General features: G+C 46.7%; 7 protein-coding genes across 9 annotated transcripts; all 7 read right to left on the bottom strand.

The window, feature by feature from the left end:
• Positions 1-5,823: 5,823 nt before the first annotated feature.
• On the bottom strand, positions 5,824-10,221 carry LOC135898100 (leukocyte elastase inhibitor-like). 2 transcript variants are annotated; one of them, XM_065426840.2, is made up of 2 exons: positions 9,615-10,221; positions 5,824-8,091 (listed from the first exon to the last, which is right to left on the bottom strand). In XM_065426840.2, exons 1-2 carry the CDS (start codon positions 9,649-9,651, stop codon positions 6,884-6,886), a joined length of 1,245 nt encoding a protein of 414 aa, XP_065282912.2. In that variant the 5' UTR covers positions 9,652-10,221; the 3' UTR covers positions 5,824-6,883. The 2 variants fall into 2 exon arrangements, with proteins under 2 accessions (XP_065282912.2, XP_065282913.2); XM_065426841.2 differs by having other exon boundaries at positions 9,682-10,219.
• Positions 10,222-23,878: 13,657 nt separating this feature from the next.
• Positions 23,879-26,519, bottom strand: LOC139057369 (iripin-2-like). The gene is made up of 2 exons (XM_070535424.1): positions 26,365-26,519; positions 23,879-25,729 (listed from the first exon to the last, which is right to left on the bottom strand). The coding sequence occupies exon 2, from the start codon at positions 25,714-25,716 to the stop codon at positions 24,505-24,507; it is 1,212 nt and encodes a 403-aa protein (XP_070391525.1). The 5' UTR covers positions 25,717-25,729; positions 26,365-26,519; the 3' UTR covers positions 23,879-24,504.
• Positions 26,520-50,958: 24,439 nt separating this feature from the next.
• LOC135898213 (iripin-3-like) lies at positions 50,959-56,089 on the bottom strand. Of its 2 annotated transcripts, none has more exons than XM_070536599.1 (3): positions 56,006-56,089; positions 54,241-55,138; positions 50,959-51,977 (listed from the first exon to the last, which is right to left on the bottom strand). In XM_070536599.1, exons 2-3 carry the CDS (start codon positions 55,125-55,127, stop codon positions 51,668-51,670), a joined length of 1,197 nt encoding a protein of 398 aa, XP_070392700.1. In that variant the 5' UTR covers positions 55,128-55,138; positions 56,006-56,089; the 3' UTR covers positions 50,959-51,667. The 2 variants fall into 2 exon arrangements, with proteins under 2 accessions (XP_070392700.1, XP_065283134.2); XM_065427062.2 differs by having other exon boundaries at positions 55,919-56,075.
• A 7,776-nt stretch (positions 56,090-63,865) lies between these two features.
• Positions 63,866-68,525, bottom strand: LOC135898101 (iripin-2-like). Its single transcript, XM_065426842.2, has 3 exons — positions 68,366-68,525; positions 66,687-67,584; positions 63,866-64,332 (listed from the first exon to the last, which is right to left on the bottom strand). Exons 2-3 carry the CDS (start codon positions 67,571-67,573, stop codon positions 64,023-64,025), a joined length of 1,197 nt encoding a protein of 398 aa, XP_065282914.2. The 5' UTR covers positions 67,574-67,584; positions 68,366-68,525; the 3' UTR covers positions 63,866-64,022.
• A 5,093-nt stretch (positions 68,526-73,618) lies between these two features.
• On the bottom strand, positions 73,619-79,972 carry LOC135898103 (iripin-2-like). The gene is made up of 3 exons (XM_065426843.2): positions 79,824-79,972; positions 78,247-79,112; positions 73,619-74,944 (listed from the first exon to the last, which is right to left on the bottom strand). Exons 1-3 carry the CDS (start codon positions 79,836-79,838, stop codon positions 74,629-74,631), a joined length of 1,197 nt encoding a protein of 398 aa, XP_065282915.2. The 5' UTR covers positions 79,839-79,972; the 3' UTR covers positions 73,619-74,628.
• A 3,412-nt stretch (positions 79,973-83,384) lies between these two features.
• LOC135898104 (iripin-2-like) lies at positions 83,385-88,361 on the bottom strand. Its single transcript, XM_065426844.2, has 3 exons — positions 88,151-88,361; positions 86,949-87,817; positions 83,385-84,266 (listed from the first exon to the last, which is right to left on the bottom strand). Exons 2-3 carry the CDS (start codon positions 87,806-87,808, stop codon positions 83,951-83,953), a joined length of 1,176 nt encoding a protein of 391 aa, XP_065282916.2. The 5' UTR covers positions 87,809-87,817; positions 88,151-88,361; the 3' UTR covers positions 83,385-83,950.
• A 3,332-nt stretch (positions 88,362-91,693) lies between these two features.
• Positions 91,694-110,859, bottom strand: LOC135898214 (uncharacterized). The gene is made up of 6 exons (XM_070536437.1): positions 110,458-110,859; positions 107,992-108,869; positions 103,783-104,092; positions 103,591-103,615; positions 96,124-97,000; positions 91,694-93,799 (listed from the first exon to the last, which is right to left on the bottom strand). Exons 2-6 carry the CDS (start codon positions 108,858-108,860, stop codon positions 93,481-93,483), a joined length of 2,400 nt encoding a protein of 799 aa, XP_070392538.1. The 5' UTR covers positions 108,861-108,869; positions 110,458-110,859; the 3' UTR covers positions 91,694-93,480.
• Positions 110,860-111,253: the final 394 nt, after the last annotated feature.

Here is a 111,253-nt window from a genome sequence, read left to right as displayed (position 1 = left end):
TGTGGTGGACAGGTCTGGCATTTTGTGCACTTCCAGGAAGTGGAACAAGTATTGACTAAAGTACTCGTGTAACAGGTTGTGTGGCAACATCTGCATGTCTGACAGCCGTTAGAGATCGCTGGTGCTGTGCTATCCCACCAACGTTACAGTTGGTGGGATAGTTACAGTGTCTAATATAGCATTTTCTACTTTTCTGTTGAGAGGTACCGAATACTGTGAGCTTTAGGAGGTAAGTTCTTTTTTAAAGATCTGCGGCCCCCGTAAGATGTCCCAGAAAAATTCGTTATTCCAACATTATCGAAATACATGTGCGATGGTCTCTGGTTTTCGGTACAAGACACAACGCGTCTTCTTCGGAATCAACAGACTTCTTCGACGATGTTTTTACTAGCAGTGTTCCAATGCGCAAATAAAAAAAAAGGTATTCACACTTACTGGTAAAACTTATTTTACACCCTTCAAAACTAGGGGTGGGCAAATATTCGAAGCTTAGATTACGAATCGAATGTACACGCCAATTACTCGTATTCGTATTCGAAACGGAACTGTTCGGTATTTTCAAATATTCAAGGCTAACCAAATATACTTCGCTACAGCCGGCTATGTCTTGTCACTGTTCTCCGTGTGCTAGACAGTGTGTCGTAAGCTGTCAGATCTGAGACAAGGACAAATGATATTGAAGGAACGCAGAAAGAAAATTGGTAATGCAAGCTATCTTCCAGGTCTTGCGGCTTTAGCCTATACATGTCAACCTGTGATTTTTGTTTGTAGACTGTCATTTAGTGTTTCTGGGAGTCTAGTCATGCAGCACTTTTATTTTTTGCGCTATGACCGGGGTGCTTTTCTTGCAACGGGCCCTTTTACATGTGTTTACGGCGCACAAGTCCTTTTACTTTATCCACAAGTATGATTGTTTTTCGGCAACAGTTTATTTAGCGTCCTTGTAAAACTCCATTCCATGCAGCAGTAATTCACTCTTGTGAAGCTTGTTTAGAACCAGACTCTAAGAAAGTTGAGAGGCTTTTCGTGCACTCTCTTTAATGAGTGTGAGTTGCCGTGTGCTTAAAGCTTATAGTTAACTCTCCTTTTCTTTAATTAACAGTACAGGCATGGCACCTAATTATACAGAAATCAAGATTCCGAGTGTACATACGTATATGCCTCTGCGTTTGACTATTCGGTATTCAGTTGGATATTATACACTTGCTGTTCACATTTTATTCGCATTCGAAAAATATGATATTCAACGATCACCATTTAAGACATTTGTGCCAGCAAGGTATGAGTGCGGTTTTTTTACGTGACAGTGTTTGAATGTTCCAATGACAATCGCGGCAGTAAAAGGCAACACGATGCAACAACCTCCTTGAGGTAACCATGAGCGGCTCCATGTATGTATAGTATAGAACGTACAGCAAACTCTGGCAAAAGTCTGCTTTAACTCACTTGAAGAACCACTCTCAGAAAAAGGTGCCGTTTCTTGCCAGTGTCCATCACTATCCGTATAGCATGCCAGCAGTGTCCCTGTGTATTTCACTGGAGTTGTTTGCCATTGCATATTCACGAACACGCTGAGTGTCAGTTCATGCTCCCCACTCACACGCACACATACATGCACATATGCAAAAGCGAGAAGAAAGGGGGTTAACCGAGGGGCCCAATTATGCAAGGGGCCCGATATGCAAAGGCACACACACGCACACACACGCACGCAGGCACAGGCACACGCACACACACATACACACAGGCACGCACATAGACACGCACGCACATACACACACACCAGCACACATACAGACAGGCACACACGAATATACACTTACTCACCTTAAACAAACACGTTGGTGCACCTGGTAACACTTTGCAGGACCACGAATAATGCCACCTACCTGCAAAATGCTTTGCAGAACATTGCTTCCCACAGTGCGTGCGACTACACTCTTAAAACGGTTGCACCCTTTGGGGTGTATATTTGTCCCACAACGATAATCGTCATCTGCCTTGCTTGCGTTTCCTTTCCTGAAAACTTGGCGCTCGCTACTTTCCTGTCGAGAATGCTGCGTCACACTGATAACGCGCATGCCGTTCGTGACTGGGAAGTACCGGGCTCGCAGCGTTAAAGAAAGGAAACGCGGGCAACACGGATGACGATTATCGTTGTGGGACAAGATACGCCCCAAAGGGTGTAAATTTTTCTAAGAGTGTAGCATAATTTTTTCCCATTCATTGCGAACCACCATTCCTCCTGCTGGATCTCGTCAGAGCAAATACCACACTCTTAAAAAGTTTACACCCTTTGGGGTGTATATCTGCCACAGAACAATAATCGTCATCTGCCTTGCTGGTGTTTCCTTTCTTGCACTCTTAGAAAAATTGACACCCTTTGGGGCGTATGTTGTCCCACAACGATAATCGTCATCCGTGCTGCCCGCATTTCCTTTCTTTAACGCTGCGAGCCCGGTACTTTCCAGTCACGAACGGCATGCGCCTTATCAGTGTGACGCAGCATTCTCGACAGGAAAGTAGCGAGCGCCGAGTTTTCAGGAAAGAAAACGCAAGCAAGGCAGATGACGATTATTGTTGTGGGACAAATATACACCCCAAAGGGTGCAACCGTTTTAAGAGTGTGAAAACTCGGCGCTCGCTACTCTCCTGTTGAGGATGCTGTGTCAAGTTGATAACGCGCAAGCCGTTCGCGACTATACACTCTTAAGCAAAATTACACCCTTTTGTCACACAACGATAATCGTTATCTGTCTTGTTTGCTTTTCCTTCTTTAATGCGGCGAGACCGGTACTTCCCAGTAACGAACGGCATGCGCGTTATCAGCATGACATAGCATTCCCGACAGGAAAGTAGCGGGCGCGGCGTTTTCAAGAAAGGAAATGTACGCAAGGCAGATGACGATTATCGTTGTGTGGCAGATATACACCCCAAAGTGTGTACCTTTGCCTAAGAGTGTGGGGAGTACCGGGCTCGCAGCGTTAAAGAAAGGAAATGCGGGAAAGACAGAAGACGATTGTCATTGCGGGTCAAAATAAAACTCAAAGGGTGTACACAATTTTAAGAGTGCGCACTGTAAGATTTAACTGACTGCCCATTACGGCAGCAGAGTGATCGTTTGTCGTAGCGCGCAATTCGGTGCACTTGCAGCACGACGCTGACTGCAAGTGTCATCATCGTATGTGTCCTTCTGAGCAGTGCGAGACTCGTGCAGACGTTCAATACCTGGCCCCCTCAGATTTACGTGACAGTCATAACAAAAAAAGCGACTGGGTATTGCGGCAAGCCACTTACCTCATATGCATACATATATACATCAGCTGTCAGAGAATCTACATAAGCTCCTGAGCGAGGAAATAAAAGAAAAGAAGTGTGTTGCAGCGTGAGAGCTCCCGTCTTTCTTCAACAATGATCGGAGTAGTAGCAGACAGCTTTCCATAGAAGAAACAGTCGCTATAGTCACTGTGGAGTAGTGGTAAATATACTTTATCGTGGTAATGGTTCTTCACGAATATAAATCCAACGACTTAGCGTCAGCTTCACTTGTTGATCTTCTTGAGCAGAGATGCCACTGCGCATTTTGAAAGGAAATCCGCTGTTCAAAGTAATTCTAGAACAGCTTTGTTGGCCTGATATGAATCGAAGCCCGAATTTTGGGGAAATAAACAAGGAATCAATGAGGGAAGTTCGCCAAGAAGCAAGCAGTTGGAGCACGCTCAGCAACACAGAGCGATGGCTGCTCTAAGCTAAGCGTTTCATTGTTCAAGCTAGGACCAAAGGTTCGGCCCAAGTACAAGTTGAGGCAGGCGACGTAATACGTAAACACACCTGAACTGCAACTCAAACAGAAGAGGTCCTGCGCTGCCAACAGAGATTGGTCAAGGGATAGGATCCCTTGACGACACGTTCGTCAAGCTGCAAGCAAATCTATGTGGCGGCCTATAAGTAGCAGAGATCGAGAGGAAAACTAAAGCGCGAAATCGATGCTGAACGCAAAAGCGATATTATCAAGGAAAATGACGAGCGTCTGCAGGAAATTTCATGCCAATGAAGCCAAAGCACCGATTTCAAGTGCCACCTGCGAGTCGGAACAGCAGCGCAAGCATTTTTTACACTCATTTTAAAGTCCATCTAATTTGACTGGAGCAACTTTCTGGACGATTCCTTTTACTGGCAGGCAGAACAGTAACTACTGCTTGCGTGAAAGGAGATGTAAATCGTTGATATGGGCCCTAAATATGTGTCTTAACGGAGAGATTCAAAGCGTATAACGCTGCTTAATGATCACTGAATGCACCACTCGCTATTCCTTGACCCAAATTCACCCGCTCGCAAGGTGTTTGTTCATCAGTTGCCTGCTCCATCATTGTTGTTTTATGAGTCGATAGGACTAAACATGGACATGCCGGACGTTTTACACAGAGAGCTTGCCACCTGCTCATCCTCTCACAGCCTTAAAAAAAAGCGGGCAATAAAAGCACAAGAAATACGCATACCCAAATTGACCCATGGCAGCCTAGTAAAGAGAAACGGCATATAACGCAATAGTGGCTAGTTATATTTAAACACGAATTCAAAACTTCTGGTTGCTAAGGGTCACTGTAGATTTCTTACATATGGTACTTACTGTGACATGATTTATTCTTTTGCGTCGTGCATCTGTCATTTGAAAAGCGGACATTTATTTGGAAACGGGCACTTACCTAATGTTGGTATCCGAGGCTAAGTCATCCATGGCCAAATGTCCAAAAATACACGAAGTGAGCGAATATTTCTCGTGGAAACGTCACTCGTAAGATTAGTGATGTATTGACAGAGCTGCAACAACCACACGATTGAAATTATTGCATCTTACACATTATAATGTTATAATTGTCGGATACGTCGTGAAATCACGGGTAGGATTCCCGAACTGTCATTGGCCAGCCACATTCGTGGAAAATCTGTTCCCTATCGCGATTGGCCAGCGTCTGTTCTTACGTTCTCTAAAAATCAAATTTCCCTGTGAATATAGGCCTAGCATCGCTTAATTTTTGTGGTACACTCTCAAAAGAAACTGATAAGCTCTTTTAGGCAACCCTCAAGAAAAATTCCCTTGTGCTCAAATTTCGGAACGTTCTTGAACGAAAGTCAGGGCATTGCGCTGCAGGCAATTCTTGATTCTGTCACGTTACTACAATTATTGCTACTACTTAGTATATTTCAGTTACCTTCTTTCTTCTGTGAAAACTGTTCTAGACTTGCGAGTTTTGTTCAAGGTAGGTATTATTGCAGCCATAGATGCATGACGTAACAGTCGCAATGCCAGTGAACCGACGTAGCGAGGATTAACTGCGTCTTCAATTTATCATTTCTCTGTCTGTTTCATCAAAAAGAAAGTTCGTACATTAGACTATGATATACTGCGGTAAGATTAGAACGCCCGCAAGGTGCTAGAATGAGGGGTCATCTAGCGATCTCTAATATCAGCCGCCTGCAGTGCCGAGATCCGCTCACAACTCTCACTTGGGTAAAGGCATAGTAAACCTTGCAGCAAATAAAATCTTAAGGGAGCCTAATATGAAGCTAGCGCTGTACGTTATGGCGCGCTTGGACTCGTTCGTGGTAGGTGCATTTTGGCGCCAAAAGGCTGCTCACACTGCTGATACTGCGCTACTACGGTACCTAGCGCCCTCTCTTAGGGGCTCATGTAGGCGAGGCGGAAAGGTATCGATTATTTGTTTTCGCCGAGGCTGCGCGAGGTGTCACTAGCTCCTCACTTACACCGGCACATGTAATGATACGAGTGGAGGTAAAAGAACAAAGGAGAATCGTAAACAATTATCAAGATGTATGCAAGTCTTTATTTACGTCTAAAAACGAGCAACACAATTTGTTCGATTAGTTGATGAGTATGTAAGAAATGGTGACATGCATGGATGAAAACAGAAGTGTGCGCGCCAAATGCTCAGTGCATCAAACCGTAGCAGCAGAAGCACTATATTTACGGAAAGATTGTCCAACGTAATCAGCGCTGTGCATCTTCACTACCCTAAATATTTTTGTTCTGCATAAAGTCCTACGTGTTAATCTCATTTAACCATTTAAATAATACGCTTAACAATACGCATCAAGCAAAATAACACCGTAAATAACACTGGTATGTACAGCTGTATTCTCGCACCGTGATCCGCCTCCCCCCTTAAGTCTGTATGGAAACTGAAGTTCGTGGAGGCTCCAAGTCAATGAGTATGCGCGAGAATTTTTAAATCATTAAAGGCTGTCTTGAGAGAAGAAACCGAAATCAGCTGGGCTGCACGAAGTAGCATTCAAATTTCATGTTTTCATACCGATTCCCCTATCCTCCCCCATTCCTCATATTTTCGGTATGGCGGTACTTGGCTGTGCTGCCTCTTTGAGTTACTCATTAAGCTGCATGTATACGCGACATCGTTTGTTGTCGCGATTTATGGCAAGCGCGTGTCATAACCTGCTATTAAACAAGGATCATAGTCAGCCTAGACATTGTCGCGGGTTCCGCGGTTTCGTTTTAAAATCAGTACGACAGCCACGAGCGATCTTTGCCAACTTGCTGCTCAGTCACCGTGCACAGACATGGCATATCTTACATTAGGCATTATTTTCCTCATTTAATTATAGTGTAATGTAGTGTAGCGAGGTATAGTGCAGCGAGTAATGTTCAGCGCGGTAATTTACTCTCGTACACAAGGACTGAGTATATGGCAGAACTGGAACCGCGAGCATTCCTCCTCTCGCGAGCTTTCACCTTTAGCGAGTACTTGTGTTTCTCCCTCGGCCAGCTGCATGCTGGGACGTCATGATTTCGGTAATGAAATGTGCGAATGTATGCTGTCGCTATGAATGTCACTCACAAGGAGCATCACGTTATCGGTAGCTTGTTCACTTGTCCCATGAAAAGGATGTCGTCCTGTCGCCCAGCCGTAACAGCGAATATGAATGGGTGGTCGACGACTACTGACTCGCCTTCTTCGGCAGCCTTTCCCGAGACCCTCAGCAACGTTGCGCTGTCAGCCTCGCTGCCTTCTTCGTCCACCCTCAGTTTCGAAACCTGTTCGATCGCAGAGACGAAAAGGTCCCCTGTCCCTATCATGCCAGATAGATCAGCTTTGTCGGAGAATATCTTTTTGATACCGAGATACTCCAACGGCTTCATGAGGTTGTACTTCTTGGAGACGTCAAATTTTGGCATCGACAGAGCTACGCTCGTATTCCTCAACGTTCCCAGGATGCGCTTCCATTCAGGTGCAGTCAGGAGGCTGGCCAGCGTCTTTGCTCCGGCACGTTTGAGTGGAACCAAGAGGATGAACCTTGCCTTGACGTCCCTGTAGGGAAGTGAGATGACGTGGGTCTTCAGGGTGGCATCCAAAGCGTACTCGAAATGTCTCCTTTTGAACATAAACATTATCGGCGTATCGCTGCCGTCGTAGTTCTTAAAGGTACCGTTGTAACCGAGCCGTTTTTCGAATTTCTCCTTCCAGTCGCCCTTGAAGTGTATGGCGTTCACTAAGAACATTTTCGCATCGTCTTGTGTACCATCGCCATCTAGTATTTTGGTTATTTCTCCTCTAGTCTGAGTACTAACCCATTTGTTCGATCGGCTGGCCAGGTTGTCGTCCAGCTCATCGACTAATGTTAGGAAAGGTCCACCACCACCGAGGAACTTTAGGAACTGGGGCAGCAGTTTCGACTTTAAGCCCTTCTTGACTACGAGCAGATTCCCGAGCGACATTGAGGGTTTTCGTCCGGAAGTCGAATCACCTGCGCATATTTCTTTGAACGCACTTTCGATGTCCCGTTTCACTGTGGCGGCATCGGAGCCGAACGCACTTTCGATCTCCTTGCCCGTGTCTCCTTTGGTAGCAGCTGAAAGGATTGCCAACAACGTAGAAATACCGAAGGGAGAAAAGAGAGCATTCTCAGAGGTATCAGCCGAAAGCTGCTGGAAGAGGCCTAGCGCCAAGTTTGTCGAGGCCGTCACATCGCCTCCACTGCACATGCGCGTCACACACGTCCAGCAAAGAAGCACAAAGATTCCAAGCTTCATCGCTCGACCAAGGCGTCTGGATCCTGTAAAGAAAGAAGGTCGTTTATATCGTGAGCGCAGCTTAGAGGCAATTTCGCCTAGCTGGAAGTCTGAAACTTAAAGGATATATATGGGGTCGCTTTAGACTGCGAACCTCGCGTGAGCTTTGCTAATTCGGCTTGTGTTTCTTTTCTAAGTTTCATTCTTCTGCCCCCCTCCTCTTTCTATTGTTCCTTTGTTGTTCGTCTATTTCTTCTCCACGTGAGTTCATTATGCATGATGTTGGCATTGCATTCCGTTCGCTGGCCTCTTTTATGTGATTTGATCACTTAGAACAATCCAGTAACGCGCAGGTGATACCAAAGCGGCGTAACAGGTAGGAGTTCCAGCCAACATGTTATATTCGTTTTCTTTGACCAGTTCTGGTTCTGCTGTCCTCGACGTATGCAGGCTGCTACCAAGCAGACATTTGTATTTATCTGTCATTGATCTACATGCCTGATTTACACAGAACTTATTTTATTTAAAGAAATTATCGGATGACACTCCGTCTGGAAAACCATTGATCAACCGAAAATGCTTGTCTTTTCGTTTCACATTACTGTTTTTCCCATGTTCAGAAGTGCCCGTTATTATATTTTGTGTCTGATCTGCCACGGTCCTTAACACTGGATCAGAGACAGCCAAAAGTAGCTTGCAGCTACGATCACAAACAGCCGTCTTGTTTATTTATACGAATTTCTGTCTGCGCGCTGAAGTAAGAGACTCCTTTTTCTTTAACCGCGCCTAAGGTATTTGGCAAGGATAAAATATTTTGCGTGTTGCCACTGGCAGCTGTGCACCTGCTGAAATATTGTATAAACAAACCTGCACATTGCACGGAAGTGTGAAGATTACGAATCCTGGACGTCTCAAGAATTTCCTACGAAGGTCATGACATGGCGTCAGGGACGCTGGCATAAGAACATACTTTAGAAAGCTGCTGCTTTAAAAAACGTTCGTGGGTGTCCCACTTGTGAAGATTTATCAGTGTGTGTACAACTCTCTTTTTCCTTCTGAGAGCTGCGCTTTGGCCATTTCGGAGCTTGCAAGGGTTCCACTCCAGCCGCTCCGTTTCAGTAATGCAACCGCATTAGTGAAAGTACTGCGTGAAACCACCCAGTGTATTCTTGGGTATAGTATCTTCACCGTCGCAAAAATAAGCACCTATGAATTCTGGTAGTCCAATAACTGAGAACCGCACATTGACGAATCTTAGGGAATTAAACCTCTTCTGAGTGCCCTTCAGATTAATATTTTCAACCTACAAAATATTAATGGGAAACCATGACGACTATTGCAAAGTAAGCATATAAGAAATAATATAATATGTTTCACACATTTTAATGTATAGAACAGCTTTCTACAGTATTCCCCAAACTACTGTCATGCTGCAAATAAGTGCATGAGGTGGCCAGGACCCTTCACGCTGCCTCAACAACATTCAACCTGATCGTTGCAAAACATTTTTGCATTGAAATTTACCAGCCATTTCATATACTTCACAATTATCCGGTGCAGGACATACTCGCATCAATGAAGGACACACAACTCCAATCGTCCATCACGAGGAAATCGTGGCACCAGACACTCACTCTCACACTTGCCACTGATACATATCCATGATTTTTTCGGACGTGTCTCTGCGGTGAGCCGAAGTGGAAAGCTTCACCTCCGAACACACTGTAGCACCGTACAAGACTTGACTTTTGAGCCACCTTTTTTCGCCGCTGCCAAGGGTGGCACGTCTACGGACCACGGCGGTGTAGCCGGAGCGAGGGGAAACCACACCAGCGCAGTGGCCTCTTCACTTTCGAATCGAGGGGCCGCACTTTGAAGGGCCGCAGGGCGCACACCTTTCCTTCGACGGCCGAAATTTCGTGGGCGTTTTACGACGATTCTCGCCGCAACACGCTTGTCTACCTGCTGGAGTGGCCAGCAGCAGGAGCAGACCACGAGACGAGAACTATCTTCCTTTCTTAGAATGGAGCTGGGTTGTTGCGACGCGTCCAGCTGCTGGCGGCAAGCGAGCGTGCGTGCGGGCGGGGGCGAAAGGCAAAAAATCTCTGCCGTTTGCCGCCCGGCGATAGTTCTCGGAGGAGGGGCCGCCAGTAAGCAACAGCTGCCTGCTGCGCGTCATCGTCGACCGTGCGCTGCCGCCGTGGAAATAGGCTCTCGAGGCAGCCGTCGCTCAAGTCAACGCGTCGGCCGCACGCTGCTGCGTCGGGACGCACTTGTTAGATTTTGGTCGTCAAAGGAGACTTGAAACCCGAGCTGAGTAGATTGGAAGAACTTTCCACACTGCGACGTGCCATATGTATCTTCTTTTTTTTTTTTAACTTCTTACACCTTTGTCTTATTTCGGCCGGGATTTTCGCCCCTTCCACGCGGATGCCTTGTTCACTTGTTCAGCACGGTTTGCGCGTGGAACCAGAAACGTACAACATTCATTTGAACGCACCGCTGTGGACGGCGTTCTGTTTCCGCTTTCCTCATTATGATGTCGTTCAGTTATCGATTTTTTCATCTTGCCTGTCGGCGAGCACCCGAACTGTCCCGCAGTCAAAAAAAGGGGGGGGGGGGGGTGAGGAGATGGGAAGCCATCACCAAAGGTCCAAAAACCCAACCCAACTTACCAGATATAAAAGTTATGAAAAGATAGTAACAGAACAACAGAGGCAAGCAAAAGTATAAACGAAAACAAATCAGTGAGACAGAATTACAAAATAGGCACTGGCGCAGTCAACCGCCCAGCGTCTCGATGCGCGCTGTCAGGTCTCTTCCAGATATGTCGCCAGCGCAGCGTGGAACATCGCGAGTCCACGTCGTGCCCCCGGGAAAGAGCACCGCTGTCTCGGAGTCGGCGGTAAGGCCCAGGCTGCTGGAAGCGTAGAGTTTCTCACTGTAACACCTAGAGGGTAATCTGGCGCCACCGTCTATGGGAGTTTCTTAAGGGGGCACCGTGCCATCATGGGAATGACGGTATATGTGTCTGCGAGGCTCGTGTTGGCTGGTGTTGTAAGAGGCTTCGTCTAAAACTTGGATATGGCTACGCAAATAACGCGTTCTCAAAGTAAAATCTTCATAAAATGTTTCCATTCACGCATATTACATCTTTACTCACCCACGATGCATGACCAAGCGAAGAAAGGCAAGAACAGACGACCAACTGTTTCAAAGCGAGCGCGAACCTTGTCGTCTGTCTTCCAAATTGAGAGGCCCGCTGGTACTTTTTACGTAAAATGTAGTCGTACACAAAATAACAAGTTCTCATAGTTAAACAAAACATGTTTTCACGTAATAATAAAGCTAAAACAACTCTTCACGTGCTGTTCCAGTAGAAAATGAATCATTGTGACAGATGGAACGGTACTTGCCGAGCGCGTCTTCAAGGCGTCCTGTGTCTACGAGAATGATGCCAATCCGAATCCACAATATACCGGCATTCCCATGCATACCACAGCGCAGCAGCGCCAGATTTCCCTCAAGATAATGTAGTGAAAAACTCTCTATCTGGAAGTATACACAAAATATGGCGGCGCGCAGGGGTGTGAGGCATTCAGCGAAGAAACAGGAGCTCGAGAGTGTCCTAGCTGCGAAGTTTGGTCGGTACAGACACTGTACGTCGCAAGACCGAGCCGATGCAAGTGGGCGCCGGTCCACGCGCACAACCCGTGCGCAACTCGACCAGCATGGCCCGCTAATGGCAAGTGAGACGACATCGACTGGTGGCTTAAGGTGATTTCTCAAGCGTCATGGATGTCTGGGTGGCAGGCGACGAGGCACGCACGAATCGCCTCGTCATCGTCGTTCGTAGCTTCACCGCAGAAACGAGGCGATCGCGCTTCCTCTTTTAATGCGAAGGATATTTTCGATAAGTAGGTAGGTTCCCGTCTCGCTTCGCTTTAACGAAAAGAAAATAATATGTGCCCGACGGTGAAACCGAACCTCTGCCGTCGAGTGCAGCAGTCATGTGCTCTATAACCATTAGGCCACAAACGCTTTTTCCTTTCTTCATTGCTTGCTATGGCTCAAATACAGTCATATGTGTGTTGACAATAGTAAGAGAGATTTAAAGGTGTCAGCCAATCATTCGCCGATTCAGAAGTTTTAGAATTACTTTAAGCCTTCAAGTGGCTCCAACTGGTTGAACCATTCTGGTACAGGGTTTTACTGTGCACATAAGAAATCTTGCGATAAATTGAACGCACACTTCTCTAGTTCCAAAGCCAGCCAACTGTTTCAAAGGCTCGGCGCGTGCGTCCTATATATATTCTACGTGCTCGTCTTCTTTTCTTGTCCCAGCTCGCGCTGTGCGGCGCCGTGTTTGCACATTGCAATCTCCGGGACCGGCCCACTTTCCTCAGTAATTTTCTCGTAGCACGCTACGTGAAAATTGTGCAACGTTGTACCGACATAATGATCGGCCACGTTAATCATGGTTCAAGATTTCTTCTCCAGAATAGAAATGTCATCGTCGTTAACACTGGCATAATGAGAATGATTAGACAATATAAAGTGGCTAACGGGATTCTGAACGCTTTCAATGAGTTGTACTTCTGAAGTTTGAGAAGTGGTCCCAGGTGTTGCCTAAGTATACTCCAGTTTAGAGCGAACAAGTGTCTTGTATAGATTACTTTGAGTTCACTCGATGCAGGCTCACGGGGAAGGTATATTAGTGCACGATTGGCATTGTTAATCATGTAGCCCATGTGTACGTTCCACGTTAGCTTATTGGCGCTATAAAGCTCAAGATACTTGGGTCAACATAGTCTGGTACCATTGTTGGTTTCCACTTATGTAGAGACCAACAACTGCCATGTCGTAAGCTCGCGCAGAACGACAAACGAAGAAATGCCGTCGCTGCCATACTATCGTCCTCAACGCGCTCGTCGTCGTAGTAGCGGACTGCTTGTGCAGATTAAACGCGGGGTGGGAAACGATGTTATCTGTTATCCACTCTGTTATCCTCTGTTATCCACTTCAGCTTCCATCTTTCTGCGAACTTCTGTCTTCTATGAGAAAAAAAAATCCCCATAGACACTTAAAGGGAAGCTGAAAGGTTTTCCAGAAAAAATGACTGAACATCTGTACATAATGGTTTTCAACCCCCCGAATTCGAATATCGTATCGAAATTGAGCGAAAGAAAGCGCAAATATATTTTATTTCGACGAAAAGTGCAGCAGCGGACACGCCCAGCTCGCGCGTCTCGTTTCCGCCTGTGATTGGTCCGTGCGCCTCGTGACGTCAACTCCAGCAACCGACCGCTGCCGCTACACATGAAGCGCGGTGCCAGGTAGTTTGGTGCTGTTTTTCTGAGACGGTAATGGAAAATTTAGAGAGACTGCGTTTTTTCTGAGGAGTTCGGCGTTAGTCCCTACATGTACGAGCCGATTGCGAAGAGCCGGCCTCTCGAAGAAGCAAACGATCCTGGTGCGAGCAGTGCTTTCGACACGAACGAAAGCAAAGTCTTGGGATCTCCTCGTGTTGGAAATGCTCTTTGGTGAATATGTTTTTTGCAAAGCGATCTAGTGATCTAGCGATCTAGCTCGTTTCCGGTCAAACAACTGTAGTGTTGTGTTCCTGCATGCCTCCTCGTGGAACGTAAGCGGGGATGCGATCGTCGGCAATTTTGCGCTGTCCAAAGCTGTCGGCAGTCTACAAAGACGGTTTAAACGCGTGAAAAGCTTCCCGGTTCATGCAGTACGTGTAGTGACTTTCATCTGTTGACTACCACTCACGTTGACTACCACTACCACTCACGTTGGTTACCACTCACGTTGATTACCACTCACGTTGATTACCACTCACGTTGACTACCACGCACGTTGACTACCACTCTACATACACGCAGACGCACCAACAAAGGAATGCAGGGTCGATCGAAGCAGATTACGATGGCACGCACGCAGAAACAAGCGTGGTCAGGCACGGTCGCGGACAGAGTTGACGTCACAAAAGCAGAGTTGACGTCACAACACCACGGTTTCCGGTCTCCGCTCCGCTCGCTCACTCAACGGGGGGCGGAGCTACAGCGCAATTTCAACCGGCGATTACGTCGCTCCTAATTGAAAAAAACCCGCCAAATTTTACCTACATGGTTTATAAGGTTCCCGCATCCGTATATGAGCGTCTTATTGAATTCGATAGACTCTTCAGTTTCCCTTTAAGACTGCTTACGTGTGGGAATTCGAAAGCATTACAGCCCCTTTGGTGAAATGTTTTCGATTGACGTTTTCGACACGCATTCAAGTTCTTGCGGCTGATTCACTTTGTGTGTTTTAGTATACGTTGGCCACAGACCGCAAGAAGTCAGACCATTTTGCTGCGGAGCGATGAATCTCATTTAAAGCTATACAATCAATCCTCTCTGTCTAATGGTAGGTCTGTCGCGATTATGTCACCTTCTTCATCATCATCTTCACGTTTCGCAGCTGCGCTGAGGCAGACTCCATCGCAGTAGATACAGCACCGATGAAATCCGAAGAGCAAGTGTCGCGCTGGAGGCAAGTACGCTCGCTTTATACACTCATGATGTGGCGCCACCTCCTACGAATTGACTGCGCCGTCATGTGCCCAATGACGTACGCAGTAGGCCACACCTTCAGTCGGCCAGATGGCTGTGACGTCACGTGTGCAATGACGCGTGCACTAGGCACACCTTTACTAAATCAGAACCGCGCAGCCACCGTGGGCTCGGTGAACCGTGCTCGTCTCGAATCCCGAAGGCCCGGGTGCGATATTCCCTCCCCCCCCCCCCCCCCCCACCGAGCGAAATGTCCGAAATTATTTCTTCAAAACCATTAATTTACTTCGTTTACAGAACAACCCTGAGAAATTTGACGTCAATTCGTGCAACTTTTTTAGGCGTTTTTATTCTTTGCGCCGTCGGCTATTTTCGGCACCATCACTACTATTTTCGCGTAATGGCCCACATAATGCTTTCACATTGAAAACCTTGAAAGCAGCACGCCCATAGCTGAACTCCGGCTATTCCCGCTGTCTTGCACATGTCGATCTCGTTAGGCCCTTCCAGGCGAACGCAAACGAATGACGCCGTCGGCTATCGTCTCATGCAAACGCCTCTCGACGGAAATTCCTCATTTCTCTGCTTCGGTTAGCGCTGATAGCGCTGCGCCCTGAACCCGCCGGTCGCTCACAACAAGCATCGCGCCAACGTCACTGGAGCGGGAGTGACAAAAAGAAAGCGCGCACAGTCGTCGTCCTTATCGCGCTGCGGCGGTTACGCGGGGCCGGACGAGCCGGCTCCTCGCTCGGCACACGTGCACATCCTTCCAACGAACTTGCGCTTGCTCCACTTTATCGGTGCATGTCGTAGTTCGCGCGGTGCTTACACCTCGTCCAATTAGGGCAGGATGCCGGCGGGCTCGCATGTGCCAGGATATTTGGCAACGTCGCCGCCTTCCCGAGAAACTTCGAACAGGCACGGGGCGGTGTTTTTTTTTTCATTATTAATAATATTGTTATGTTTATCTTTGTCTTTCTTCAAGGTAACGCTGCAACAGTCTGTGCGGGTCAATACTGACCCCCACAGACGGATGCGGTGATTGAAGGTCATGACGTCTACAGTTGCAAAGTCTTTGTTTTGTTTTTAAAGCACAGGATGCTCCGACATTTTGCGCTATACTCACCTAATCTGTTTTGGCGATTTTCAAGACTTTATCACACATTAGTACACTTGAAGAATGAGAGACAAGCTCATTCAGGAGTTTCTTGAGAAGGAACATATTGGAATCGAAGAAGGTGGGTTAAAGTATATCCTAAATATAGGCAGCTCGCACCATCTGACAGACAAGCCCTGCCTGGAGAACCATTGACTGGTGCCGACCTTCCAAAGTGTAATTGGGAAGGATAGTGAATAAAAGCTTCAATTTCACTACTATAATTGTCCGAATGGAAATAAATATATGATAATGACTGAATTATTAGATGTTCGTGTTAGGCACCATTAGATTTCTTTTGCCATTATGCAGGGAGAACATTGAAGTTATGTCGAGCTTAATATAGACACATTGAAACGTGCTATTCCCGGGATATTTAAATCATGTCGTGTCCAACTTTCTAGACAAGATGTAATTCATTCGGAAGTGCCAATGTGTTAAAGTGTCAAGGACCTTCCATCACTTTCGTACCAGCATTTGTTTCGGCACACATGGGAACAACGTCTCCTCAGAAACTCTCTCAGTTCCTGCATATAAAAATCTTGTTTACCGAAATTGTCGTAATACATTTGAAAGAAAAACAGTCAGTCACAAAAGACAAAGGACAAGAAGAGATGTTCACACCACAATGATTAATCCAGTCGTTGTGGTGTGAACATTTCTTATTCTCCTTTGTCGTTTGTGACTGTTCTTTTTTTTTTCTTCAACTATGTGCCAACTGGCCCGGATGTCAACTCTTCTGCAATTCATAATATAACCCAAATCAGCATCTCTGCAGTGCATGCTCATTTTGCACATTTTTCGACGAAAATTATTCATAATCGTGTACCTCAACTAAACGAGCCTACATCATCTAGCGGATGGTGTTATGCAGAGTGCTTTAAACAATGGCCGTGGCGCTGTTACAACACTTTCGATTCGTACGCAAAAGTACCGGGATCGAATCTTGAAGCAAGCTCGTAATTTTTGCTAGCGTCTGGCTCACTTCAAGTGCAATCATCGCCTACTACAACAGCAACGCCATTCCAATGTAGCGAAGAGAGCCCATAACGCTTATCGCAGGCAGGCACCTCTGCATGCAGGTCACAGCCTAGAAGAACAAAAAGAACTCTTCGCAACCTCCCTCCGCGTTGGCACAGGACTCATTCAAGGTGAACCATATCACGTAAGAAATTTCTCATGCCTAGACGTGACAATACAAAGAGATCGGGGTTTTATTGCCCTCAGATGCATAAGCAACGGGCGCCGCCTCCTCGCCTACCTGCTATGCGAGCGCTGTACCAGGATCCACGAAACGCGGAGTCAGTTCAGCCTGTACGCCACAGTTGCATGCGTGTTGGCAATGGACGGGGAAAACAAGTTGACATTCAGTCATGTGCCTCGCAAAACATAGCCCTCACGTCGGAAATTCCGCGGTCGCAACACGACGGGCAGAGTTACTGGTTGGCCAATGCTATAACCCTTTTATTTTTTGTCAGGTTCGCCTTCTCTATGGTCACGCACACACTTCATACATGCCCAGCAACTGCGCAACAAGGCGCATCCTACTCAGACACACATTTACGAAGAATGTTTACTGCCTTTCCGTAGGGCGGCAGTTTATTTTGTGACTGTCCAAAGGCTCTGTATAGCAAGGCCGCTACGAGCGACACCGGAGACAGGCTGTGTAACGTGACGACCATGCAGCAAACGTTCAGCGTCTCGGTATATTCTGCTGGCAAAAAGTCGTAGAGACGCTTCATATTGCTTGATTGTTCTAGCTCAACTCCGATATCTGCATGTTATTGGAGAAAATGAAGGTAGGGCAAGATACTCGTATGGTTACTTGCATAAAGTACAAGGGGTGGTTATGTCTGGTCCGTGGAAGCGTTACCACATATGGACGCAATGACGCACAAGCGGTTGAGCATAACTTGTGACTGGAGATAACAAAAAAAGAGACATGTGTACGACCATGAAACAAGCAGCAAGCACACCTATATTCAGCAAGTCAGCAACACGCTGATTTTCGCCTCTTTCCCGTTGTATAGCTTGAACTTCCGAACTCCTGCAGCGTTTCGTACTTAAAGTGTTACGTACGCAAATTACCTGACCAAACTGTGGCGTCGTAATTGTGCAGCCGCTGCTGGAGACACAGGTGGTAGAGAGAAAAATTGCCGTCATGGCGCATTGTAACCGAGAGTCTATTAAAGAGACGTGCACGAATCAGCACACCTTGATAGTGAATCTGTTTTTGTCATCGGTGCTAATGACAATAACACCTTTTCTCTTCATGCTCATCGTTCCCCCTCATCCCAAGTGAAAGATACCAGTCAGGCCAGGAGAACATGATTAACCTCTCTGCCTTTCCTTCCCTCACTCTGCTTCTCAGACGTCGCTTGAAGCGGCGACTCATCCACAAAGAATAGCATCCCTGTACGTGAGATGTGTGGTTCAGCTTACAGGATCAAAACAATGTTGCAACGCAAATCCCTTCGGGTGATCGGATAAACGTTTTAGTCGAAAGTGCGTGCGTATATCATCCTGTCTCCTGACATTCTTGTTTCTTATGAATATTAATGATGTTGTTGAGGGCATGGATGGTTTTTCTGATAAAATGAGATTAGACGCCGGTGACTGCGTGCTTTACTCCAGTGTTTGTAACCCAACTCACCAACAGAAACTAAACGAGGCGTTCTCACTCTACTGCGATGGGAGCAGGAAGTGGCAGATTGCTATTAATTTTAAGAGAACTGTATCGATGACTTTTACAAGCAAGAAAAAAATCTCTGAGGTTCACATACGGTTATAACTGTAAGGTTCTGGTCAGTGCTATGTGAATACAAATACTTAGGAGTAACATTCACGTCTAACTTGGCACATAGACCTAATTTGCGCGAAAGCACTGCGAAAGTTAGGCTACATAAAGCGAACCCTTAAGAGCGCACTTAAATAATGCACACTGACCACCTACACAAATTTGGTAGCACCAATACAGGAATACGTGTCCGCTCTCTGCTCTCCTCATCATGTTTGCGATGTACATAAAATTGAATCAGCGCAAAAGAAAGCAGTTTTATTTATTTTTCGCCGCTATGACCGCCTCTTCACGCCTATATTTTATGCAGCCAAGCTATCACTGCCCCTACTAGCAATCAGACGTAAACGTGAGCGCATTATTCTCCTGCGAGAAATTGTTAATGAACACTCCCACATTAAATCCACCGCTGTTTTCACAGGTTGCACCTCATACTATTGCTTTATATATGCTAATATTATTTTCAAGACTTATGTACTCACTCCTGCTATGTCTTGCATATGCAAGATGACACTATCTATAAATAAATAAATAAATAAATAAATAAATAAATAAATAAATAAATAAATAAATAAATAAATAAATAAATAAATAAACTCGAATCGGTTCGCGCCAGAATAATATGTAGAATGAAACCAGAACCATTATGCCTATGGTGGTATCTGTTCATCCTGGCAAGCGGATTCCTTGTGGTTGCCTGCGCGATTAGTACCTCTTGTAGCGTGTGCCGAGGTATGCGTGGCTGACAGGAGATTTGGACCCCACGTCACACAAGAGTCGGAGATGATGAGAAATTGCTCGGTGAAGAATTTTTTTACACAATAGTTTACGTGGTTTGGTGGTTACACGGAGGGCAAAGACAACAGCTGCAAGCTGCTAAAATAACATTTTTACATCCCCAGATTCCTTGGACTGTCCTTAAGGACGAAGCAAAGGTGAAAGAGAGAGAGTCTGTGTGTGTACGGGCAGCATTCCTCGCCCCAACGCCACTTTCGGTGGTCGACCCTTCCAGGAACCGCGCAGTGGCGTCGTGCTGATCCGGCGACCGGTCAGAGTAGTGCGCCGGGCGTTGTTTACGGCCCGGCACAGACCAAAGGAAACTGTCACAGGCCGGGTTGAAACTGAGCCTTGGTTTGCCGCAGCGGGAGTCCTCCGTGGGTGCGGTCGCCACCAAGCGCAGGCGGGGGTGCATCGCTGTGCCGGCACGGGGAGGAGTCGAGCGGCCGTCCTCCGCGGGCATGCGGCCGCTTCCGTCGCGGACGCCGTGCTGCGCCGAAGAAAGCGGAGACCCTGCACGCAGTCGCTCGGCTCGAAGCGGGACCGTGCGGAGACGAATGCGGCCTCCACGGTCGCCACACCCTAACCCTGGCCTCCCGATAAGCAAACCCCTCAGCACAAACTTAACGTGGTTGGCGAAAAACGATGCTTTCTCGTGATACTGCGGTTTTTTTTTCAGCATGCATTCCCGTAGATGCGTTAAATGGCTACTGATGTTTCACTTTCGGCGACTTTCACAATTTGGAGATCACTAAAATTGCTTAAATTTTACGTACATATATGGTTTCTTTCTCTACCAAATTCATGCGTGCTATTTTGCGATCTTCTACACGTAGAAAGGGATGGGGTGTGTGAAAGTGCTTGATCTGCTTGCTCTGATCGCAAATGTTCCTATATTGCACAGTATAATGCCGTCATTCCTGTGAATCAGTGTTCATGGCTAGCATCCACATAGTCGTGAACCACAGTTTCTGAACAGTAGAGTATTCTGCACATTATTCATGGCACGCGACTTACTCATCACGGTGAGTGAGTGAGTGAGTGAAACAACTTTATTTTGTCCACTATAGGCGTAAGTAAACTGTACGCCACCTGGCTAGGCCCACTCGGGGACCATCAGGTGGAACCTGACGGCCCTGTCGCGAGCCCTCTGGACTGCCAGGATTTGAGAGGTCGGATCCTGGGCCCTAATTAGCTTCATCATTTCCTCGTGAGTGAAAGGGGGACCGGCAGAGGCGCAGCCCCACAGGACATGTTCGAAGTCCGCATAATCACCACACAGAGGGCAGTCCGGGCTTGGGAACCGTTCGGGGTACATTGTGTGCAGCGCCGCGGGGCTCGGGTAAGTGCTTGTTTGCAGAAGTCTGAGAGTGACTGCCTGGGCCCTGCACAGCGAGGAGTGCGGCGAAGGTAGGACTCTTCTTGGCAGATAATTGTATGTGCAGATTTCGTTGTACGAGCAGAGAGGCTCGGGTCGCCCAGGAGAGGACGCGTTGCCCGGCGCACGGTCAGTCAAACCTCGTGCAGCCGAGTGCGCCTCCTCGTTGGGGTTGATCGAGGCACCCTCAATGGTTCCAAGGTGCGCAGGGAACCAGGCCAAAGAGTGATGTTTCATGTCTTTGGCACTTCGGATGATACGTAGGGCCTGGGGAGCCACACGGTTTTTTTTTTCTTGTCTTGATGGCACAAAAGATACTCCGCAAGATATTGCTGTCCACGCCACTTTGTAAATGCTGAGCCTCTTGTTTACAGCCCACTGCCCTCAGAAGTTTTGAAATAGCAAGTTCTGTAGCAACGTACACGTATACTAACCTATAAAAGACTGTGTGAACTTTTTAACTAGAGCTAAATGTGCAAGTGAAACTTTGCACGCGTACGAGATCCCTTTCTAAAGCAAGCTACGCGTGTGAAGCAATTCATCAGAATACTGGAATATGTGGTAGCTTCTGACGCTGAGCAGCATACTATGGGAACAACTCCCCCTTTCGGTGCCTGAAGTTCTCATTTCACTTATCAGCTAGAAATGTTCTTGAACACACTAGTAATATTATCCGAGGAGACAAAGTAGCTTGTGAACGATATTTACCTACTTTCTTCTCCTTGATTTCTCTCTCTCTTTCTTTCCTGAAAAGGAGGTCAGAGTTTGCGAATAATTCGTGGTTTTGTTGACAAGACGTGCGGGGATAAAGTCGAAGAAAGTGATGTTGGAGAAAACACTAATAAACTTGAAGTGAAATACGCAAAAACCATGCTTAGTTTCCCAGAAGTACTTCAATTGTGCAGGAATCTGGTTGAAAAGTTTGGTGTAACTGATTTTAGGTCGCCGGACAGTTAGCTTCCAAGTTACAAAGGTAAAAAAGTTATTTGCGAATATCATGCCTTTGTTACTGGACGTTAATGAGTTTGCGGCAGTTTAGTGTGACTTGTGCGAACCGGGCAGTAAACTTACACAGCTTTGACTCATTCGTGCTGCTATCGCACAGGAATGGTTGAATCTCTTGCTTGAGCTCATTAAATATGTGAAGAGACTATGTGAATATGCGAAGAGACAAACAACGACCGACTCCCTGGTGTGCCTTGATCACACTGGACGATCGGTCTTTTATAATGACTCTTAGTTCCTAGGAGCCTGCCTTGTCCCAGCTCATTAGTATAGAAAGCCGCACGAGCGGTTGTACAGTACCTGAAGGCAACCGCTTTAATATCCGGCTTACTATAGACACGCTGTGCCTTGTCTAGCGCACGTGATTTGTCCGCACCTCTTGTGTTTTCTCTCACTCTCTTTCTTTCACTCCTGGGTCCTCCTGCCCATGTATTAGGTTAGCAAACTGGACAGCCTACCTAACTTTCCTGTTTTCCCTTCCTTTTTTTCTCTCTCTCTCAAACACACGCATACGCACACACATACACTCACACAGAGCCACGCACGCACACACACACTCGCATACTCAGCTGCACGAAAGCACGCACAGATAGAGAGAGGGATCGAACACGTGTACTTTTTTCCCGGTCACGTTTAAAAAAACAAACTACTTGAGGTAGCCGCAGGATGCAGAACGTATTCCATATTATAGATGTGAGCCCTCCAGGGCTCACATTTATTGTATAAAATACGTGGCTACTGCATACAGTAGCCACCTGGTTAGGACGGGACCTACATTGGACTACGTCAAGGCAAATAAAGCGTCCCTCATATGTCGGCTTCACTGCTGTCACGAGATGTGTTGGCGCCGCATAACGGATGAAAATAACGCATAGTTGACGCTGCGTATGTGGGACTGGTGTCCTACGGGGCAACCATAAATATGGGCCTGAACTGTGTCGTATTTATGCCCGCATTGTAAGGCATACTGCGAGTGTAGTTAAATTCAACATGCTCAAATGCTAATTGTAAGTTGATAAGGGAAGTTTCAGCCAATACAAGAACCAGCATAAAGATATTTTCCTAATCCAAGAAGTCCGTGGGCACTTAACGCAGATTATGATTACGTGAGGCATCTGACATTATGATCGGCATGTTTCATACCATTAAAGCTTTAGCATATCTCAACTCATGCTGCACTAATTGTAAGTCGTCAAAAGGAGCAAAAACAGAGGCCCTGTATTTTTGACAAAATTAACTGCTGGGCATGCATTACGACGATCAGACGGCGTAACTTCATGCATGTTGGTTCAATGCTTTTTGTAGTATTCAAGTTACGCTAACTCTTAATTGCCCATGGTTTGCAGTGCACTTCGCTACGCCAAATGCATAACGACACACGTGCTTTGATGCCGCTTGCATTCCTCACGTTTTTCTTCGTTAATGTCTCCAAAGTTGTTCTGTCTGACAGTCACCAGTGGTGACTGTCAGACAGCGAGAAATATTTCCAGAATTTACGTGTAAACACTCTCCTGGTTACAGGACTAAGCGTAAATATCAAGGAAGTGTCAAGGAAACAGTCACCAAAATAGTAGTATGCGTCCGACCTGCGCAGACTCGTAAGAATCACTATGCTGCCAACGTCTACACAATGTCTGTAACATCTCTTCAAAGCATGCAACCGCAAGCTTCATACCGCATCTTGCGGTCTGTATCATCGTGGTGCCCTTCTCCTATGTAAGTAGATCACATCTGTGTAGGATCAGCTAACGACCCACAGATGAAAGTTATGCATGATTGTTTTGGCATTGCAATTGATTGTTCTATTTGCAAGAGCCCTACGCGCGTGCTAACACAAGTAAATGATGCAAATGAAAGTTCGGTTAAGCAGATATATAGCATTCACAAGGTTATGTGTACGCTCAAGAAACGGTAGTGGGCCGTAGCAAATATCATGATGTAAAGCGTTGCGTTAAGCTACAGAACATCGCTTTCCCATACTTCTCATCCCAAATAGATGGTGCTACTTTGCCCAAGTCACAAACCTATACCTGCTCCAGAACGCAGTTCTAAAGAACACTACAGTTCAGATGGAACTATTCACTTCGCCTATATTTCCAGTTCATGATTGTAACACCCCGTGTTATAAGGAATGCAGAAACAGCACACTCTGTAAAACGAAACATAGATACGCATTTTATTTCACAGCATTGTCGCAGCATTGTGACCATGATCTGTATATTGACCCGTAATTGTCCAGATGCATCGCTGTACACATATGCTATAAACACGCACGAACATGAACATTTTCACAACATCGAATTCTTGGTACTCTTATGATTATGAAGGGCTTGCAGAGACGACGCACTGAGGGCGGATGGTGAACCCTTGTATGACATGCATTCAAGACGTGTGCCGGAAGACTAGACTAAACCTTTTTGGCCCTGCATCGATGCTGAAGCTTTGGTGCGCATTATAAAGCACGAGGAAGGGTAAGATAAGTATATTAATAAGTCCCAGCGTAAGTAATATCAGATACAAAAGGAAATTCAAAGGGGCCATCAAAGTATTGCCGCATCTAATGGAAGCGTGCCCCTTGAGAAACAGGCCGTGGACGCTAATGCTATTGAGGAAAGCAGTCACAGTTCTTATCTATAATATTTTGCACTAAGCACAAGGAAAACATACCAAGGTCGTGGTTAGGTCCAGCGGCAACACTTTACGTCGTCACCAGCGAAGTCCACAAAGTGAAAGAGAAATGGCACGATATGATGGCTTAAGCGAGTGGGACGCGGTGACTTAGAGGGCGTTGATCTCTCCCAGGAACATGATAGTGTTGGTGTTGACGTTTCGGATGAGGAATATGAACGGGTGGTCGACGTACACCTTAGGCAACGGCGGTGGCGTTACGAACGCCGCCGTGCGCAGCTGGATCACAAACCCGGTCACGGCCGCGGCCTCGCTGCCTTCTTCGTTCACCTCCAGCACAGCCTTGTGCAGCACGTCCGAGACGTACAGGTTCTTGGCGCCGCTGATCCCGGACAAGTCTGCGTCTGCGGAGAAGATCTTTTTGATACCCAGTGACTCTAGGGTTGGCTTGAGTGTGTATTTGGTGTCCAGCTTGAACTTTGGCAGCTTGAGCTTCATGTCTTTCGGGTACATCCTCGCGACGGCCTTGTTCAGGTTCTGAGTGGTGAGCGCCGACTTGAGGTGTTCGATGCCGTTGCGCTCACTGGGAAGCAGGATGGTCATGGCAATGTCGCTACCAACGTATGGCAGGTCCACGACGTCTGCGTTCAGCGCCGCGTCGAAAGTGTGGTTCAGCGTTGACTTCATTTTCATCATGGGTACTAGGACTTTGGTGACGCCGCCGTTGTAGAAGGAGCGCGGTTTGGTCCGCAGTTTGTTGAACTCGTAGAGCCATGTACCCTTGTAGTAAACGGCGTTGAGCAGGATAAGCCGGGTGGAGAAATCCGGCGGCTCGTCGAAGAGGCTGCGAACTTTGCCGTGCGTCTTTTCGCTGACCCACTTGTTGATCTTGTCGATGGCCTCTTGCCCCTTCTTGCTGAAGTCGGCCTCGAGGTACTCGGCTCCAAACGAGCTCATCAGAGCCTCCGTGTAATTGGGTAGGACACCGTAACCTTCTTGAGCTACCGCTGCATTGGCGATGTCTAGCGTGTATTCGTGAGGCAAGTCGCGCGCCGCTTCCAGCTGCTCCTTGAACAGTGCCAGGACCTTCTGGTCGTTGAGTTCGTCGGGGGCGTAACCGAAGTTGAGCGTAAGCTGTTCCAATGTGTCACCTCGAGCGCCAGCGTAGGCCATGCCCATGGCCGTCGCCACGCTGAAGGGTGAGAAGAATATGTTCGTATTGGCGTTGCTTGGCAGGGCCTTGAGTAGGTTCAGGCCGAGGAAATTGTTGGCGCGGGCTAGTTTCCATCGATCCTCGGGCTCGGGGTCGGCGGCCGTCGCCATCACGGTGGCAGTAGCAACCAGGCACAGCAGGCGGTACATGGTGGTTTCGTTTCTGAAGAGAGAGAAAAAAGGAACAGGAGAGTGTAACGAAATATGAGTATGCGGCAAATGAGACTTGGAGCCCCGCCAACGTTCCGCAAAGTAGGCACGTCCTGGCACTTCTACTCCTTTCTTTTCTTTTTTTTTTTTGCTCCTAAGAGCGTCATTGGCTTCGTCTGCGAATAACGTTTCGACGCATGTCACCGCTTGAGAACTTCGATAAGATGTCACCCGTTCGTTCGGTCGTCATCAGCCGTCAAGAGACGTTCTGTCAAGAGTCGATGGCATGCCTCCCAAGAGTGGCAAGATGACCATTTAGAGCCCTAACTCGCCATTAAATAGGTGGCTCCAATTGACTGTCCACGTGGCGGTTTTTTTTTTTTATTCATTGAGCTCGGGCTGGTCTCGTAGGAAGCCCGCGCACGCGTGCACAGGCGCCAAATGAAACTCACGCGCGCTCCGAAGGAAGCGGGCGGCCTGGCGATCGAAAGACAGGCTCCAGCTGCGCGTCTATCAAACGGGCACCTCGGTGGCTGGCTACGCACGCGGGATCTCACAATGCCTGGCCGGAGCCTCACTCTGTTCGCGAGAAACGCACGAGACACGCCGGCTGGTGCGGTTCGTAAATCAACGCCGCTGCGCTCTTACCTGTCGGGTTGGACCGGTGGATCTCTGCTGCCGCTGCGCTCTTCACACTCCCATGCGGGGGGCCTTCTTTTCTAGACGTGCCGGGAAATCCAGCTGCGGATGTCGTAAGCGTGCCCGCCGCGCTCGCGCCGGAGGTGACGTCCCGCGCCGACGGAAAGCGGACGCCCTCCCTCCCTCCCTCGCCTCCTCAGCGCCCCCCTTGCGTTGTTACTTCCCGGACAGCGCGTGGCGCCGGAACTTTCCTCAGCGCGCGCTCGACGGCGGCCGCCCGAGCTAACCAGAGCCGCTTGCCGCTTTCTCTTTCCCTGCTTGACGTAGTTTCTTCGCGGCGACTAGCGAGGAGGCAGTTTTTTTTTCGTTCTTTTTTTTACGCTCGCTCGTGGCAAGCGGGGTGCCGCCACACGCACGCACGCGAGCGATTCTCTCCTCCGGGCGGCGCAATCTCCGGACTTCCCGATGCTGGCTGCAGCAGCATCGCCGACGACGCCGCGCTGACTCCCGCGTCAACCGTAGCAGCTCTCTTTCTCTCTTTCTCGCCCTGTTCGGCGACTCCACGTGAGAACGGCCGTCCCGGTGCGGGCTTTTTTCGCGGCCAACGTCAGTTGTTGTCATGTCATGCACCGCAGCAAGCACGCCGAACGTGGGAGGAGCGTCGCCCGCGCGTACGCACGTACGATGGAGGCACCGCAAGCGGCACCGCTATGCGCTCGCACCCCCCCCCCCCCCTCGCCCTATTTCAGCAGTTCCGGAGAGCACACCGGAAACCGCGTAAATGGAGTACCGTGCTTTTCACATGTAAGAGCAGATTGCAGTCCGTCATTCCGATATTAAGCGGACACTTATTTTGATGGCGCAAAAGTAAAAAACAGACATGACATGTGGCTGTTCTGCCTCCGGGGCAATTTAAGGGCTTGTAAGTGAGAAACTACAGCTTTCGGCTATCCGACTCCTCACGACAATGACAGCAATAAAACAAGCGAATTGCATGTTACCAGATGCACGTAGACCGTTGTGCATCTTGAAGTACAGAAGTAGTATGCTGCTGCAGCACAACACATCGTTTTAAAGAGATGCAAACATGCTGAGACTGGCTAGAGAATAAATCACCTTGCCCAAGTAAAGACAACAAATTCTTTAACAGACTGCCTAACGGCAAGACATTCTTATTAAATGACTGAAAGATAGTCATCTCCACGTTATCTTCATCTTGCCTTCGCTCGAGAACTCGTGCCTCTGCTCTCTATCGTGATGCAATATGATGATTCGGAACGCCCGTGACTTGCATCGATCTCTGTCATACGGAACCCTCACCCCCCCCCCCCCCCTCCCCTAAAATTTTTTTATTCTTTGCATTCTGACAGAAACGAATATCCGACAAAATTCGATTAGTACGCTACTCGTATCGAATGCAAGTCCAACAGCAAATAATATTTGATTCGTATTCGAAATTTCAAATATTTTCACGTAGCAACTGATGATATTTTGAAAGTGAGACTAGTGCTCTCTTTCAGCTCCGCTTAGCCACGGAGCGATTCTTATGAACGCTCCTTAAAAATTATGGGGTTTTACCTGCCAAAGCAGCTCTCTGATTATGAGGCACGCCGTAGTGGAGGACTCCGGAAATTTCGTCCACCTGGAATTCTTTAACGTGCACTTAAATCTGAGTACACGGGTATTTTCGCATTTCGACCCCATCGAAATGCGGCCGCCGTGGCTGGGATTCGATCCTGTGACCTCGTGCTCAGAAGCCCTACACTATAGCCACTGAGCAACCACGGCGGGTTACGACGGGTTATTTAATGCTATTATGCCACTTGCGCAACTTTTCGAGTTGGTTTCTTCCACTCGACCCGCGCGGTGGACTATGACGCTCTTCTATTGAGCGCGAGGTGGTGGGTTCGATTACCGCGGCCGCGAAGAAGGCATTTCTACGCGCAAGAAATGTAAAACGCTCACGCACTTAGATACAGGGGCACGTTAAAGAACCACAGGCGATCAAAATTGATCCGCAACCATCCACTATACAGACGTCGTCTCTCATGGCCCCAGTCTTGCTATGGGACGTCCGTCGCCACGAATCAATCAATGCAACAATCAGTCGACCTGCCTATTAAAAATACCGTATTTTCCGGTGTATAAGACGCACCCTTGTATAAGACGCACTCGCCATATATGAAGGCTCTCATTGAAAAAGTTGGTATATAAGACGCACCCGTGTATAAGACGCACCCCAATTTACCCACTTAGGCTAGTCAGGGTTAATTAAACACGCTTGATCGACCATCGCGAAATGAACCATGGGTGGACTCATCTGATAGCATAAAAGCTCCGTAGAGCTAAATAAAGTCTTGTCTTGACAATGCCTTGACAATGTCGAGAAGCGCGACTGTCGCCATTTTTGGGAATTTCACATTACTTTTGCTTGCGCCTCCGAAACGACCGCGTGTTTGCGATTCTGGAAGTCGTCATCCCCGCCGTTTCATGATAAAGTTCACCTAAAAAAAGTTGCGCACGGCGGTCCCCGTATTGAAGTATTAACCGTGCTACTACCGCATCATTGGTAGTGATATTTTTTCGGTGAAAAAAGCTTGAGCATGAACCTGAGTAATTTCTGAACCCGCAAAAAAAAAACGAAAAATTCGCATATAAGACGCACCCTTGTATAGGACGCACCAGCAAGATTTTTGGAAAAAAAACCGCGTCTTATACACCGGAAAATACGGTAAAGCTTATCCTGTGATTGCAGGCTATTTGCATTAGAAAGAACAGCCTTAATGTCCACATTGAACATTCATCAAGGACTGTCAACTCATGAGCTGCGCCACGCCAACGGACTAACGCTGCCTACGCATCTCACGCAGCGAAGACACTTTTAACCTTACGTCTCAATGAGATAGTTTAATCCCTTAACTGCTGATGACGAAGCAAGTCGTCGTGAATTTCAGCAATTTTTCGCTATGTGTAGCTGCTAGTAATTTTTTACAAATAAGTTACACACAACGACTTTTGCTATCTATTTTCGTCAGCGAGACGAGTAAAAATGCAATAAACATTCCTGGTATCATACGCTTTTAGAAAAAAAAATTGACGCCCAGAACATGAAGCCCTGAAATAAGTTTCTGCTCTATAAAATTTTTTTCGAAGTTTTGTCACGACCGTTAAGGGGTTACTTAATTTGTATGTTGCGCGCTGTGGCATGTGTTGTGCATCTGTGACGAACACTGTACATATCATTTCATATTTCTGCGCGCCCGTCCCTAGTAGCATGCTAGACACGACGCCAGGCAAATTCATTAAAGACCCCCCCCCCCTTCTCCCACTTCCCCTGTCTCTCTCTAAATCAATATGCCACTCCCGTTCACTTTATACATTACGCGACAAGCATTGCCACGCGCATTAAAGCCGCATAAATGCGGTATTCACGACCGTGGGCGGGCGCGCCCGTGTCCATTCTTAGGGTCCGGACACGGCTGCTACGTAGTGAGTGCAACTAACGAAGCTACGCTTGCAGTTTCTTCTGCGGCAGAAACGGTCTCGTCTTCGCGAGCCTCCTGCGCGTACGTAGCGGAGCCGCGTGTCGACTGGGCGCGGCCTCTTTTCCGACGTCGGATGTTTTGAGAAAGGATGCGCGGTTACAGCGAGAGAGAAGTTGTGGTTTCCATTCATGTCGGCGCGCTTGCGTCGCGCTTTGGTCGGCCTTGGAGCGCGAGGCCTGGCGGACCTTCGCCGTCGTGAAGGAAAGCCGCGGCGAGAGCCATTTAGCATGCGAATGAGCACGTGCTCCCTCGAAACGGAGGTTGCTCGGTTAAAAGTTGAAAGAAGAGAAGAACGCGGCGTTGCGAGTACGCCCTTGGGGCTCCGATGTGCGGGTCGTTGGCACCCGCAACGCAGTGAAAGAGGAATTTAGGCGGGAGAGCTTTTGGAGAACGGCGACGACGTTGTAGCGAACATTGCGTTGCGCACGGACGTCAAGTCGTTGCGTTAGACGTCATGGCGGGCAGAAAGCAAGCAAAAAAAAAGAAAAGAAAAAGATGAAAATGAAAGGGGGGGGGGGTGAGGGAGGCTTTTATTAGTGCTTGTATCATTTCTTTAGTAGTGTTGCGATGGGTAAATGGCTTTAAACTCGTCTCACGAGCAGGCGCAGCAGAATAATAAATATGCAGAACGTAAACCAATGAATGTACACTGCTGGGAACGCTAGGCTTGATGCTTTGGGTTACCCTGTAAGATTTGTTGTGACTGGGATTGTGAATAAGTGTTTGTAACTGACATTCCTACATAATCGCTAAAGTGCAGAGCACTGACCAGCGACAACTAAGACGACTTGTCGGTGTCATCGGCACGAGCGTTCAGCAAAGAGTGTTTTTCTTGAGAGGTTTATGCTAGAAGATTTATTTATTTATTTATTTATTTATTTATTTATTTATTTATTTATTTATTTATTTATTTATTTATTTATATTGAGGTTTACCCGCGACTGCAATCATCACCGCCAAATGGCAGCTTCAGTAACGAACGCTGGCGAAGTTAGTCTTCACGGGTTAGTTTATATCACCGCACTCTGAAAAAAAGCGAAAAAGACATTCTTGAGGAAAACCGTGTTATAACTACATTTTCAGAGGTAAAAGTATTTGAAATTTCAAATACACAAAATTTAGCTTCACATAAGATAATCCGATTCGGGAATCCGTGAAAAAGCGACGATATATCTATACGGTCCGCCGGCCGCTCAAAGCGTTCTTTATGAGCAAACCAGAAACAACGGAGAAACTTCACTATTTACTTGTTTACAAGCTGGTCAGCCAAATAGACTTCTATAGCATTGCGTTCGTCAGTGGCGTAACCAGAAAATATTTCGAGTGGGCGCGCACTTGACTGGGGAAGGGAAGGGGTAGGGAGGGGTAGCTGGGCAGGCTGTGTACTAATACGGAAATTTGGGGGAAAATCACTCGCAACCGCGATAGCGCGCTTTGACCAAAGACCTCTCACAGAGGAACCTATTTTAAAATATCGCCATCATAAGCCATCGCAGCAGAGGGCGACGAGGGCACTGTTGCGGTTTTTGAGGGCGACAGAATTGGACAGGCGGCTGTAGCCTGAACAGATGTTGATATTGCGGCAAGTGTCTCTGTGCTGTGCGATGACAGTTTTCGGTGACAGTGACCGATTGTGATTGTGTGTCTACGCTCCTTCCTTTCCTTATCTCTACTTTGTTACCACTTTACCTCCCCCTCCCCTCTCTCCCTAGCGTAGGGTAGCCAACCGGACCTTTTTCTCTGGTTAATCTCCTTGCCTTTCCCCTTTCCTCTCTCTCTCTCTCTCTCTCTCTAGGGGGCAAAACTTACACTACTGCCATGCGTTGAAGGGAGCAACACATGGCATTGCGGTGCAACTTTGCATTTGCCTTTTATATTCATGTGTTCATGAGTATAGGACTGTGCGTTGTATATTTCTGACCCTATGACGCGGTTTCTTTTCATTTTCTTACATGCATTTTTTATCTTGTTGTTTCCGCTATATATATGCGAAAAGGAGTAGCCGTTACCATTATAAGGTGACTGCGTCTCTTTCTTTTATTTTCATCAAAAAAAGCATGCCTACAGATTTTTTAAACATACTTTGCAGTTTCAACTATCTATACTGATTGCATAAAAACGAAATGTTACTGAACTACCTACTTCATACAGTAGAATCTACAGACTTATCGCGTTATGTGGCCGTATATTTCCCAGATTCTCCAAGAAGTGAAGACAATGCATGTAAGATGATAAGTTTGTGAGATAAATATTAAAGTTGCACCACAATGAGTTTTTAAACAAACTCCCAAACACACACAAACGACCGTGATGTAAACTGAGATGGGCATATAAACAGATGAGGAATTGCACAGAGTTAAAGTAATGCACGCACAGCTAGACTACAAAAGAAACTATAAGACGCAATATGCAAGCGCTAATATTTACTTTTAGTAGAAGTACTTGTTAAGGATGTGTGTCTCTTCGTAAAAAATGTTCAAGTGCATTAATTGCTTTTCGCTGTGCTATTTTCGATGGTCATGGGCCCAGCAATTTTGCAAGTAAGAAAGGTCGGTGAAGATCAATGGAGTGTAGCTCTTGTTCTAACTGCCGTCCTTGCGTCGTGTATATGGGGAATTCGAGGAGTAGATGGTGAACATCTTCATCATCGTGGCCACCGGAGCAAGTCGGGGAAGACACCCGTTTTATTTGGTCTATGGTGTCCCAAAGCGCAGTCGATGAATTAGTGTCTCGGTACTTTTCGAAAGTTTTACATCCAGCTAGTATTTGAGTTGAGGGTCCACTTCGTAAAGAATTGATTTCTTGGCATTTTCATTAAATCAGGTTGACATACACAACTCCACACATACACAAGTTTGGTACTCTCGATATGCGTGTCGTGTTCATTGGTGATAAAGGGATGAGTTGAATGTCTGCATCTTTATGGGCCGATCTTGCCAACGAGTCTGCTAATTCGTTGCCTGCTATACCAACGCATTCTGGGACCCACTGTAATATCACTTCATATTTTCTTTCATTAGCCTGAGTTAAACTGTTAAGTACTGCGTATGAGTCCGTTTAAATTACTCACTTTGTTGCTGTCTCATATGTCTTGATAAAATAAGTGGCTTGGAGAATTGCCACTAATTCCGTTATTGTTGGTGACGACGTGCGTGCTAGTCGACAAGCCTACTCTACCTGTAAGGATGGTACAACATAAACAGCTGTCGCACTTTCTTTGATTACAGAACCGTTCGTGTAGTCGTGAATAGATTCCTGATACTTGTGAAATAGCTCGTGTAACGCTAATTGTTTCGCTGTTAATGTGGGAACGTCGCTGATATTTTTAAGCCCTTTCATTGACGTTTCTGTTTTAGGCGCCTTCAGGATCCATGGTAAGTAGCAGAGGTCTGAGTGCCAAAAAACTGATCGTGGAATTCGTGAGTTATGCACTTGAAACACGGCGTGTATCTGTGCACCCGCACTGTTCTTTATCAGAGAGAAAAGTCGGTGCGCACAATACTGGGTAGAAATTCTGAAGAGATGTCGGCATGTTTCCAGGCCGCGAATTACGGCGAAATGTGGTTCCCGCGCTTCTGCAATACTGAGGTGACTGGATGTAGCTTGCGGGACTCCTAGGCATCCTAGGCACACTCGTAAACTCCGAGCCTGCAACAGCTGTAGCCGGTGCATGGACGTCGCAGATAATTTGTGCGATACAGAGGCGCAGTAAGCAATTCTCTGACAGACAAGTGCTGAGTGGACGTGACGCAGGGATGCAGTTGTTCCACCCATCTTCGTGCGGGCAATACTGCGGAAAACATTTATCAGACAACTAATTTGGTCCTTCAGGGTAGTCGAACTATGAGTCCATCGAGGCTGGATGTCTAAAATCATGCGTAGAAAACGATGTTTCCGAACCAGCTCCATCTCACCGCCGTCTGCTGAAAGACCAGAATTTCTAACTTTTTTTCTTGTGAAGGGCAAGAGAGAGAGAGAGAGAAAGCAAGGACAGGAAAGGTAGGGAGGTCAACCAGAAGAGTATCCGGTTTTCTACCCTACACTGGGGGTGGGGGAAAGGGGAATAGAAAGAAGGAGAAAGGGAGAGAGTAAGCACAGAGTACGTGTGGGAGGGACACTATGCACAGGGACACTATAAACGGTCTCTTAAACCGGTGTACCTCAAGTATTGCAGTAAAGCACTATTCGCTTTTCGTGCCAGTGACGGGTGTGGCCACGGTCCGAGTATCTTCGACTCGGTGAAAGGTCGTAGGTCTAGTCGGTGAAGGGCAAAACCGCTGATTTGGCATATATGCATGCTTCGTTCTCTTAAATAATCACCTATTGCATTCAAAGCTTCCTGCAGCCGATGCTTGACAAACTCTAGAAACTTGTTCGATGTCCATATGCAAATCTCATCAGCATACATAGATATGTTTATGTCTGCTGGAAGGCATCCATATTATTCTATGGATATTTCAGCTGAAGAGAGTCCAAGATGAAGTTCAGCTTTTCGGCCTTATATACAAGGACTCGACGGTGCCTTGTCCCCTGTCTTTAGATTAAACAACCCGTGCTCCTATACGTTACCGTCTAAGGAGATCGCGAAAATAAGTCGTAAGGTGGCTGTTAACAATTGTATAGATGCAAATTTTTATTGGTCGGCCGATCCTTATATTTGCGCCTATGTTATTCCAAGTATGTTTTTTAATGTGGCCCCTTTGTTTACGCCGTCGTCCACAGGAAACATAACGAAAGGCGATGTACTCGCGCTTTATCAGGATCACCGTTCCGAGAAGCGCCTAGCACGTATTCACGCATTTAATGGCCGCATATTCTCACGACTCCGCAAAGGTGGCCGTGCTTGAGACGGCCGCACAGCCCGTGTACCAGCAACGGGGCACACACTTGGGTGTTGCATCGTTGCGCTCTTAAAGGCGCAAGCTGGCTGGCACGATCCCAGGGAGGGACAAGCCCTCGCCGTTCCACTCGTAACTCCACTAAATGCTCTCGCAGGCGTGCAGACGCCCCTTTTGGCCGAATAACAGCCCTCTAATCGTCCTCTCTTGCGCATTTCGTTGAAACGCGCGCGTTGAAACCTTACGCTGAACGTAGTTAACGAGGCTGCCTTCTGCGATGCGACCGCGATACGGTGAAAGCGCGCGTATAGAGCCTCCATATTCAAGCATATGCTAAGCGTGTTAATTGTGTCCCGGAAATTCTGCCACGAGGCAGGTGCTTTAGGGCGGCTATTCAAGGAGGCAGGTCACAGTTGCGCAATCTGCCAAATGTTGAAGCAACGAGGCCTAAGCATGCACACGTCCACGCCTCGAGTCGTTGACTGCCTAGGTCTGCGCCAAAAGTCACCTGTCTTTGTGGCCAGCGAATGATGACCAGAGTAGGAGAGGTGAAGAGGAAAGGCAGGGATGATAACCAGATATTAGTCTCCGGTTTGCCACCCTACCCTGGAGTTTGAAAAAAGAGGTTAGAAAGAGAACAGAGAGGAAAGGGTTAAAAAAAATGATGGCCAGATTTCGCTAGGTGCAGTGTGGTGTCCTGTAGGGCCAACACGAGCCGTTAGGGAATAACCGACGTGAAGCAAACGGAAGACGATGCACCGAATGTATCACTTCCAATCTCCGTCAGTGCTGTAATATTTTAACGCAGCGAGAAATAGAACATGCGATCTCCTCTCGATGCGCTTTCTAAAATGAGGTTCCAGTTTTACTAGGGAGGAAGTCTCAGTCTTGTTGTGTGTAAGAGCTAGCCTGCAGGACTGGCATGCCACTTCAGTAAACGTAATTAAATACGTGTGCTTCACTCCATCTGTCAAATGCATCATATATTCCGTATGGAGACACCACAAACTGGGAATGAAATTTCTGCAACTGGCAAATCAACCAGACAATCATCTAACGAAAATTTCCTTAACATTAAGGCTGTCTGGTGTGGTCTGGTCCGGTCCGGTCCGATTTCGTCTACTCAAGTCTGCTGCGGCCTGGTCCGTTTTGGTCTGGTCTGTCTTCTGCCGCGGTTGGTTGTTTATGTTGTTCGGCGGCCGTTTTCCGCCGGCTAACCACCGTTACAGTGTTATCGCTCGACACAAGACGCCGCTTCATTCGGCAGAGCTTTCTCGAATGTTGTTGCCGATTCTGTAGCGAATATCTGTAATCTTCTTGTCTGTAATCAGATTGCATGCACGGCGCGGATAGTGGTGTACGTTCTAGAACGCACGCAAGCATCAGCGATTACGCTGGAATGTCGATGAGTTTTGTATAAACAGCCGACGCGCCTGACCGGCACATGAGATTGCGATGATCGACGCCTGTGCTCACTGCTTTCGTTGTTCTTGAGTGTTACTTCTTTTTGTAGACACTAGTTCACCCAATGGAAAGTTAGTTTGCGTCACTCTCGGTTGTGCCATTTTGCGGTTTTTCCTTGTCTATACAACGCGACATTAATTCTTCAACATTACACTGCACCGGAATTCACCGGTTTGGCAATCGAAATTAACGGTCCTGTTATTCCTCTGCATCTGAGCCCAACCGTGTTTGTTTCGTTGCAACGTCATTGTTCGAAAAGTACTCGTCTAAGCTGAGCTCTTTGAAAGCGACACTTGAGCGCTTGTGTGAAATAAAAAGCAGAATACCTTCGCCGTACACTAGAATATGCATTAAATCTGGGGCAAGAGTTGTCGCAGTTGTCGAGTTATCGGAGTTATATCACTAGCCATCCACCTTATGAAAATATCGGTCGCTATGAATATTTTTCGATCGTCACACATGTTTTGGATGGTTCGCAAGTGATAAGGCCACTCCGGAGCAAGCAAATCCATTCGCTACCTATGAACACCTCAAATAACTCATTCAAGCAGCCGAGAAAAACACTGCAGGTAATGTTCCAGTATTCTAAGTCCCTGCGTAATGAAAGGAAATGACATGATGAGTGCGTTGGCTAAGTTGTATCGTGACTTTAGTGTATACAAACGGCGCACTACCGTGGCTGTAACTGGACGTGGCAAACACGAATCGAGCTTCGAGAATCCTTCGCCGTACAGAACATCCGGACTGCCGGGCACGGACAGAACGTCTGCTCCCTCGCACGCATGCGGCTCTCGCCAGCGTCTTTTGCAAACGATAATAAACTCAGTCTGTACTCTGCCACCGACCGATACGCTTCCTTTCCAGGACAGGACCCGACCCTGCAGCATGTAACCGTGGTGCCGGGACAGGAGTCGCGAAGCGGTCATGTTTCCGAAGTTAAGCTAATGGCTACAGGAAAGACGCATGGCTCCATCAAGCCCTCCTTGGGCAAATCGTGGGTGTCGTGGATGCAGCATCTCGGCATTTACTCGTGGCAAACGACGTTAGCGACGAAGCGAAGAAACGAATGCTTCTCCTCGCCCTTTGTGGTGCCGACAGTTTCGAGACTGTGTATGCGCTGGTCGCGCCGAAGACCCCGGGAGAAGTCAGCTTCAATTATTCGTGACACTTTTCAGGCGGCACTTCGACCGCTGACCATCCGAACAATGCCGCCGGTACGCTTTTCAAGCACGCGACCAACGGCCGGATGAGTCGAACAGCAGCTAGTTATGTCGAGACACTGAGAAGTCTGACAGCAGACTGCAACATTGGAGTGCCACTAACACCTAAAACATCGGCGACGTCACCAGACAGCCAAGCGATTGCTTCATCAGCGAATCCAACTATGCTGCCACGATATGTCATGCGGCATCCGAGACGAACATCTTCAGCAGAGATTGTTCGCGGAAAGAGACCTGGCATTCCAACCCGCTCTGTTCAATTAACCCTGTCAGCAGAAAGCGTCTCAAGACAGCAGCGAGGAATCAAGTGAGTGACGAACTCGGGGACATTAACAAGGCGACGAACATGGTGGGCAGAAGTAGTAACTCGACTCCACGACATTGATATTGATGCGACAGTTTGCATGAGCCCGCAGCGTGAAAGCTCAGTGCAGCAGATTGCCATTTCTGCTCCAAGGAAGGCCAAAGTGAACGCGCCAGCATAGCGCAGGAAAAGAACAAACAAGAATGCTCCAATACCCAGCTGCAGGCGCACAGTCTAATCTCACTACCTGCCAACGATTTCACTATGCAGCCAGCGAGTCCTGCTACGAGCTTCACGCAATGCTTGGACGATGACACTACCGCAAATTCCTCGGGGACTTCGAAGTGGAGACGAAACCGCTCCAGCTTGAGGTAGAAACAGGTGCTGCCTGCTGCCTGATATGCCAGGAGGAACATGGAAGAGGGACGCGGTCCGGCTTTCAAGCGGGCCCCTTGGCTTGCACACATTGTCGGGTAAATAACTACTCATCCTGGGCTCCACACAAGTTCGTGTCACGTTCAAATCAAGTGTCATGTTCAAATCAAGCTTCGGTTGCTGGTACAGAAAGGCACCGGATACTTCCTCCCCGAGTCGGAACGCGTAACAACGCCTTAGGAGACAGTTCACGCAGGCTTCACTAGCCCTGTAGAAGGCAAAATACTGCTAATTGTTGTGGATGAATACATCAAATGGTTGGAAGTGCACTCCCTCCACAATACAGAGTTTTCGCAACTTACGGGCTCCCCAAAAAGCTTGTGACTGACAATAAACCGTCCTACGTTTCAGTAGAAGCTGAGAGCTTCCTAAAAAAGAATGGGGCGACCCACGTAACAAGAGTATACCGTGTCACTCTGCAACGAATTGACAAGCAGAAAGGCTTTTGAGACGAAAGAAGTATTACCGAAAAACAAAGACGGAACGAGGACGCTCCCTCAGTCGTTGCAGAATTAAGCGCCACTTCCTTCTATAAATCGCTATCATCATCACAATCATCATCATCATCATCATCATCATCATCAGCAGCAGCAGCAGCAGCAGCAGCAGCAGCAGCTGCGCTCACGCGCATATTCAGCCCCAAGTAAAAGAGACATATTTATTTTCACAAAGGCGGAGCGGTTGGCTTGCTCTGCAAAAGCGAACAAAACGCATACCGCCTGCAGAGCAGTGTCAAGAACATCTCGGTCTAGGGCAAGCAGTTTTCTCTCGAAACTTCGCAGGGAAGCCGATCTAACTGAGGGAAATGTTGGGCAAAGGTAAGGGTCCTAGCTCCCTGGCTCCTGGCTCACTAAAGGACCCAACGGGTTATTACGCCGCTATTGCCATCAAATCAAGCTCGCCGTTTTCAGACACAACATGGAAGACTTGGTGGCACAGGATAGCAGCTGTACGCCTACCACGAGAAGCGTTCCGGCCCCGTTTATTCTTGGGCTGCAAGCAGATAACCTCACGTTGTCGGAGGCCACTCCTTCAGAAACGCCAGAGCCTTCGCAAGCACCGGCGATCGAAGCAGAGATCTGCACTACCCTTGATCACGCAAGTGTGGAGACAGAGCCGAACACGACTGCGGCGTCACGACCTCAGCAGGAACAACGCCCTCCAGATCGCTACGGCGAGTCCATCTGAGAAGGGAGGAACGTGTTGTGTACAAGCGACGGACTGCCGTTCCTTGCTGGAGGAAGCACCGTCGCGTCAGTAACGGGAGGCGAAACACCTTAATCGTGTTCCGAGAATCCTCCGTGGCCCCGAACATCCGGCTACTGCGCACCGGTGGTATGCTTCCTCGCGCGCATGCCGCGCTCACCAACGCTTCTTTTTCTTTTTTTGTCGAAAGTAAACTTGGTCTGTGCTCTGTCCCCGACGGATGCTCATTCTTTTCAAAGACGGGACTCTACCCGCAACGTAACAGTGACATTCCAGAATCCAGTATTAGGTGGCAAGCGCATGAACATCAAAACCGTTGAATTTTTTGGACGACGTGTTGTAACAATGGATGCTTCAGTTGTCGGTACTTAACAAATACTGTTGAAAACTTGTCAGGTTGTGTTCAAAGCCTATTGTATGCGTGCTTGTTGGCGTGACTATTCACACAATGGATCGCCAGCTGTGCTGTGCGATATTATTCCTAATAGCACCTATCATCACCAGCAGTTGCAGCCTATTTTTATGTCCACTGCAGGACTAAGGTCTCTACCAGCGATCTCCAATTACCCCTATCTTGCACTAGCTTATTCCAACTTGCGCCTTCAAATTGCCTAATTTCATCACCTCAGCAAATCTTGTGCCGTTGTCTACTGCGCTTCCCTTCCCTTGACACCAATTCTGATCAGAATAGAATAGCACCTGTACTGTTTTACAAACAACACAAATGCCACAATATTATGAACTTGTTCGATTGTTTCGCAGTTTCCTAATACTGGCTTCTGTGGTTGAAGTGCGAAATGTGCAGAGACGAAAGCTACTAGTTCAGATACACTGTTCTCTTTTACCAGGGATGCGACGTATCCAAGCTATACATGCATGAAACACCTTTCATTACGTATATGTGTCGCGAAGTGAACGAATTAGAAGATACTTCGGCTACTCCGTTTTTCTCTGTTCAAAAAGTAAATGGTCTCACACAATTCAAGTAGCTACAAAAACTGACAGCTGTTTTCGTTACCACGTACACGACATCCACAAAAAAAAAAAGTTTCTAGCCTCTTGTGGGGGCGTCCTCCGTGCACTAACGTGCATTCTCATTTTTGCGCTGCGAAGAGGCTGCCGCGCTTGAGAAAAAACGCCGCTCTTGAAACACGACATATCTACGCAGCAAAAGCCTAAACCGTTCTTGTGGCCCCCGCGGCCAGCCTCAGCCTTCCATCAAGGCGTGCCAGAAACATCCCAGTTAGCATAAGTATACCGGACAGAGGCACGCGCGGGCCCACTGCTTCCTCCTATAGATGTCTTGCCGTGAATGCTTAAACGAAACGACGAGAGTCGAAGGTCGAAAGAGTGAAAGTAGCCCGCCTGTTGTGCGGCAGGCATTCTAGAACAGTGGGCACTTCTTCATCGTTGCTCTCCGTGAAGACACCACTGAGGGCATCCCAAGGTTTAGAATAGCTAAACATCCCGGAAACCGAACATAGCGGAATCGCTAGGTGGGTGCAGCGTTTCGGAAGCTCAGTGGCCTCAGGTGGTCTTCCGATCAGAAACGTGTAACGCATATTGCCACAACCAAGGCCTCTTTACCACCGCTGAACCTAAATGGCTTTTGGTTTCTACTGCCGAGTACGAGGTTGAAGGTTCGATGTCCATCTGGGGGAGGCGGCCGCGTTTGGACGGGAGCGGAATGCAGAACCATTGGGTCATCGTGCTTTCAGTGAGGAACGTCACAAAATTAACCCGGAACCACAATTCCGGTGTCTCTCACAGCTTCCTGTGTTGCTTGGGGACGTCAAAACCCGTCATTCCTTTTCGTCTCTCCATGGAAACTCCGTTGTTGTATGTATCTGCCTAAGCGCCTAGGGTACACATGACATCAGCGTTCCCACCGCGACTGAATTTGTTTTTGCGGTCAAGATTATCCTTAAGACGTACTGGTGGGCTAGTTCAAAAACAAGAAAGGGGCTGGCAGATGGAATGGCACACTGTGGTATAAACTTTTTTAAACAGGGTTGAAGTACCTCAGACAGGCTGGCCAACGTTTCGATAGGTGGACCTATCTTCGTCAAAGGCGGCCGCCTTTGACGAAGATAGGTCCACCTATCGAAACGTTGGCCAGCCTGTCTGAGGTACTTCAACCCTGTTTAAAAAAGTTTATACCACGGTGGGCTAGTTGGTTAGTCATGATGGAGTATGGCAGCGCACTTTGAAATAAGGATGTAAAACAGAGTGAGAAAACAGGAGTGCTGAGCAGATTATCCTCTGCTATTCATGTGTACTTACAATAATGATTGGCCGAAATCTGCAATATTCTATTTGGCAAATATGTTAGTCGCTCGCGTCGCCCTTCTCAAGTTCCTGCTTTTATTTGCAGTCATATATTCCTTCCATGAAGGAATGAATGAATGAGTGATGGCTTAAAGAGATTTATGTCCGAAAGCTACCAGAGCTGTTGTATATACGGTGTGATGGGCTACAGCTGTCGTTAATAGCAGAAATTACGGGAAAGACATTACGATAAGATTTGCCAGCCAAAATGCTTAGTAGTGGCGGTGAAAGAGAGGTAAAGGATAAATGAAAGGCAAGGAGGTGAACCCAGACTGAGCCCGGTTGGCTGCCTTGTACTTGGAGAAGGGAAAAGGGGTAGGGGAGATTAAGAGAAGAAGAGAAGGTCCGCCGTGGATATCGCCGACGTAGTAACAGTTCTCTGCTCTATATCACACAGGGTCACTCAATCCGGTAACCTTCAGAAATAGCAGGCCTTATGTAGCTGCGATATGCGAGGCTCAAGATCTCAAGATCTCAAGATCTTGCTCAAGGTGAATGGCTTTCTTTCCAACTGATTTAGAGCTGTTCAGAGTCCATGCCTGATAATAATAATAATAATAATAATAATAATAATAGTAGTAGTAGTAGTAGTAGTAGCAGTAGTAGTAGCAATAGTAGTAGTAGTAGTAGTAGTAGTAGTAGTAGTAGTAGTAGTAGTAGTAGTAGTAGTAGTAGTAGCAATAGTAGTAGTAGTAGTAGTAGTAGCAGTAGTAGTAGCAATAGTAGTAGTAGTAGTAGTAGTAGTAGTAGTAGTAGTAGTAGGAGGAGGAGCAGGAGCAGGAGTAGGAGGAGGAGCATCATAGCGACATGCAGGTTGTGTTGGCACAGCTTAGACAGAGCAGGATGTCTGTAAGCTGCGACATAGCGTGCAGCAATTCATGCTTTCTCAGCAGGTAAAGCACGTGAGTTTTATATGGCGTGGTGTGGAGTGGTGGCGACAAGGCCGGCGGCTGCGCACCCTGGAAAGTGCGTGTGGGTCAGCCTCGGAAGCGGTGAATCTCATCCCGACCTTCCTGCGGTGAAGGCGCCCAGAATCCAACCACGAAGGTCGTTTCGCTCGGCTTGCGTTTCCACTTTCGCCCTCGAGCCCTTCGCTGCACCGTCCTGTTTGCGTGCGACGTAGGTGACTCCCGGCAGCTGTGTAAGAAACAGCGCACCAAAGGGGCGGCGCACGTATGCGGTTGTTCGCGAAAATCTCCCAGTCAACGGCTGTTTACGCCATTGAAGCTGCCCTCCAAAGGTGTCCCTCCGCTGTCGCCTAATATAGCGGGCTCCAAGGTTGGCAGTTAGGTGCAGGACCATACCCCTATAGGTGTGGGGCCACCATTGTTGGAGCATTGATGGAGAACCACCTCTGTGTATATTCATGTAGACTTTGTGCGTCAAAGAAAAAATGGTCACGTGAAAATCAATATAGCGGGTGCTTCAGAATTATGCGCTTCACGTGTCCTTTACTCAACACGCGTCATTTTCAGAGCGTTCACATGATTACCGCTGACCTTTGATAAAGACAATTAAGAGGCCTGCCAATGTGAGCAATCAGCATGCGTCTATTAGGACCTCTTTAGCCGCTCCGTTTTATTTGATTTCATGCGTAAGTTTATTGCGCTAGGCAGCAAAGTTTTTTTTTTTTTTGAGTGTTTACGGAACCTAAAGAAAGAAAAAAATAAGTAACGATACTGTTTGCTCTCGCCAGATGTAAGTGCCCGCCGTTCTTATATTTTATCGTAACGTATTGTATTTCTGTTAAACAACTGTATTTCTGTAGATATTTAGTCATCTTTATTGGCCACGTATTGGGGGAAGGGCCAATGTAAATTTTTTTCCGGATCGAGTAGGAACACGAATCAAGCAGTTTCGAAGCACCTGCGTTCAGGACAGCTATGTAAATACTACGTAAGACATGTAATATTATGTTATTACTAAGATATGCTGTCGCAAGATGAACAAACGAGCTAGTTGACCGACTGCTACCTATGTAATAGGGGTTTATGGTCAAGCTACTTATGCAGCTTTTTTACTCAACTGTCCCCATATTCACTGGCCAGATAAATAGACTTCTAACTTCAAACTCGGTTCACCAAAAGGTTTTGCTGGTGTCTCGTTAAGGCCTAACTACCAGAAGGTGACGTTAGATAAGCGTTGAAATAACGCATAGCATCAATCGAATAAAGAACTAAAGGTAACTCGGCCACACCACTTAAGCGTCTCAGGGAGTACGCCTTTGTAAATAAATAAATAATAAATAAATAAATAAATAAATAATACATTTTGACCAGCACCAGGCAAGTTGAGCAGAAGGAAATGGAGGCATAAGGTCAGGCAAATCTACACTTTTGCTTCGGCGCCTTCTGTGGTGATTTCCTCCTGCACCATTGAGATTCATAAGCATGCGGACCACTAACGCCATCCATCGACAGCGAAAACAACTTCATTTCCGGAAGGAAAGGAGGATGGAGATGGAGGCATGCGTGACGATCAGCTGCCACGAGCAGCGCGAGTCATTCAAATCTCAAAAAGTAGCCGTGCTTCGAGATCTCGTTCCTGTGTGCCGCTGATGAGAGCAGCTGGTCCGCAGTAGCTCAATTTAATATACGTATGGTCTCGAGGGGTAAGGGTGTAGGATAGACACATGCATCACAGCGGAGCAGGGCTTGTAACACGAAACACGAGCATTCCTTCCATTAATAAGCATTGCTTGTTCCAAACGTTCGATATGACAAAACGAAGAGGCTTTAGTTTGGCTGCTTTCGTAGAGTGTTCCAGTGCGGATGTGTTCCGTATACAACAAGGGTGCAAGCTAGATTACTAACATGCTATACGGCAATACCGCATTACGGTCTCTCCTCAATGAAAAGGAAGTACGATAAATTTTCAGGTGATTGAGAGTTCAACAAAATATTGACTGGTCGGGTGTCACGATGAGGAAAAAAAGTTGCAATACCTGATGAAATTGAAATTTTTATGGGTAGAAAAGAAAACGCATTGCGGAGTCATATAAGTCGCTCGATCACAGACAACTAGACCTATCAGAATGCCCCTTGACTAATTACGGAATGTTCCTTGCAAGCATCGACAGCTGCGGGGTTTGCTGCTCTTCGTAGCGCACTGCGCATAATTCGTGAGGAACCACCTCCAAAATGGAGTGTTTTCAGTGAATTTAAGGCAGGTCTATGTACATTGCTTATATAGTATAGTTGCTATATACTATAGTTCTAGAAATTTGAGAGCTCCTTCATCGCCTCGTCGAGCATAGACGCGATGTCACATTTCAGTGGCTCCGTAGCCACTGTGGCGTAAGGGGCAACGAAGATACCGATGAAGCTGCTTGATATGCTCGTGAAGAGTGCGTGCAGCAACCAATCCCACTGTCAATTAAGAACAGGGGCAACAGCGAAACTTGGAGTGCTTGCGAATGATGCCACACGGTCGTTGTGGAACACACCTAGTTTCCAGCACACACGTCTGCATCTACTGGGCTTCTGTCTTCGACTTCGTCCTCCACCGTGGTGATTATCCTGACCCGAGATAACAGTATACTTTGCCGACTGTGACTTAGCATCGCTTAATTTTTTTTTGCGTTCTGTATCAAAAGAGAAGATAGTGCTGCGTGTGACTACTGCGGCAGCGAAGAAACTGTTGAACACGTTCTTTGCCGTTGTCCCCAGTACAGCGCACACAGGCAGTCACTCGCAATCGCACTAGACCGTCTTGACGACCGGACGCTTTCAAAGCAGGCGGTCCTGGAACAGGGTTTGGGCACGGGATAGTCGGTAATCTATTGCAAACATGACTTACAGCGCGTGCATACACAGAGGCGTACTCATGCCGGTTTTGTGCTTTGGTGGGGGAGGGTGGGGGGGAGGGGCTTCTGTCTTGGGTGTCTTTGTATATATGCGTGTTACTCCAAATAACAATCAATTGGAAGTCAGCGCTTGTCTTCGTCATTCTTGTCGTCCCTCTGTGTGTGCACGCGCTTCAAGTCAGGTCCTGGAACACCGGCCTATACAATAATTACACCCCAAGTCGGTCAAGGCACTCTTGAAGTTTTTGCGTTCGAGTGGCCTATTAGAGGGATTATGGTACTGACGGACGTTCCTTAACCTCTCCATTTTTTTTTCGTGCATTTGCTTTATGTATCCTCCCCCCCCCCCCCCGAACCTATTTATTCCGTCTTTCATTTCCCCTTCTTCCAGTGCAAACTAGCAAAGCAGAATCTCTTCCGGTTAATCTCCCTGCCTTTTCCACCCCATTTCTCCCTCTCTTTATTTTCCAGAATGTATTGTGCACGTGAAAAAAGAAATAACAAATAAAAATGTAATTCTAACCAACTTTCAAAGTGTTTGCATGATCTGTAGCGTATATGTAGCGATCTGTACTGTACCACAACAGTATGGTGCCCGTCGCTATATTGCCGCTTTTGAGCGTCAGTGTATTTCGTTGCCGTTGCTTAGGAGTGCTCGTGGTAACCGAAACGGAGTGAAAGGAACCCTATATGTACAAGCAATAAATCAATTCAGACTAATAATGCATTCTTTCAAAACTTCTTTTTTGTTAATCTCGTCGCAGAAATTCGATTACTCGAGCAGATAATGAATGTCGAAATTTCATTTTTCAGACTAATTGCCGAAACTCCTGCGCCGGTACATCAGCGTAATGTCACGAATTTCAAAATACCTTTTTTTTTTTCAGATTCCACAGGCTGTGGCTCAGCTGAAGTTCTTGAAACTTGCAAAGTTCAATCTTTGGCCGTGCATTATTAGAATACGATGTGTGATTTACCTTTCCCCGATAAAAGAGTACCTAGGCCCGAGCAGTCGCGTTCAAAATCTATGACGTCACGGTGAGCTAGTGCAGAAATTTCAAGGTGGCGTCGCCACCTGTCTTTCGTTTTCGCGTCTTTTATGGCTTAGCAAGCCTCTTCTGATGGTATACGAGTCGCTTTTTTTCTAGCCCTTTACTGTAAGCGTAACATATTGACGTAACTCAAATAATTTTTTCTTCAGTGTCCTTGCAAGAGATGAGATGGGGACAGATTACAGGGCTGGAAGACAATGATAGTATGTGGTATTCCCACTTCGGCATTGCACTCCCCAAGGTCAGCTGACTAGTGACCTCGACAAGAATATCGCGCTACGTATGCAGTCGGTGTAACGTAGCTGTCGACAAGTTGGTAAGCAAAGAGGGGGCTCAGTTAACTATTTTTCATAGCTTTAAAACAAAAAGTTTAGAAATAGTACTTATTAGGAAAATTTATAATATTATAGTACGCGAGCTCTTGTCACTCGGTCACTCTGCCCTGAACTGTCTAGAGCTGTGCAGAGGTTCAGTGTCATTCTCATTTCACAGTCACGGGTAACAGTTACCGATGAAGAATTTCGCAACAGTGCATACTTCTCACGGAGGCAAATTATTCGAAGAATACGTACGCGGTTCAGAAAGCAGTACAGATTGCAGGAATACGCGCAGAGTTGGGGAGTGGAAGCAGTAGGGAATTCCACCTCGCTAGAGGGCTACCTCTTGCTATACAGAGTGAACCCGCGTGCGTAGGCCGTAACGATGACCATGCGATGAGACGGCATCCGGTCGATCGCCTAACGAGGTGACGAAATTCTTCTGACGGCTCTCAAGGACAGCGCAAGAGCTTTGTTAGTGCCGCTTTAATGACCCCTACGGCAGCTTGATGCTACAAGAACGCGTATATGCAGGCGCCGCGGAGCTGGAGATTCGATGCGTGCAATAGATACGAGGCACGCAAGCACTCGAGGATAGTTTTGCGTCAGTATGGGGGAGCGGGCTTGTAAATACCTGACGTAGTTCGTGATTAGCCGGTGCAATAACGGCGTCATCGCAGTTTCGGGGTGATCACGAAAAGGCGCACGCGAACGGCGCATCGTAAAGCTATATCGCCTTCGTGTGTAGCCCAAATAGTGAAAAACCCTATGAGTAGGCGCGCACCACGTGCAAGGACAGCGCCCTCGCTAAGCCGTCAAAAGCGGCGTTGAGGTCTAATAATTCTCGTCGTAGGTTCGCCTCCGCGGAGCAAACACGCACACGTGTTTGATAGCTCGAGGAGGGAAAGAGGACGTCTTGCAAAAGAAAGAGACGACAGGAAACGCAGAAGAATTATTGCAGCGTTTCCGGCAAGGTGGATAGAGCACGCAGGAGGGGTGAGCACATCTCACAACCCTCGAAAGTAGGGAAGGGGGGCGGGAACAGATTGACAACCGCCGGCACAGCGGGACGTCAGGTGGACTATGATGAATTCACACGGAAATCGCGGGGATCTCCTATAGCACTTGTGAGGTTTCCTCGGCAGCCGGTCCTGGATGGCCACTCCTAGTTACTCACGGCAAGTCGGAATCCAAGAAGGGCTGTTCTGCAAAAGCTACGACAGTCTGCTGCTAAGAGCGCAGTTTCAAGGTGATGATGCAGATCCGTGAAGTCTGACGTCGCCTCGGCGACGTGGTGGGTGACTCCGAGATGCCGGACGCCAAACCGTACACCTGTCTGTGTGCTCTGGCGCAGAATGTGAGGCTGGGCAGCGTACATACCTAAATACGTAGCTGCAGGGATATAGCTCACGCTTCGTCATTGCCGTAGTTTCATCGTCGTAATCGTGTCGTCACTGTCATACGTTTAACTGCTTTGTGCTGTATTGAGTTGCGGAAGCTAACTCGGTGTATTCCTAAGCGAATAGCTTTCTTTGGCTCTTTAGCCCGTTTTCGTGTTGGTCGGTGGTCGGAAGTTGGCGGTGGTTGGACTTTGACCGCCTATGGAAAGGCGCCGATACAAAGGGCAGGTGCTTTGGCGAAAACGAATTGCAGAGTACGTTCATCGCCGAACCTCTTTGAGGCCTTGTTTAGATGTTCTGTTCGCGCGCTGTGTCTATATGCTATACCGCTGCAGATCTCCCGGTTAATGACTTTGTTCTCTACGCAATTAAGGAAGGGAACAACAAAGGCTAGCTACCTAAATATCGATTCTCACTGCAACAGACATACGACTTGATGCAGATCGTTGCTTTAATAAAGCGAATACTTTTCTGGAAGCGTTCGGTTATTCGCTTACGTTGACAATCGTCGTCGTGGGTTTCCGCATATAATACTTTTTACATAATGAGATTGGTAAGATTAATAATGAGAATAACACGTTGATAAAAGCCTTAACAGCCTTTTTTGGTGACACGAAAAATGGTTCAAGTGCAGCAGCGTTCCCCGATTATCACATCTGAGCCGATGTACTCCATTGTTTTTTCTTTGAACTAATTTTACTGAAATAGCCATGGCCATGCCGCCATGGCGTAGAAAGAAAAGACCCGCTGCTATGCCTTGGTGACTATGGCGCTGTTCCGTTGAACACGAAGTTGCTGATTCGATTCGCAGCAGCGTTGGCCGCATTTCCATGCGGGCGGAATGCGGTAAGCTTCGTGTAACTTCGGTTACTTTTAGTGCACAATAAAGCGCCCCATATATGTTGTCAAAATTTGTGCGTAGCCCTACCTTCCTATCCCCCCAACTACGGTGCGTTGGGACGTAAAACTCCCAGCAATAATAATAATAATAATAATAATAATAATAATAATAATAATAATAATAATAATAATAATAATAATAATAATAATAATAATAATAATAATAATCGGGGCACGCAATGAGTAGCAGCATAGCAGACAATCGAACTAGCTGCAGTGATTGCCAAAAGGTCCACTCCCACAAGGTCCAATGTGAGCACCTTCTGCGTCGTGACCTAAAGATACATACACATGCTGGGAAACGAAACCGAAATCGGTCCGTAGAAAAAGTATTACAGTAATTTATTTAAGACTCCCTAAGGCTTGCCAGTATTTTCACGGGACAATGAGCAAAACGAGAACAAGGTGAAAGCAGGAGCCAGCGTTACGACAAGTGGATTTGTCTTCTTCAAGGCGACATATGCTTTCCTTGCCATGGTATATATGTATAGGTGGGGTTCTTCAAAAGGGTTCTTCTACATCTTACAGTCAAATTTCCGTTCTTAGCGAGAAAGAAAATACAGGGAATCACACCTTATCCATAAGTTGAAGACATTGCAACCAATAGCCATAAATGTTTCAAATGGAGCTTTTAGAATCTATTCGCTATGCTAAATTTCAAGCTGTAGGCAACAACACTCAGTTTGATTTCTTAGCGTTCTTTTTTTCTTTTTCTTGTTTATTTTTCTCTTTTTTCCTTCTTTCCGTTTTCATTCCCTTTATTTATTTATACCATTTCAGTATCTTCCTTTTTTTTTTTACGAGCACCGTCTTCTGCCGCTCCTTCTATTATCTCTTTCATAGACACGATAGCCCACGACCACCAACGAAACAGGTAATAGAGGGCTGCTGTGCACGCCGTTGATACGCCGTCTGACACACGGACGTTGACGCGTGATTGACAGACGGCCGGGTCCCTGACCTTGTGCACAGCACTCCTTTATTCTCAATTCGACACTCTAACACACCTTCGCTCATTGCCGCACCCACTGGCATTACGCCTTCTCCCATTTAGAGGAACCCCACCTATATATACTGTGGTGAGGAAAGCATTGTAAGCTTTACTTAAAGCAAGCTTTACGTTGTTTGCTTTAAATCAGGGGTACATTCAGGACTCGATGGGAACCAAAGGTCAGTGGGACGCCTCGCATTGGGCGCTCACGGGAAGACGCACAAATGAAGCTAAGCAGGGTGATACTGGCTGGACTAGCTTTGAAGCGAGGGAAGCTTGCAGTAAAATTAATTATGAAGGACGACTGAGAAAAATGGAAGAGAGTAAATGGGCTGGAAGAGTGTTGAGCTATCTGTACAGGAAAAACACTGATTCACAGTGGAGGAAAAGAACTAGGAAGCTTACCAGCAAGTATGCGGCCTGTAGGGTGGGCAACACAGCAACAGAGAATGTCAAGTGGAAAGTCAGAGAGGCTGAAATAATCTCATGAGTGGCGGCATTGGAAAAGAAACCTACCATCAGTAACTACTTAAGAGGAAAAAACGAAATCAGGAAAGAAACAATTTATGATAACTCAAAGAGAAGCTCACTACTTTTTGAAGCGAGATCGGGTTGCCTTGGAACACGCACATATAAAGCGAGATATAAGAAAGGAGAAGAAGCATGTGTTTGCGGCGGCAAAACTATGGAAACTGTGGAGCATGTTTTATTAGAATGTGAAGCCCAGCGGTCGATTTAGACGCCACTGGTCTCCTTGAAGCCCTTGGGTTCAACGAGAGCAGTGGGAAAGTAAACATGTCCGCAATAGGGTTTAGTAACAGGCGATTGGAGGATTGGTGGAAGTAGGGAAACGACAAAAAACGGAGACGTACAAAAGCAAAGTTCGCAATAGGGGATCACAAAATTTGGTTGCGGGAGTTCATAGTGGTTCTTTATTTCTTGTTTAACCTAGGTAGGACATCATTCAGTATAATAGCAAGAGCTTGGTGGCGCAACCTATCGCCCCGTTCCGAAGGGGACGCTCATAACATCCATCCATCCGTCCGTCCATCCATGGTGGCGCCCATGAATAAACGGTTTATAGGTGCGGTGCCGCATTATAGACGGAGCTCATACTGTATTCCTAAATTGTATCCGATTGCACTTTGTTTCTCTTACTCGCAAGCAATCGTATCATTTGCAGGTTGTTTGCAAGCGCAGCGCCTTCTTTTACTAAAACGGTGATCTGTCTTTCTAGCAGCTCAGGATCCATATTGAGTAGGATGGGTGATTCGGGACCACCTGTCTTGTGTGGTTGTGGAGCAGACTTCCTCCCACTCGCTTCCTTTACCTTACCAAGTCACCGCACTCATCGGAGTTGTTTCTTTACTACTTGGGACGAACATAACCTTATTTGACACTAATGCCACGATTGCCCAACTTGCCCCAAGTCGCAAGAAAAGCATGCGTATTCGTTCGAAATTTCCACAGGTTTTGGATTATAATGTATGGAAGTCATGTCGTCTCCTCAGAGCTTGTTCACTTGTCCGGCGAAGAAGATCTCGTTGGTCTTGCGGTCGCGGATGAAGAAGATGAACGGATGGTCAGCCGTGAAGGGGTATGGCCCAAAGCCGGCGCGGTTGACGGCGTCGGCGATGGTTATTGCCGCAGCCTCGGCGCCCTCCTCGTTGACCTCCACCACAGCACGCTGAAGCACGTCGGACACGACTAGCTGACGGTTGCCCGTGATGCCCGACAAGTCCGCATCGCCGAATATCCTCCTCAAGCCCAAGTGGGTCAGGTTGCTTTTCAGTGGGTTTAATTTGTCCAGTTTGAACCTGCGGCGAAAATCGAAAGAGGCTGGGAATGTCGCGCGCTTTCCTTGAATTACGAAAAAAATGAAAACCGCAGCAGCCATGTTCACGGGGAAGAAATATTTGGACATTTATCAATAGGCTGTACAACTCCTGCATTAAGTGTTGCGTTTTAAAGAATACAATGAGGGTTGGTTAATTCTCGTGGCGCACACGTGTATATCTTAAGGCTTGGCACAAGTTAGCTGATACGCCCGGTATGTACGTGGTTTATATATTGCGCGCAAATGTTGAAGTAGAAGCTTGTTATGAGATATTCCGGTGCAAGGAGATCTTACAGTAAGGCCTCGCACAGCGCTCTCACTTCTTTTCTTCATTTTGTTTTTCTCTGGTTTCTCGCAATGTCATGACAAATTCTTGTGCAGAAACGATCAGCAGTAGTCGAGTCGGAAGGTTGGCTACAGCAACTTGCGTTGCTCTCCCACATTCATGGCTGTACGAGAGATTCTACTCATGAACTACTCTTTTTCGTGATTGCCACTATCGAAAGCAGCATTTCGAACGATAGCTCGGTTGCGTGACAAACCAATTCGTTATTAGTACAACGTAGCACGAATCGGGCTACACAGAAAGCTGCGTAAACACCTCGCTCTGGCCTTTAGGTTACTTTCTAGCTGCACAGATAGCTGATTTTAATAAGCATGCAGTACTTCTTAAAAAGAACATTAATATAAAAATTCGAGGTGTCCTTTCTTTTCTAATAGAAGCTTATCAGCATGCTCAAGTCAGCTTTGCTGCCCTACATGCACCTTCAACAGCCGAATGTATAGTATGCATCGAAAGAAGGGAAGAACGTGAGTTCTATTAGTATTAAGTGGTGCTGTAGTCGTGGCTGACGCCCGCTGAGCCCCAGGGAAGTATTCTGTGAGAGTCCACTTCGTGGACAAGTCTATTTCATCTGCAGTTGAAGTTATGATTGGCTGTGTCGCCTGGCCGCTGTGGACGTGCAGCCCAGTCCAGCCAATCAGAACTTAAGCAGCAGCCGAAATCAACATGTCCACTAAGTGGATTCTCACAGAATACCTTCTCTGATGCTATAGGAAGCTACGGAGGACGAGAACGACGGTTCACTTCCCTTTGAAGAGTTTGAAGGTAGCGCGAATTTAAGGGGATCGAGGCTCACACGAAGTCCTGGAGCGAGCTATACGTTGTCATGCACTGTGGCTTTACCTCAACGAGTATAATACGGCCCAATACACAGCACATAGAGCTAGACGAAGCAACGCCCACCAAGATGCCATGGTGGCTTGGCGTCGCGCGGATAAGCCCTAGGGCGCGGGATCCCGTCCTGGCAGCGGCAGCCGCATTTAGATGGGGGCGAAATGCAAAGACTCCCGTTTACCGTGCACTGGGGGCACGTTAAATAACCCCAATTGATCAAAATTAATCCAGAGACCCCCCTGCAACAAGCCTCATAATAATTTTGTGGTTTTAGCACGACCTAATTGCAAGGTGGCGGGTTCTACCTTGCAACTAAGTAAATATTGTGAAGCTGTCATTCTGTGAAGCTATCACGCATGTGTAGTCCGAGCCTTCTTCTACACATTTTATTCCCTCGTTCATTAATTTCACCTTAACTAACGGATAATACCTTGCTATATACGCACGTGTGGCTCATGTTTCACAGTGTTTGTTTTGTTGAAAGCTATCGCTCGAGTTGTTTCAGCTTAGTCTCTGTACTGCGTATGGGAAACCAGCGTTGAGCCGAAGGCGCTGCGGCAGTTTGACTGAGCAACTAAAGCATGCCGACCTCGTCCAGTAAGGAGTCCGGGAAAATATAAAGTCACTTTGAACGATACCAGACGCTCGCCTGTGTCAGTATTTGCTTTATATCCCGATGGTCCAGCAAAGCTCTGTCCACGCGCGTGGTCAGGTGCGCACGCGCTACCGAGTTCAAGCCCACCGGTGCCGCGTCAGGTGACAAGTTGGACACATGTGCCCGAATGTGGGCGGTGAAATTGCTGAGTGCGTTTTTGCCTTCTTTTGCTTTGTCGACAAATAATGTGAGTATACGTGGTCGTTTCAGTTGTGCCGCCTGTGCATCGCACGGAGCAAAGGCAAAATTAATTTGACGTGACATTCGAGATTTTACTGGCCTGCAAATTGCATCAAAATTGCAAGTATACTAAATTGCAGCTACTTTAAGTTCCACCAAGAACAGATTCCACCTGTTCTGAGTCTCTGAAGCTTACAAGTAAATAAATATGTACTTCAAGGCGGCACTCACTTAGGTAGGGAAATGGCCACCGGGAGGCTCCTCAGCGACGCAATGGCTGCGTTGAGCTTCTCCATAGTGAGAACCTGCTTCACAGCTTCCACGCCGTCCCGTGCCTGAGGAAGTACGATGATCATGCTGTAATCAGTGTCACGGTACAGAAGCTCCAGTACTTTCGACAGCAGCGGCTCCGAGAAGCCGCGGTTGGTCGTGTGCCGCACGAACATGGTGTCCACCTGAGTGCCGTGGATGCCGCCGTTGTAGAAGACGTGCTTAGTCGTCTGGCTTGGCTGGAACTCACGTTCCCAAAATCCCTTGAAGAGTATCGCGTTCATGAGCACCAGCCGCGTGTTGGTGTCCAGCGGTTCGCTGAATAGCTTGTCGATCTTGTTGTCCGTCGCCTGCTTGACCCATTCGTTGATGGTGTCCACTGCCTGCTGACCGTTGTGCTGGAAGTCAACGTTAAAGACGTGCGCGTTGAAGGTGCCATTCAGAATATCGTAGTAACTGTCGAGGATGTTGAAGCCTTCCTGGACCACTGCACTATTGGCCACTTCGAGGCCGGCTTGCCGGGCGTGCGCCTGCAGCCTGGAGTTTTGGTAGTAGAAACACTCCTGAACGTCGCCCTCGCTGAGCGAGGCGGCGCTGTATCCGAGCGCTTGGGCGAGCTCCTGCAGCGTGGCACCCCTGGCTCCCATGAAGGCCATGCCGAGGGCTGTCGAGAGGCTGTACGGCGAGAAGAAGACGTTGTCGTCCGGGGGGCTAGGTAGCACCTTGAGCAGCTGAATGGCGAATTCATTGTTCGCTGCAATGAGCTTCTGTTCCTTCTCCGTCTGGCCGAGAGAGAGCTGGAAGCAGCTCACAGCCAGGATAGTGGCCAGTGTTGCCAGTGGCTTCATGATGCTTCAAACTGCATGCGCAGCAACAGCACTAATGAAATGATGCGCCGCTATAGGGGGCCCCGCCGCATTTAGTGAGGCACGAGGCAAGAAGCACTTCGATAATTAACTGATAATCGAAAATGTCTAAGGATTACCGTTACAGACTGTATTTCGAATTTATTCTGCACCATAGTCCAGTGACCTAAGCTGAGATGTAACTACCAATACCTTGAGATGTGAGGTGAGGCGAATGTAAGTTACATAAGAGGAACACGATGCCATTCGATAGCACTGGCATTTAATCTGATTTACCTCAAATATCCTTCGAGCGCAAAGAAAATACATGCATGCTTTCTCTAAAGAATGTCGATGAGTTTATCTGTAATTGATAAATGTGCTATTTATCACTGTGACGGAAACAAAGATTATAGCAAGGATAAATGTGCATGTTGTTCACAAATAAAAGCACAGCGTCCCAAAACTGTGGTGGCTGTCAGTGGGCTAGCGCAAGCGTTCCGCCATCGTCAACACCATCACTTCTCCGGGCCCCTCCTCTTGCCTCTTATTAGCATATTCTTAACCTACACTGTGCTGGGGTTTTGTGGCACCATTTCCAAGAAGACGAACCTAACGACGCCTTCCTCTGACAACAATATCTACAAGCCATCGCGACTGCTTTCGTACCCATTGTTTATAACTTTTTTTCCCCTGTGCCTCCACCACATAAATAACGCGGTACTTCTACGCTAATTACGACCGCACATTTCTTAAGCCCCCATCATAAAATAGCAGTAGGTCTTAGTCCGTACCTGAGCAGCCACTCCGTTCTCGGCGGTGGTCTGCTTACGAACTGCCGAAAGCACGCAAAGATCTGAAAATTGGTCGCCCTTCCTCACCGCCTGCCTCGTCCGCCACGGGTGCTCAGAGCCGGTTCCAGGCGTTGCTTATATGGGGACGCTCGATTCCTCGCATCTAGACGGCTTCCAGTCTGCTCAGGGGACGACTTGGTAACACTTCGCGACACCCTCTCTTTCCCAATGTCTTCAATATAGCGCCTAATCTGGCGACCCCAGGCGACAGCGTGTCGTCTCGTTTTGTTTCGTATTACACTTGCTCGGGCTACGATTAGGAAGAATTTTGTTTCAGTGCAGTGGCGCGAAGAAATTAAAAAAAAAAAGAAAGTCAAGGTCCTTCGATGCCTCGGGCCGTTTCCTTGCCCTTATGCTAGGCGTCAGTTCTTCGCGGCAGTATTTTCTTTTTTTCCTCGGATGTGCCTCATCGGAGTGTTTTGCTGAGTTCAGAACGACCTATAGCGTTTCCTTTCACGCTTCCTTATCATGATTCTCACCCCGACGTATCCGCTTTATTGGGGTAGTTGGACGCATTAAGATATTTTTAATTTTTTCATCATTATTTATTGCTTTCTTTAAACCTAATATGGCGCAGGAACTCGAAGCCGGCTTGATTTACTCGCGCTCCTAGACTGGTGACTCAGACATGTACTTTTGAGTTCCTCGTATCGCACGCAACATTGCAAGCTGCAAAGGCACGCGATGAAAGAATACGTCTCGCATTGTGGAAAATTTCACAACGTTTTGCTTGTAAAGATTGGGGTCGGGCATGAAATAGATGGTAGCTGGCCCGTGCCGTCGCCCAACTCATCCACGCTGAGGACGTTGTTGAAGGGAGAGACTTGTTCTCATCGAGAACGAGGAATACAACATTTATTTGCAGCATCCACATGAGAACGTTACGGTTAATTAGTCTGGCATGACTGAAAGAGAATGCACACTCAGCAGCCGCGCCACGGATGCTTATAAACACTCTGTCCTCCCTAGATCCCTAGGTGAGGAAAAACGGCCGTTCAACGTTCGACCAATTCGGAGCGTCCAAACTCATCGTAGCCGAGCCACATTTGAGGGGGAGGGTTTACACGCTCACTTCCGCACAGGTTTCACTGAACACACCAAGGGGAGAGGCTTTTCGCAGACAGGGCTCTTGCCCTGAGCAGGCACCTCTTCGTCCCTGAGTTGACCCCGCAGACAGTGGCCGCCGCGTCTGTCCATTGACTGACGACTTCTAAGACCCATGACACGGCGCCACAAAACACCTCCTTCCAGTAGTTTCCCGCTCCAAACAGACTGTGACGGCGACGGTGAATCCACTAACAATACTTGGTCCGCCGACTGCGTCTAGACATCCCGGCGCCGCACGGGTGGGGACGCGACGTGTTGGCGCCCGTACAAAGCGAGTCGCCGCAGCAGACATACTGGCTCCAACGGGTTGTTGACGAGGCGCATTGTTGTTTTCACAAAGCGAGTCATCGCAGCTAGCAAGGCAGAGGTCGATGGTCGCTTCCCTGAAGTTCGCCAGCCCCCGCAGGCCGAACGTAACAAGGTTTGAATGTGACGCGTGCATAAAAAAAAAATCCTTTTTCGTCGTGAGTATCGTAGATGCTTTATATCACACCTATACGACGTGCCTGTGCATAACAAAAAGAAATAAAAAAATATATAAAAGAAAGCGTTTCCTGCTTCCTCACAACGCCGGATTTGTGACATACGAAGGTGTTGCAAAAGGTGCAACTGCATCCATACCGTCAGAACCGCTGACATTTCTGCAACTGCTGTGATGCCAAAGGTTTTAGTAATAGAAATCTGGTGCACTGGTACAGATGATGCGAGTATATAAGCCATATTGTGGGTCCTGCTGAGTCCACCCGTAGCTTACTACCAGCCTCCTCGTCCTCCTCTCCAAGTGAAAGCTACATAACAGAAATAGCATACATTTCTGCAGCAATGCTATACGAGGACTCGGCGTCTTGCAAAAATCGTGAATATTGGTTGCACAGATAACAAGACCTGTCCTTGTAAACCGTGTTTCGAGTACCGATCTGTACGGCTTATAAGTGAGTCATAATTGCAAACATTATTGCTCCGATTTTTCCTTTAGCGTTTCCTCATAAAAAAATATTATTCGCTATTTGACTTAACATTCGAAGAGTTATTTAGTCTATATCTACGTCAATAACTTCAGTATTTGCACTGACTTAAGGGAAATGTCCGGTGATATTGTAAACATTATGAACTGCGGCGCGTATCATGTGCTTGCGCGTATCATGTGCTTGCGCGTGTCAAAAATCACAATGGTGTTTTTTTAAAGCAATAATCTCAACCTTTTAAACTTTTTTTATGTCAATTCGCATAAACCGATGACCGGCGGCCATGGTGCCACGACGTCACACGAGACTATCGAAACTATCTTCTGTGCGCTTTGTTGCGTATTTCGCTCTCCTTTGGTGCACAAATGTGTCGCAATCATTATTATTGTTGTTATTATTATTTGCTCGCACCCACGCTGTAATAATTAAACATATCTGAGTAGACGCCCACTCGTGGCAACGGCTCCCTAGTGCGAGTAGTTTTTGAGGCGTTCATCGCCTTTGTAGACGTGCCTGGCTTCCGGTGCAGTGTTCATGTCCGTTTTGCCGCTATTTCCCAGCGGTGGGCGCAACGTGGGAGATAGGTGGTACACATTTGTGCGGGCTCTAAGCGCCATGTCTTCCGATCAAACGGAGAATTGTGCGAGCTCTTCTGAGCCGTCCATTAGGGGCAGCTCTGATTTAGGCTGTTTTCATTACTCTAGAAACGTTTGTTTCAACGATGATGCAAAATTTTAATTCGGCATGTTCTGTTTTCGGCATTACGGCTTTCGAATTTCTGCACGTCGACGCAGAGTGACGCCGAGTGGGAACGCGCCAGCCGACACCGACATTAACGCCGGCGCCAAGATCTTGGGCGCTATTCTCGACACGCATGGCGGCTGCACGGCCGCCATTATCCGCCATGTTGACTTTCTGATTGGCTGCGGAGAGCTCACGTGCCTTGAAATGTGTGCCGGGAAACAGAAGTATTGCAAAATACAATTTTGCGTTTTCATCGAGATGTCGAAACGTGACATGGAGCTGCAAATTTTATCGACTAATGCATTTTTTTGGTGCTTGGCAGCTATAGCGCGACGTTAGCGTACAGAAGCCAGTTCAATGCATCTGCGATTTCGCGAATATGCGGTGGCGATCCAAGATATGCGCCATGCCAGCTTGCTGATTGGCTGAAGGAATATCCCGTGAGGAGCGTCACAGGAAGGGCTGTTTCGTAAACGTCATTTTCACGATGCGTGACGCTGTGCTGGGCCGCCATTGCAGAGATCTTCCGGCATAATTTGTGGTGCGACGAGCCATGCGAATTATTATAATGAGCAGCCATATGCAATAGCAGCCGAGAGGAATGCGTATCGTCACATTTTCCCCGTCGTTTGGCGCCATGGAAATCTTTTTTTCATAACGGGTGCTCATAGCATTTGCATCGCTCTCGCGTGGTGTTGGCATTTGTGTTTGGGGCCATCATTTTTTTAAATGAACTCGTTTATACAAAATAATGTTGGTTGAACATAGCAAACTTTCGGCAATGTTGTCCACTTTTCACAGCTGCATTTGTATTGTAATCAAGATTAATGCGTTTTCGCACAATCAAATTTATATCAACGGCGTCTTTCTAATTTATAAAAAGAAATGTACGCAAGGCAGCGCCTTGAAGTTTCCTCCTGCGGGCCGAGTAACCAGCGAAGTGAACAAGAGATGGCAGCGCCGGCGCTTGCGTCATGCATGCGGATATCTCTGGCGCGCGCAATGCTATCGGTGATATTCAGCCTTTCTCAGCCAGTAGAGTCGGGCAGAGCCCTACTTTCAAATCCCCCCAACTACGGTGCCTTGGGACGTAAAACTAACAACAACAACAACAACAACAACAACAACAACAACAACAACAACAACAACAACAACAACAACAACAACCGGGGCACGCAACGAGTAGCAGCATAGCAGACTATCGAACTAGCTGCATTGATTGCCAAAAGGTCTCGCTGTTCCGCGCCCACGTGGCCCAATATGACCACCTTCTGCATCGTGACCTAAAGAAACATATACATGCTGGGAAACGAAACCGAAATTGGCCCATAGAAAAAGCTTTGCAGTAATTTATTTAGGGCTCCCTAATGCTTGCTAGTATTTGCTCGGGGATATCGAAGTTTGAAATTTATTTAAAGCAAAAAAGAAAAGTCGTAAATGTGAATGAAGTCCTACTGTAATATGAGCGGATTTGGATTTATATTCCTTCTCCACTTCTTCCCACCCCCCACACTTCTTACACATCTACAGAGCATAGGAAGTCATGCTAGCTGACGCGATTGCGTTCTTCTTTCTTTTATATTGCACTTAATGCTAATAATTTTATTTTTCTGCGCTCAGCACCCTTATCAAAATATAGTCGACCAACTATACGCCGGCAAATGGTTACCTGAAATTACTTGTTCCGCGTTGTTTTGGGAAGAGACAAAATGCAGGAAGGAAAGGGGGTGAGGTTAAAGAAACGATTTCTTTTTTATTTATTTTTTTGAGATTCTGTGTAGGCCTAGTGCACCGCCTATATAGACGCCACTTATAGCCACCTAGCGGGCGCTTCTAACAGTACTCTCGGGATCAGTAGCAGACCACAACCCTTTGCAGCAAGGATGGCTGACGTTCGCGGCTGTGATTTCTCCTTTGTGCGGGTGCCAGACTGCTTCTTCGGCGGTGACAGCTTAAGGCAATACGCTGGCCTCTGTAGGAGCGGGTAGGAACATGAGGTTACCGGTGTTTGGGACAACCTGGTCCACAAACATATACGTGCAAGGTGTGTCCCGCAGACAAATGCCATCAACCCAATTTACATGAAGTGGAGCTCATGTTAGCTAGCCGCTAAATTTTGTTAAGTAATGCGATCTCTTGATTCTTTTTTTTTAATTGCCCCCTTGCAGTAATGCTGCTTCTGTACCTCAATAATAAGCACCCGTCATTAGTGCAGTCTTATATCTCAAACAAATCCGCACGGTGCGATGTCTGCACATGTCATTGTGATCCCTCTGCCAGTGAGTACAGGTGACATCGCGGAATAAATACAGTAAAAGCCGTGTCAAGAAAAGTAATTGCGAATTGATTGATGGAAACGCGTACGCTAGTCAACGAAGTAACCAAGCACACGGGTTAATAAGAGCTCGTGTTATAGCGCTGTACCACCGATGCAATTCTGCTGCATAGGCCGATGAACTACCGTTCCCGCTGCAGTTTATTGAAATTTTAGGTTCCCCAAGAGAGCTGCTGGGAAACGTACAAAGCTAAAGTCTGATCAACGTTTCAGTACCTTTTTTTTAAATGTTACTAGAGAGAGATGCGACATGATATATTTAAAGGTAGAGCAGTGCCAGTCAAAGTAGATGAGCGCTGGCGGCAAGGCCAGGTTTAGTCCTCTGCGGCGTGGGAATAATAATAAAGAATTCAGTTGAGTAGAAGATTCACATGCAGAAAGGGACCTACGTTGTGAAACAAACAAATCACTCGGCGTGGTAAGCCTGCTCAGACAGCATCGAGATGTGATGATTTCCCAAACGTGACGCGAACTTTTCAGCGAAAATGGAACAAAAATACCATATGCCGCAACTATTAGCAATTCTTACCCTCAGTTACCTACTCTCTAAACACATTTCCCAAAAAACCACTATATCTAAGATGCTCTCGGGTGAAAAATAAAGCTGTTAAAAAGCACTTGCTTTGTATCATTCCGATAAGACACAGTGTGATTTAGACTGTTATAAACGAGGCAGGGTGAAAACCTCGCACCTCAAAAAAGATCAACAGTTACGCATGAAGCAACTAGCAACAGTTTAACATGCGCGAAGCCGCGCATAAAATGGATGCGAAAGCATGAAGTGCGCGACAGCAGGAGTGGGGCTTTACCGGGCTGCATAAAACAATTTCAGTTCTTGCAAGTTTTAGTAGCTTTAACATACTACACAATGCGCTCGTGCGGTCGCGCTGCCGAGCTAGCGCAATGCAGTAAGGAAGCGGCAAACAGTATAAGCGCCAAACGGCATTCACAACTTTAGCGAACTGTCTTTGAACCGCATGCTGCACTGCAGACGAACTTGGTCGTTTACTCGTCTAAATAGGATTGAGCGGGCAAAACGCCGACACGACAAAGGAAAAGATGAGAACAAGAAATTTCCCGCCGAACGGCGGCGATCCATTGCTACCTTGCTACATTGTTGATGATGCTTTGCCTGTATCGCCTGCGCGTTTTTGCCGGTATTAGAGGCCCCCACAGTGCAACAATTACTCTTCGACATTCCTTGAAGCTTTGGCCACCCCACACATGCGAAGGGCGTTGCTTACTTTGCTCTGAAAACGTGGATGAGACAGAGAAGCACGATCAGCGACGCAGCAAACTGGGGCGCGCGGCTGGCTCCTTTCCCGAGTGTTCTGCGCAAGGCTGCCACCAGTGGCGCTTCCATCAGCGCGCACTACGCCATTTGTAGTTTGCGGCTTCTTTATAGGGCCCCGGCCTGCTAAAGTTTTTTTTTCCAATAAATCGATATATTTATGTATTGCTAATGTGAGCTTTCCTCTTTATACGCCTTCTTTAGCTTGTAGGGGAAGGGGTGCTCACTAGAATTGACGTCTCCTGTTGTTAGAAGTACGATCAAACGCCAAAAACGTGTCCGTTTGGCATTAGACGGCGCGAAAAACTATGACATTGATCAATTTTGACTTTAGCTCCGTTATTATCACGAACGCATTCAGTGATCCGGAACACGCATTGCCGCAGCGAGGAAACTATTGAACACGTTCTTTGCCGTTGTCCCCGATACAACGCGCACGGGCAGGTACTGGTGACCGCGCCGGCCCGTCTTGACGACCGGCCTCTTTCGGAGCATACAGCCGTGGAGCACCTGCTTGTACAGTCATCACGCCACAAATCGGTCAATGCACTCTTGAAGTTTTTTGCCTTCTGGTGGCATATTAGATGACTGTAGTTGTTACGGACGTTCTCCACGTCGATTTTTTTTATGTCTTTGCTTAATCTACACGCTATTCTTTCTGTTTTACATTTTTATTTAACCTTACCCCAGCGCTCGGTAGCAAACCACACTGTCTTCCAGTTTCTCCTTGCCTTTTTCACTTCGTTTCTCTCTCTGTGTGTGCATTAATGCTTCAAGTACGAATGTTTCAGATAAAGTTTTATCTGTGAAGCAGGAAGAAAAATGAGGTTTTTCAGTGTTTCTCTATGTTTAAGTGTACCGATTGTTTCGTCCCCATGGCGCTTCTTATCTTGGATGCCTATGAGACGACTTTTCCCCCTTCTTCGCCTCGCTGTGCATGGCCATTCTACAATGTCGAATCTTGAAGAAGGCAACGATCACCGGTATGACGACCATAGATGGTGATAGCCTAAGAATGCAGTGGCAAATATACCTCTATTTAGTTCGGAGAGCGTGCATACATGCGCCACCCAATTAAGTACCGCCAATATCCGTGACATCACCGTAGGGGCAGAGTCCTTTCCATGTCGGCGTTTCTCGGGAACAATGTTTTGGAGCACGGAGGCGTGGATTAGAGGTGCGGTGCCGAATTATGGGCGGAGCCCATACCGGATTCTTCCGCTGCATTCGATTGCACTTTGTTTCTCTTACTCGAAGGCACCCTTATCGTTTGCAGATTGTTTGCAAGCGCAGCCCCCCCCCCTTTTTTTTTTACAGGAGCAGTCTTTCTAACAGCTTAGAATTCACATTGACTAGGATGGGTAATTCCGGACTGCCTCTCAAGCGCGGTTGTAGAGCAGACTCCCTCCCCCTCGCCGCCTTTACTTAAGCAAGTCCTCACACTCTTCGGAGTTGTTTTTTTATTATTTTAGAGGAACGTAATTTAATTTGACACTAATGCCACGATAGCTCAACTTGCCACAAGCCACAAGAAAAACACGCATATTTGTTCGAAGCTTCCGCAGGTTTTGGATGATAACGTATAGCAGTCATGTCTTCTGCTCAGAGCTTGTTCACTTGTCCAGCGAAGAATATCTCGTTGGTCTTGCGGTCGCGGATGAAGAACATGAACGGATGGTCAGCCGTGAAGGGGAATGGCTCAATACCGATGCGGTTGACGCCGACGACGCTAGAGACCGCCGCTGCCTCGGTGCCCTCCTCGTTGACGTCGACCACAGCACGCTGGAGCACGTCGGACACGACTAGCTGGCGGTCGCCCGTGATTCCCGACAAGTCGGCGTCACCGAATATCTTCCCCAAGCCCAAGTGGGTCAAGTTGCTTTTCAGCGGGTTCAGTTTGTCCAGCTTGAACCTGCGGCAGGAATAAGAAGAGGCTTGAAATGCCGCGCACTTTCTTTGAGTCAGGGAAAAAAATGAAAACCGCAGTAGCCATCTTCACGGGGAAAAAATATTTGGGTATTTCTCAATAGGCTCTGCAACTCCTGCATTAAGTCTTGCGTTTAAAAGAACGTATTGAAGGTTGCTTAATTAGTCATAAGGGTCTAAGCGTGTAGTAAAATATACTTTGCTTTGCTCCAGAGGACTGTGAGCGCCAGAAAAATGCTTGCATTCTCGTAGTGCACACATGTATTGTTGAAGGCTTGGCACAAGTTAGCTGATACGCCCTGTATGTACATGGTTGCTATATAGCACGCACATGGTGACGTAGAGGCTTGTTATGGTTTATTCTGGTTCGAGGAGATTTTACAGCAACGCCTTTACACAGCGTTTTATTTTTTTCTTGTTTTTTGCTTGTTTCTCGCATTGTCATGGCACATGCTTCTACAGAAGTGACCTGCAGTAGTCGAGTCGAAACGTTGGCTACTGCAACGTCCATTGCTCTCCCACTGTCATGGTTGCACGAGAGATTCGATTCATGAACTACTTCTTTTCGTGATTGCTAGTTTCGAAGCCTGCATTTTTAACGATAACTTAATTGTTGGCATGAGGAGCCAATTCGTTGTTAGCACAACGTGACAAGAATAAGGCTATACAGAAAGCTGCGTAAACACCTCGCTCAGGCCTTTACGTTACGTTCTAGCAGCACGGATTGCTGACTTTAATAAACATGTAGCAGTTCTTTAAAACAACATTAATATATCGATTCAAGGTGTCTTTCTTTTTTTTCCTTATAGCTAGAAGCTTATCAGCATGCTCAAGTCAGCTTTACTGTAAGGTCTGAGTAGATTTCCGCCCTACATGCACTTTCAACTGCGGACTGTGTAGTATTAGCCGAAAGAAGCGAAGAAAGGGAGTAGCAGTACTAATAAGGTGGTGCAAAGTCGTGGCTGACATCGTATCCCGCCGCTGAGCTCTGGTGCTAGGAAGCTACGGAGGAAGAAAAGGACAGTTTACTTCCATTTTCAGAACTTGAAGGTAGTGTGAATTTAACGGGAGGCTCACTTGAAGTCCTGCAGCGTCAGCTACGTTCACGCGCACAGTGGTTTTACTTTGTCAAGGATAATACAGTCCAATACGCGGGAGAGAAAGCTGGACGAAACAACGCCCACCGTGGTGGCGTAGTGGTTTCGGCGTTCCCTGATAAGCCCGAGGGCACGGGATCTATTCTCGGCCGCGGCGCCCGCATTTCGATGGGGGCGAAATGCGATGACTCCCGTTTACCGTACACTGGGTGCACGTTAAAGAACCCCAGGTGATCAAAATTAATTCAGACTCCCCGCTAAGACGCGCCTCATAATCATGTCGTGGTGCTAGCACGACTTTGTTGCAAGGTAGGGAGCGCGACCTTGCAGCTAAGCAAATAATGGGAAGCTGTCGCTCTGTCAAACTATCAGGCATGTGTACATCGAGCCTTCTTGAACAAAGTGTATTTCCTCTTTCATTATTATCACCTTAACCTAGGGATAATACCTTGATATATACGAATATGTGGCTCGTGTTTCACAGTGTTTTGTTGCAAGTTAGCGCTCGAGTTGTTTCGCCTTGCTCTCTGTGCTGCGTATGGGAAACCAGGGGAAGTATTCTGTAAGAGTCCACCTAGTCGACACGTCTATTTCGTCTGCTGCTGAAGTGGGGATTGGCTGTGCCGCCTGTCAGCTGCGGACGCGCCGCGCAGCCCAGCCAATCAGAACTTCAACAGCAGACGAAATGGACATGTCCACTAGGTGAACTCTTATAGAATACCTCCCCAGCGTTGAGCTGAAGGCGCTGCTGCAGTTTGAATGAGCAACTAAAGCATGCTGACGCCTTTCAGTGTACAGGAATCCGCGAAAATATAAAGCCATTTTTTAAGGATAACAGACGCGTGGCTGTATCAGTGTTTGCTTTATCCCGTTGCGTCCAGACAAGGTCTGTTCACGCGCGTTGCCGTGAAGCGCACGCGCTGCCAATTTTAGGGCACAGCAGTGCCGCGTCAGGTCAGAAGCTGGACACATGTGCCCGAATGTGGGCGGTGAATTTGCCGAGTCCGTTTTTACTTTCTTTTGTTTTGTCGATAAATAATGCGAGTACTTGGTCTTTTCTCAGGTGTGCCACCTGTGCACCTCACGGAACAAAGGCGAAATTAATGACTTCGACGTATTCGAGACTTTACTGGCTCGTAAATTGCAGCCAAATCGTAAGTACTTAATTGCAACTACTTTAAGTTCCACTTGTTCCGAGTCTCTAAAAATGACGAGTAAATATGTACTTCAAGGCGGCACTCACTTAGGTAGGGAAATGGCCACAGGGAGGCTCCTCAGCGACGCAATGGCTGCGTTGAGCTTCTCCATAGTGAGAACCTGCTTCACAGCTTCCACGCCGTCCCGCACCTCGGGAAGTACGATGACCATGCTGTAATCGCTATCACGGTACAGAAGCTCCAGTACTTTCGACTGCAGCGGCTCCGAGAAGCCGCGGTTGGTCGTGTGCCGCAAGAACATGGTGTCCACCTGAGTGCCGTGGATGCCGCCGTTGTAGAAGACGTGCTTAGTCGTCTGGCTTGGCTCGAACTCGCGTTCCCAAAAGCCCTTGAAGAGTATCGCGTTCATGAGCACCAGCCGCGTGTCTGTGTCCAGCGGTTCGCCGAACAGCTTGTCGATCTTGTTGTGCGTCGCCTGCTTGACCCATTCGTTGATGGTGTCCACTGCCTGCTGACCATTGTGCTGAAAGTCAACGTTAAAGAGGTGCGCGTTGAAGGTGCGATTCAGAGTATCGTAGTAACTGTCGAGGACCTTGAAGCCGTCCTGGACCGCTGCGCTATTGGCCACTTCGAGGCCGGCTTGCCGGGCGTGCGCCTGCAGCCTGGAGTTTTGGTGGGAGAAACCCTCCTGAACGTCGCTCTCGCTGAGCGAGGCGGCGCTGTATCCGAGCGCTTGGGCGAGCTCTTGCAGCGTGGCACCCCTGGCTCCGATGAAGGCCATGCCGAGGGCTGTCGAGAGGCTGTACGGCGAGAAGAAGACGTTGTCGTCCGGTGGGCTAGGAAGCACCTTGAGCAGCTGAATGGCGAATTCATTGTTCGCTGCAATGAGCTTCTGTTCCTTCTCTGTCTGGCCGAGAGAGAGCTGGAAGCAGCTCACCGCCAGGATAGTGGCCAGCATTGCCAGTGGCTTCATGATGCCTCGATCTGCATGCGCAGCAACAGCACTAATGAAATGATGGGTCGATATAGGGCGCTCCGCCGCATTTAGTCAGGCACGGAGGCAAGAAGCACTTCGTTAATTAACTGATAATCGTAAATGTCTAAGGATTACCGTTACAGACTGGATTTCGAATTGATGATGTACCATAGTCCAGTGACTTAAGCTGAGACGTAACTACCATTACCTTGAAATAGTAGGCGAGGAGAATGTCTGTGACGTCAGAGGAACACGACGCCATTCTATAGCACGGGTATTTCATCTGATTTACCTTAAAATCCTACGATTGCAAAGAAAATACACGCATGCATTTTTTTAAAGAATGGCGATGAGTTTATCTATAATTGATAAATATACTATTCACCATTGTGACAGAAACAAAGATTACAGCCAGCATAAATGTGCATATTGTTTGCAGATAATAGCGCAGTGCCCGAAAACTGTGGTGGCTGACAGTGGGCTCGCGCAAGCTTTCCGCCGTCGTCAACGTCATCGCCTTGCTGGCCACCTCCTCGTGCCTCTTATTAGCATATTCATAACCTATACCACGCTGGGGTTTTGTGGCACCGTTTCAAAGAAGACGAACCTAACGACGCCTTCCTCTGACAACAATATCTACAAGCCATCGCGACTGCTTTCGTGCCCGTTGTTTATAACTTTTTTTCCCCTGTGCCTCCACCACATAAACAACGCGGTGCTTCTACGCTAATTACGACCGCACATTTCTTAAGCCTTAATCACAAAATAGCAGTGGGTCTTAGTCCGTACCTGAGCAGCCGCTCCGCTCTCGGTGGTGGTCTGTTTACGAAGTGCCGAAGGCGCGCAAAGATATGAAATTTGGTCGCACTTCTCCACCGCCGGCCTCGTATACGCCACGTGTGCGCAGAGCCGGTTCCAGGCGTTGCTTATATGGGGACGCTCGATTCCTCGCGTCTAGACGGTCAGGGGTCGACTTGCAAACCCTTCGCGACACTCTCTCTCTCTCTCTCTCTCTCCAATGTCTTCAAAATAGCGCCTAATCTGTCGACCCCAGGCGACAGCCGTGTCGTCTCCATTCGTTTCTTATTACGCTTGCTCGGGCTATGATTATGCAGAGTTTTGTTTCAGCGCAGCGTTGCGAAGAGATTAAGAAAAAGAAAAAGAAATCAAGTCAAGGTCCTTCGATGCCTCGGGCCCTTTCCTTGCCCTTGTGCTAGGCGCCAGTTCTTCGCGGCAGTATTTTCTTTTTTTTTTTCTGGGATGTGCCTCTTCGGAGTGTTTTGCTGACTTCAGAACGACCTATAGTGTTTCCTTTCGCGCTTCCTTATCACGTTTCTCGCCCCCCACGTGTCGGGTTTAATGAGGTGGTTGAACGCATTGAAACTTTTTTTAAATTTTGTTTGTTCATTATTTATTACTCACATTTTTTTTTTTGAAGCCTGATCTGGTGAAGGGACTTGATGCCGGCTTGATTTACTCGCGCTCCTAGACTGCTGACTCATGACACGTACTCTTGAGTTCCTCGTATCGCACGCAACATTGCAAGCTGCAAGGGCACGCGATGGAAGAATACGTATTGGAGTTTGAGAAATTTCACAACGTTTTATATGTTTGAACGTGGCACGTGCATAATTTTTTTTTTAGCCGCGAGTATCCTAGATGCTTTATGTCACACTTATACAACGTGCTTGTGCATAACAAAAAAATAATAATCAAAATAAAAGAAAACGTTTCGCGCTTATTCACAACGCCAGATTTCTGACATACGGTGGAGTTGCAAAAAGTGCAACTGCATCCGTACCGTCAGAACCGCTGACATTTCTGCAACTGCTGTGATGCTAAAGTTTTAACAATACAAGTCTGGTGTGCTAGCTCAGACGGCGCGGGTATATGTGTCATATTGTGGGTCCTGCCGAGTCCGCCCGTAGCTTACCACCAGCATCCTTGCCGTCCTTTCCAAGTGAAAGCTATGCAAGATAAATAGCAGACATTTCTGCAGCAGTGCTTTACGAGGATAGTGCTTTACGGCGGCTTCAAATCGTGATGATTTGTTGCTCATTTAGAAACTGCACAGATGGCAAGGCCTGTCCTTGTGAACCGTGTTACGAGTACTGATCAGTACAGGTTGTAAGCGAGTCATCATTGCAAACATTGTTACTACGAATTTTTCTTTAGCGTTGCCTTATAAAAAAAATAATATTCGCTGTTTGACAACATTAGAAGAGTTATTTAGTCTATATCTACCTCAAAAACTTCTATATTTGCACTGCCTTAAAGAAATGTCCGGTGATATTGTAAACATTATGAACTGGCGCATGTGTCATGTGCTTGCGCATGTAAAAAAACACAATGGTGTTCTTTTAGAGCAGATATCTGAGCCTCCTGAAACTTTTTTTTCTATTTAATGTCAACTCAGATAACCCGATCAGCGGGGGGCATGGTGCCCCGACATCACACGAGGCTATCGAAACTGTCTTCCGTGCGCTTCGTTGCGTACTTCGCGCTCCGTTGGTGCACAAATGTGTCGCAATCATTATAATTGTTATTATTATTATTTGCTCACACCCACGCTGTATTAGTTAAGCATATGTGAGTAGACGCCCACTCTTAGCAACGGCTACCGAGTGCGAGTAGTTTTTGAGGCGTCCATCGCCCTCGTATATAGACGCGTCTGCATCCGGTGCAGTGCTCATTTCCGTTTTGCCGCTATTTGCCGGCGGTGGGCGTGACGCGGGAGATAGGTGGTACATGTTTCTGCGGGCGCTAATTACCATGTCCGTCCGATGAAACGGAGAATTGTGCGAGAACTTCTGAAGCGTCAATTGGAGGCAAGCTGTGATTTGCGCTGTGGCGATCACTCTAGAAACGTTGGTTTCGACGATGATGAAGCAGATTAATTCGGCATGTTCTGTCTTCGGCGTTCCGGCGTTCGAATTTCTGAACGTCGACGCAGAGCGACGTCGAGTGGGAGCGCGCCAACCGACACCGACATTAACGCCGACGCCAAGATCTTACACGTGTAGCCTCCGACTTCTTTTCTTTTTCTTTTTTTTTTGCCACGCATCCATGCTATGCTTTGACACTGAATGACGCTGCTAAGTGAGGCTTCTCCAGATCATGGTGGCAGAAAAGCTAAACGTGAGTTGGTCTTCACGTTTATACAGCCGTAGAAAACTATCGCGACCATGTCGTTCCAGGTGCACATGCGGTAACTGTGAGCCATGGCATTTAGACACAAGTTGGTTGTGCTGCCGGCAAATCCCGGTGATTCATATATCTTAAGGGGTGATACGCGCATTTGTCAGCGTCGGCTTTTTTTGTTGTTTTACTTCGGTGGCAACCTGATCGAATTTTTCAAACGCCCAGTTGAAATTCTACAGCCCTGCTTACTAGGACAAATTGTGAAAAATCATGTTTAGTTTACTAGCTAACACACTCCACTGCACAGTACCTGTACTTCATCATGCTGCCTTATTGAATGAACCATCTTGCAGTGCGAAATTCAGGGGGGAAAAACGTTGCGCTACTGAGATCTACGTCATGAGATTATCAAAGCAAAGCATGGCACGACAGGGCGACGCTCGCTCGCTCTGGCTCGCTCTGGCTGCAGTCACGCTCGCTCTGGCTGCAGTATTCTGTCCCCATCGCGAGATCTTCCACAGTGCTGAGTTCAATAACTTGAGGATTAATTATACAGCGCTTGTCTTGTCGCTTCTATGCGTCTGAAAAAGTAAATAAAGCACCCGGTTTCTTCTAAGACTGTTTTTACAGCGAAGCTGTTAAAGGCTAGTTCCCCCTGATCGTCTGCATGTGGACACAAAATCCCCAAGATGGTGCAATGCCGGGCCGACCCACGGCAGAGGTGAAGCAGGCGTCAAGCACTCCTCATACGTGGGCCGATCCAGAAGATAGTGAAACTCCGGGCCGACCCGCGGCAAAGGTACAGTTCACCATTAAGGGGCCCATATACACAGCTTCGCTGGTCATCCTTCTTCACAGAGGGGAAGGGCACTAGCTTTTTTTCTTCTTTTTTTTTTTCGTAAAATGGTCATCCAATCTTTTTTAACGCAGATGATCACACCATTGATTGATTTCACACTTCGAACTGCCATCACAAAGTAGCCATCCTCGAGCAGTTTAGCAATATAAAAGCGATCTTCAAACTTCCATGTTTTGACGAGGCTCCTCTTTATCTCCCCCTGCCTCTCCCACCTCCTTCCCCTTCACATTCAAGTAACCGGCAATTCGAAAGACAGACTGCAGCACATTTTACGACGCGGGAAAGAAAAGGCAGAAAATAACAAATATAACTCACCAGCATCCGGCACTTCCTCTTCCACACCTTCGCTAGTGATCTTGAGCGCTTCAACAAAAGTCTATAGTCAACGTTTGCTTCTTTTCGTTTTTCTTTACAACGATAGCCGGTTAAGGGTACTTTAAGCAGTTTTCATTGCGCTTACGCAGGTATCGACATCATGTGTATCATAATCTTGTTCCCTGGCAGAAGGAGCCCCCAAAAGAAAAAGAAACTGTCGCCGCCACAAATTAGATAGAGGGTCTGCGACTTCTGAACTTGTAGTCATTGCGTCATCGTTGTTTTAGGGCTAGCTCTCGCTGGCTTCTTTGGCGCTCAGGGATTTGAATTCCTTAGAGAAGCCCTTTAATGTCGTTCCAATTCTTGTAGCTTAGTACTAAGTATATGTCGAAGGGTAGCTGGACCACGCTTACAAAACGGTATGTCGAAAGGTGGATAAAAAAATTCAGCAGAGACACTCAAGACTGCTTATGCGTGTGGCAATGCGAAAACATTGTAGTTCCCTTGGTAAATTTTTTTTCAGCTCGTTTTTTATCCGCGCAAGCACTCGCCTGCGATCTAGCTGCGCCTCGGTTAGAGCCAATCAAAACGCGCTCACTTGCCCGCGTGCGACGTGACATGTGCAGTGAAGCACGCACTATAGGCAAACGTTTACTCAACCAGATCCGTGAAGCCTCCGTGGTGTCGAGGAACCATGCTCGCCTCGTACCCCGGAGGGCCGGGTTCCATTCCCACCCAGACCGAAGTTTAACAAATTTGCTTTTCGGAAGCATTAATTTCCTTTGTTCACAGTAACCTCTCTGATAAACGTCACGTAAGTCCCAGCATTTTGTCACGGGTGTTACTCTTTGCGGCGTCGGCCATATTTTGGTAACATCTTTCGGTCGCTCCGACGGATTTTCGCGTAAGGAGGCATATAATGACTTGACATTAATAATTCAAGCAGACGCACAGGAATAATTTAACCTCTCGTTGTTGCCTACCTGCGCTTGCTAGCTTTACAGAGCGACGAGGCCTACATGCCGGTAGCGCGCAGGGTTCGATTGGCGCATTGTTTGAAAACTTTTCGAAGTACGAAATTTTCTTTCAGCGATATGAACAAAAGTTGCTTTTTAAAAAATTTCCTGAACGCGTTTAGTTCATGCATGATTCTCTTTTATTCAAAACGTAATGAAATATTGACAAAATTTTCTTTATTTTTCGTTTCAACTCATTTCGTTAGGCAAATTTATATCTTCCATACATGTGAAACGGAGTAGCTGGCGCTTTACTGCTTCCTGCCTCTCGAGCTGGACCCCGTTTAAACTTATACCTACCGAAACATGGCCTGTTTCTAGAATGTTTAAAACTACAAAAGCAATTCTCTGCAGCCTCGGCTGACGCAGGTGTTTACCATTGTGAAGACAGCGGGACGCGAAGGGTGTGGTCATGAAAGAATATTGTTACGTGAATAGTTGTTGTGGTAATCGAATAAGGGTTATGTAAGATAATCAGACCAATGGTAATCCTGGACTGTGTTTTTAACACGGGCGTCAGTCGATGACCTTTTCCTGTAACTATGGGTGTATACGGAGAATGTGGCAAGTTTCCGTGAAGAGACGTAGTGTTATATCTCCATGTTCCATGAAACTTACCGCCTCGCCATTATTTCAATATTTTACCTCAGACGCCCGGCAAAACCGGTATGCACCATGTATTAGCAGCATCAACAAAATGAAGGAAAAAGATGAATCTTTGTTGCGTTTCTTTATTTGCAATGCACAAATGGACAGCATGAAACAATGAAAAAAAATCAGAATAACTCGTTTCTTGTAGAGTTACTTTATTCAGGAATGAAATTGATGCTTCATCAAAAATCAACAGCTCCTTATTTCTAAGTTTTTTATCGCTAACAACTGAGGGCTTCTGTGTCTACGGTAACTTGAGTCTACGAGTGTACGCGTTAGTCACTTCATTGGAGGAAACAAGGGCGTCCAGTAATTAGCATTATTTCGTTAATACAGTTTACGCAATCATGCAATAATACAATTAATACAGAGGTATACAATCATGGCAGAAAAATCTGTGCAGACCTTTTTTATACTTGTCGTAGAAGCAGAGTACACAGGATTTACCCTCATCCAGATTGCAGGTGAGCAAACGTTTATCACTGCATGCAGCTATATTTCTCGATTGCAGGCCCTGCTCGACATGCTTGAGCTACTTGTATCGAACGATAACAACGATTATAAGTAACTACTGGAAATATGGTATTGATAATGCCGCCTATAGTTGTGCGGTGTGTTAAATAATCTATTTTCACATTTTGTGTTTCCGTGCAAATCATGTTTCCGTGTGATTCCGTTTCTTGCTTTCCATTTATGTCTAGGGTGTTCCACACGGTAACTCCCACTGCAGGCGGGATACTGACCTTGTTGTGAGGAGGATGTTGTTATTCACAGTAACGATATTGTATTGTTTCTGCAAATGAACAGATTCGCCTTTACGCGGCTTGACTAGGAAGCCACCTAATCACTGGAGGTCCCACCGATTCGTTTGGACACTCGTTTGTAAGTTAATGTCATGCATCGAAGCACATGAAGAGGATGAGCAGCGCAGCGTGCTTGCATGAGTTTCACGATTTATCTCGTCATAAAGAATGAATTCAATTCCGCCATCAGTGTCGTCAAACTATTCGACATCTACGGCGTTACCCCAAGCTTAGAAAAAGTGCACCTTGGGCTGCGACTCTAGAAGCCTAGAGATGGTTCAGTTGACCCGCAAAAAGAATGTCTCCCGTACGTCTGTTGTGGATGAAAAACAGGAAGGGGTGGTCGACCACGAATGGCGTGCTTACACTCAGGCTCTCAACGTGAAAAATAACAGCCGTGGCACCCGCCGCCTCGCTGCCTTCTTCGTTCACCTCGACCACGGCCTTGTGCACCACGTCGGAGACGAACAGATCGCGAGACCCGCTGATGCCCGAGAAGTCGGCTTGTTGCTTGTCGAAGACCTTCGATGCTCCCAGCTGCGACAGAGGCCCCTTCAGCTTGTACAGGCTTTCACTCTTGAATCTGAGCGGGGAGGGAGAGAGTGCGTGACTATAGGATGAAAACACTAAGCTTTCGTTGACTGAACGTCTTGCCCGTACATCGTTAAACACGATTCTTTAACGAGAGAGAAAGAGAGAAAATAATACTTTAATGATAAGAAGGGTGGATAGGTGACTAAAAAGCCTCCCCTTGGTCGGCTAGTTGACCCCTACGCACATGTTCATATCGCTGTGCTGACTAGATACGTATTACTTGTTGTCATAATGCTCTTATTAATTTTGGCTACGACTACCAGCCTTGTCTACTATCATGTGTGGTAGAAACGGTAGGGGAAATGAGAATCGGGTACTGCTGTGCATTGTACAACAGAAACATCACTGACGTCTACTGCAGCACGTCACCGTCACCTCTCGTCCTTCTCTTGTGCTCCTTTTCTCTTCCTCATCGCAACAAAAACAAGTAACCAACGGTGGAATGCTGCATTGACCGAGATACACTTCGTAGTCACCAACAAGCTCACTTTGTTCAGTCTTGCTGCAGCTTAAAAAAAATCATGAGCCATTCCACTATGTGAAGGTGGTTGAACAGCGAAGCTGTTTAGCACACGAGAGGGAGGCGACACCTAATTTTGAACAAAGGTGCGAACTCATTTATTGTCTTCATGGGTGGTCGTCGTAGTGAAAGTTATACGCATGCTCATTTATTGTTTTGATCCGTGGTTAGTAGTTCACTCGCAACTGCATACATATTCTTTGATAATGTCAAACTGATGCACGTACGCAGCTGGGTGATCGGTTGGGCCAGATTGTTGTGTCATCGCAAGGGATATGTGAGATATATCTGCTGCACGGAACGCGCAAACCGCTCCATTTTCGGTACCGACAGATCCACATTGAAATCACCGACAACGACAACAGGGGTAGTGCCATCGCAGCTAATTCACGCAGTGTGAGTACAGTATGTTTTACTCAGATTGTTCTGTAATGCATTGTAGTTCCTACAAGCATTCTACTTACTGTATATTGCGCCTTAATTGCAGCAAGGCGCAATATATAGTAAGTAGAACGCTTGTACAAACTGCAATGCATTACAGAACAATCTGAGTAAAACATACTGCAGTCACAAGAACGCAGAAAAAGTGCTTGAAACATAGGGCTAAACAAGCGTGCTAACAAACGGCAGCTCACGCTCCGACAGCTATTGCGAAAACAACGTGGCACCCTCATACGTTGTGTGAGATTAAGCGGTGCACGTTACAGTAACAATGCTACCAATACACGCTGTGGGTAATTTCCATTACCTGCTGCGATGTCTCAGCGGCTATGGTGTACTGTTGATGAGCATGAAGTCGAGGGTTCGGTTCTCCGCCTAGGTGGCCTCAAACTGACGGGCGCGAAATGCAAAAAGCGCTCGTGCACTCAAAGTGGTCAAACAACCCGAAGCCATCAAAATTAATCCAGAGCCCTCCAATACCGGGTTCCTCATAACCGACTGTGCAGTTTTGGGACGGTAAGCTTCGGAGTCTCTCTGAGGACAATCGCGATTGGCTTATGTATAGCGCGTCGTAGGCACCAAATCAGAAGTCGTGGCATCTACGTTAACATCCAAAATGAAATTGGAACTGCGTGCCACGGTGACATTTAAAAGGCGTAGCTTTGTTGGCACGCCCCACTGCGCCGTAGCCTTCGGAGCGCTGGGCACTGAAGAAGGAACGGGAGCACAGCGGAGGCCGTGTTTGATTGCCAATAACTCCGCTTCTGCTGAACGCATTAAAGTACTTTTTGCGGCAAGGTATTTCTGTATTAGCCTATTTTCACTTCAAATGCGCTTCTCCACTTCGATAAAAAAGGGACCCTTTAGCACACACTATAAAAAAAAACGAAACAAAACATATGAACAATACGCTATAGAATTTAATTGAAAGACGGTTGTTAACATTAATTAAAACTCAGTGACCAATTAGTTATTAAAACACAAAATATATATTAGAATATTTTACTTGAAAGAGCAATTACTACCAAATTCAATTAAATCTTAGTTAAAACACAACAAATATTTTGTAAAGGGACCACCATTTAGCTCCTGTGTACCTTTCAACTAAAGGTCTTCTGTTAGTAATGTTTTCGAATTTTATACGAACGTTAATATATACTGACTTCCAATGTCACACTAAGCACAGCATATTTTCTTGCCTGTAAACGTAGGTATAAAAGTACGGACGGAAAGTAAAGGCGCTACAAAAATTTATTTATATATGCGCACACGTGGAGCGCTGCTTGGAATTCAGTTGACTTGAGAGGCTTGAAATGCGCAAAAAGATCAAAGTTCATGGTTGGCTCAGTTGAAGCGGCCAGTGTACCTTACGCACAGAGCCTGTTTTCATGCAAGCGAGTCTCCAATAACCGTAGTAACTCGTATATATTCGGTCACAATGGAACATCTTCCGAGTAAACCGAACATCAAATTGTTCAATATTATATTCCGCTACGAAGGGAAGATATTGAATCCTGTTCCAAATTTCAAACGTTTACACATCCCAACTTTACAACCTACTTTCGCTAGTTCAAGATGACTGCGGACAAGCGATTGATTTTGACCAATTTTGTTCACTCTCTCTCTCTCTCCCTCTCTCTCTCTCTCTCTCTTGAACGCGTGAAATAAAAAATGCAATGAATGTTCCAGCCAACAGCCCGGCAAGCAATCTACATGATGGTGAAGGTGACACGATGCTGACGAGAATACTTATGTTAAAAATGCTTCGATATTTGAAGCTACTTTCACGTTGTTTCAGTTCGGGTCAAACCGAGATGTAGTTGCGTGTTAATCGCTTTTGTCGTGTGTTGCATTATTAGAGCTCCTTGTAAACCGTGTGGCGCCAGAAAATCTGCTTTTACTTTTAAGACTTTCTATTTCACGCCGCCAAGACGGCACTTTAGAGAAGCTTTCATGCTTCACGGCCCCTGTGTCTAATTATTTTTTTCTTGTGTGCCGTTTTTATTTGGTTTGGAAGAGCTATGTGCGCTCCCTAGCACAAGACGCGTTTGGGAAACCTAAGCAGGCCGGTGGATGACCGGCATGCTAACTTACCTTCTATATCAATAGTTCTCACGTTTGGCTTCATCGCATAAAGTCTCGTAAGACGGCACCTTCAGAGCATTATCAGTGTATCAAAAACTTCGTACTGGTCACACCTTTTTATTTTTTTATTTAATTACGCACGCGTTAAGTTGTTCTGTATATAGGGACATCGTTTGCATGTCTCTTTGTAGCTTTTATACTTCCTTTTAACGAATATATTTACAACGTCCAAACTTGCTACTCACTTGGGCAGCGCGACATCAACCTCTGTGTCCCTGAGCTTCAACAGCAGACGATGGTAGAGCGGCAACGAAAAGTTACGCCTGAGAGCATCCGCACCGTCTCTCTCTCGTGGCAGGACAATAACCATGCTGTAGTCAAGTCCAGTGTAAGCCAGGTCGACGACTTGCGCGTTCGTCTCGTCGTCCTGAGCGTATCCCGTCGTAAGCTTTTGATGCATCGTGTCTACCTGCACCAGCTCTGTTCCTGCATTGAAGAAAGGAGCCTTGGACGTGACCTCGGCATGAAATGGGGTGTTCCACAGCCCCTTGAAGTAGATGGCGTTCAGAATGACCAACCTTGCGTCCGAGGAAAGGGGTGCATTGAGCAACTCCTCTATTTTTCCTGCCGTTTTGTTCTTGACCCAGTCGTTGATGGTCGTCAAGGTATGTTCATCTGCCAAATTTGCTGTACTTACTTGGGCGTCGAAGTACTGTCTGAGTGAGTCTAGGTACTGTTGTTCCACGTTGTAGCCCTCCTGAATAACAGCGGCGTTGGCGGCGTAGAGCGTTGAATTTGAAGCTTGCTCACGTAGCCGACGTGTGTGCTTGGCGTGGAGGCTCGGTACGAGGTCGGGACTTAAGCCTACTGACGAGTAACCGAGCGCCTCGTGCAAGTCTTGCATAGTATCGCCTCTGGCGCCAACGTAGGCCATAGCCAATGCCGTGTACACGCTGTACGGTGAGTAGAAGATGTTCGTCTGAGACGAGACCGGGATCTCTCGGAGGAGCTCGAAACCGAACGAGTTAATGGAACTGGAAATCTTGGTTTCCTCTTGAGCAACGCAAACCGCCATGAGCCACGCGATGCAGATGGCTGTTTTCATGATGGGCTGCCGAAGAGAACGGAAGCAAGGTGATAATGCATACGTCCCTTCACTTGAACAGTTCTTGCTCTCAGTAAAGGCAGAAGTTGTACTGGACACTCGCGTATTTAAAAGGACCACACACAATAAGCACTGAAATATCGGCGTGATATCGTCATTGTCAAAGGAAGCGGGAGGGGGTCGACTGACGCTAACTTACGTGATATTCCAACCTTCGGTTTCTGTTGTAAATGTATGTACTCATGAGTGAATTCGACTGCTCCTTGCTCCTTGTTTGGCATGAGGGCCAATGAAACGGTAGAAGGAAGCTTATGCTCGCAAAACACACAGGGCTACTGTTTTACCATTTCTTATGCCATGTGGAATATTTCGAGTGAACAAACGAAAACGAAGATTCGATGATACGGCCAAGCAACGGTTACAATAAATCCACTTACGCGGACTTCTTTTTACATTGTTAAGCCTATACTTTCCCAAAAATATCGCCTGTCTTAATTCACTTCGACATGTAACGTAGATTAGTGAACATGGGATATGTGCGTGTACGCTACCAATGGCATAACCACAATACATTACATTCTGCTTTCGATGTACGAAGTTATGATTTAAAACGAGGCGTACGCACCGCTCCTTAACTATAATGGGGCTAAACTATGCACTCCTCGAAGTTATATTTATCTGAGCCACAGTGCGTAAATGAGCGAAAATCATACGTACCTGACGGCGTTCCATGCTTTAAAGCTAAACACTAAAATGAAGCGAGAGTCTCAAGTTTACGCAGAACTTGTTTAGAGCTGCAAAAACTGCCACATAAGACCTCACGGAAAGCGTGTGAGGGGCCTTTTGAGCTTGATGGGCGCAGGAGCTCAGATAAAGAGTGAGGAGAACGTGAAGGCTGCGCTTGTCGGCATTTGAGACATTACATATCTCTGCTGTTGCTGAAACCAGAGGAGGCGACTGAAAAAGGAGCATGAATATTATCTGCTGACGATAATTTTAACTCGCTTTCGACTCCCAGAAAGGTCACGTTCAACCCGTTGAAGGCTGCAAAAAAACAGCCTATAATCACAACTACCAAATGCTTTCTTACCTTGACCCACTTCAACACTGCGCTTCTCAGTTCTTATCAGTGGAGAGAAGGGAAAGAGGCAAGGAAGGCTTCAGTTTGAAATGTAATAAGAATACGACTTGCATCTTGTTAATGCTGAATGAAGATGCGTTATAGATGCAAGTGCGCCTTCCGAGTACGTGCGCTACTGAGACTTGTTCGAATATCTTAAAAGTCGTCAGTAGTTTGCTCGATTGTATCTCGATAGAAAGCAACATCCTAGTTCCATAACCTAAGTGCGAAGTCTCTCGAGGATCCATTGAAAACCACGTTGAAGGCTAGGTGTCGTCCGCGCTTTCATCCACGTGCCGAGCAGTGTTAGTAATTGCACAGGGAGCTCGTCTGGTTGACCTTCCTGCCTTTACTCTCTTTGCTATTTCTCTCTATCTTTCTCTTTATGCACGTGAGGTGAGTGAACTCGTCGAGAGCATTTGCAAGTTCAATTTGTCCGTGCACCGTGAGCCATGTTGTAACATCAGCACAGCCAACGAGCGTTCAATTCAGAGTTAGTGACCTTGAGAGGATAACATTTACTGCTGCGGATGACTTCTTTATTATTATACGAAACTGTGCTGAAAATATTAGGTAGGATTTTATGCACAGTGACCCGCGTTCTCCGTTGTTCTTTTCTTTTTTTAAGTTCTTTCCCCTCTTGTTCGCGTTAGTGCTGGCGCTCGCTAAGGTGTCCCCCTTATTTTCAATGTTTTTAATTTACGTTTAAGCAAATTTATGTTTTTCTTCTAAGTGAAATGCAGTAGGCGCAGTGCTTCATTCCTCTCCAGTTAGACTTTAATTCACCCTATAGCCACATGCGTTCAACTTATCTATACATATGAAAATGCTACTCCAAACCACAGACGGACTAGCAGGGTTCACACATGTCGTGGAAGGTGTTCCTCTCTATACGTACTGCGTTTGTTATAGGAATGGCGAAAAGCCAACTTTGTGACTTATGCGGGCGCAGCGAAACGATAGCCCACCTTCCTTGCGAGTGCTCTCGTTTCAACCCGCAAAGGGCAGCCTTCTCAGACAATCTAAACCAACAGGACACGAGCCAGAGAAATTAAATTTCTTGGAAGCTAACCTGCGCAAGCATCAGCGCGAGCCGCTATGAACGTGGTGCTGCGTTAAAGACGTACTGTGCACTGTGTGACGTAGAATGTATTAGTGGGACGTTGACACTGTGACTATGGGATGGCGTGGCAGACTGTGTGACAGCGCCGTTCTGTATTGTGTTTGTTTTGTTCTCTTTCTCTCATATTTCTCACCTCTTTCCCCTTTCCCAGGTACGGGGTAGCCAACCGGTAATATCCTTTGGTTAATTCCTCCCCGTCTTTTTTTTGCTTTTATCTAGCCCGATATGTATTAGCTATAAATTCGAAATTTGCTCTATCTCCTTTAAAGGTCACAGTGGGCTGGCGAGAATATAACCACAACCCAACAGCCAAAATTATAATGACTAAAAGGTCTAAAGTGCAAGTTTGTGGGTCGACGCATGCGTGCTTCGTATAAGGGTGCGATAAAGGTAATACCCACGCAAAGTATTTCGTTTAGCTTGTTGCTGTGAACGATATGCTGGTGGTTTATGAAAGCCGTACAGGAAGACCCAAAGAAACCTTCTGCTTAGCTATTATTATAAGCCCCCGTCGCAGTCCAACCGTTAGCGCGAAACTTGATACATTTATAAGGGTAACGCGTTTGCTTTTCCTGCTTGGTTGACAGTTTTAAGACAGTTAAAACCGGCAGCGCGCTAATTCGGACAATAACATATACAGTACTCGAGAGCTCTTAAGATATTGTCTCTACGTACATGAGCATGGCAAGATGCACCGGCGATAACTACTATTAAACCCTAAGAAATGCGTAGCTACGGATGTGGAATACTTCAGTGTGTGCTGTCTTTGCATCTCCATGGATACGGCTGTAACTGTGTCACCGGGTAAGGCCCGTAATCCACTACTTCTTTCCAGTGGCATCATACACCCGCAGGAGTTTTGAAGACATCTGTAGTCTATATACCACGTTAGTGCAACTCAGGCTGGCGTAGGCTGTGAACGGGCGTAGCAGTGCGACCTGGTGTGGTGCGTTAGAGTTCTTATTTTTTTAAGTTTGAGACAGAATGAAAAAAAAGAATCTAATCGTTGCTGATTGGCTTCCTCGTTCTAGTGCGGAAAGATTCTCTTCTAGACTTTTCTTCTTTTCTACTCATCTTTTCTATACGTTCTTCGTCTTCCAGTGAAGAGTAGCTAACCGGACAGTTAACCTGGTTAACCTATCTGCTGTTCAACTATTATTTTCTATCTATCTCTCGTTCCTTCTCTGCGCGCTATCCGTATTCGCGTCGCAGTCGACAGGCGAAATATTGTCATCGCGAAACTGCTAAGTTGAATTTACTGGCTGAAATAAACAGGCATATACGCGTGTTTTGCAAGAACGCGTGTTTTGAAAGACGACTCCCTTCACTTGAGATTCTGGCGAATCTTGACGCCGACTGAATGTGCGCTATACAAACTGATCAATACGCGCAGTACAAACCAAACCAATATTCACTGCGCAATCCTGGTAATTTTGCGCTTCGCACTGCCAGTCTGCATGGAATGCAAAACCCAACAGGAATTGCGTATTGCGCGAATTGTGAGCGATAGCTCGGTGGTTAGCGAGTCCTGCTCGCAATTTCCCATTTCCCGACTACTCTCGGCAGTTGACATTGCCTGCCTCCGGCCGTTGGCATTAGCGTCGTGCCAACACACATTAGCGTTTTCCGGCACACCACGCCATGGTGCTAGCCACTGTTTGTTCTTCATCTTCCAAGCGCTCTGGTACGCCTTCAGCACAGCACTAAATTTTACTATCACTTCCAATTCTTCACCTTCGAGCGAAACTGCAGCCAATTTGTTATCCCTGATACGGCGAGGATGCGGGATTGCCTGTACGATGACGACGACGACGACGACGACGATGAATGTGTGAACGAAAGGATCGGCGGACGCACCACACCTCAGTTTTAGAGCGTTTAATTGTTGTCGCAGGAATTTTCCGTCCCGGATTGCGGCGGCACACGTCTTTGTACTTAGCATATGTTTTCTGCGTTGGTCAGCTGCCATGGCTTTTACGTGAGACGAAAAACTAACCGGCGAGAAGTCGACTTCCCACAAACTCTAGAAACACCATTTCACAAAAACACGTTTTATTACAGTTTGCACAGCTGCCGGTCTTCTGCATGTTTAGAAATATGCCGAGAAAAAAAAGAAGACGTAGCTATAGGCTTCCATCAAAACAAAAGTAAAATACAAGAAGCAGCTTCCCGAGCACCGCAGTCACGCACGCGGTATATGTACAAAAAGTATTGCTGAATTTCCTATGCGTGTTTTCTAAATTATTGTCGGTGACTTGATTGCTGAAACCGCTGCCCAGGAGCTGACAACTTGCGGTCATTCCATAAAAAATTCGTGTGTATGTGCAGCGGCTACTCGACTGTTAATCGTACCCAGTTGGTTAGCTATCTATCAGACAAGCTAATTCTCGCATGTGTTCAGCACGTGTTAAGGAGTAAAGAGTGTGGTCGCGAGAAAAAAAAAAACAGAGGCTTACAAAACGAGATTCTGTACCTTAGTTAAGGTGTATTTCAAAAATTGTGCCTTCATCGGCGGGACGAACAGCTCTATTTGTACCTTCCTTGGGCCCAACTAAACGCGAGTAGAAAACACAGTAACAGAAGCGACGCGGCCCCGTCGCTCTAGAGGTGGTTCACTTGACCCGCGAACAGGACGTCTCCCGTTTGCCTGTTGCGGATGAAGAACAGGAACGGGTGGTCGACCACGAAGGGAATGCCAAAAGTTGCGCTCTTGGTGTAGGTGATGACTGCCGTCGCGCCCGCAGCTTCGCTTCCTTCTTCGTTAACCTCGACAACGGCCTTGTGTACGACTTCGTACACCACCAGGTCGCGGGAGCCGCTGATGCCGGAAAAGTCGGCGAGGCGCTCGTCGAAGGCCTTCGAGGCTCCGAGCGCCGACAGGGGCGCCTTTAGTTTGTACGAGCCTTCGATCTTGAACCTGTGATCGGAGAAAAAAAAACATGTTATTAGGCCATAACAAGACGCTTGCAGCGTAGGGCACGCGTTATTTCTGGTATAGTATAAAGTGTACGCCCCTTACCGAGCGGTATAACAAGCGGGCTCTGTGATGGGCGTGTCAAACAAGCGCATTGATTGACTACGTTCCGATCTTGAGCGGTTTTGTTTACTCCCTTAAGACGTACCAGGGGGCTAGTTGGTTAGTCATGATTCAATAATTTGGCAGCGCACTTCGTCGCCTTATCTGACAAATAAAAAAAATCTTTTTTTGTATCTGAACTGGCGAAGTAGGAAGTTTCGTGCAGCATGATGGCGTTTAGCTAGTATGAGTGGTCAAAAATCTGTGTCGTTCTATTCTCTAAAATGCTCTGCGCGTACTTTGGAACGCGTATTTACGTATGCTTATCCTGCAACAAACCAATATTTGCAGTACAACGCTCGTGTTTGTTCATTCTGTGTTGCATCAAAAGTTTCGAAGTGCGCTGCCATATTCCATCTTGCTTGCTCCATTTTTTTTCACAACGAATGCTTTGTATATATACTGGTGCTCATTTTATTGTGACATTATTTATATTTAAAACAGAGCCAAAAAAAACACGGACAAGGGAAGACACAGGATGAGCGTTAATTATAGGTTGCTCATCGATCATGCTATTTCTGCCCGAAAAGCTCTTATGAACTTCTAGCACGTACGCTTATACTGAGTGCGCCAACTAACTCCTTCATTTGTTCTTCTGTCTTCTTTCTCATCAGTTTTCTCATTGTTCGAGATATAGTTTTATTAGCAATGACATCGGGACTAGCAGTAGTGTGAGATATTTACTCACACAAAGACCAACTTTGTTATTCAGGAACTTGTCATTACACGGCAGTTTAGACCGAACGAAAACTCGACGACCATGGCCACGGAACTCGTTACTGTATATGATGGCTTTTTCGTTTCATCACATTTCAGGCACCTCCAACATGGACGGCGTCCTGTGATGCAAGTCAATGCTGCAGGACAACAAATCATTTATGAACAGCAGGCTCTAATACACCCAAGTTCATAAATTGCAGAGATTCGTGGCAGTGCCTAGTGAAGTGGCCATATCATATGGTTTCAATCTGTGTTGGTCACTATGGCGTTGTCGGTAATGAACTCGCTGACAGTGAGGCGAGGTCGGCATTTAAACCCCACCGTGGCAGCGTAGAGGTTTTGGCATTGTGTTTTGGCAAGCCCGAGGGCGCGGAATCAAATCCCAACCGTGGCTGCCGCATTTCAATGGGGCCGAAATGCAGAAACGGTTATGTACCGTGCATCTGGCGCACGTGAAAAAACCCCAGGTGGTCAAAATTAATGCAGAGTTCCCAACTACGGTGTGCCTCGTAATCACATTGTTGTTTTGATACCTAAAATATCAGAATTTAATTTTAGTTTTATGGCCCGCACAAAGTGCGCATCTCCTAATCGCGACTGAATAACAACTATATGCTTACGTCACCCATGCAAGAAAGACGTCACTGTGAAGTAGAGAATCCATGCTGTTCACATGCCCAGACATTCGCAGGCATGGAACCGATGGAAAAGCCGACCCGATGGAAAAGCACGTCTATCCGTGAAGGTCACGTGAATGTAAGGTATGCTTGTTGCACAAGGTGTACCGGACACTGTATGGTTTCATGGTCATAATCGGCAGGCAACCACTGTCGGAGGGTGCCTTTCTGGGCCCGTGGCCTAACACTGCAACTGCGAAGCTTGCAAGAGCCTCAGAATTTCAGCACGGCACGGTTCAGGACGCACGGATTTAGTAACGCTGCTGGATAATGTAGATTATCTCTTTCCTACCTCCCCATTATTACTCATCACCTCTTTTCTGTCCGTTTCATATATGTAGGGCCATGTATCACGTTATAAAGCGCACCTGGGCACGTTTTCGCAAAGAAGTACTGATGGTAGAACTGCCCGTAAGACGAGATGCCAACCTATCGACATGATGGACATAATATTAACAATGGCAGCCGGCCAATACAGAAAACTCCCGAACTAAGAGTTTTGCGAATTTGGTCCCTGATCCGGCCCGCGCTTCCCAAAAACGAGTAGTGATCTTCATGTTTACTGCGTAGTCTACGACAATGACAACAGTAAGCGCTTGTAAAGTCACCTGCCAGGATTTTAACACATTGGAATATATAGCTTGCAAGGCCTCTTCAGACACTGTTAAACGAAGAAAAATAAATTCGGAGCTGCCCACTACGGAGCCTATCACAACCCGTTTCTTACTTTGGGACTTGAAACTTCTCAATTTTAAGGAAAAGCAGATGACAGAAACGCTCAGGCGTTCAGTTTTTGGCAGAAATGGCGCGTTTTAAAAAGTGTGCAGAAATTTTATTATAGAAACGACAATAATAAGCATTGAATTGAGAATGTGCGAAGTGCTCAACGAAAGCGGACCTTATATCGTCTTGCGCAGAAGCGGAAATACAGCTTCAGCACGTGAGCTCTTGCCACAGCCTCTGCTCTATCGCGCTTTCCTGTCTCTTTCGTCAATGTTTGCATGCAAAATTCAGCTTCGCGTGCCTATGTTTGTGAATCTTGTGCAGGGACAGGTAAAATTTTTTAGAAAGACTACTCTAAGAATATAATACTATCTACACAATATGTTGAGAACGCGGGACTCACTTGGGCAGCGCCACTTCGACGAGGGCATGCGTGTTGAGCTTGGACAGGAGGCGTTGGAAGACTGGCCACGAAAGGTTCTGCCTCAAGGCGTCCACTCCGTTCCTCTCTCTTGGAAGGACGATTGTCATACTGTAGTCGAGCCCGGCGTAAGGCAGGTCGAGAACGTCAGCGTTGGTCTCGTCGTCCTCGGCGAGTCCCGCGTTCACCTGGGCGTGCATCGTGTCGACCTCAACTCTCTGGGTTCCCGCGTTGAAGAACTGCGCCCTCGACGTTGCTCTCACTTCGAAAGGCGTGTTCCACAGACCCTTGAAGTAAATAGCGTTCAGGAGAACCAGTCTCGTGTTAGGAGGAAGAGGCTCGCTGAGCAACTGCTCAATCTTTCCTTCTGTCTTGTTCTTGACCCAGTCGTTGATTCCTCTCACGGACTGCTCATCGTTCAAGCCTGCGAGATTGACCTCGGCCCCGAATGACGTGCGCAGCAGTCCCAGGTACTCCTCCGTCACAACGTAGCCATTTTGGACGACGGCCGCGTTGGCGACGCGAAGGGTCGCGTTTGAAGGCGCACGCAGAAGGTGCGTGTGCTGGGCGTGGGCGCTGGGCACGTGGTCGGGCGTCAAGCCCACGGAGGAGTAACCGAGCGTCTCGTGCAGGTCGTGCTGAGTCTCTCCCCTGGCACCAACGTAGGCCATGGCCATCGCTGTGGACACGCTGTACGGTGAGTAGAAGAGGTTCACCTCTGATGAGACGGGAATCTTGTCGAGGAGCTTGAATCCAAACTGGTTGTTGGCGCCAGTGACCTTGTGCTCCTCTTGGGCGGCGCACAGAGCCAAGAGCCCCGCGAGGCAGATGAGAAAATTCATCGCGTGCAACTGTGGGTAGAGGAAAGATGATCAATGAGGAAAGATAATAACTCCCTACTCCTCTAATTGAGTCAATGTTATAAGTATCCAAATAATATTAACTCTTCAAATAATTACAATTAAATCATGTTCCAAATAATCGTGGTGATTTACAGCTCACACACACTTGTCCCTTAGGTTTCCCAAAGGGGTTGTGAATTGTGGGAACCAAATTAAGTTTAATCTACGATCTCGGCATCGGATTGTATAGATTCTACATTATGTACCCATGTCAGAGCACGAGCACCGATAGCCTCTTATAAAAAGTAATATATTATGATTCAGCGGGTGTACATAGCCTACCTTTCAACGTACGCCTTCCTCGGAGCAGAAGCAAAACCACAGCAAAGACCGTTAACAAGCTTGGAGACCGACCTTCCTTCTGGGGACGTGTAGCTTGGCAGAACCAGGAGAAGGGGCCTTGCCGACGAGTCTTATAGTGCGGAGAAATCGCATCTACTGGGTCACAAGGAACGGATGATGTGAAGAAGCGTTTGGAAACCCCCTAGCTCCTTCTATCTCCGCGTCCCCGATGTAACTAAAGAAGGCCGCCTGGCAGAGCAGCTCTACGTTATCTGTGCGCTCTGTTTTGAGCTGGCACCCCTCGTCGCTCTGCAATGACGAAAAACAGCGTATGGAACAGTAGGCGAGTCATGTCGCAATTTCCCCCGGCGCGCACGTATATTTGCTATTTGCTATTTTTGGCAGCAGCGTATCGGTCTCCCATGCTACAGACAACGATTGCTTCTCGGGGCAGTGCCGGATCCGGTAAAAGAGAGTTTGTGCTCTTCCTCTTCCGATCTTGCCGGTCATGTAACTCACCTGACAGTGACAAGAACTTTATTAGTATGTCCTGAGGAACTCGATTGGGGAGACCAAAGGCTCCCCGATCAAGTTGGTGGCTCCGCCCACGACGGGACAGGGAGGTGGCGACTCCCCGCGACGTCGCGGGCCCTCTGGACGGCCTGTAGTTGGTTTGTGAAATCCGAGCTCTTCAGCAAGGCGTCCCACTTAGACTTGTTATGAAAGTCGGAGCCCGCGTTGTACGGGCACAGCCAGAGCATGTGGTCGAAGGAGCAGCACGCGTGACTGCATTTGGAGCACGATTGCAGGAAGTTCGGGTCTATCCAACTAAGCGCTCTCGGGGTGAGGTAGGATCTCGTCTGTAAAACCCTGAAAGTAACAGCCTGAGCCCTGTTCAGTTTCGGGCTGGGGGGAGGGAATTTTCTCCTGCTGTGTCTGTAATGTGATGTAATTTCATGAAAGGTCGTAAGATTATCTTTGAAGGGGCAATCCTGCGGGAGAGCCGGACCGTTAGCTCGGGCGCGGTTCGTGAATTCACGCGCCAGGCCGTTGGCCCGCTCGTTAGGGTTGCAACCCGCTTGGTTAGTTACATCGTTCATGTGCGCCGGGAACCCCGCTAATGTGTGGCCTCCAATGTCTTCTCGCGTAGTAATACGAAAGGATCTGTTGACGATGTCGGCTGCGTGTTTACAAACTAGAGCAGACGAGAAAGCCCTGACCGCCATGCGCGAGTCGGAGAAAATGGTGTCCTTACTTCGTGTAACCGTCGAATAATTTTCTATCGCAATCGATGCTTCACCTATCGGGCGAAACTGCGACATTTTTGTTACGCCTACAGTATTGGCCATTTCACTGATATTGTGGATATTTAGGCGAATTCGTTTGTTTAAGCGTGAAGTTTATAGGTCGCAGGTGCGACTGTCTTGTAACGACGAATGCATATATACACGCTGTAAAAACTCTCTGACACCTGTTAAGCGGTACTTTATTTTTCTCGGTGTTTGCAATTTCCTATCTACAATTAGTATTTATTCGCGAAACATTCGGCACCTAAAAGATGCTGCATGCACATCTTTTTCACAGGTCCTACGATTCGCGCGCCGTAACCTTGTCTGTTTCTATTGCAGTAAATTTGGTGTAAACATGCACTGCACGTCTCGGCAGCATTGCTATGCAAAAGAATCTGTGCTAAAGCCATGTAAATAGGCGCTGAAAAACATCCGTCGTTCGGCTTTCTTTACAGCCTCATTTATAACCTTACGGCCACATTCATTTTTGTTTCATTTATATGAAAAATGTTCATATTGTAAAAGCGGTGTTAGTGTAATAAATCTTAGGAATGAAGTTTAAGGTGTGGTCTTGCTTTGGTTAAAGGGACGCCCTTCTTGAACACCTACATATAAAAGCCTTCCACATGCGTGCCTGCGACACCTTGTGCTTCCGGAAGAGTTTAACATAGCCTGCAAGAAAATTTCACGCCTTCTAGCCACTTCTAGAAGACACTCATTTCCTAGACAGATGCGTTTGTGATTGGCCAGTGAATTCCTTCGAATAGTGAAAGAGGGAAACAAGCGGCATAAAAAGCGGACCTGCGCTGCTGTGAGTACGGAGGCTCGCACATGCAAAGACTTTAGCATGTAGTGTGCCCCGAGAGATAGAGCCGTTTTGTAAAACTCAACCATGAACATTTGTTCATTAACGTTTTTCTCATCTCTTGATCATCGATCGGATCCTTTCTTCCTCTCTCCACATCGCACGGCACCATCCATGGGACCCTCGTGGCCGCACGGAGCCCCTACTTCACAACAAAGCTAAACCGGCCTGTAGCCACAACACACTGTCACCACTATCACCACCATGTGCGCACGTGCGGCCTGATTGACGCATCAGCAGGCCTAAGTTAGCATTCGTTGATGAAACGCTTGCGTAACGAGAATAATTAGAAAGTATACAACGAGCGGCGCGTTTTTGATCAGATTCAAAAGCGTTTATTAAGATGGCATCAGGGGTATCCCAAATGGAAGCAACACTTTCTAATTTTGATTTAACTGTAGATTTATACTAAATGAGCTTCTGATGGGAGAGAAAAGTGCGACAATTCCAGCGTAGCATTGTTAATTATACTTTGAACATGCATATTCCTTGAGAGGTTTTGAATTGTATGTATTCCAAAGTACTTGTACGAAATGACGGATATTAATGTTAGGTGAATAACAATATACGCAAGGGTAACACTAGGGTTATTACGATGTTTTGCTCCCATCATTGTATGTACAGAAATATTAGGTTCTTTAGCAATGTGGCATAACAGCTGGAAACTGTATTGTCACATTGAAAAGTAGGAATATATCGTAAGCTATTAGTTATACAGTACAGCATATAATCCTCTGCGAAAACCTAATGGATGAAGCGATACCGGTGTTTAAAGGATTAATATAAATCTAAAATAGCAAAAGACCCAACACTTATCCTTATGACCTACCTCACGTGACAAGAATGTAGAGGGAGTCATGATCATAAGCACAGCACAGTAAGAGCTTAGTCGAGAAACACTGAATCTAGTCAAGAACTCTGAAAAGGGTATTTAGTTTGCTCATTTTTAGGAGTAGGTTGTTGTTTATAGTTGCTAATGGCCTCATATAACACATTCCAGAAGCTTGTAATCCATCCTAATCTCACTGCAACTCTACGGGACTCAGGTGGCGACATGAGCATGCAGCGTCCAATCTTTGGCCTCACTGTCACTTTAAAAAGTTGGCATGTTCTTCTCAATCAGAACAATGAATGGAACTGAACATTGTAACAAATTTCTTATATTTTGATTGATCGTACTTGGAGAAAAAAAGCGTCTGCTAATAGTATTTCAATCACATTTAAAGGGAACGTTGACAGGCAAACGCAGTGAACGTAAATAAATCCGTTATAGCTTTTTCTGTTCTTCTTCTATAGCGAAAACCGCTTGTCAAGCAATCAGCTAAATTTACTGCTGCAATTACCGACATTACGTAAAGATCAGTATAAAGGGAAGTTTAGGCAACCATGAGACGATAGAAGTATGTTTATTTTTTTGTATTTTTACACTTTTGTATGTGCTTATGTGAAAGCCAGAATCGAGCTCCATCTGCGATACTCGTGAAAGTAGCTGTAATTCTGTGTGTATGCGTGCACTATTTAACGAAAATGCATGCTTCATCACAGGCTTCGTCGATGGCAGTGTTGTCTACGGAGTTCATCCAAGTGAACAAAAGAAGTAAAACGTAAGTTTCCCGGCTTGTTAAGCTGAGATTAACAAAAATCAAAAGTTTTCCGCTATGTCTCTTTATCATGTTCTATCTGCAGATATGATGTAAAGATTAGTAATTATGTAGATACACATGAATAGTGTGTACAATGCTTCATGATCGTGTTTTACCTTATCACAATAATAAAGATGTTTCCATGGCAAAATAAATATACACCCTGTTTTTATAGCTTTGAATAGACGACACGTGCTGGATGCCAACGTCCTCTGCGCTGGGAAGGCAGTCATAGGAAGTTCTATCGGCAGTTTCCACTCTGGCAAACGCAGATAAGGTTCTCAAAGAAGAACAAAAGAATCCAGCCTGCTTCCGTTACGTCCTTTGAAGCGATAGCCGTTGGAAAAAGCACAATAACAAAATACATCCTTTATAAACTTGGGTGGGCGCAGCTACATATCTGTAAGCGGGCAGAGAAAGGAGTGGATTTGTCGTGCGGGAAGAGATCGAAAGTCTAGCACGAGCACACCACAATACAAGCTCAAAACCTTGAAACACCAAGTTCTGCTCAACACGCAAGGTCGAATTTATGCGTTTTCTAAGCAACGCTGGCTGATTCGGTACTGTATTTTTACTCGCACACTTTGGGTTGACCAATCCCACATTTGTGTATCTTCTATATAAGGAACTAAAAATGATCCATCATTTTTTACATGCTTACGTTCGCATCATAAAAAAGTGTTCATAATAATCTTATGAACAAGCTTGGCTGAGCAATAATGTCCTCGTTCTGCTTTCCTTTGAAGCCTCCACGTCAGGGTTACTGCCACAGAAATGCTTGCAAGCCGGCGGCCAGTTTCACTTGCATTCTAATCTCCTACGATCCTGAATAACTTGTAAAAATGTAACGTGTGGCTTAATGACGAACGTCATATTTCATTTCATGGAATTAGCCTTCACCCAAAACTTCTTTGTGCATTGCTCCTTTTTTAACGTATCGAGAGGTAGGTAGGGGCTTATGCTGCATATTATAACGGTGAAAGCAGCGGAACGAATACACTAACGGGAACATCTGTACTTTCCTGTTCTTTTATTCAAATCTTCAGTTCTTTATTGTCTTTTTTTAGCTGTTGTTTTGTTGTATTATGCTCATTATATCATGACCACAGCACGTGTAAGACGGTGACGTAGATCGAAATTGGAGAGTCACCCTAAGGAAAGACAGTCGGGGATTATTTCAGAGCAACATTCAAACAAATTACCCTGCCTCAATGCTAATGAGATAGAGTAAGAGCTGAATATAGTAGAAGAGCGGCAAGTTCGGCTATTTGGTGGAAGTTCATCTTGTCATAAAGAGGTTACTGCGCTATAAGCACACGGACAACAGAAGTACAAGCGGCGCGCCTCCTGTCCACTTCTACTTCTGTTGTCTTTGTGTTCATAGTGCAGCAACCCCCCGAATATAGTAAGAAGATACGCTGAACAACACTGAAAAAGCGCAGAATGAACGCAAGATTTGGTCCACTGTTTGAAGCAAAACGCAGTTTGTAAAGGTGAAACACTGTTGCAGTTAGTGCCAGGACGGGTAGAAGCTCATTCGACTTTGTTGACTAGTCCAACGAAGAGGATATCTCCTGTTCGTCTGTTGCGGATGAAGAACAGGAATGGGTGATCGGCGCGAAACACTTCTGGACCGGACGTGGTGCGCGTGTTGATCACCACACCGGTGGTGGCGGCCGCCTCGCTGCCTTCCTCGTTGACCTCCACCACAGCCTTGTGCACCACCTGGTCCACGAAGAGGTCCGTGCCGCCGTTGATTCGGGACAGGTCGGCCTCACCCGCGTTGAACATCCTCCTGATGCCCAACCTCGGTAGCACCTCCTTCAGCTTGTATTTCTCCTTCAGCTTGAACCTGCATCGTACGTGGCCAGAAAAAAAGGCTCTTCAAGGTTGTCCTTTCCGTGCGACTAATTTTCCCTGAGCTTTGTCGCAAGTTTCCCTGTTATTTGTCATGTCTCGTTCCGAGAGGCTATTATACTGGCAAAATGTACTGATTATACGCTCTACTTTCGGTATAATGGTGAACTCCCGTTTGTGACTTCAGAATGCCTGCCATATGCGATCCAAGCCATTTTTATTCGTCTGGCCATTTCCTTCACGTGATCCAAGTCCTCCGAGTATGAGTACTTGGAACGGATGCAGGTACTTATTCATACTTTTAAAAGTCTAAGTACTAATTAGGAACTGTACCCTAGCCAGGCTATATGAAAGGGAAGGTTGTCATCTGTCCGCATTTCCACGAAGCTAAAAATAAACGTAATAACCATACGTGTTTCTCAGAAACAAGGCTTCACAGTTGAACAAGAATTCGTATTGTTCCTTGGATCAAGCCTGTGACCAACGTCTTTCTAGGGCAGTCGCTCTACCAACTGAGAAAAACAGGATCTTAGCAGATCGCAAAGCGAGGCAGAAATAATTGAGAACTCGAAGGTCAGTGCCAACTCCAAAGTCAGTACCATTGAATTAACCTCCTTTCGCCCTGCAGCCTTCGAAAGAACTGATCTGCAATAACCAGGCTAGTAGAAATATTTTTTTTTGTTTTAGGCATAATAATATCCGAATTTACATTTTGTCCTTAATGTTTCAAATCTTAAGTCATTTGTTACATTAATTGTTGCTGAAGAGAACAATTTCATCTGCAGATCCCAAGTTGCTGAGATACTGCCCGTTGACGCTCACACCTAGCAGTTCCCCATCTAACAGCTTCAATGCCCGATCTACCAAGTGACCTTGAATGCGTTGCGACATTTCATTCATCGATCACTTCAAGTGCTTGTCGGGGATTTTCCAGCGCATCGAGGTGAAAGAGTACCTCATAGAAAAAAAAAAACTTCATATGAAGAACAGAACAAACGCAGGCTGAGAACTCTATTCGAAAGTGCTGAGGCAGCTGTCTGTTGGTTGGTTCGGTGGATGAAAAAATAAAGTTAAATCATCCCCTGAGAACCAGCTTCGGCTGGTGGACAGGGCCAGGCTATCGGCAGAGAGCTTTGGTTTACTAAAACAACGAGGCTCCACACCTGGGGCAACACGAGCCTAGTCGTCAAAGTAAAATTATTGCCATTCTTCATGTATCCATGCCGTAATATATTGGTGGTTTATACAGATACAGCTTCTTCCTTTCAGTACAAAGCTTCACATTTGCATGGCTTGTCAAAACTGGCGACAATCTAAAAAACGACATTAAGTACTAAAGTTAAAAGATAATAGAACAACAGAGAGAGAGGGTATAATATTCATATGTAGTGGCCCTAAGCCTTACTTGCATTGCGCGTAAGGAAAATGGTGCTAAACAAGTGTGACTCGTTATAGAACACGTGAGCAAAAGGACGCGAATTTGAAAAAAATAGACGTCTCAAGAAAAAAAATACAAAGCTGAGTAGGAGAGGGGAGCTAGGAGCTCACAATACAGTTAATTCGTTACAGTTCCATTGACCTAATTCCGAAGCTCGCTGATGGTAGACTTTATTCTCAGCAAATGCGCACTTTCTCAAATGTAACAAACCGGCGCGATGGAGAAATTTTGCCAATACATTCCGTAATCGTGCACCTTTCTCGCGTGAATTAACATGTTCAGCTCCTTCCCGCTTTTGATGCGCTCAAAGTGATTCATCGAGTTCTCACTAAGTAAAATGAAGGATGTTCATGGTTTCCTGTACTAAAGGGCACCTGCAGATTAAACCATAAAACTGAATCCTCAATTTACAAAAGTTAGGTCGTGGCACTAGAATCAAGCATTCTTCAACCAAAGAATGCACGTTTACAAAGATAATGGCTGCAGCCTGCAAGTATACAGTGTTTAGTGATGGCATGAAGTTAATATCCGTGTAATTAAATTTACATTAGGAATGTTATATGCACTGTAACCTGACACATTTCGCGGTGGTAACGTACACTTCGCCGCTGTCAATTTTGGTCGGAGTGATGTCGATTGGACTTCCGAAGAATGGTCGTCGCAACGTTCCAACTTCGCGCGGTTTTTACCATTAATTCGGTGAATGTACACCGGCTACCTATAAGAGACTCAAATGTGCAACTTTGCAAAAGTTACCAAATTTAGCGTGTACACATGATGTATTCCTATGTATATCTAGCATAGTACAGCAATTTTTCATTGACACTGTGTTCGTTAGAGTTACGTAGCTTATTGATTTCAGTTGAAAAATGCTAGCTCACCTCGGAAGATACACTTCAACAGTAGCTTCGCTAAGCCGGGCCAGAGCGTCTCTCAATGTCAGCAGACTCAGGTTCTTCCTCAGCGCTTCGACACCGGTCTTGTTTCGTGGAAGCAGTATCGTCATGCTGTAGTCGAGGCCGTTGTAAGGCAGATCCAGCACAGTGGCTCCGATATCCCGGGCGTAGGCGTATCCCGCCTTGACAGTGCCCTGCATGGTGTCGACGCTGGTCGAGCGGCCATCACCCGTGTAGAAGGGGGCCTTCTCCGTTTTCGACCTGGCGAACTTTGTGCGCCAGGTCCCTTTGAAGTATATGGCATTCAGAAGCACCAGTCTGGTGTCCTTAGACAGCGGTTCGTCGAACAACTTACTGATCTTGTGCTGCGTCTTCTGATTCACCCACGAGTTTATGACGTTCACGGCTGACTGGCCCGCTCCAATGAAGTCAACCTTGAGAAGCTCGGCCCCGAAGCCGCTCTTCAGGGCGTTCACGTAGCCCGGCAGAGCGTTAAGCTTGCCGTCCAGTACCGCTGCGTTGGCGATCTTCAGCGTCGAGTTGGACGGCGCGAGCAGGCGACGATTGTGCCCGGCGTGCGCGCGCAGGACTTTGTCCTGTGCGAGCCTCACTACGTTGTACCTCAGGGATTCGTGTAGCTCGCGCAGCGTCGTGCCGTCGGCGCCGGCATAAACCATGGCCAGGGCCGTGGTCACGCTGTACGGTGAGTAGAAGACGTTGTCGCTCTGGGAACCCGACAGCAGCGGGAGTAGTCGGAAAGCGAAGTCGTTGCTTGCGGCAATCACCCTGACGTGGTCTTGCGCCGAGGCCACAGCGAGGAGGGCCCCGACCAGGAAGAGTACTGTCAGCTGCATTCTGGGGACTTTGTGAGAAAACGGAGAGAAAGGAGGCGTGCCTTAAATAGGGCGTGTTTTGGCACCGCAATTCGAATTCTCGTTAAGCATCAAATTGTCATGCCTTACGGCGTTTCCCGGAAAAAAGCGCGAGCGAAATGGGCCGTATATATTTTTTTTTTCCGGTTGCATTGCAGAGTCGACGACGAGCTGCAATGACCTCCCTTCAAGAAAAGTAGTCACAGTAGGAACTCCTGTTTGCATACGAGACAGATTAGGGGAAATCTAACAATGCAAGGAAAGGTAGAGGCGCTCTTGCGAAAGCTTTGCCTCTGTTTAGGGCGCCAGCCTTACAATGCAAGCTTCGACATAGAAAGGGACTGCTAACAATATATTAAATTTTTTGAATATTTTAAAGTGGCCAATTTGGCGTGATTAGTTCTAACCCACGAGATACGCCTGACACATGGTTTTACGACTTTTAAAGAATAGTAGTTTTGAGAAGGTTAAATAATTCTCAATTCGAGGGCAGTATATATTGAGCGACTAATCAACTCCGTCGCTATACAATACGGCTTACTATAGCGCTTTAATTAATTTATTTCGCGGACGGTGTCGCTTCCTATATATAGAGAAAGCTTATTTGTTGTCATGCACAGCTCCCTACAAACTTCACCTCTTCTTGTGTTGTCTGAAACAAGAAACATACACGAACCTCTCTTGCAACATCTCATTATGCATCCGAGTTCCGCGAACGTCGCTATAAAATAAACATTATCCGCGAATTGCATCTAGGCGGTTAGATAAAGCTTACGCCATCATGCGTCACAGGAAGAAGGCCTTAGTGCGACTTACTAGCAAGTAACACGCGATGGCACTGTACTTTCAAATAAGCAAAGACGGTATAAGACTAAGCCCAATATATTTCTTTTGTCCCGCTGATCACACAACTGAAGTAGTATTGCTGCTTTGGCCAATATTATCTCAACGCATTTCCTTAGATTAATGAATGAAGTCCCCCTTCACGAGAATAGCTACAAGTTACGACCGATGCTAGTAACTAAACAAAATGCCGGGAGCGAGATAGGCGGTGGCCAGCAGTACGACGGCAATTACGTGAACGTGGGGTCACAATTACAACCGAGCTAAAAATCAGCGCTGTGCGCCGGGCGCCACTATCGGCCTCCATTAGATAGGCTTCAAATGAGCGAGCTTCGCTGAATTCATTTGCCTGCTACAGCCATGCGGGCGTTTGCACTTGGATGTTTATCATCGCGCGTTCCTCGCCAGAAAACTCGTTATGGTAACGGCAGCACCCGTTGCAACAAGCCATGAATACGTACCTACGCACGACTCGATCGCACCTGGTTGGACTCGTCGGCACCGGAAGATACGACGTGCGGTTTTCTTTCACGCCTTCTCGGTGGTCGCTGCAGGACGCGCCGGCATGTACCGTGAATGGCGCAATACACCGCGTGCGTCTTGTGGTACGGTTGCGAAGCTCAGCGGCCGACGCCTAGGCGTGAACTGCTTGAATACGGCCGGTATAGTCTCGCGCGCTTGTTGGCGCGCGTGTGCTTGCGCGCGTTCGTTGAAATGGGACCGGTTTTCTTTTTCTGCCTCGCGGAGGCTTCGTAGAAGTTGGAAAGTGTAATGTGAGGGAAAGAGTTTGGGGGAATGGGGCAAGGAGATGCGTTGCGCAGCGGCGACGTCTTCCTTTTCCTGTAGACAAGAGGAAGCCCAGGAAGTGCTGCTCCCACTGCGCGGACTCCGAGCTCTATACTTTTGCTTCCGAAATCATGCAGACACATTGGTTCGTGGTAGCCAACTAAGAAATCCTGACTTGAATCCTGGTTAAATGCCTAAGCTTAACTGTTATTTGCGTTCTTTAACATAAAGAATAACAGCTGAAACGGATGAGAAGTTGGCGTAGAGACATCATTATAGCGCTGTACCCTCTTGTCGCCTTTATTTTTGCATTCTAGCCGCTTCATTTGCCGCGCCAGCAGATGACACTCACGCCATTTTTGCCTTTGTATCGGCGTCTGATTTTTCTGACTCTGTTGTTTCTCACGCCACATATTCTCAACTAGTGACTTTTTTTCTTGATGTCATATATCGCATATATTCTATTACATTGTGCTACATAATTTTTGGCCAATCCCTAAAAGAAGGTCTGTGTCATTGGTACATGAGGCGTTGCATCTACATCTGCATGCCACATATTGAAGAGCTCTGCTTGTTTTCTGAACTCTTGCCTCCGGCGTCGATCGCAACTGTGTCGTCAAAGCGAGTGAAAGTGTGTGACCGACACTGATAAAAACATGCAAAGTACGAGTTGTGGGGCTCTCGAACCCGTGCGTGAACGATGGTCGAAGCAAGGAGGCATTTTTTCTACTTCTTCGATAAATAGCAAACGAAACTCTTGTTCGTCTGAACAGGATAAACGCTAAACTCAACGAAACAGCTAAACGACATGGGAAGGGACTCTCCGCAGCTCATTTTCTCCAGGTCTTTTCTTTACGTTGCGAATGCCAAATCGTATTCACATAGATCATAGCTATTTGCTGAATGCAGTTGCTCTAATCAACATTGACGCATATTGACTCAAATTAACATCATGATGATCATTTGATTAAGTATCGACAACCTTAATATAATATTTAGCTAGTGCTTATTGAATCCGTGCTGAAGGAACGTAGCGTATAATTTTATGAACTCTATTATGGCTTCCTTTTTGTTTGACGTGTAGCTCTATAAGCCTAGAAATACGTACTCGCAGCAACCTCAGTGGATGACGCATTTCTAGACTGCACCAAATCGACGGAAAGTAAAGTTAATGTATCCCGCATCACATGAACTTTTTTATACATATATTGAAATTGTTTATTGTTTTTATGCACTTTTGGGGGACAGAGAGAGGAGGTCGAGGAGAGGACTATATTCCTCACTTGTCTCGAGCTCACTGACACGGTGTCTTTTAGACCAGCTTTTTACCGCGGGGACGTTATAAACTTTCAATTTATCAATCAGTCGCGGAGGACATAACAATGCTTGCCCATGACTTGAACATATTATGGAAAGTTTTACGCACACTGAACGCAGACAACAAGAATATGACACAAAGACCAGCGCACAATGACAACTGAATTTGTATTCCTAAAAACAACATGTATATAGCCTCGAGACCCATCACATGACCACCACGCATGGGCAACATTTGTTCATGGGTGACCATGCGATGGGTCTCGAGGGTATGTATGTGCTGTTTTTAGGATTAAAAATTCAGCTGTCAGTCTGCGCTGGTCTTTGTCTCCTCTTCTTGTCGTCTTCGTTCAATGTGCGCAAAACGTTCCACAATGATGTCAAACCGCCTATATATACTTTCAGGCTGGAACACTATCTGAATATTCATATCCAAGAAACCCATATAAAAGCCTGTATGTTACAATATATCATATAGAACACCATACCAAGAAGACCCATGTGCCCCAGAGCCACCAAATCCAATACCTGAACCTGTATGTTTCCATATATGGGACATGCCCCATATAATATATGTGTATGAGAACATACAAGATTTTATATGGAATATCCATATGTTCATATACTCAACACGGAGCATCGGAAGTTGCTCACACGTCCAATATGGTACATGGGAATATATGGGCTTTTATATGGTATCGCAACAGGTTCATGTGGAATTATTGTATGTGGGGCATGGGTTTTTTTTTTCAATCCGGGAGCACATTAAGCATATTACGTTAAAAGTTATAGCAGCATGACAAAAGTACCAGTGGGAACATCGACACTTGTTGAGTTCTCGCTATTATTTCCATTGTTATTAGTTCTGAAAATCTCATCATTTGTCTGCGTTACACATGTCCCATCAGAAAATTGAAGCAAAACCGCATGTACAGGTCCACTAACTTCGCCGAAGATTATGTGCATTCGCCTGTTTCTTTCATCGAGAAGTCAAAAGACGTGGCAGCATATATTTGGCCTTCCCGATACGATTCAGAGTTTAATACTCAATATCCTAATATCAGAGATCACATGGACAGGACGCGAAGTTAGCATAAAAAAGTGAGAACTGCAGCATAGGACAAGGTTGGGATTTGATCGTAAACTTCTCGCATTTCTTGCTTATCTTTACGTATCAGTTAACGATATCGAAAAAAGAAATGTTATGTTTTTGTTACGTGATAAGTCAATATCAAACTGCGGTGTATGGGCCTATAACTTCCCGAAACTGGACAGCGGGTTATGAAGGACGCCGTAGTGGAGGAGGATATCAAGCACCAAGGGTTCTATAACGCTAAAGCAAAAGCACGCTGTACACGAGGGTCTTTGCATTCAACCATCATCAAAATGCGAACGGGAATACGTCGCGACCGTAAGTCGAACCCACGACCTCGGCCTCGTTCTCAGCGACAGGACGCCATAGTCACTAAGCTACCGCGGTAGGCTCATTTCATGATAGTTGCTAATGACAACGTGATTATCAGCTTAGTAAGTGGCGCTCTGCGAACGTATACTTTCCTAGTAATGTCAACGTAACTCCGCAGAACCCACTTGACAACATCCGTAGCCATCAAAGTTTTATTCGATGCTGTCACTGCACATATTACCCGTTGACATTTCGTTCACAAGTATAACAATGAAGGCGACCGAAGGCTGCAGTGATTTTGTCATCGTTTTATTGCTCGTACTTGACACAAAGCGCGTCCGATTAATGTTTCCATCACATTGCTAACGCAATGAGATCATAAGAGCTATTGCATCAAAAGTTTTTTTTTTCTAGCGAAAGCAGTCATTCAAGCAATGAGCAACGTTTCCGTATTGCAATGACCGGCGTTACATAAAGGTCAGTATGAAGGGAAGAACAGGCAACCATCAAGCGACATACCTTTGACATTTATCATTATCATGCTTTTGCTTTTGCTTACGCGAAGGCTAAAATCGAAGTCATCTTGCGATAATAAGAAAGAACTAGCTGTGACTATACATATGCATGGGCTGCATGAATTCACTCTTTATGGCAGGCTTGGCCGACGCCACTGAAGTTTACCCTGTTTCCGCCTTTGAACTAAAGAAATAATGCTTTGGTTCACAGGCCTGACCGACTCACAGCACTGAAAGTCTTACTGCCGGGTCCCCGTATCGCGTTCTATTTGAAGATATAAAATAAGAAATAGCACATAAGTAGAGACTAGCATGAGCAGTCTGCACCAGGCCTCATGCAGAGTGGTAAGCCTTATCATAACAATAAAAGTGTACATATTAATTTTAGTCGCACAACAAAAACATATTATACACCCTGATGGCACAGTTCTGCACAGACAACATATACTGGAAGCCAGCATCCTTTGTGGTTGGACGGCGGCCATAGGAACTTGTAGCCCAGTTTTTCACTGTGGCAAAGGCAGACAAATTCTCAAGCAATCAAAGAACAAGCAAAAAGAAGAGAGAGAGAATTGCAACGCATTACCGCCATGTCATTTAGAGCAATAGTCGTCACAGAGCAATCACAACAAAAGACGACCTTTCTAAACTTGGACGGGTATGGTTCTCCATCATAGAGAAAGGCAGCTAGAAGTGTCGTATAAGCCCTTGATACAAGCCCTTGAAACAGCGAATTCTAACCAACATGAACACTCGAAGTTACGCTGCCAAACTGACGCTGTGTGTACTGGCACAAAACTTTATCGCACGCATGTGGCTTCGCAGAACTTTTATTTGAAGTAAACATGTTAATTTGCGCCTTTGCGCTAAACATGATATAATATAACGGCGAAGAGATTCCTCTTTCATCAAAGCGCACAAAAAATTGTATGAGTTTGAAAGAAATAAATGCGTGAACAAAATAAAAGCATTTATGTGAAGGACATTGTATAATTGAGCTCCATTAAACTGCAAGGTAGCGGCGAAATTTGTGCTCTTTCTTTGTGTGTTGCAGGTTGTTTTAGCTTCCCTTGTCAAGCTCTTCAGAGCTAAAGGTACGCATTGCAAATTGCAGCACCTTGCCAAGTATTTTCAAACCACTACCTCACAACTACGGTACTGAAGTCCAACAATGTTTCCAATATGCGGCAGCCTGGCAGAAACCTGCGTATTTTCGAGCAAAGACGATTCAGTAAAACTGTAAACTGAATCCGACTAAACTTCCTCCACTTTCTTGTCAGAGCAGTCGCGAACATTTGCTTTCTGGTACGAAAATGAATGTGAATGACACAACTTACAAACATACACTAGAATGCATTGTGTATAGAACAGGAGATATCAGCGTCGAGCACAACTTGAGGACGAATGCCTCCTTCCATCACACACATTCAGCCTTCCCTCAACGTTTTCCTGTGAGTGCTCGTATTCTACAGTATTGAGGGATGGGTCTAACGACTTCTGCTCATTATGTTAACTGTAAAATCAGCATAACGAAGACGTTAACGGGCACATTCCTACTTTTCTGTTGTTTGCTTCAAATGTTAGCCTCGTCTTTTTTGTTGTGCTTCGCATTATCATCATTCCAACAAAATACTTCAGATTCTCACAGCTGATAAGCTAGAAAGTCGGAGAGAGCAAAGCCAAGGAAAGGCAGGCAGGATGTGACCAAACCAACATTGAAACAGGCCCTGTACGGAGACCTGTGAGGCACATCGAGTAAGATATGAGTAGAGTAAAAATACTAAACTATAATAAAGAAAGCGCTGGATGAACACTGGTATGTGTCTACAAATTGGAAAAGAAAGCGAGTTGGTAACTGGGAAACCCTGTTGCAGTTAGTGCCAGCATGGGCGGGCGCTCATTCGACTTTGTTCACTAGTCCAACGAAGAGGATATCTCCGATCCGTGTGTTACGGATGAAGAACAGGAACGGGTGGTCGACGTGGAACACGACAGGATGGGACGTGGTGCGCGTGTTGATCTCGACACCGGCAACGGCGGCAGCTTCACTGCCTTCCTCGTTGACTTCCACCACAGCCTTGTGCAACACCTGGTCCACGAAGAGGTCCCTGCCTCCATTGATTCGAGACAGGTCAGCCTCGCCCGCATTGAACACCCTCTTGATGCCCAACCTCCTCAACGGCTCCTTCAGCTCGTACTTCTCCTCCAGCCTAAACCTGCAACAGGAGTGGACAGAAAAGCTCGTCATGACTGTGATCTCCGTGTCCGTACACTTTATGTTGTCAGTGTCACCACCAACTGCCTATTTAAGACCATTGCAAAGCATAGGTTACCACCAATGATCTCCGATTATCATTGTGTTGCGTTAGCTGAGTGTTTCCTCTGCCTGCGAATTTTATAACTTCGCTGCACTACGTATAATCTTCTGCCACGTTTGGCTTCGTTTTCCTTGTCTTGTGACTCATTCTGTTATTCAATGAACCCCCTAGCCATATTACTTTTTTCCACCTTTCTTTTCAGGAGTTACGGTTACGACGAAATACCTGTAGATATTGCATAACATACTCGCGATATCTTTCCTCTGCTCTTCCACGATGCAGTGCCTTCACGACCGCAGCTATTTATACTGAATCGCACACGTTTTTGCAAACATTGAATACTTTTATGGGAGTTGGTTATAACATTACGCAAACATCTTCATTACCAGATGATGACGTGGCTGTAATTAAATGCAGAATGCACGACGCCGCCAGGAAACTCAACCTCCCGGTTCCGTCGTGGGAGACGCCCACTCCATGAGAGCCCAAAGCTCTCGTGGCCTGCAGGACCTGAATAAAGTTGATTTCCTTCCTTCCAGAAGATGTATTTCCAAAGTTCGCAAGTTTTCCGGGCTGGTTGAAATCAGCGGCTAGGCTACTGTAATTTTCTCCATATCTGCCATAGTAGATTCTTTTTCCCCAACTGAAATGGAGGTAGTAAGTCTATAACTGTGCAATTTGCTGTCACCCGCATTGTTGTGAAACAGTATACGCCCATAATATCCTTCGCTTCGGATGCTTTTGAAATAACGAGCACTGCTTATAAATGGTCGCAATCTTCCCGAGTACAAGCACCTTCGCAGTCTTCTGTCAGATCTTCTACATGTTATTCCATTTTCTGATATGTCAATCGCGTGTTTGTAACACGCGCGCAAACTCACGCTCCCAAAATCGAACGCCCGCGCGTCATCGATGGTTCGTTGCTGGGCAAATTGTCCTCGAAGTTGCCCGAAACACAGCCACCACCTTGGGCTATTCTGAAACCCGCCGCAGACTCTACGTGATGCATACGCCGCCTACCCGAGCCGCTGAGTGCCCTTGAACGCAAAGTTACGTTTCCACTGGCCGGCACCGTAGAGTGCTCGTCGGGGATTTTCCAGAGCATTGAGGTGAAATCGTTCTTCATAGCAAGTAACTTCGCGCGAGAAAACAAAGGAGATTGCTTAAAGGAAGGTTTCGGTGAAAACATGGACTAAAGTTCTGTGGCCAGGCCACTTGACCACGCCGCGAGTGAGCAAATAAACGATCATTAATTCATCGTAACTTTGCGGTGCATTATTCTAATCCACTCTCATCCTTTCGGGTGTAGAACTTCATGTCCGTGTGGCGCGTATGAAAACTGGCAACATCTTAAGCACGACTCTGAATGCCGATGTTGAAACCCCGTAGAACACGTGATGAAAGGAACTCAATATTGGAAGAAGCATAGGCGTCTGAATAGAGAGAGAAAAAAACACGACTGGGAGAGGATGCAGAAACAGAATCGCAGTTCATGCTTTCTACTTTCATTAACGTTATTTTGTAATTCGCGGAGAGTAGATTTCAGTTAAAGCAAACGTACAGTTTTTTTAATGTAATTAAGCGATGCCAAGGAGAAATTTTCCCAGTTTATTCCGTGACCTCAAACCTGTCTATTGGGAATCACACAACTTCTTGCTTTAGGTGCGCTCAAACCTAATCATCGTGTTGATAATACAGATTGAAGAATACGCCTCCAGTTTTCCTATTTTCTTTAAAAAAGAAGGTATCGCAGCTCAACATAACAGACGACTGATTTCTCAGTTGAACAAACTGGGTTCGTGACCCTGAAAAATATAATTTCTAGACTGCGTCTTTATCGTGATAATGCCTGCAGGAACCAGTAATCGCTAGTAATCGGTGACGATATTCTTATTGCTCGCAAGTAATATTTACAAAGCTAATAGAACGCAACACTGGCCGTATGATTTGCTGGTGCCTCGGCTATCGCATCGTCGCTTATTGTAATTCATTTCCCAGCGCGTGAGCACCAGTCAGCAAACAGCTGCACTTACGTAAAATATATTTTCTGCGAATTTCTCCCCCCATATGCACTTTTCCTGGTTATGAAAAGGAACAAAGACACTCTTTAGACCAGGTGGAGTCATATTACATACCTCTTTATTTCCTATATACGTTCTTATTTACTTTCTTTCTTTTCAGGTACTCAATGGACGACGATACGCAATTCTTTTGTAAAGTGTCCTTTCTTAAGTCCATAAATTTTTTATAAGTGACGTCGGCTTCTTGTTTTAAAAGGGTTTGTAACGCGCATCGACGCGTGGGATGCGTCTCAACCGGCGTCTTGGTGCCGGCTGGGAAACACGAGAAAAATAAAAGTTGGGCGGCATGTGCACGAATCGAAAGCTCGGCACGCGCAGTGCTGTTCTAGAAGGCTGCTTCGCTGGTCCTCTTGGTCGGGCGCACGCGCGGGATCGAATCCCGGCCACTGCGGGCGCATTTCGATGGGGGCGAAATGCTAAAACAACCGCGTACTTAGGTGCACGTTAAAGAATCCCAAGTGGTCCAAATTACTCCGAAGTCCCCCACTACGACGTGCCTCGTAACCAGAGTGTGGTTTTGACACGTAAAGCCCCCCTAATTAATTAATAATCTGATTCGACCCTTCGGTTCCTTACAGCTTCATAGTCCGTTAAACCAAACGAAACCAACAGACAGTGAGGAAAAATAAGCATACTGTAAGTTAACTGCGATATTAATATAAATCCAAAAATAAATTTTCAGTAAAATCTAGTTATCTTCTCAGGCTTTCCTTGGCTTCATTATCTGTTCTCTTCGCTCCTCCTCTTTATCTTATATTATAGCTGGTAGGTTCTCCACTGGGAAAATATTTACGATATGGAGGCTATAAGCGGGGGCTCCCAACTATCATGCACCAAGTTTTAAAGATAAAAAAACGCGACGTAGCTGGACAGAACCAAGGTAATGTTGTTTGCCATCTCTTGGAGATACTCAGATTATTTATTGCATTCCGTCTAATTACATAATTAGTCTTAATTATTTTATGAACTTCTCAAATATTATAATTGGATGAAAAGTGTCAATGAGAAAATTGTAGGGCAACGAAAAACTCCCGCTACAGCTTTCTCTAGCTCAATGTATGCTCCATAAAAGTGTTTTTTTCGAGCGTGAAAGATGCCCGCGAATTCACGCAAAGTTTCTTGAGCTTCCAATCGCGCGGCGATTTTGCGCGTTACGCTGGTCAAGGAAACGCCGTAGTGGAGCACTACCGATTCATTTTGGTCACTTGGGATTCTTTAACGTACGCCTAAATTTAAATACAAGAGTGTTTTCTTTCAATTCCCCCCACTGAACGAAATGCGCCATGACCGGAAATCAAACCGAGGACCTCGTGCTCGGAAGCATCTATGTAAGTAAATTTACAGAAGTAATCTACACCAATTCAGCTCCAGACACAATGCTACACATGCATCAATGGGGCACACGATTACGCAATAAACTATATGGTTCCACCACTGTAAGTTTCACTGAGGGTGATGCCAACTTTCGGCCTGGCGAAAAGTATAAAAAAGCATCCCAACACGGGTTGCTATTACGTTTATCTCAGATAAAGCCAACGGCTACCTATAAAATACGAAAACGCGCATTTTTTGTCGAACACACAATGTCCAGAGCCTTTGTCCTACATAAAAAAAACCCATCATCGCACTTCAATTTTTCTTTAACACCATGTACGTGTCCGTTTTGTTTAACTTAAATGAAACTTGTTTAACTTCAGTGGAAGCATGCAATCTTACCTAGGGAGGTGAAGTTCAAGCTTAATTTGGCGAAGTCGGGACAGAGCATTTCTAAGCATGTCCAGCTTCAGGGCCCTCTTCAGCACTTCGACATTAGTCCCGTTTCGGGGGACCAGTATCGACATGCTGTAGTCGAGGCCTTTGTAAGGCAGATCCAGCACTGTGGCTCCGATATCGCTGGCATAGGCGTATCCCACCTTGATAATGCCCTGCATGGTGTCGACGTCGGTCGAGCGGCCGTCGCCCGTGTAGAAGGGGGCCTTCGCCGTTTTGGACCGGTTGAACATTGTCAGCCACGTCCCTTTGAAGTAGACGGCGTCCAGAAGCACCAGTCTGGTGTCTTTGGAGAGCGGTTCGTCGAACAACTTACTGATCTTCTGCTGCGTCTTCTGATTCACCCACGAGTTTATGGCGTTCACGGCTGACTGGCCCGCTCCAATGAAGTCAGCCTTGAGAAGCTCGGCCCCGAAGCCGTTCTTCAGGGCGTTCACGTAGCCCGGCAGAGCGTTAAGCTTGTCGTCCAGTACCGCTGCGTTGGCGATCTTTAGCGTCGATTCGGACGGCGCGAGCAGACGACCATTGAGCTCAGCGTGCGCGCTCAAGACGTTGTCCTCTTTGATTCCCACTGAGGTGTAGCTAAGGGATTCGTGTAGTTCTCGAAGCGTCATGCCGTCGGCGCCGGCGTAAACCATGGCCAGGGCCGTGGTCACGCTGTACGGTGAGTAGAAGACGTTGTCGCTCTGGGAACCCGACAGCAGTGGGAGCAGTCGGAAACCGAAGTCGTTGCTTGCGGCAATCACCCTGACGTGGTCTTGCGCCGAGGCCACAGCGAGGAAGGCCCCGACCAGGCAGAAGACCGTGAGCTGCATTCTGCGAACCTTTTGGAGAAAACGGAGGGAAGCGCGGCGGATCATAAGCACAGCCGCCTCTTGCATCGCTATGCGATTCGTCGCAAAGCGTCGTCTTGCCATTCCTTTCGGCGTTTCCCGGAAAGAAGCTAGCATAAAGCGTGCGTCATGTTTTGCGGTTACATTGACACCCTCGGTCGGCAGTGCCTGCACCTTCTCAGAAAAACACTTACCATACGCATTCCTGTGTGCGTACGCGATGGAAAAAGCGAAATCGAATGACGCAGGGAAAGATTTATGCCCTCCTATGAAAGCTTCGCACATGTTTTTGAGCGCTAACATTACAACACTATAACTTGGCGCCAGAAAAGAACTAAGAAATATATCCCATCTGTTGCTTATTTGAATTGAAAAATATGCTCACGACAATAATTCTGACACACAGCATATTTTGGACACATGCCTCCAAAACGCTGAAAGACCGCAGCTTTCGGATGGTTCAAAAGCTGTCGAGCCCATAGCATAATGGTGCTACTCATTAACACTTTCGCTACACAACACAGCTTACTCTGGCACCTCAATTCATTAGGCCAGCGGATGCTGCAGCCATCGAGCGAAATAGTTCATTTGTCCTCGTGCGACCTCGTGTTGGACTGCTGAGCACGAGGTCGCGGGATCGAATCCCGGCCACGGAGGCCGCATTTCGATGGGGGCGAAATGCGAAAACAGCCGTGTACTTAGATTTAGGTGCACGTTAAAGAACCCCAGGTGGTCGGATTTTCCGGAGTCCCCCACTACGGCGTGCCTCATAATCAGAAAGTGGTTTTGGCACGTAAAACACCATAATTTATTTTTTTTTTCGTGCGACCTCCATCATTTTAGTCTTAGACAAAAGCTTTAGAGCAAGCTCCCTTGCTGCAGCTTGTTACGCAGCCCTGTTCCGAGAACGCCGCTGTAAAATAAAGATTACCGGCTAATTGCCCGTAGGCGCCCAGAGAGAGCTTACGCCAGCGTGAGTCACAGGGAGGGAGACAGAAAGCGACTATAATGTTATTTGCGAAGAAACCGAGGCTACAAATAAGCAAATGGAAAGTCAGCGTTGATCCAATTCTCATACAGCCGCAGTAGCAGTGTACCTTTGGTCATTATTATCTATCTTTGCGTACTTCTCTCCATTGCTGAATCACGTCTATACTATACGTTATATCATTCGTGAACATAGCTACAAGCAACGACAAATACATTAACGAAGCAAACTGCGAAATGCCGGTACGGTGGATAAGCGAACGCCTGCAGTACCTCTACAATTACGTCATGGTACGGCTATAATTAGTTGGCGAACTAGAAATCACCTCTTCGTTGAGGAAGCCACTATCAGTTGCCTTATTGCTGGACTTCTAATGAGCAGGCTTTGCTGAATTCATGCGCACGCTACAGCCATGCGGCGCGTTTGCGCTCGAATATCGTACGGCGAGTTCCTCGCCAAAAAAAAAAAAAAAAGAGCTCATTAACTTAATGGCAGCACCCGCCACAACTATAGTCATGAATATGGTGCGCGCGCTCTCTCGCGCCTCGTTCGACATTCCGGCCCCGGGAAAAAGCAAAAAAAACGACGCACGGTTTTCTTTCACGCTGTCTTCTTGGTCCGTCACAGACGCTCTGGTAGGCACCGCGGACGGGACGATGTTCGACTCGAGCCCGGGTCCCGTGTGCGCTTGGTTGGGTGCCCTGCGATGTGCAATGTGCGATGTGCGGTGGCCCACGCCCAGGCTGTGAATTGTTGTTGTACACCTGCTAGTATCGCGCACTTGTCGACGCGCTGCCGACACTGGTCGAAAGGGACCGGTTTCTTTCTGCCTTGCGGACGTTTCGCAGCGGTTGGAAAAGTGGAATGTGGGAGAAAGAGTGGCGTGCTGGGAGAACGGCAAGGAGGGTGCGTTGCGTCGTCGCGCCGTCTCCCTTTTCCCAGACGACAGGCAGCCGTGCTGTTGTCGCTTCGAAAATCCCTGACAGGCACGCGCGCGGCCGGCGCAGCCTTGGATATCGACTAGTGTTGCATAGATGAGTGAGGCCGTAGCCGGGCACACAACATGCCGTTCGTGGAAGGTGAACGCTGCGCGATTTTCTTTTAACGCATCTTTTGTCACGTGCGCCCGACATTCGATATCTCGTTTTTTGCCGCTGCGAGAAGTAACGGGAACCGCAGAATAAATGACGCCCTGCGCGTGATTTGGAAGGCCAGTTCGTTATTGCCCAGCATGGTCGTCGTTATATGGTCGATAAGCAAGCCGAAAAATAAATGGTCAACTAACATTTTCTCCCTCTTTTTCAATTAAGAGCAGAAAGTGAAGATGCTGAGAAGAATGATGCACTAGTTACAAGGTTAAATAAATAGCCAAGACATTTGTTAGCAA

The sequence above is a fragment of the Dermacentor albipictus genome, chromosome 3, assembly GCF_038994185.2.
Source record: "Dermacentor albipictus isolate Rhodes 1998 colony chromosome 3, USDA_Dalb.pri_finalv2, whole genome shotgun sequence".
NCBI lineage: Eukaryota > Metazoa > Arthropoda > Arachnida > Ixodida > Ixodidae > Dermacentor > Dermacentor albipictus.
The sequence above is the reverse complement of the archived record's forward strand: the minus strand, read 5'-3'. Positions and strand labels throughout refer to the sequence as shown.

Excerpts from the sequence above, each read along its gene's own strand:
- LOC135898101 (XM_065426842.2), bottom strand. The coding sequence starts at position 67,573 with ATGAAGCCACTGGCAATGCTGGCCACTATCCTGGCGGTGAGCTGCTTC. Across the intron at positions 64,333-66,686 it reads GTGGCCATTTCCCTACCTAA|GTTCAAGCTGGACAAACTGA; the intron begins GTGAGTGCCGCC and ends TTCCTGCCGCAG.
- LOC135898100 (XM_065426840.2), bottom strand. The coding sequence starts at position 9,651 with ATGGACGATTGGAGTTGTGTGTCCTTCATTGATGCGA. Across the intron at positions 8,092-9,614 it reads TGTGTCCTTCATTGATGCGA|GATCCAGACGCCTTGGTCGA; the intron begins GTATGTCCTGCA and ends CTTTCTTTACAG.
- LOC135898214 (XM_070536437.1), bottom strand. The coding sequence starts at position 108,860 with ATGCAGCTCACGGTCTTCTGCCTGGTCGGGGCCTTCCTCGCTGTGGCC. Across the intron at positions 104,093-107,991 it reads CTTGAACTTCACCTCCCTAG|GTTTAGGCTGGAGGAGAAGT; the intron begins GTAAGATTGCAT and ends CTCCTGTTGCAG. Across the intron at positions 103,616-103,782 it reads TCGTTGGACTAGTGAACAAA|GTCTCCGTACAGGGCCTGTT; the intron begins GTCGAATGAGCG and ends TGTGCCTCACAG.
- LOC135898213 (XM_070536599.1), bottom strand. The coding sequence starts at position 55,127 with ATGAAGCCACTGGCAACACTGGCCACTATCCTGGCTGTGAGCTGCTTC. Across the intron at positions 51,978-54,240 it reads GTGGCCATTTCCCTACCTAA|GTTCAAACTGGACAAATTAA; the intron begins GTGAGTGCCGCC and ends TTTTCGCCGCAG.
- LOC135898104 (XM_065426844.2), bottom strand. The coding sequence starts at position 87,808 with ATGAATTTTCTCATCTGCCTCGCGGGGCTCTTGGCTCTGTGCGCCGCC. Across the intron at positions 84,267-86,948 it reads GTCGAAGTGGCGCTGCCCAA|GTTCAAGATCGAAGGCTCGT; the intron begins GTGAGTCCCGCG and ends CTCCGATCACAG.
- LOC139057369 (XM_070535424.1), bottom strand. The coding sequence starts at position 25,716 with ATGTACCGCCTGCTGTGCCTGGTTGCTACTGCCACCGTGATGGCGACG.
- LOC135898103 (XM_065426843.2), bottom strand. Across the intron at positions 74,945-78,246 it reads GTTGATGTCGCGCTGCCCAA|ATTCAAGAGTGAAAGCCTGT; the intron begins GTGAGTAGCAAG and ends CTCCCCGCTCAG.